Source organism: Pan paniscus, chromosome 1, assembly GCF_029289425.2.
Source record: "Pan paniscus chromosome 1, NHGRI_mPanPan1-v2.0_pri, whole genome shotgun sequence".
In the NCBI taxonomy this organism is placed as follows: Eukaryota; Metazoa; Chordata; class Mammalia; order Primates; family Hominidae; genus Pan; species Pan paniscus.
This window is the reverse complement of record NC_073249.2, coordinates 43,338,155-43,481,475: the sequence shown is the minus strand read 5'-3', so window position 1 is coordinate 43,481,475 and position 143,321 is coordinate 43,338,155. Positions and strand designations below refer to the sequence as shown.

Below are 143,321 nucleotides of genomic sequence, written 5' to 3'. Positions count from 1 at the left end.
CCACACTTGTGGATTAAGGTGGGGAGATAACAAGGGAGGATGTGAAGGAGGTTTTGAACTGGGGAAAAGGGCAGCAATGAGGTGTGGCTGTAGCCTAGGAATAGTCAGGGAAGCAGACAATTTAGTTAAAATGTCTTGACCTAATAAGGGAGCTGGGCAGGTGGGGATAACTAAAAAGGAGTGCATTAAAGAATATTGTCCAAGTTGGCACCAGAGTTGGGGAGTTTTAAGATGTTTAGAAGCCTGGCCATCAATACCCACAACAGTTATGGAGGCAAGGGAACAGGCCCTTGAAAAGAAGGTAGTGTGGAATTGGTAGCCTCTGTATTGATTAAGAAGGGGACAGACTTACCCTCCACTGTAAGTTACCCAAAACTCGGCATCCGTGACAGTTCAGGGGGCTTCTGAGGTGATTGGCAGTGTCAGTGTTCAGCTGCTAAGCCAAGAAGACCTGGGAAGGAGTCAGTCAGAGCCTTGGGCCAGTTGGACAGTCCAATTTCCAGTGGGGTCCTGCACAGATGGGACACGGCTTAGGAGGAATCCCAGGCTGCAGGCATTCCTTGGCCCAGTGGCCAGACTTCCAGCACTTAAAGCAAGATCCTGGGGGAGGAAGTCCTGAAGGGATGCCTGACTGCTGTGGCTTAGGCATTTTGAAGTTTTTGTGTGCTGGAGATATGGCTGGGGTTTCTCTCACAGCAGAGGCAAGTAATTGCAACTCTTCTCTATTATCATACACCTTGAAGGTGCAGTTAATTAAGTCCTGTTGTGGGGTTTGAGGGCCAGAATCTAATTTTTGGAGCTTTTTCTAATGTCAGGAGCAGATTGGGTAATAAAATGCATAGAGAATAAGATAGCCTTCTGGCCCCTCTGGGTCTAGGGCAGTAAAGCGTCTAAGGGTTGTTGCCAAATGGGCCGTGAACTGGGCTGAGTTTTTATATTTGATGTTAAAAACTGATTTGGGAGAGGTCGGATAAAGAAAAAAGGAGCATTAACCTTGACTATGCCTTTAGCTCCAGCCACCTCTTTAAGAGGAAATTGTTGGGCAGGTGGGGGAGGGCTAGTTGCAGAATGAAACTGTAAGCCAGACTGGGTGTGAGGAGGGGAGGTGATAGAAAGATTATAGGGTGGGGGAGCAGAGGCTGAGGAAGAATTGGGACCTAGCTTGGCCTGGCGAGGAGCAGCCTGGGGAGAAGGGGAGAGGTCAGATCAGTCTGTAGAAAAGAAGGATTCAAAGGACTCAGAGTTTGGGGTGGAGACTGAAGGAACAGACAGGAGCTAAACAAGAAAGATTTGGGATGAGTTGCATTGGGCACAGAGACTAGGGAGGGACCAATGTGTATTAGAAGGCCTGGATGTCAGGCACCTCAGACCATTTGCCCATTTTTCAACAAAAATTATCTAGGTCTCGGAGGATGGAGAAATCAAAAGTGCCATTTTCTGGCCATTTAGAACCATTGTCGAGTTTGTATTGGGGCCAAGCACTGTTGCAGAAGAAAATAAGACATTTAGATTTTAGTTCAGGTGATAGTTGAAGAAATTTTAAGTTCTTGAGAACACAGGCTAAGGGAGAAGAAGGAGGAATGGAGGGTGGAAGTTTGCCCATAGTGAAGGAGGCAAGTTTAAAGAGAAGGGTAGAGACATGGAGAAAGGGTTGGGGAGCAGCCCTGGGCTGCAATGTGGGTGAGCAGCCAAAGCAGGCATCCCCGCAATTGACTTGCCACCAAGGGAATGTGGTTGAATGACCAAGGCAGGCATCCCTGAAGATATCAGACACCAGTGGAATGTGGGTGAATAATCAGGCAGGCATCCCCGGAATGATTAAACACTAAGGGAAGGCTGCCTTCCTGAGTACATGACAAGCACCAGAGTTTTGGGTCCACGGATAAAATGTGTCTCCTTTGTCTCTACTAGAAAATGAAAGGAATTGAAATTAAGAGAAGAGAGGGAGTGAAGGGTGGCACCAAGAATGAAAGGAGAAAGAGGTTGAGGGATAGTGAGAAAGGTTGGAGAAGAGAGTAAAAAGAGGCCACTTACCCGATTTAAAATTTGTGAGATGTTTCTTGGGCTGGTTGGTCTGAGGACCCAAGGTCGTAGGTGGATCTCTTCATGGAGTGAGGGTGAGGACAGGGGACAGTCTCCTGAAGGAGTCCTGCTGACCTGGGTCTTTGGCACCAAATGTGTCATGCATCCATGTGAAGAGACCACCAAACAAGCTTTGTGTGAGCAATAAGGCTGTTTATTTCACCTGGGTGCAGACGGGTTGAGTCCAAAAAGAGAGTCAGCCCAGTCTATATCTTTTAAATGGGAAAATTCAATCTATTTACATGCAACGTTATTCTTGATAGGTGAGTACTTACATCTAGCATTCTATTATTTTCTGCTTGTTTTGTATATCCTTTGTTCCTTCCTCTCTTACTGTTTACTTTTGTGGTTGGGCAGTTTTCTGTAGGGATAAGATTTGAGTCTTATCTCTTTCTCCCTATGTATTAGCTTTACCAGTGAGTTTTATAGTTTCACATATTTTTATGATGCTGGTTATCATCTTCTCTGTGGGGAACAGGCCCCCCAAAACCTGGCCATAAACTGGCCCCAAAACTGGCCATAAACAAAATCTCTGCAGCACTGTGACATGTTCATGATGGTCTTAACGCCCACGCTGGAAGGTTGTGGGTTTACCAGAATGAGGGCAAGGAACACCTGGCCCACCCAGGGTGGAAAACGGCTTAAAGGCATTCTTAAACCACAAACAATAGCATGAGTGATCTGTGCCTTAAGGCCATGCTCCTGCTGCAGATAGCTAGTCCAACCCATCCCTTTATTTCAGCCCATCCCTTCATTTCCCATAAGGAATAATTTTAGTTAATCTAATATCTATAGAAAGAATGCTAATGACTAGCTTGCTGTTAATAAATACATGGGCAAACCTCTGTTGGAGGCTCTCAGCTCTGAAGGCTGTGAGACCCCTGATTTCCTACTTCACTCCTCTATATTTCTGTGTCTTTAATTCCTCTAGTGCCACTGGGTTAGAGTCTCCCCGACCAAGCTGGTCTCAGCAAGTGGTCTCCATCATGGGGGCTCGAATCCAGGTTGAAGGGTCACCAGAGTGATGGTTGGAGAACATGGAACTAGCTGGAGGACACCTGAGTACTCTTAAAGCAAACCCCGTGGTGAGTAAGAAGGGGAGCTCAGAAGCATCAGGGTAACAATGGGACAAGTGTGGGGTCTGGTTCGTTCCATCTTGGAACTTTTTCACACTGATGATGAGGAAGAAGGAGAGTATAATGAAGTAACAGAAGAGGTTATAGAGCAGGTTTATTTGCCAGCTAAAGCTAAAGTGGCAAAGGAGGGAGAGGTTCATCCCTACCCTTCTGCACCCCCTCATTATTATTTTGAAGAAAAAGAGTGGCCTGACCCTCCAGATCTTTCTTTTCCAGAGGACAGTGGGCAAAAATTAGTTGCCCCAGTGACTGTTCAAGCAGCACCTCGAGCAACTGCTCTTAGTTCTATTCAGTCAGGAATTCAGCAAGCTAGATGAGAAGGTGATTAAGAGGCTTGGCAGTTCCCTGTTAGACTACACTGCCCAGACCAACAGGGAAATATTATAGCTACATTTGAGCCTTTTTGTTTTAAATTACTCAAAGAATTTAAACAAGCTATTAATCAGTATGGACCAGGTTCTCCTTTTGTAATGGGACTATTAAAGAACATTGCTGTTTCCAGTCAGATGATTCCTACTGACTGGGACGCTCTTACTCAAGCTTGTCTAACTCCTGCTTAGTTCTTACAATTTAAAACTTGGTGGGCAGATGAAGCTTCCATTCAGGCTGCTTACAACACGCAGGACCAACCTCAAATTAATATAACTGCAGACCAACTTTTGGGGGTTGGCAGCTGGGCTGGTTTAGATGCACAAATGGTCATGCAGGATGATGCCATAGAACAGCTTAGAGGAGCGTGCATTAGAGCTTGGGGAAAAAAATCACTTCAAGTGGAGAACAATACCCTTCCTTTAGTGCTATAAAACAGGGACCAGAAGAATCATATGTGGATTTTATAGCTCGGTTACAGGAGTCTCTTAAAAAGATGATTGCAGATTTGGCTGCTCAGGATATAGTGTTGCAATTATTAGCTTTCAACAATGCTAATCCTGATTGCCAGGATGCTCTGTGACCTATCAGAGGGAAAGCACATTTAGTTGATTATATCAAGGCCTGTGGTGGTATCAGAGGTAATCTGCATCAGGCCACCTGCTAGCATGGGCAATGGCAGGACTGAGAGTGGATAAAGAAAATACTCCATTTCCTGGAGCTTGTTTTAACTGTGGGAAGCATGGTCATACTAGAAAAAAAAAAAGTAGAAAAAAATCAGCAAGTTGGGCCACCAGATAGGGGAAAAAAGAAAACTGCTGAGCCTGAAATATGTCCAAAATGTAAAAAAGGAAAACACTGGGCTAATCACTCTAAGTTTGATAAAGATGGGAACCTGATTTCAGGAAAAGCCACGAGGGGCCCATCCTGGGCCCCATTCCAAACTGGGGCATTTCCAGCTCGGGTCATTCCCTCACCCCTGTACAATGCCTGTACCCCACCACAGCTGGTAGTGCCACACTAGATTTATGCTGCAGTAGATTTATGCTGAGTCTTCTGCCTGGGGAACCCCTGCAAAAGGTCCCAACAGGAGTCTGTGGTCCCTTGCCAGCAGGGACAATAGGATTAGTTCTAGGCAGTTCTAGTTTAAATTTAAAAGGGGTACAAATACATACAGGAGTCATTGATTCAGATTACAATGGGGAAATTCAAATTGTTATATCTACTTCTGTTCCCTGGAAAGCAGAGCCAGGAGAGTGCATAGCACAGCTCCTGATTGTGTCATATGTGGGAATGGGAAAAAGTAAAATTAAATGAACAGGAGGATTTGGAAGCACAAATAAACAAGGCAAAGCAGCTTATTGGGTAAATCAAATTACTGATAAACATCCTACCTGTGAAATAACTATTCAGGGAAATAAATTTAAAGGTTTGGTAGATACAGGAGTGGACATTTTCTCTACAGCACTGGCCGTCTGCATGGCCAATTCAACCCACTCAATTCAACTCCAATAGTTGGGGTTGGTAAAGTCCCTGAAGTATATCAAAGTAGCTATATTTTGCATTGTGAAGGGCCTGATGGACAACCTGGGACTATTCAACCAATTATAACTTCTGTACCCATAAATTTCTGGGGAGGGGATTTATTACAACAATGGGGAGTACAAGTTCTAGTTCCAGAACAATTATATAGCCCTCAAAGTCAACATATGATGCATATAATGGGGTATGTTCCTGGTATTGGACTAGGAAAAAAATTGCAAGTTTTGAAAGAACCACTGCAAGCGGAAAGACAAAATTCCTGCCAAGGCTTAGGATATCATTTTTGATGGCAGCCATTGTTAAGCCTCCAGAACCTATACCTTTAAAATGGTTAACAGATAAGCCAATTTGGATAGAAAAATGGCTGCTAAGTAAAGAGAAACTGGAGACTTTAGAGAAATTAGTTCAATTAGAAAATGGGCACATAGCCCCAACATTTTCTGCTTGGGATTCTCCAGTTTTCATAATTAAGAAAAATTCAGGTAAATAGAAAATGTTAACTGACTTAAGAGCCATCAATTCAGTTATACAACCTATGGGAGCATTACAGCCAGGATTGCCTTCTCCTGCTATAATTCCAAAAAATTGGCCCTTAATAGTCATAGATTTGAAAGACTGTTTCTTTACTATCCCTTTGGCTGAGCAAGACTGTGAATGGTTTGCATTTACAATTCTTGCAGTAAACAACCTGCAGCCTGCTAAGCGTTTTCATTGTTTTACAGATGGGTCTAGTAATGGTAAAACTTCTTATTCTGGCTCAAAAAGTAAAGTTTTCCAGATGCCCTATACTTCAGCTCAAAAAGTGGAGCTTGTAGCTGTAATTGAGGTATTGACTGCTTTTGATGCCTGTTAATGTGATTTCTGATTCTTCATATGTGGTTCTTTCCACACAGTTAATTGAAAATGCTCAGTTACGATTTCATACAGATGAACAACTGAAGACAAAAACAACAAAGGGGGAGAAAGAGGGATTATGGGACAGCCCATATACAATTGAATCTAGCATTATTAACTTTAAATTTTTTGAGTCTGCCTAAAGGCCAGATGTTATCAGCAGCTGAACGCATTTACAGAAACTGGCTGCAAAGACAGAAGCAGAACAACTGGTTTGGTGGAGAGATCTGATAACAAAAAGTTGGGAAATAGGTAAAATAATAACTTGGGGTAGAGGTTATGTTTGTGTTTCTCCAGGCCAAAATCAATAACCAATTTGGATACCATCAAGACACCTGAAACCTTATCATGAGCCAGATGCTGAGGAAGAGATTCCAGGAGGATCCTGAGGACCCCCTGGTTGCAGCCACGTCGAGGCTGACACTGAGGAGGACCCCAACTGTCATGAGCAACACCCATCGATCACAGCCATCCACCTGGGGACAAATCAAGAAGCTGTCACTGATGATGGAAGAAAACCTGAGGAAAGTGGGACAACCAATCACAATGAGTAATTTGGTGATCTATCACAGTGATGATCACCATTGCCATGAGTATTCCTTCAACAAGGGCTGACACAGAGAACAATTATACTTATTGGGCATATTTATCAATCTTGTCTGGCAATAATGCCTAGATGATTTCACTCTATGGCACAGTTACACATGCTTTCTGATTTCAGTATTTACCATAATAAATCTGCTCCTATAATTGAGGCATACCACCCTCAAAAACCTATTTGTAAACAAAATAGAACCTGGCCAGAAATAATGAACAACTTGTTTAGTAAGATTGCATTGCAGAACAGGCAGAGATGCTACGCAACGATTCCTATGGGATCATTGATTGGTCCCCTAAGGGGATGTTTAGCTTAAATTGCACCTCTCAGTCTGCATGCCATGGCCACACTAGTTCAGATGGTCTGAACAACGTGGTCAGATGGCAGAAATGATAAGAAGTATGGCAAAAGTTCCTATTGTCTGGAACCATGGCAGTATAGTGTCACCTCAACCTCAAATGATATGGCTCGTTGTAGGAGCTAAACATAAGGATTTGTGGAAACTATTAATAGCTCTTAATAAGATCAAAATTTGGGAAAGAATAAAAAAAGCATCTAGAAAGACACTCTACAAACTTGTCTTTGGATATTACAAAATTAAAAGAACAAATATTTAAAGCATCCCAGGTACACCTGACCTTAATGACAGAAACTGGAATGCTTGAAGGAGCTGCAGACAGATTAGCAGCTAGTAACCCATTAAGATGGATAAAAACACTTGGAAGCTCTGTGATTTCAATGATGATTGTGCTTTTAATCAGTATTGTTTGTCTTTGTATAGTGTGCAGATGTGGATCCTGACTCCTGTGAGAAGTAGCTCACAGTGTCAAAGCTGCCTTTGCTTTTATCGATTTGCAAATCAAATAAGGGGGACATGTTGGGAACAGCACCCCCCCCAAAATCTGGCCATAAACTGGTCCCAAAACTGGCCATAAACAAAATCTCTGCAGCACTGTGACATGTTCATGATGGTCTTAATGCCCACACCGGAAGGTTGTGGGTTTACCAGAATGAGGGCAAGGAACACCTGGCCCACCCAGGGTGGAAAACCACTTAAAGGCATTCTTAAACCACAAACAATAGCATGAGTGATCTGTGCCTTAAGGCTGTGCTACTGCTGCAGATAACTAGCCCAACCCATCCCTTTATTTCAGCCCATCCCTTCGTTTCCCATAAGGGATACTTTTAATTATTCTAATATTTATAGAAAGAATGCTAATGACTGGCTTGCTGTTAATAAATAACGTGGGTAAATCTGTGTTGGAGGCTCTCAGCTCTGAAGGCTGTGAGACCCCTGATTTCCCACTTCACACCTCTGTATTTCTGTGTGTGTGTCTTTAATTCCTTTAGCACCACTGGGTTAGGGTCTCCCTGACCGAGCTGGTCTTTGCAATTCTCACTTCTGGATATAGGCCTCCTTAGAGGGTTTTTTTTTTCTTTTTTGATAGGATCTTGCTCTTTCATCCAGACTGGTGTGCTGTAGTGTATTCATGGCTTGCTGCAGTCTTGATCTCCCAGGCTCAAGTAATCCTCCCATCTCAGCCTCCTGAATAGCTAGGACCACAGGCCTGTGCCACCATATCTGGCTACTTTAATTTTTTTTCCCTTAGAGACAGAGTCTCACTATGTTGCCCAGGCTGGTCTCACATTCCTGCACTCGTCATCTTCCTGCCTTGGCCTTCCAAAGTGCTGAGATTACAGGCATGAAACACTACACCTGGCCATCCCTGGAGTATTTCTTCCTTCCTTCCTTCCTTGCTTCCTTCCTTCCTTCCTTCCTTTTTTCTTTCCTTCCTCCCTCCCTCTCTCTTTCTTTGTTTGTTTCTTTTTCTCTTTGTTTCTTTTTCTCCCTTTCTTCCTTTCTTTCTTTTCTTTCTTTCTTCCTTCCTTTCTTTTTCTTTCTTTCTCTCTTTCTTTCTTCTTTCCTTCCTCCTTCCCTCCTTCCCTCCCCTCCCTCCCCCTCCCCTCCCCCCCTTCCTTCCTTCTTTCCTTCCTTCCTTCCTTTCTTCCTTCCTTCTTTCCTGTCTTATTTCAAAACACATGTCTTCCAGTTTAGAAATTATTTAATATGCTTGGTCTAGTGTATGACTAAATTTTTATTTAATTCATTAAATTCTTCAGCTCTGAGATTTCTGCTGTTTTTTTAATACTATCTTTTTTGTTGTTGTTGAATTTCTCATTCAAATTATGAAATGTTTTTCTGATTTTGTTGAATTGTCTAATTGTGTTCTTTTGTATCTCACTGAATTTTTTTTTGTCATTGTTGTTTTTGAGACAGGGCCTCACCTTCTTGCCCAGGCTAGAGTTCAGTGGTGTGATTGTAGCCCACTATAACCTCAGACTCTTGGGCTCAAGCAATCCTCCTGCCTCAGCCTCCACAGTAGCTAGGAATATAGCTGTGTGTCACCATGCCCAGCTAATTATTTATTTATTTTTGTAGCGATATGGTCTTCCTGTGTTGCCCAGGCTGATCTCAAATCCCTGCCCTCAAGTCATCCTTCCATCCTGGCTTCTCAAAGTACTGGGATTAGAGGCATGAGCTACTGTGCCTGGCCTCATCAAGTTTCTTTAAGATTTTTATTTTTAATTGTTTTTCTTTCTGGCATTTCTTATATTTCCTATGATTACTGTTACTGGAGAATTACTGTTTTCTGTTGAAGGTGACATGTTTCCTTTCATTTTCATGGTTGATGTATTTCTACATTGGTTTCTACATATCTGGTGGAAAAGTCATCTTTTCTATTTTTATGGAATAGGTTTTCAGGAGAAAAGTTTATTTGTATGAATGAGTCTTGGGATGTCAGTACTGTGGGGTGCATTTGCCTTGGTTCTAGGTGGATGCAGTAGTGCAATCTCCATGTAGTTTCTTCAGCTATAGTCCACACTAGTGGTGTCTGCAAGTTTCCCAGTAGCCTAAGCTGAGAGAATTTGTGGTGATGATGGTGTGGCTTTGCGAGGGGTGAGCTCACCTGGCTGTTTCTGTTTCTCAGGTTGGAAGCATGTGTGTGTGCACAGTGGGTCAGCCAACATGGGGTCTGGCTCTCTGGGGTTGGAGCCTTCAGCCATCTGTGTACTGGAAGGGTGTAGTGGCTACTGGCCCCCAGAGAAGGGCACACTGCAGAAGTGGCTATGGTCTCAATATTGCACCATGCCACAGCAGCTTGGCTCACAGGGAGTGGGTGGAGTGTGGGGAGTGTATACTTTGTGCTCCTAATCCAGGGCAAGGCAGCTACGTGAATTCCTGGTAGCTCTCCAAACTGGGCTTAGGACTTGTGAGGACCGTGACATTCTCCTACAGTACGGACAGTAGGTATTTGTGGTGGCCATGTATCTAGTGGGAATCTTCTGCTTATCTATTCCTTGCAGTGGGAAATCCTTCCCATATCTGGGCTGATCTGATCCTGGTGAGGGAAATGGGGCTATAAAGGGCAGGTGCCTCCATGTTGCCCTCCTGTACTTCCAATCACCACATGTGCATCTCCACTTCCTCACTGTACTCCAGTGCTCTTCCTTCAACAATCTAGTCAAGTCTTAGCCATTTATTTATTGCCATGGTCCTTTCTTGTGGGGAAGACTAGCACCAGGCATCTCTAGTCAGCCATCTTGCTCAAAAGTTTTAAATTTTGATGAAGTCCAATTTGCCTATTTTTTTCTTTCATTGCTCATGCTTTTGGAGTTATATCTAGGAATTCTTTGCCAAATTTAAGATCACGAAGATACCTCTGTGTTTTCTTCTAAAAGGTTAATAGCTTTTGCTTTCTTACTAAATTTTCATTGATTTTCTTGAATAGAAGTTTCTTCACTTGCTGTTTACCCTTAGGACCATTCCTAGAGGTTTTGTGTGTGTGTGTGTGTGTGTGTGTGTGTGTGTTTTCTTTCCTTTTCTTTCCTTTTTTTGTTTCAGACAGAGTCTCACTTTGTTGCCCAGGCTGGAGTGCAATGGTGCAATCTTGGCTCACTGCAACTCTGCCTTCCAGGTTCAAGTGATTCTCCTGCCTCAGCCTCCCGAGTTGCTGGGATTACAGGCATGTGCCACCATGCCTGGCTAATTTTGTATTTTTAGTAGAGATGGGGTTTCTCCATGTTGGTCAGGCTGGTCTCGAACTCCTGACCTCAGGTGATCTGCCTGCTTCAGCCTCCCAAAATATTGGGATTACACGTGTGAGCCACTGCAGCCAGCCAATTTTTGTATTTTTAGTAGAGAAGAGGTTTCACCATGTTGCACAGGCTGGTCTCGAACTCCTGACCTCAAGTGATCCACCCCCCTCAGCCTCCCAAAGTGTGGGATTACAGGCACGAGCCACCACACCTGGCCTAAATGTGTGTGTTTTTTTTAAAAATAATTTTCACCAGTTTCACTGGGGAGCTGGTCAGTGGAACTCCTCACATTGTCATGCCAGTTGTTGATCTCTGTCCATCCATTCTTGACAAAAATCTCAAAATAACAATATATATATTTTTCCCAATGCAAAACAAGAATCATGTTTAATCACAGAAAAACTAGATACATTTATAATAAAGTTGGAAACAGTATAAGGATGTCTACTGTCAACTCTTCCAAGATGGCCGAATAGGAACAGCTCCTGTCTGCAGCTCCCAGCAAGATTGACACAGAAGATGGGTGATTTCTGCATTTCCAACCTAGCTACCTGGTTCATCTCACTGGGACTGGTTGAACAGTGGGTGCAGCCCACAGAGGGAGAGCGAAGCAGGGCATGGCGTCGCCTCACCCAGGAAGTGCAAGGGGTCAGGGGATTTCCCTTTCCTAATCAAGGGAAGTGGTGAGAGACTGTACCAGGAGGAACGGTACACTTCTGCCCAAATACTGCACCTTTCCCATGGTCTTCACAACGGGCAGACCAGGAGATTCCCTCTGGTGCCTGGGTTGGCAGGTCCCATGACCACAGAGCCCAGCAATCTATGATCCATTGGCTTGATATTCTTGCTGCTAGCGCAGCAGTCTGGGATTGACCTGGGACACTGGAGCTTGGTGGGGGGAGGGGTGTCTGCCATTGCTGAGGCTTGAGTAGGCAGTTTTATGCTCACAGCATAAACAAAGCTGCCAGGAAGCTTGAACTGGGCAGAGCCCACCACAGCTCAGCAAGGCCAACTGCCTCTCTAAATTCCACCTCTGTGGGCAGGGCATATCTGAACAAAAGGCAGCAGCCCTAGTCAGGGACTTATAGTTAAAACCCTCATCCCCCTGGGACAGAGCACCTGGGGAAAGGGGCAGCTGTGGGCACAGCTTCTCCAGACTTCAATGTCCCTGCCTGACAGCTCTGAAGAGAGCAGTGGTTCTCCCAGCATGGCATTCAAGCTCTGGGACAGACTGCCTCCTCAAGTGGGTCCCTGACCGCTGTGTAGCCTGACTGGGAGACATCTCCCAGTAGGGGCCAACAGACACCTCATACAGGAGAGCTCTGGCTGGCATCTGGTGGGCGCCCCTCTGGGACGAAGCTTCCAGAGGAAGTATCAGGCAGCAATATTTGCTGTTTTGCAGCCTCCTCTGGTGATACCCAGAAAAACAGAGTCTGGAGTGGACCTCCAGCAAACTCCAACAGACCTTCAGCTGAGAGACCTGACTGTTAGAAGGAAAACTAACAAACAGAAAGGAATAGCATCAACATCAACAAAAAGGACATCCACACCAAAACCCCATCCGTAGGCCAGCAACATCAAAAACCAAAGGTAGATAAAACCACAAAGATGAGGGGAAACCAGAACAGAGAGGCTGAAAATTCCAAAAACCAGAACACCTCTTCTCCTCCAAAGGATTACAACTCCTTGCCAGCAAGGGAACAAAACTGGATGGAGAATGAGTTTGATGAGTTGATAGAAGTAGGCTTCAGAAGGTGGGTAATAACAAACTTCTCTGAGCTAAAGGAGCATGTTCCAACCCATCACAAGGAAGCTGAAAACCTTGAAAAAAGGTTAGAGGAATGGCTACCTAGAATAACCAGTGTAGAGAAGAGCATAAATGACCTGATGGAACTGAAAAACACAGCATGAGAACTTCATGAGGCATACACAAACTTCAATAGCTGATTTGATCAAGCGGAAGAAAGGGAAGAAAGTGACTGAAGATCAAATTAATGAAATAAAGTGGGAAGACAAGATTACAGAAAAAAGAGTAAAAAGAAAGAAAGTCTCCAAGAAATATGGGACTATGTGAAAAGACCAAATCTACATTTGATTGGTGTACCTGAAAGTGATGGGGAGAATGGAACCAAGGGAGAAAACACTCTTCAGGATATTATCCAGGAGAACTTCCCCAACCTAGCAAGGCAGGCCAACATTCAAATTCAGGAAATATGAGAACATCACAAAGATATTCCTTGAGAAGAGCAAGCCCAAGGCACATAATAGTCAGATTCACCAAGGTTGAAATGAAAGAAAAAATGTTAAGGGCTGCCAGAGAGAAAGGTTGGGTTACCCACAAAGAGGAGCCCATCAGACTAACAGCAGATCTCTCTGCAGAAACCCTTCAAGCCAGAAGAGAGTGGGGGCCAATATTCAACGTTCTCATATGTAACTAACCTGCACATTGTGCACATGTACCCTAAAACTTAAAGTATAATAAAAAAAAAAGAATTTTCAACCCAGAATTTCATATCCAGCCAAACTAAGCTTCATAAGTGAAGGAGAAATAAAATCCTTTAAAGACAAGCAAATGCTGAGAGCTTTTGTCACCACCAGGCCTGCCTTACAAGAGCTCTTGAAGGAAGCACTAAACATGGAAAGGAGCAACTGGTACCAGTCACTGCAAAAACATGCCAAATTGTAAAGACCATCAACGCTATGAAGAAACTGCATCAATTAACAGGCAAAATAACCAGCTAGCATCATAATGACAGGATCAAATTCACACATAACAATATTAACCTTAAATGTAAATGGGTTAAATGCCCCAATTAAAAGACATGGACTGGCAAATTGGATAAAGAGTCAAGACCCATTGATGTGCTGTATTCAGGAGACTCATCTCATGTGCAAAGACACATGTAGGTTCAAAATAAAGGGATGGAGGAAGATCTGCCAAGCAAAAGAAAAGAAAAAAATAAAAGCAGAAGTTGCAATCCTAGTCTCTGATAAAACAGACTTTACACCAACAAAGATCAAAAGAGACAAAGAGGACCATTACATAATGGTAAAGGTATCAATTCAACAAGAAGAGCTAACTATCCTAAATATATATGCACCCAATACAGAAGCACCCAGATTCATAAAGCAAGTTCTTAGAGACCTACAAAGAGACTTAGACTCCCACACAATAATAATGGAAGACTTTAACACTCCACTGTCAATATTAGACAGATCAACAAGACAGAAAATTAACAAGGATATCCAGTACTTGAACTCAGCTCTGGACCAAGTAGACCTAATAGACATCTACAGAACTCTCCACCCCAAATCAACAGAATATACATTCTTCTCAGCATCACCTCACACTTATTCTAAAATTGACCACATAATTGGAAGTAAAACACTCATCAGCAAATGTAAAATAATAGAAATCACAACAAACTGTCTCTTAGACCACAGTGCAATCAAATTAGAACTCAGGATTAAGAAACTCACTCTAAACCACACAACTACATGGAAACTGAACAGCTTGCTCCTGAATGACTACTGGGTAAATAATGAAACGAAGGCAGAAATGAAAATGTTCTTTGAAATCAATGAGAACAAAGACACAATGTACCAGAATCTCTGGGACACATTTAAGACAGCATGTAGAGGGAAATTTATAGCACTAAATGCCCACAAGAGAAAGCAGGAAAGATCTAAAATTGACACCCTAGCATCACAATTAAAAGAACTGGAGAAGCAAGAGCAAACACATTCAAAAGCTAGCGGAAGACAAGAAATAACTAAGATCAGAGCAGAACTGAAGGAGATAGAGACACAAAACTCCCTTCAAAAAATCAATGAATCCAGGAGCTGGTTTTTTGAAAAGGGAACAAAATAGATAGAATGCTAGCAAGACTAATAAAGAAGAAAAGAGAGAAGACTCAAATAGATGCAATAAAAAATGATAAAGGGGATATCACCACCAATCCCACAGAAATACAAACTACCATCAGAGAATACTATAAACATCTCTATGCAAATAAATTAGAAAATCTAGAAGAAATGGATAAATTCCTGGACACATACACCCTCCCAAGACTAAACCAGGAAGAAGTCGAATCTCTGAATAGACCAATAACAGGTTCTGAAATTGAGGCAATAATTAATAGCCTACCAACCAAAAAAAGTCCAGGACCAGATGGATTCACAGCCGAATTCTACCAGAGGTACAAAGAGGAGCTGGTACCATTCCTTCTGAAATTATTCCAACGAATAGAAAAAGAGGGAATCCTCCCTAACTCGTTTTATGAGGCCAGCATCATCCTGATACCAAAGCCTGGCAGAGACACAACAAAAAAAAGAGAATTTTGGGTCAATATCCCTGATGAACATCAATGCGAAAATCCTCAATAAAATACTGGCAAACCCAATCCAGCAGCACTTCAAAAAGCTTATCCACCATGATCAAGTCAGCTTCATCCCTGGGATGCAAGACTGGTTCAACATACCCAAATCAATAAACGTAATCCATCACATAAACAGAACCAATGACAAAAACCACATGATTATCTCAATAGATGCAGGAAAGGCCTTTGACAAAATTCAACAGCCCTGCATGCTAAAAACTCTCAATAAACTAGGTATTGATGGATGTTTCTCAAAATAATAAGAGCTATTTATGACAAACCCACAGTCAATATCATAGTGAATGGGCAAAAACTGGAAGCATTCCCTTTGAAAACTGGCACATGACAAGGATGCCCTCTCTCACCACTCCTATTCAACATAATGTTGGAAGTTCTGGCCAGGACAATCAGGCAGGAAAAAGAAATAAAAGGTATTCAATTAGGAAAAGAGGAAGTCAAATTGTCTCTCTTTGCAGACGACATGATTTTATATTTAGAAAACCCCATTGTCTCAGCCCAAAATCTCCTTTAAGCTGATAAGCAACTTCAGCAAAGTCTCAGGATACAAAATCAATGTGCAAAAATCACAAGCATTCCTATACACCAATAGCAGACAAACAGCCAAATCATGAGTGAACTCCCATTCACAATTGCTACAAAGATAATAAAATACCTAGGAATCCAACTTACGAGGGATGTGAAGGAACTCTTCAAGGGGAACTACAAACCATTGCTCAATGAAATAAAAGAGGACACAAACAAGTGGAAGAACATTCCATGCTCATGGATAGGAAGAATCATTATTGTGAAAATGGCCATACTGCCCAAAGTAATTTATAGATTCAGTGCTATCCCCATCAAGCTACCACTGACTATCTTCACAGAATTGGAAAAAACTACTTTAAAGTTCATATGGAGCCAAAAAAGGGCCTGCATAGCCAAAACAATCCTAAGCAAAAAGAACAAAGCTGGAGGCATCATGCTACCTGACTTCAAACTATACCTCAAGGCTGCAGTAACCAAAACTGCATGGTATTGGTACCAAAACAGATATATAGACCAATGGAACAGAACAGAGGCCTCAGAAACAACACCACACATCTACAACCATCTGATCTTTGACAAACCTGACAAAAGCAAGCACTGGGAAAGGATTCTCTATTTAATAAATGGTGCTGGGAAAACTGGCTAGCCATATGTAGAAAGCTGAAACTGGATCCCTTCCTTACACCTTATACAAAAATTAATTCAAGATGGATTAAAGACTTAAATGTAAGACCTAAAACCATAAAAACCCTAGAAGAAAACCTAGGCAATACCATTCAGGATGTAGGCATGGACAAAGACTTCATGACTAAAACACCAAAAACAATGGCAACAAAAGCCAAAATAGATAAATGGGATCTAATTAAACTAAGGGATTTTGCACGCAAAAGAAACTATCAGCAGAGTGAACAGGAAACCTACAGAATGGGAGAAAATTTTTGCAATCTATCCATCTGACAAAGGTCTAATATCCAGAATCTACAAAGAACTTAAACAAACAAACAACCCCATCAAAAAGTGGGCAAAGGACATGAACAGACACTTCTCAAAAGAAGACATTTATGCATCCAACAGACATATGAAAAAATGCTGCTCATCAGTGGTCATTAGAGAAATGCAAATCAAAACCACAATGAGATACCATCATGCCAGTTAGAATGGTGATCATTAAAAAGTCAGGAAACAACAGATGCTGGAAAGGATGTGGAGAAATAGAAAAGCTTTTACACTGTTGGTGGGAGTGTAAATTAGTTCAACCATTGTGGAATACAGTGTGGCGATTCCTCAAGGATGTAGAACTAGAAACATCATTTGACCCAGCAATCCCATTACTGGGTATATACCCAAAGGATTATAAATCATGCTGCTATAAAGACATATGCACATGCATGTTTATTGTGGCACTATTCACAATAGCAAAGACTTGGAACCAACCCAAACGTCCATAATAATATAGTGGATAAAGAAAATGTGGCACATATACACCATGGAATACTATGCAGCCATAAAAAAGGATGAGTTCATGTCCTTTGTAGGGATATGGATGAAGCTGGAAACCGTCATTCTCAGCAAACTATCACAAGGACAGAAAACCAAACACTGCATGTTCTCACTCATAAGTGGGAATTGAACAATGAGAACACATGGACACAGGGAGGGGAACATCACACACTGGGACCTGTCGGGGGGTGGGGGGTGGGGGAGGGATAGCATTAGGAGAACTACCTAATATAAATGACGAATTGATGGGGGCAGCCAACCAACATGGCACATGTATACCTATGTAACAACCCTGCACGTTGTGCACATGTACCCCAGAACTTAATGTATAGTAAAATAATAATAAAGAATGTCTACTGTCTTCACTATTATTTAACATTGTTTTGCAGATACTAGTCAAGGCAACTAGATAAGAGAAAAAATTATAGGTTTAAAATTTGGAAAGGAGGTACAGTTATAATTATTTGCAGACAGAATGTATAGCTGAAAAAGCTGAAGCAATCAAAAGCAAAACTACTAACATTGTAAGAGAATTCAGTAAGTAGTCTGGATGCACAATTAATATACAGAATTGATAGCCTTTATGTATGTAAACAACAACAACCAGTTAGAAAATACAATAAAAGAAATTCCATTTATAAAGGCAGTAAAAAATATTTAGGGTTAAACTTAAGACATGTGTAAGTGCTGGCTGGGCATGGTGGCTCACGCCTGTAATCCCAACACTTTGGGAGGCTGAGGCGGGCAGATCACTTGAGGTCAGGAGTTCGAGACCAGCTTGCCCAACATAATGAAACCCCAGTCTCTACTAAAAATACAAAAATTAGCTGGGTATGGTGGTGCATGCCTGTAGTCCCAGCTACTCCGGAAGGCTGAGAGAGGAGAATTGCTTGAACGTGGGATATGGAGATTGCAGTGAGCCGAGATCACGCCACTGCACCCCAGCCTGGGCGACAGAGCGAGATTCTGTCTCCAAAAAAAAGAAGTGTGTAAGAGGTATAAGGAAACATTTATGAAATTATCAAAAGAAGACTTAAACAAATGGGAAGAAATACCATATTCTTAAATTAAAAAAACCTACAGTGGTCCCCCACTTATCTGTGGGTGACATATTCCATCTACCCCCAATAGATGCCTGAAACCTTGTATAGTACAAAACCTTGTTTATAGTATTTTTTTGCTGCATATATATATATATATATATACACACATACATATTTTTTTGAGACGGAGTCTCGCTCTGTCGCCCAGGCTGGAGTGCACTGGCGTGATCTCGGCTCACTGCAAGCTCCATCTCCCAGGTTCACGTCATTCTCCTGCCTCAGCCTCCCGAGTAGCTGGGACTACAGGCGCCCGCCACCACGCCTGGCTAATTTTTTTTTTTTTTTTGTATTTTTAGTAGAGATGGGTTTTCACCGTGTTAGCCAGCATGGTCTCGATCTCCGGATCTCGTGATCCGCCTGCCTCAGCCTCCCAAGGTGCTGGGATTACAGGCGTGAGCCACCGTGCCCGGCCTTTTTGCTGTACATATTATACATACCTATGATAAAGTTTAATTTACAAATTAGGCATAGTAATATATTAACAACTAATAATAAAACAGACCAATTATAACAATATACCAGCATCACAATGCTTGTACTTTGGGGTTGTTGTTATTATTATTATTATTATTATTATTATTATTTGAGATGTAGTCTCCTTCTGTCACCGGGCTAGAGTGCAGTGGCACGATCTGGGCTCACCGCAACCTCCGCCTCCTGAGTTCAAGCAATTCCCCTGCCTCAGCCTCCTGAGTAGCTGGGACTACAGCTGTGCACCACCACGCCCAGCTAATTTTTGTATTTTTAGTAGAGACCAGGTTTCACCATGTTGGCAAGGATGGTCTTGATCTCTTGACCTTATGATCCGCCTGCCTCGGCCTCCCAAAGTGCTGGGATTACAGGCATGAGCCACTATGCCTGGCCTATTTTGGAGCTATTACTAAGTAAAATAGGGGTTACTTGAACACAAGCACTGTGATACCATGACAGTTAATTTGATAACTGAGATGCTACTCAGTGACTAATGAGCACATAGTGTATAAGCATGGATATGCTGGACAAAGGGGTGATTCACAGTCCAGGCAGAACTACAGCAGGATGGTGCAAGATTTCATCATGCTACCCAGAACAGCATGCAATTTAAAACTTATGAATTGTGTATTTCTGAAATTTTCCATTTAATATTTTTCAGACCAGGGTTGACTGCGGGTAACTGAAACTGTGGAAAGTGAAACCCACAGTTTCAGTTATCCGCAGTAAGGACTGACCTTCCTCTATATCTTGTAGGGTCCATCCTCACCTAGAACATAAAGATGTACTTGGGGGCTATTATAGACGTACTTTGGGGCTAACATAAAGATGTTTTAGGCTTATAGCTTTTGCTTTCTTATTAAATTTTCATAGGTTTTCTTGAATAGATGTTTCTTCATTTGCTGTTTGCCCTTGGGACTATTTCTCGGACTTTATTTTACTTTATTTTATTTTATTTTAGTAATTTTCACCAGTTTCACAGGGGAGCTGGTCAGTGGAACTCCTCACATTGTCATGCCACTTCTGCAGTGTGCCCTCCTCTGGGGGCCAGTAGCCACTACACCTTTCCAGAACTCAGATGTTGGGATGACAACATCAAGGGAAACCAAGGATGTTGGGAATTCCAAGATCAAGGTGCTGGCAGATTTGATGTTGGTGAGAGTCCTCTTCCTCTTCCATAGATAGCTGTCATTTCACTGTAACCTCACACGGCAGAGGGTGAGATATCTCTGGGTCTCTTTTATAAGGGCACTAATCCCATTCATGAGGACTCTACCCTCATGACCTAATCACTTCCCAAAAGCCCTTAATACCATCACCTTGGGGGTTAGGTTTTCAACATATGAATTTTGGGGCAACACACACAGTCTCTAGCAACTAGAAAGCCTTTCTAATTCTCTCTCTCTCTCATCATCGTTGGTATGAGCTCAATTCTTGTTTTTAATGGTTTAAAATTCATCCTTGTATTTAATTATTTTGGTGCTTAAATTGCACGTAGAGACCACTTTGATCTGGTTCCTGTGAACTTGTGACATACTCCCATCAATTTTTTGGAACAATTCCTTGCTTTCTGGTATAAAAATATGTTCCAGACTTATCTTGTATCCAATCCTATCCCCACCTTGGAATCAACCATTTCTTTCAAGAAGTTCTGTCTCCTTTTAGAAAGGAATGGTGTTAGAAGCTGAAATCTGGGTACTAGATTTGTTCCTTTTTACTGGGTGTCATTACTTCTTGGAACTTTCAGCAGTCAGCACTAGGAAATATATCCATGTACACACCATTGTTCTGGAGGCTGGGAAGTCCAGGATCAAGTTGCTGGCAGATTCGATGTCTAGTTAGGGCCCTCTTCATGCATTGCTTAACAATGGAGACACATTCTGAGAAAAGTCTCTTTAGGTGATTTTGTCATTGTGTGAACCTCATAGAGTGTACTTACACAAACCTAGATGGTATAGCCTACTATACACCTTGACTACATGGTATAGCCTATTGCTCCAAGGCTAGAAGCCTGTACAGCATGTTACTGTACTGCATACTATAATACAATGCTAAGTATTTGTGTATCTAAACACAGCAAAAAGTACAATAAAAATACAGAACCATAACCTTATGGGATCCCATTGTATATGCGATTGTCATTGACTGAAACATTGTTATGTGGCCCAGGGCTACATACCCGTACATACAAATGTACATACACACATATATACATATTCATACATATACATGTGCACATAAACAGGCACACAAACATACATATACAATTTTGAGGAAATTGTAGAAAAAGGTGAGAAGCGAGTGTTCTTAGTTATAGTAGGATGCCTATTAGGACTGGTAAATGTAGAGGGTGTGCTGGGATTGGAGAATCATCATTTTGCAATCATCGTAGTATTGATAGGATCAGATAACAATTGTCAATGGATACTTAACCTAGGGGAAATTTTAATGAGCAGCAGAATATTTGCATGGTCTTAAAGTGTGTCCTCACAAACTATAAGTTGCAAGGGAGAAAAAAAAACAACCCCAGTGATCATATAGTGGAGAAATCGGGCAATACCCCCGACTGAGTAATCAAAATTAATTTCACCTATGAGAGACTGGTGGCCATTATGTGCTTCCAGATGTGTTAGGCAGAAAAAGACAGAGCATTTCCTTTGGAGTATTCTGGGAGAAAATGCAAAACCTCAGTATAATCATAAGGAAATATCAGACAAATGCAAAATGAGGAATACAAAGAAAGGGTGGGTGAACCACAATCTTAGAAAAATGTCAACGCTGTAAAAGACAAAGACGAGTTGTAGACATGTTCCAGATAACAGGACACTAAAACACGTGCAACTAAATTCAGTACCTGGCCGGGCATGGTGGCTCATGCCTGTAATCCCAGCACTTTGGGAGGCCAAGGCAAGAGGATTGCTGGAGCTGAGGAGTTTGAGACCAGCTTGGGGAACATGGAGAAATCCTATCTCTACAAAAAATACCAAAAATTAGCCAGGAGTAGTGGTGTGCACCTATGGTCCAAGCTACCTGGGAGGGTGAGGTGGGAGGATCACCTGGCCCCAGAGGTTGAGGCTACATTGAGCTGTGATAGCTCCACTGCGCTCCAGCCTGGGCGATGGAGTGAGACCCCGTCTCAATAAATAAATGAAAAAAAAAGAAAATAAATTCAATACCTGACTTTAGATTAAATCCTGTGCTGGAGAGAAAAAATGCTTCATTAGATAAACTGACAAAATTGGTATATGGATGGTAGATTAGATAAAAGTATTGGATCAATGTAAATGCATTAAGTTGATAACTGTACTGTGATTATGTAAGACACTATCTCTCAGGAAATACACACTGAAGTATTTAAAGTTAAAGGACTTCATCCTCAAATGCCTCAGAAAAAAGTTATGCATGTCTACAGAGAGAAAGAAAAGAGACATAAGCCGGTGGTGGTGGCTCATGCCTGTAATCCCAGCACTTTAGGAGGCCGAGGCGGGCAGATCACCGGAGGTCAGGAGTTCGAGACCAGCCTGGCCAACATGGTGAAGCCCTGTCTCTACTAAAAATACAAAAAAATTAGCCAGGCCCAGTGGCAGGTGCCTGTAATCCCAGCTATTCAGGAGGCTGAGGCAGGGAGAATCGCTTGAACCCAGGAGGCAGAGGTTGCAGTGAGCTGAGGTCACACCATTGCACTCCAGCCTGGGCGACAAGAGTGAGACTGTCTTAAAAAAGAAAAAGAAAAGAGAGACAATGAAAGAGTAAATGATAAAGCAAATGGGGTAAAATGTTAACCATAAGTGAACCAGATTAAAGAGCATACAGTGTTTATTATGTGATTTTTTTTTCTTTTTGAAAACAGGGTCTTGCTCTGTTGCCCAGGCTGGAGTGCAGTGATGCGATCATAGCTCACTGTAATCTCAAATCCCTGGACTCAAGTGATCCTCTTGTCTCAGCCTTCCTGGTAGCTAGGACTATAGGCATGTGCCATCGTGCACAGCTAATTTTTAAAAATTTTAAATTGTCTTTGTAGAAATGGGGGGTAGGGGTGGGGATCTCCTTTTGTTGCTCAGGCTGGTCTCAAACTCCTGGCCTCAAATGATCTTCCTGCCTTGGTCTCCCAAAGTGCTGGTATTACAGGTGTGAGTCACTGCATCCAGCCTCCTGTGATACTTTTAGTTTTGCAACTTTTTATTCATTTGAAATTATTTCCAAGTAAAAAGTTTGTTTAAAAAAACCTCTTATTTAAACAAAAATCTTTGTTGAAGGAAAAGTGTTTACTTCCAGCTCTGGAAGTAAGAAGTAACTCGCATAATTCTAAAGAATCTGCTTTCATGTTATGCAATTTAGAGACAGAAGGTCTTAGTGTCATCCTGTTGGATCTACCATCTAGAGCAGGAGCTCCTCTGACAACATCCCTGGCAGGTGGTTAGCTTACCTCTTCTTGGGCATGTTCAGGGATTCACAGTCTTAAAATTACCCCATTCCAGTCTAGAATGGTGAGATGGCTGTCTTACAAATGCTTCTATACTACCTCAATATACGACTAATGCCATGTTGTAGTTAGACAACTACATAGGTTACAGTGGGTTTGGAAGATGAAAGGCTAAAGAAATGTACCCAATTCAGATGCTACTTATGTGCCACTCAAAACCCTCCTACTAAGCCTCTGTTGGAATAATGGTTCTGGGTGGTCTTATCTGCCAGCCCCTCCCAGGAGCCATGCCATACCTCTTCCTTCCTGCAGGTGCGTCACTGATGCCCTAGCATGGGTCACCTTGGGAACTGCTCTGCACGCATATCCATGCATCCTACATTTGTTGAAGAGTTAATACCCATAGGGCCATCCTTGATCAATGGACTATGGGTGTGATGGTTAAATGTTTCTCTAGGACAGTTTGCAGATGCTTCTCACAGGGCTCCTGGGAAGGACTGGCAGGGTACAGCCCCACTTGCCTTTCACAGTGGCTCTTTCTTGTGTTGGCTTTCTCTGCCTCCCTGTTTTCACTCTTGCCCATCACTCCTCTCCCTGAAATCATTGCCTGAATAGCCCATGCAGACTTTTGTCTCAGGTTCTGCATCCAGGGGGAATCAGGCTAAGATAGCATCATTAGAAAAAAAGTCTAAAACTCCTATGAGAGGGATGCTAATTGCTTATTTACCCAAATCCCACAGCTCAGCTGAATAGCAGGTAAAGCAAGATTAGTTTATCTTAAATAAATATCATTTTGGGACTCATTGACTTCTCTGCCTCTGCAACGTATCCTCTTCCTTCAACTGTTTCTCCTTCTTCTAGTTCTCCCCATCTTTTTTTTTTTTTTTTTTAAGAGATGGGGTCGCACTATGGGTTGGCCAGACTGGTGTTGAACTCCTGGCTTCAAGCAATCCTTTAAATCTCCAGAGTTTTGGGATTACAGGTGTGAGCCACTGTGCCTGGCCCTGTGTATCTCCATACCATTGACCATTCATCTCCCTTCCCTCTTTGTTTTGTCTAATCTCTGGTCCTTCATCTCTTTCCACTTCATCCTCTTTCTGTCTCCTTTATGCCTTTGCTTTTTGTTTTTCATAATTCCTCTTATCTTCTTCCCTTTCTGATTGCTGGTAAACACAGTTGACAGTCAACCTAGCTTGTATGACACTTGAATCCCATGGCTTTGCTCTCCTTGCATTGTCTCACAAACAGGGGAGCGAAAGGTGGGATTAGATTGTGTGCTGCCCCACACTAAGGATTCTGAAGGGTTTGCTAAGTAACGATGGGATTGGCCCTTAATAGGCATCCCATGAATGTGAAAGAATTAGTGAGTGAAAGGTATGCAGAGGGATGATGGGGCTTTGACATCCCCTATAGCCACAAAAATCCAGAGTTGGCTCTGGATACTCGTCCTGGGTGTGTGGACCCCTCAGCCCAATCTTCTCTCCCCAGTTTCTGTTCTTTAGCTGGATCGTGGAAGTTTATGCATTCCCAGGATGGAAAATCGAACCTGGAGAGGAGCTGGGAGACCTACAGAGAAATCTGAGTCCTCGTTGCTTCCCCCGCCCGGGATAATGCAAAGCAAGGCCAGGTCTCTGTGGAGGTGACTTGTTTTGCTTTTCTATAAAACCACCCAAACATGTGCATTTGTTCACAATTCAAATCCAGTTTATTACCAAAATGAACAAAAGGAGAATGAGGCTTAAATTAAATAAATTATGCAAATATCTCAAGAGATAAAGTTCCCAGTCCTCCCTGGGAATTATATTATCACAGGTCAGTATCACTAAGAACATTCAAAAGCATTGAAATTCTGGATTATTTCACTACTTTGCCTCCATCTTTCCTGCTTCAACCAGGTCCAGAAGAGTGTTCTTTTCCAAATATTCCAGCAGAGATGTTTTCTTCAATGTCTTCCCTCTGCCTCATGTGTTTCCAATCTTACCTCCACAGCGGGCTCTGCAACCCTCAGACATGTTGCAGATCTCTCCCTGAGCCTCAACTCCAGGTCACTGGGTCAACAATCTCCTTCAGTTCTGAGGCTGGTCTGGGGGTTAATGATTACTTGGGGGTTAAGGATCACTTCATCAAGTCCTCAGGGGATCTAGATACTTGGTTCAAAGGGGACTCTGACTTGGAATGTCCTGAGGCTCTGTGACCTTCTCCCACCTCCTGGGCCTGAGCTGGACTTGGAAGGAGGTGGAGTAGGGGAGAGTGAGTTGTCATTGGCTAAGGCTCTTGTCCTCCTGGAATTTGGCACTTCGGGTGCTGGGCACAGTGAATCCCAGATAACATTGTCCTTCGCCTTCCAAGTTTTGAGTTCCATTGGCAGCCAGATGGCATAATGAATTCACAGAAAAGCAATGCTCCTGGGCCAAGAATGTGTTGGCTCTTGGCCAGCACCCCCTCCTTTAACTCTAAGAAGACTTGTTAGCTGACCAGCTCACTCGACACACAGACACACAACGCAGGTCTGGCTGAAGTTAGAAATGGGGATGTTTTCCTAGGCTGGGCCAGCCCAACCTGTTAGGGAAGGGGTTGTTAAGCTGAAGAAGCTTGAGAAAAGCAGTGATGAGAGGCCAGAAGATTTTCTGTGCATTTCCACTGAAATTTTACAAAACACTTACACATGCAACCTATTTATTTTCAAGTCAACAGTGGGGTTCCTCTCAATACCTCCTTGTACATATGGAAAACTTAACCCCTATTTTCATCTTCATAGGAGAAGATGGCCTGAGGTCCTAAGGGTGTTAAAGAGTCTTCCTGTGCAGGAAGACCCAATCTGGATCAGCCCCTTTCCACATCTGCATGCAGTTAGGGGACGTAGCGGATCCCTGGAGGACTTCCACCTTTGCCTACAGAAGGACCCCATTGTGTCTCTGGGCCACAGGCTGATAAGGAAGAGTTAACATGATTGGCTCTTTGCCAGGTAAAGAAGGATAAGGCAGATTTACCAAAGGGAGGCATTTCCCTGATGGGCCCTGGGGTCAAGGGGGACTGTCTGGGCCCAGGTCCCATCCGTTTTCCCTGTGTTGGTACTAGCACCCTCTTCCCCTCTGAGTCTCTGGGTGCAAAGAGGAATTCCCAAAAGTTTTGTGCAGAACAACTGGTATCTATTACTAGGATGCCAGATGATTCTGCCAGCTACCCATCCCCCTCTTTGGGGTTTCTAGCCAGCCTCCAGGGGAAGGGAGCAGCCTCTGAGGGCAGTGATGTTTCAGGAGGCTGAGGCAGAACCTTAGTGGGCTGTCCCCGGGGAGGTAGCTCTGGCTACTCTGTCCAGGCTAGAGTCTGATGTGCTTGCTGACAGCAGTGGTGGTTTGGGCAGCCTTGGGGTTGATGGAGGGGGGGCACATAGTTACCAAGGCCTAGACTCCTGGGTGTGGAGAGCACATGGTCCCTGGGTGCAGGGCTGCCAGAGACAGAGTTGAGGCAGCTGGGGAAGGCAAGCCAGAGTCCTAACCAAGTTTATCCCTATGTCCCGTGACAGCCTGACACCATCTGACACCGAGCCGTGTGGGCTCTGGGACACTTTTTGAAGCTTGTACAGCAGGCCAGCACAGTTGTACTTGTCCTTCTGTTTTTGGCTCACTCGTAAAAGCTGGAAGTCAAGGTGTCCTTCAGCTGCCAAGGACAGGGCAGAGGTGGGTGGGGTGGAGTGAGCAGGAGGCTTGTCCATTGCGGCCAGGGCCTGACGGGTGAAGAGTGGGCTCACCAGACTCTCACTCCTGTAAGGGTAGCACCCCCCTGCTGCTGAGAGGCTCTCTCTGGAGATGCGGGGAGGGAAGGAGGGGAGGAGAGACGGGGAGAGGAGAGAGGAACCCAAGCTCTGGGGGATGCACTTTCCTCCGCCTGACACCCCCTGTGACCCCAGGCTCATCCTTTATGGAAGTCCCAAGTGCCAGGCACTCTGTAGGCAGCATGAGGACTGGCTGAGCCCTCACAGGGCGGTCAGGGTCTCTGCGTGAAACATGCTCCCGAACATCTCCTGCAGGAACCACAGGAAGGAAGTGGGAGGGGAAGAGAGAGGTTAGACCAGTTGGGGTCACAGTGGCTGCAACCAAGAGGTGACCCTAGGAACCCCTGGCCAGAACGAGGCACCTGTGTGTGTGTGTGTGTGTGTGTGTGCGAGAGTGTGTGTGAACAGGGGAGAGGCAGGGTCAGCCTAGGAGGTGAACCAGTCCAGCGTGGCAGGAGCAGGTGCTGAAATCTACATGTGAATCACCTCCTGTGTGCTGTGTGACCTTCCACGTGTCCCTCGCCCCCTAATAGCTTCACTTTCCTCATTGGGTAAAATGAGGGTTGGCAGTAGACAAGCTCTGAAGTCCTTTCTCACATTGATAAGTATTTTGGTCCTATCCAGGCTTTTTGGAATGTGCTGGAGATTCCAAGAGGGCACCGAAATCAGTCTGCCAAATCTTTGTGGCTCCAGCTCTATTTTCTAATCTGTCCCACCTGCCATCAGCACTGTGAGAGACGGATTCAGAGCACCATGGAGCTCAATGTCAAAAAGAATGGGAAGAGGCACAAAGAGAGACACTACTTCTCATAGACCCAAAGCCAGATTTCTCCAAACCTAGTCATCTGGTTTCTTTTAATTCAGGGCATTGGTGGGGTGATGTTAATCCAGGGGCCCTATGGGGATGGTGATCCCTCATATCCACACATCTTTTAGGTTTTGTTTTGTTTGTTTGTTTTTGAGACAGTCTAGCTCTGTCACCCAAGCTGGAGTGCAGTGGCACGATCTTGGCTCACTGCAACATCTGCCTCCCAGGTTCAAGTGATTCTCATGCCTCAGACTTCCGAGTAGCTGGGACTACAGGCATGCACCACTACGCCTGGCTAATTTTTGTGCTTTTAGTAGAGACGGGGTTTCGCCATGTTGGCCAGGCTGGTCTCAAACTCCTGACCTCAGGTGGTCCGCCCACCTCAGCCTCCCAAAGTGCTGGGATTACAGGTGTGAACCATTGCACCCAGCCACATATTTTTTAGTTCTTAAGGCTTGTCCACATGCAATAATAATTCATTTGTAGACCCAGAATCCATCTATTCTACCATAACGTAAGTTTCTAAAAGGCAGAGGCCTTTGTTTTGCTCACTGCTATGTGCCCATCCTGAACTGTGTCAGGCAAACAGTAGGTACGCCATAAATACCGGCTGAATTAATGAAAGAACAAGTGACTGCCCTGCCAATCTTGTGTGGTGGATGGGACAGGTATTACCTATGTTTCCCCTAATTTCACAGATGATAAAATCTAGGGCCCAGGGTGTATGTGGCTTGCTCAGGGTCACGTGGGTGATGTGTTGGAGAATAAGAATAGATACTGGTTCTCTAGGACTTGGTCCAGTGACTCATCCTCTCCCCACGATGCCTTTCAGGGAGTGAGAAGAATGAAAACAAAGGCCAGGCATCGTGGCTTATGCCTGTAATCCAGGCACTTAGGAGACCGAGGCAGGCAGATTGCTTGAGATCGGAAGTTCGAGACCAGCCCAGCCAACATGGTGAAAAGCTGTCTCTACTAAAAATACAAAAATTAGCTGGGCGCAGGCCTGAAGTCCCAGCTACTCGGGAGGCTGAGGCAGGAGAACCTCTGGAACCCGGGAGGCAGAGGTTGCAGTGAGCCGAGATCATGCCACTGCATTCCAGTCTGGGTGATAGAGTGAGACTTTGTCTCAAATTAAAAAAAAAAAAAAAAAGAAAAGGAAAAGAAAAAGAAACAAAGATGACCACAAATCTTTGTGGCCTTGAATGTGACTGCTCTGGGCTGGAGGTGAGACAGCTGAGTGAACGCCTTGTATTTGACAGTGACCCCATCCTTCCCCCCCTCGCCCTGCTCCCACCCTCACAGCCCCTTCCCTCAGCTCACCTGCTCTAAGTCCCAGTAGCTGCGAATGTCCTCCTCTGAGTCGTACAAGGAGAGCTCAGCGTCCCCTGGAGCCTGGAAGGGAGGAAGCCAGTGCAGAATGAGCTTCAGTGACTGAACAGCAAAGTTGGTGCATGGTGGCAGGAAAAGGGACAGGTGGCCGGCTCTGGTTGGACGCTGCTTCCTGACACATGACTTATCCTCTTGCCCCTTCCCTTACCTGCCTCACAAAAACAGCACGGCTGTGGTCTTCCCCCTTATACCAGACAGGTGTGTATCGCGGTCTTCCCTCCTTTGTGGGCCGTTAGAGGCAGGGAAGGTTTTACTCAGCTTAGAAAAACTATTGGCTAGCTGCCTGACCTTGGGGAATTCCTGTCCTCCTGGGAATCTATTTTCTAATCTGTTAAAGTCTGATAACCAGCCTCACTTTGCCTGCTTTGTCCCTCACAATGCTGTTGAAAAGGTGTGTGTTTATGTGTGTGATTTGTATCTGTGAATGTAGTCTATAATATGTAAGTATATATTATATAAAATATAAATTATTTATAAGTCTATGACTAATCAAGTATACATACCAACTAGAGTAGCTGAACATGATTAGGGCACTAACAACTAATGCAGCTTCCTCCAGAATCTCCCTCTTTGCTCTGCTGACAAATTCACGAAGCAGGAAAGCCCGTTGTTTCCCCAGGGTTTCCCTCTAGGCATGGAGGGCAGGAGCCAGCGCCCTGTGTGTTCCTGGGCAGTCTTTCAGCACTTAGAACAGATGGTTTCACCTTCATCAGTCTCTTAAGGCAAAGAGCAAATCATTGCTCTAGGGCCAGAAAAGCCTTTCTTATGATCCACAGAGGGCAGGGGAGGTTTTTACCCAGGGCTGGGGCACAACCAGAGTCTTGGGAGACCAAGGGCAGGAGCTGAGCTGGGAGGGGACCCTGAGGGCTAGAGATGACTGGGGATCTGGGCAGGGACCCCAAGGGGGTAGGCTTTTTCTGACTCCCCAGTCTTCTGGAGTTTTAGATGGTGTTATTTGTATCCCATTTGTATGTCACTTACTGAGCTAGTAAATTAAATGTCAAAAAGCTGAGACAAAACTCAGACCCAATCTCTTTATCCCTCACCAGCCTGAAATCTCTAAGCTCCGGTAAGTTAAAATGGGTAGGCTTACTCCCCTCCCCTCCCTTCCTGAAAGCCCCCTTTAGAAAGAGATGAGGAGGAGGCAGGGAACAATGCCAGCAGAGTGGGCCTGCTCTACTATGCTTTGGGTGTTTGTGCAACCAGAAAACTTATATTGATAAAGAATTTTTACAATACACAAAGTGCTTTCAAGTGACACAAAAGATGTAATTATCATTTAACCCTAAAACAAAATAAAAGAAAAATGCAGAGAGGTAGGTAATGTTAGTTGATGGTGCTCATTCTATAGATAAGGAAACAGATTCAGAAAACTGAAATGGCAGACTTGATATTGGAACTTAAACCTTCTCCTGTGTTCTTTCTAATAATGCCTCTTGGTCCTGCTATTTCAGTGCCTTGGAGCCTAGGATTCCCCAGGTGCAAGAACCTTACCCCTTGGAAGTTGCGTCCTGGGGTCACGTCTCTAGCATTTGCCTGGGCAAAGAGGACTGCGTCATGTATGCTGGGAAAGACGTGCTTGCATTCTAGACTCCCATCCTCAAAGACGCCTCCATGGCTAATGTCATTGTACACCTGGGCTAGAAGGAGAAAAGATCACCTTCAGAAAGATAACGGCCATTGTGGATTGGAGCTGGGGGTGGGGAAGATAGTGAGACCAGAGCAGGGATGGGAGAGGCCTGAGGTCCCAGCTCTTGCTGTATCTGAGGGCCATGGCATTGGCAGTGCAATATCAGTTCTGGACAGCAGAGGGCAACATGAACTTGAGGATGCTGAAGTTTCAACCCAGGGCAGAAGGAAGCAGTTTGATTTAGGGAGTCAGTACTTTGTGGTGATTCGAGTGGAAAAGCCTAAGCCATCCTTGAAGAGGCCGCTGCCAGTTCTATCCCCCAAGGACCCATCCTTCCTCTTGTTTTCCCAGACCTTTCCAGCAACTTCCAATGTGTGGCATTGGAAGTTTGTGTGGATTACTCTTAATCCTAGAGATGGTTTCCTGAGGGGGTGTCCAGTGAGGTTGGGGAGAATCCACTGCTTCTAACTCCAGAACATATCATAGCAGGTCATTGCCACTGCAGATTCTCTCCCTGAACGTGGCCATGCGGAGCTTGGGAACTGCAGCCCTGCTGGAGGGGGTCTGACCCAGTGCAGGGAGCTGGGTGTGTGTATGTGCCCCTTCACATTCTCCTGTGTGTCTGTATGCACTTGCTCCCACATCTCTGCACTTTGTGTACATGCTAGTCATGTAAATGTCTGCTGCCCTGTGGCCACGTCCTTGAGGCTGTGTATACGCACCCTTTGGAGGCTGTATGCCTACAAAACTGCATATTTATATGTTCCCTGGGGAATTAGGGTACTGTGTGCTCTATGCCTATATCGATTCACAGAGTTTCTGATTGGGAGAGGATCCCCAAATCCATCTAGTCAACCCTCTCGTTTTACATAGGTAGAAATAGATCCCTTGAGAGATAAAGTGACTCGGCCAAGGATACATGGCAAATTAGTTATGGGGTAGATTAGAATCCTAGCTGTCCTTTTGTAACTCCATGACCTCCTCACCCCCACTCTGTCACTAAGGCCCCTAGGATGTTTATGCAATCTGACCAGTCTCTTTGGACTTGTACCTGAAGCTTTTATGAGCAGGCAGCAGCTTGTGGGGGATAGCTGGGTGCTCTCATTTCCAACCTCCTCACTATTCAGACCCCTCCAACCTGTTCCTACCCCACACTCCTTGCCAGTCTTTCAGTCCCTAAATGTCCTCTTTCTCTTACCATGGATGTTCACCAAGAAGACCTTCACGCCGATCTTCCTATAGGTGGAGCTCAGCTAGAAGTGTTGTTGGGGTAGGGAGGCAAAAGGAAAGGAATGTTCTGAGTGGGTCTCAAAAGTGATTCACAAAACGTACTTCAGAGGGGAAGCCAAACAAATAAGCAACCCTGAGAGCCCAGCAGCCAAAGATAAAAATAGCAGCAAAGCACACCACTTCTCCCTGGAGTGTTGGCTGACGGCTTCTCTGGGAAGTGGAGCGGAAATGGACTTTTGCCAACGTGGCGGGCACTTAAAGTCACCATGGCCCCTTCTTGTGGAGCTAGATATTTTCTTTTTTTTTCTTTTGAGATGGAGTTTCACTCTGTTGCCCAGGCTGGAGTGCAGTGGCGCGATCTCGGCTCACTGCAACCTCCGCCTCCTGGGTTCAAGCAATTCTCTGCCTCAGCCTACCGAGTAGCTGGGACTACAGGGGCCCGTCACCACACCTGGCTAATTTTTGTATTTTTAGTAGAGGCGGGGTTTCACCATGTTGGCCAGGCTGGTCTTGAACTCCTGACCTTGTGATCCACCTGCCTTGGCCTCCCAAAGTGCTGGGATTACAGGAGTGAGCCACCACGCCCGGCTGATCTTTTCTTTCAGTAGCTTAGATTCTCAGACTTCTTTGTGGCTTCAGACAGAAACTACAGGGGAGGATGGAGGCTCAGGGAGTCTAGAGCTTCAGCCAAGGCTGGCCTGGACTCCAGATCCCGGCTAAGGAAGCCGGCTGAGGCCCAAGGCTGGGTATGGGGCCTGCCCTGCGCCTGGTTGATGGTGAAGTCAGTCCGAACACTCTCTGTGCCCATTGTTCCCCTGGCTTGCCTCTATCTGAGCCAGCTCTGAGGTTTGCTGACTCCCGCCATTGGCGGTGGCTGCTGGAAAGTTATCAGATGGATACATTCATTCAAGGTGTCCCGTGGGCTCTCTGTTTGGCCTGATGGTGTGGGGCACTGGTATTATTTCTTCTCCTGTCCTAGGGTGGCTGGTGAATGAGGGACAAGGGCAGCAGATCATGAACCAGGAGCCAAACTGGACCCTCCTCAGAGACCCTGGGTGGGTTCCTGATGGCTGAGAGGGACTTGGGATGGCCACTGCTGGGGGTGTTGGGAGCACAGGGGCCTGAAACTCTGGTAGACTTCTCCCGCCACTCATTGTCATGGGCCGTCTGGGCCTGCTCTGTGGAGAATGTCTCAACCTGGTGGCGTCTGGGGAAAGGAGGGATTCCTAGGAGCCGTTAGCCTCCCTGGTGAGCTTCCTCCCTCAGCTTCCTGAAATGAGGGCTCCCAGGAAAGGGAATGTGGAGAGCAGAGCGGAGGGGGTGGAGTGGGTGGTGCTTGCTGTCCCCGAGGGCCTCACCTTGGCCAGGGCCTTGATGCCCATCAAGTCCACGAAGCTGACTCCACTCATGTCCAGGATGAGGGTGTGGAAGGTGACGAAGGGTGGGATGCTGGCCAGCGTGTCACTGGGCTCGCCGGGGGCCTCAGCGGAGGCCGGTGGCTCACTCTGGGCAGGTGAGGAGCTGTCAGGGCTGAAGGTGATATAGGACACGCTGGTGCCGTTAGCCGGGGTCTGGTTGTTGTTGGGGTCGGTGGGGGGCGCATTCTCAAAGTCCTGCTGCAGCTCCTGCAGGGAGACAGTCTGGAGGGGTGGGGACAGTGGGCAGAGTCAGGGACCACCAGACTGAGCCAGACCTTGCTGTGACTGAAGCAGGGGCATGGAGGGTGTAGGTGTAGTGGAATAACTCGCCTCGGTGATGGTGAACACAGACCCTGAAAGCTCCACCAGAGAGGCCTCTCCCAAAGCCCTTTCTTAGGCAGGGCCTGCAAACTTGGTCTCCTACAACCCAGACAAAGTCAGAGGACCCAGCCAAGAGAGGCACTGAAGCCTCAAGCCCACTCTGTCTGGGAGAAAGCCCCTCCGGGGACACTGAGCTCCTTTATTTCTTGAGACAGAGTCTCCCTCTGTTGCCTAGGCTGGAGTGCAGTGGCACTATCTCGGCTCACTGCAACCTCTGCCTCCCGGGTTCAAGTGATTCTCGTGCCTCAGCCTCCTGAGTAGCTGGGATTACAGGTGCCCACGACCACGCCTGGCTAATTTTTGTGTATTTTTAGTAGAGACAGCGTTTCGCCACGTTGGGCAGGCTGGTCTCGAACTCCTGAACTCATGAGAGTGATTCTCCCATCTCGGCCTCCCAAAGTGCTGGGATTACAAGGATTACTGCCGTGGCCACCCCAGCCTTGCTAGCCCTGGGCTGCCTGGGTTCCCCAGGAAATTCACTGCTGTTCCCCCTCTGGGTTGTTCAAAAGTCCATGGGCCATGTCCTATCTTAGCCAGAAAATGGAGAAGGGCCTTGGGGGTTCAGTGGCTTCCCTGGGAGATGGTAGCACCTCATCCAAGAAGAAAAATGCCCAGGCTGGGCGCAGTGGCTCAGGCTTGTAATCCCAGCACTTTGGGAGGCTAAGGTAGGTGGATCACCTGAGGTCAGGAGTTTGACACCAGCCTGGCCAACATGGTGAAACCCAATATCTACTAAAAATACAAAAATTAGCTGGGCGTGGTGGCACCTGTAATCTCAGCTACTTGGGAGGCTAAGGCAGGAGAATCGCTTGAACCCCAGAGGTGGAGGTTGCAGTGAGCCAAGATAACGCCATTGCACTCAAGCCTGGGTGACAAGAGCAAAATTCCATCTCTAAAAAGAAAAAGAAAAAAAAAGAAGAAAAATGCCCAGTGGCTACCAGGCAGTGTTCCCAGAGTCTTTCTGTCTTTGCCTGTCAGGGTGGGAAGCGGGGCCCCCAGGGTACCATGAGTAACAGGGGGCAGTATCAGAATGGGCAGGAGAGCAGGGCACGGGGCTGCTTCTGGCCTCCATTCACCTTGGTTTTCATGAATAGAGACCTCCTCTGTTGTGTGGGCCTCATTCTCCGCTTCTCCTGCTTCTTGAGGTATTTTTGCTTGGCTAGTAATACTTTCTGGGGGTCCATGCCTGTCTGCAGGGAGAGAGCCAACAGCAATCTTGACCTCCACCCTCTATGGGAGTGGCCTATTCTCAGCTCCCACCGCCCTTCTGCTTCCATCTTCTGGCCACTCTCTGTCCAGAGCCTCTGGTCGCCAGGGACTGAGCCTTACCTTGGCAATGACCTTTTGCCTGAAGATCTCTGAGTTGGCAAAGTAGAGAGGGGAGCAGTACGTGATGATTTTAATCCCCTGGATATCCTGGGCCTGTGACAGGGAGACTGAGCTCAAGTTGCAGAAATGTCTTTATTGGCTTTAAAAAACAACCTCTTCTTGGGGTGGTGCAGAGCAAAAGAAGGAGGTCATAAGCTTGAATTACCTACCCTATTATAGGTCTTGGGATTCACATAAATGTCAGTGTCCATGACCTGGGCCAGTGCATAGCCATTTCGACTGGATGAAGCAGGAAGAGAAAAACATAAGAGAATGCTAATGGCATATGGGCCTGGAAGGGTGCCCCTGCTGGGGCGGGGGCAGAGCCAAGGTAGGATGGGGTCCTGTCCTCACCCCCAGACTTGCTGTGTCTGTCTTTTTGCACTGGAGGCACATGTCTGGTGGCCTGTGGCCTCCTATAACTATGAGGATGACAGGCAGGTCCTTGACATAGCTCCCAGACCACAGGGCAGGGGAGAGAAGTGGTGGGAGAAGTGGTGGGAGTCGCCCTGAAGTCATCATTTCCTTGTTCTGAGTTCTCAAGAAGAGAAGATAGGATTCCCCCAACATTCAGCATACTCCCTGCCTTGGCCAAGACCCCTTCTCTGTAATACTCCCAGTGTGTAGAACACAGCTTCTGTCTTCCACCCTGGCGCTCTCCTGGGGTGGGGTCCCATTTGGTTTGGGGTTCTAGCAATGTCTTTGGAAGGATGTTGAATCTCACCACCTGCCCTTGCCCTCCTTTCTCTGCCACTGCCCTCTCCCCAGCTGTCCCCAGCAAGACTATGCTGGCTTTCTCTGGGGTTTTCAAGATATGGGAAGTCAAACAGCCCAGACTGTGCCCACAGTCCGGGCTGGGTTGGGCTCTCTTTGGGCCTGGCAGCACCTCCAGTGCCAGGCCCAGAGGTGGAAGGTACAGTGGACTAAGCCAGGCCGTGGCATGGAAGCCCTTTGCGGGCTGGCCCAGGGACCCGACTGTGGGCCTAGGAGGGCAGAAGCTATCACTTACAACTGAGTCTGGAAGACCACGACCAGGACGGAGAAGGCGACACCCACTGCCACACCATAGGGCAGGCTGAGGAAGAAGGAGGAGAGGAAGCTCACTACCCAGATGCACTGTGAAAAGAGAGATGTCAAAAGCAGACCTGGGGAAAAAACAACCTCTTTCAGGAAGTCTTCCTGGATTAGCCAAGGCCATTCTCTGTTAGTACAACCTCAGAGCCTCTCTTCTCTTTTTTTTTTTAAATAGCATTTTTGCAATATTTTATGTATTTGTGCTTTGGTTACACTTTCCTCTTTCCCTTAGATTGACTGTGGTTGCCTGATCTTGTCTGTGTTTTTAATAGAAGCCTCAGCACACAGGGAGGTGGCATCTATAAGAGCATGCATCTTGGGTCAGATCTGTTTGGGTTCAAAATGTGTTTGTTTGTTTGTTTTTGGAGTCACAGGGTCTTGCTCTGTTGCTCAGGCTGTAGTGCAGTGGCAAGATCAGCTCACTGGAGCCTCAAACCCTTGAACCCAAGTTGTGCTCCCGCCTAACCTTCCTGAATAGTTAGGACTATAGGCACGTGCCACCACACCCAGCTAACTTTTTATTTTTCTAGAGATGGCTCTCGCTAAGCTGCCCAAGCTGACCTTGAAATCGTGACTTCAAGCGATCCTCCTGCCTCAGCCCCCTAAAGTGCTAGATCACAGGTGTGAGTCACCACACCCAGCCCAAAATTTTGTTCTTTAATGGCTATGTGAAACAAAAGGAGAATAATAATGCCTACCTCATGAAAGGATTCAAAAGTTAAGGAATGTGACGGTCCTAGCCTAGTGATGGATGCTCAGTAGGTGATCAATAAATGTGAGTTCCCTCTCTCTGTCTCACAGCGAGCTGCGTGGGCCCTGACAGGAGCTCAGCAGTGCTTTCTGATCGGCTGGGGGCCTGGTTTTGTGTGTGGGTAGGGGGCAACATTGGGTGAAGTTTTGATAGTTGCCCCCTATAGATTTTAAGACCTGGAAGTTCCTCTAAAGGAAATAAATCTGCCCAGATTCCTGTAGAGAATTGCTGTGAAGATCAAATGGAAACAAAAGCCGCCATATGAACCTAAGGAAATACCACCATAGTGGGGGCTTGTTGGGTTATGGTCAAAGCAGATCCTTGGGCTGGGAACTGAGGTATAATTTTTCTCCCTGTCCTCATCACTGTCTCTCTGGGTGACCACAGATGAGCCACTCACTTCTCTGGCTTTAAGGATTTTCTTCCCTGCCCTAGGTGGGTGAGACTGCCTTCCCTATGAGACAGTACAGCCTAGAGGTCTGGAGTCCAGGACTTGGAGTTTTAATCCAGACTCTACCACCTCCTACCTCTGTGGCCTTTGACAATTTACTTAACCATTCTGAGCCTTGGTTTCATCACCGTTAAGAAAGTTTAGTAAATCCTCTCCCATAGGTTATGGCGGGGCTTAAATGGAGAGAAGGCAGCGTCGTCAAAACACACTGGCCTTCATTACTATGCCCAGTGGATGATGCGGTGGAGTGTGTGACTAATCATAACAATAAGTCATGTTTGCCGAATGTTTGCGCTCATGTGGTGTTTTCCCACTGTGATCTCATTTAATCCTCGGAACCAGCGTTTGACGCAACCATGACTGCATGAGTCTCACCCCCATTTACAGATGAGGAAATAGAACCCCAGGGAAGTCTAGTAACTTGCTCAAGATTTTGGTCCTCTGGCTTTATGTTCTAGGTTTTTTTTTTTTTTAAATACAAACTATTTCCTTTTGTTTTTTAAAGCTGTATGTCATAAAGTAGTCATAGCTAAGCTTTATTGAGTAGAAAATACGATGTAGACAACATGTTTACTTGTATTACCTTGCTTCTTCTTCATAGAAAACCCTGGGAGGCAGAGAGTATAAAATAACCATTTCCCCAATTAAGACGCCAAGACTGGGAAAGGTTAAGGGGCTTGCTATTGGCCATGGAGCCAGCAGATGGCTGAGTTAGGGTTTGAACATAGGATGTTTCACTTCGAAACTTGGACTTTTAACCACTCATCTCATGCTAATTAGGAAGCAGCAGACTAGAGGGTTCATTGTTAGGACAGGGCTGACAGGGCTATGGGGTTGGAGGAGAGGGCAGGGGCATGGCCAGTACCCAGAGGCTGCCCGATACTTACACAGTCCAGCTTGCTCTTCCTCCACAGGTAGTAGGGGTCGGTGAGTTGCTTGAGGGAGTTCTTGAGATTGACAGCGATCAGGGCTCCTAGCACAGACTAGAGAAGCAGAACATTGCTCCAGGACCCCAGGGTCTCCCCTTCTTTTTGCCTTCCTGCGCATACCCGACCCCAAGGCCTGGCAGGACAGAGACGGAGTTCTGGAACACCTCCCCTGGCTGATCCCCCAAATCTCTGCATTCGACCTTAGGTTTGGAAAGTGCTGGCGTTAGAGCCATGGGGTCCTTCCTGGCCCCATCCTTTCCCTATCTCTCTTCCCTGATCTCTAAATGACGCATGCCTAGAGCCCTCCTAGCTGGGCTATATAAGAGCCTGGTACTCATGGGTAGGTGCAAATGTTGCCTAGGGATTAGACTCTGAGGCCAGAAGGCTGGAGTTTGGGACCAGCCCTGCGCTGTAAGCTGCCTCACTATGGACAAGGTTACTTAGACTCTCAGACTCAGTTTCCTTCACCTGTAAAATGGGGAGGATAAAACCTGCATTGTCTACCTCACAGTTTGTGGTTGAGACTAAGTATGACAACAGTGGCACTTTGTAGTCCGTAAAGTGCCACACAACTCTCAGGGATTGTTCTTATTGGAGTCTTTCGTTGACTTCTGCTCGATGGCTGGGCTCTTACCTTAGGGAGAGGATACAGATAGATCCCCAGGACCAGCATGGTGATCATCACCACCAGAGACACACACAGGCTGGCCACCTATTCCGAGAAAGAGTTGGGGATAGAGGGAAGGTGTGAAATTTTTGCTCTTGATTTATTTCCAATCCCTGGCTTTGGTGGAGTGGAGACTAAGAAGGGAAGAAGGGGGTCGGAGAAGAGCTGGCCTGGCTTGCAGTGCCCAGGCTTTTTTGGGGCAACTGTTCTGTTACCACCTCCCCCCAACTCCCCTAGAACAAGGCTCACCTGGGATTTTCCTCCAGCTCCATCCACAGCCAGAGTGACAGAAAGCGCACAGCAAATGACATGAATTTTAAAGAAGGAGCCAAAGAAGTTGCTGCAGCCGAGAGCGATCATCTCCTGCAGGGAGGGGACAGGATTAGAAGCCAGTGTGGGGCTGGGGGGCACGGGGACCAAGTGCAGTCAGGCATGCAAGCTGGACTGTGGGCGTAAGACCTGAGAGTGACCCAGTGGCTATAAAGTCACACATTCCCAGTCAAGAGGAGGTCAGCCTCTTGGGGTCAGAGGACCCCCTATCCCCCACACTCGAGGCAGCCTGCCTCACCTCAGCCCAATGATCTCCCCACCCAAGATATGTCATGCCAGGCCTGAGTTGACCTGTCCTGCCCAGTCCTGCCGGGGGTGGCCAGAGCTACCTGGTTCGAATCCACATCGTAGCCGTGCTTGTTGGCCAGGGTCCGGCCCATAGCCAGGTTGATGACGTAGCTCACGATGGCTAGGGAGAAGGCTGTGCCTATCATGTCCTTCCACTGTGAGACCACAGGCGACACCGGGGTGGGGAACCTGCCGAGGAGCCAGGAAGGAGGCAGAACCCAAGGGTGTGAGTGGGGAGGGCAGCCAAGTCCTTCACCAGCCCACAGGGACCAGCCAGGCCCCCATGGTGTGCCGGGATCTTTGCCTAAGTTATCCCATCCAGTCTGAATCCTCAGCACCACCCCATAGCGTAGGGACCATCACTCCTGTTTTACAAAGGAGGAAACTGAGGCTGAGAGAACCTAACTTGCCCAAGGTCCCCGGGCCAGTATGTGGTAGGGCCTCGTTTGTTAACTCCCAGATTCTGAACCCTGTATGCTCACGAGTCCACAGACCCCTAGACCTTTGGTGCTATGTGGTCTTCCCTCCCTTGCCTGTTCCAACCCTGCAGGACAAGCGTCACCCCTCTCCTCCCAGGGCCCAGCATGGTGCCTGGCACAGAGTGGATGCTTCATGAATCTGGTTGAACCTAATAGTTCCCTTTCTACATGGACAAAGAACCAATGCATTAGAGCAAGGCAAAGAGCCAGCAAGGGGCTGTTCAGAGAGGCTTTGTTTAACAGCATCAGTTGAATGAGATTTATAAGGGGAGTGTGGCAGTTAAGACTCATTTTTCATAAAATAGCCTACATTGGCTGGTTGTGCGGCCCTTCTCAGGAAACGGTAATAGTAATAATTCATACATGGTCAGTGTCATACAGTTTCGACTGCACTTTCATAGAGTTCATCTTGTCTCCCTCTCCGAGCTCAGGCCTTAGTGGGGCATGAGGTGCGGGTGGGCCAGGCTTCTGGGCCACCTGGACTCACCCGCGTTGGATTTCTCCCACGATCTGCATGTGATACTTTTTGGGCATCTTACAGCCCCCGGAGATAGCTGTTGCCACCACCACCTGCAAACCCCAGAGTGGAGAATGGGGATTGGCCCTAAGGTGGGGCCAGGGCAGGGGTCTCTCTCGTCTCCCTTTTCTCTGGGGACCCTGAATCCCACTCCCCTGCCTCCTTAGGGGGAATTATTAGAGCAGTAGAAAGAGAGGAAACGCCACATACAGGGGATGGGATGGATTCACAACTGACTTCCTGTCCCACTGGCTGCCAGTTGAGGGGATGGGGTGAGGAAAGGTAGGGGCTTCCTCATCTCACAGCCTGGCCCCCCAACATCCCAGCTCTGAACAAGGTCCTTACCACAATCATCTCTGTAGGGATGGGGAAGCGAATCTTGTGCATGTAGCGAGCATTGAGCTCCTTCACCAGCACCAGGAAGGCACCGCTGATGACAGCGAAGATGAGCGAGGCGATGTTGGTGTGGGGGAGGTTTTTGCAAATGTCAATGAAGGTCTGGGGGAAAGAGCATCATGCTCACAGGCTCCCACCCCTTCTTCCCATACTACCCCACCTTTGGGTGTGTGACCCAGGGAAGGGATGCCATCAAAGCTAATGGAGGCACACCAAGACAGAATTAAAACCCTGATCAGGAACCCTGTCCCGTCGTCCACCGCCCTTTCCCAAAAGGCACATGGGGAACTTGTGCTAGAAAAGGAATGCTTTCTTTTTCTTTAGAAGAGTTTGGGCTGAAGGAGGAGGGATGGAGATTAGACATAAGGCAGGACTTTCCAGGCAGGGAGGGGTTGAGGCACTAGAATGGGGAACTGGCGGAGAATGTACAGCTCTTTTCTGCAGGGATTAACTACCAAGAACCTCTGTGAGCCTCAAGGTCATCACTTTGACCCTCCCATGACAGAAACCCCCTCAGAATCCTCTCTGAACAACAGCTAAGCCAGCCCTTGCAATGAGGAGCTCACGACATCTTAAAACAGTACATTCTCCTCATGTGTCTGCTGGAGCCTGGCTCCATTGGCAGGGGTGCATCCCCAGACTCACAAAGACGATGGACCCTGGGCCTGTGTAGGAGGGGATGGTCAGTCCGAAGATGTACTTGAGCACCGAAATCAGGATCTGCAGGCCGGCGGCCGTCATGAAGCCCCGGATGAAGGACTCGGAGAGGTAGATGGCCACAAAGCCAAACTGCATGAAGCCCAGACCCATCTGAGAGGAGGAAAAGGGTGGTTGGTGGTGGAAGACCGATGTGGTTCAGCAGTTCCAACGACCCGCCCCACACACACGCAGGTCTGGAGCTCCATGCAGTCCTAGCGTAGCAGTAGCTTGAGGGAAATGGACCATCTGTGACCTTCACCTGCCCTTGACTGTGCTCTACATGGCTGCCATCAGACCTTCAGCTCCTTTAGAGCATGGGCCTTTCTGTCACATCACCTCTCTGGCTTTGGCTTATCTGTTAAATAAGTCTGGTCCTCCCCCGGTGTTTTCTCTCTCAGTAAATGACACCATCATTAACCTGGTTGCCCAACCAAAAACTTGAGAGTCATCCTCCCTTACCTCCCACATCCAGTCTATCACCAAGCTCCTGGTAAAACATTCTTTTCAAGTCCAGCCCCATCTCTTTCTCTACCTGGTCTTCGCCTGCATTATTCCTGCCTGGGCCTCTGCAGAGTCTCCCAACAGGTCCCCTGCCTTGATTCTAATCCACCTCCCACTCATCATTGTGTAGCCCGAATGATCCTTATAAACTGCCAATCAGACCCAAAGTCGCTGTTCAGAGAACAGACCCCAGATCTCATTGTCTGGTTCCTGCCTACTTTTCCATCCTCTTCTGGGCCCTCTACCCTCCAGCCACACCAAGCCCCTTACTTTGCCTGCGCAGATCACACTCTCTCAGGCCTCAGTGTTTTTAGGCACTGTTCCTTCTGCCTGGACCATCCTCTGTATATCTTGTTCCTGGTTAAGTTCTCATCCTTTAAGAGAGGTGGAGTGTCACCTCCTCTTTGAGGTCCTCCGTGACTCTGCTCTGTGTCCCTACAGTCTTTGTACATGGCTCTACTTTGCTGCTTATCTCACTGCATACAAATTTATCTGTTGACATGGCTCCTTCCTCTGCTGGGCTGTGAGCAACTTGTGAATTGGACCTATTTCTTACTTATCTTTGTATCCCAGCATTTAGCCTAGTTCTTGGCACAAAACCGAATGAATGAGTGAATGAAAAGGCGCTCTCTGGGACTGTGTTTTGCTCTTGCATTCTGTCATGTTGTGCTTCCCTTCATAAAACCTAGCAGAATACTTTGCAACCATTTGCAGAAGCTCAATTTATGTTGTGCAACTGCTGCTGTGGCTTGGAGCAGAGGAGGCTGGAGCGGAGTGAGGGATGTTAGAGAAAATTAGCAGTCTGCAAGACTGTGCTGGCAGAGAGTTGGGTTTCTCCACGGGATAATGGAGAGAGGCTGTGAGTCTTTTACAGGTTTAAAGCTCAGGACAGTTTTACCAGGTACAGCTGTTGTTTTTTTGTATGGTCCTGCTACATGCAGATGAGGAGATACTGTTAAATTTCAAGGTTCACTTTAGCCCTGGGATGGGGAGGAGGGAGGAGGTGAGCCCTAACTTGGTTTGTTGTTTTTTTTTTTTTTTTTTTTTTTTTGAGACGGAGTCTCGCTCTGTCACCCAGGCTGGAGTGCAGTGGCGTGATCTCGGCTCACTGCAACCTCTGCCTCCCGGATTCAAGTGATTCTCCTGCCTCAGCCTCCTGAGTAGGTGGGACTACAGGCGCATGCCACCAAGCCTGGATTATTTTTGTATTTTTGGTAGAGATGGGGTTTCATCATGTTGGTCAAGGTGGTCTCAAACTCCTGACCTCAAGTGATCCACCCTCCTCAGCCTCCCGAAGTGCTGGGATTACAGGCATGAGCCTCTACACCCAGCCCCCTAAATCAGATTTAGCATCAAAGCTATGGCTTTGAGGGAGGGGCAGGGTGGTCTGATGCCCTTCTAGCAGGGTTGGGGGCTGCCCCCTCACCTGGATGATGGCGGTGAGGCAGGCTAGCGTAGCTGACACGTGCAGCCTCTCAGCCTCCATGGCTGCTGTGTCCACATAGCTCTCATTGGTGGCATTGTTGAAGACCTGGAATTTCGACTCTGGGGCCAGCTGCAGACAGATGTTACCCACCAGGATGCTGATAACGGCAAAGGTACCTGTGGTGCCCCACCCAGCCAGCAAAAATCAGAGGTTTGAACCACACCGATGGAAACCAGAAAGGGGCCCAGGAATGCTTCCCGACCCCCAGGGGGATGGATCCCTGCACCTCCAAGGCTCTTCTGCATCACAATAATAACAACCACTCACTCTAACCATGATCTATGCTTTTCAAGGTGCTTTTACCCCAATGGTCAATATTGTCATACCGGACACGTGAGGAAATGAACTCAGAAATAAGAAATATAAGCAGAGCCTGAACCAGAAACCAGCCCTTGTGACCAGGCTTTCCTCCATCTCACTTAGCACCAGAGAAGTCCAAATGTCCCTGTAGTGGCCGGCTGGGACCAACCAGGGAGTTAGATGGTGATTTCTCACATCTGTTTAAGCATGTTATAGCATATGGTATATCTTGTTCTGCTAAGTCTTCCTCTCATTCCTAGGAGGAAGATGGAACAGGTAATGCTAACTGAACTCAAAGAGGCTCAGTGGTTTCTCCAAGGTCACCGAGGACCTGGAAATGACATTCACAGTGACCATTCCCCTAGGACTGACCAGGAACAACTCCAGGAGAATGCAGATGGAAAATCTCCCGAGGCCCCTTTGCCACACCTCCCATCCTTGTGGTCTGGGTCATCCTGCCTGCCCAGAGGGGAGAGGCCTTACCTGGCACCATCTGGTGAACACCCCCCAGGAAGAAGTAGGTCAGGAGGGGGAAGAAGGAGGAGTAGAGGCCATTGACTGCAGGAAGGTTGGCCAGCAGAGCAAATGCCATGCCTGCAGAGGACAACGAGACTGAAGCTCAGCAGCATGACTAGCTTATGGGGATCACAGAGGGATGGAGTGGGGATGAGGAGAGGAATGGTAAGGGGAGTAGCAATCCAGGCCTGGCTGAAGGAGCCCCTTCACCTTGTGGGACCTGGATGGATCCCCCGCTGAGTCCACCGAGCAGGTCAGGAATGATGTAGTCTTTAATCTTGTACTTGGGGAGCCAGGAGAGCACAGGCAGCAGCCCAAACACCACAGCTTTGATCTTGGCTGAGGAACATCTGGAAGGGAAAGGGGAAAATTTCCAGTCGGCTCTGCATGGCTTGGACATTCCTTGTTGGAGAGGGATTATCATATCCTGCTCATTTCATTCATTGGTTCATTCAAAATTCACTGAACTGTGTGCCAGGGATATTGAGAAGAAAAGGCAGGAACTTTTTCTTGAGAGCTCATCAACTTGTCCTGGGCATTAGCTGGAGGTCTTCTGACTGCCAGCTGCTTACCTGGGGAGTTTATAAGACTTGGCTTAAAGGTATGGGTGTTATGGTGGCTCAGCCTTCGGAGGTATCAGATCCATCCCTTGGCTCAGATGGCTTTTCTCTGGGAAAGGCTCCTCTGAGTCCTGTCTGTCTGATCCCAGGCCTGGGTAACTGCACCTTGGCTCCTGCCGCTGTGTGTGCATCCTGTGTGTGCATTCCTTGCTTTTTGTCTGTCTCTCCCACTAGGCAGCAAACCCCACCACGCATGGCGAGAAGTCTAGCTCTCCTGTTCATCTTTGTACACCTCGAGCCTTGCACAGGGGCACTTAGTAAATATTTGTTGAATAAATGAATGAGTGAATACACCCGAGTGGGGCCTGCCTGCTGCCATTTTTCTTAGAACTTCCTTGAAAAGGAAGGCTCTATTGTTCCTGCAGGGTGCACTCTGCTGACTCACTATCCTTTATGTGTGGTAACTCCAATACCGAAGTTCTTTCTACTGTTAATTCACTGGGCAGCAGAGGAAGGAAGAATTCGTTGGTCAACGCAGGGTGGGGAGAGTTGATCCCTTCCCTGTTTGTTGAACACCTCAAGGTCCTTTCATAGAAACTCAGGAGCGGTAGGAACAAGGGCTTACAAACTCAAGGGTGACAGCCGGTGGATTGATGACTGGAAGTGGGTGAGGGGCATTTGCTTTCCTTCTCCCAGTTGAGGGAACTCAAATACCTAGGGCCCATTTGGTGACTCACTGGCCTGCTCTGATGAGGCTTCCTTTCCTGCCCAGCACCAATTCCTGCTCTTTGCTCTTGCTCAACAATAGTTTCCCTGACACTCGGTCCCCTGGATGTCACCCAAGACTGAAACCAACAAAGACAATGCTTTGTACCTTGGAAAGTCTGGGCAGATTTTCTCTTCCAACTAACACTCCAAGAAAAAGCATCATCATCAATATCTTACCCCCTGTCCCTTCTGGGGCTCATGGGTGCCTCTGCCATCCCTGGGATGCTGGAAGGGGAGGTGGATGGGGGATAAATTGCTTAATGCAACTCTAAAGCCTTGCTTGAAGAGAGAACCAGCCCTGCAGGGGCTCCATCAGGTCTGTTTGTGGCAGAGAAAGCCGGACTTATGAATAGAGAGCTGGCTAGGGAAAGAAAAACAACTCATTTGAGGGCTAGTCCATGCCCAACCTTACTTGCAAGTCTGCTGTATGTTGGGCAAAGCAATCTGAAGCTTGAAAGAAGAGCTGGAAACAGAGGCTGAGAGGGATTAGCTTTCTAGACATTCATTCATTCATGAAACAAATATTTATTGGTGCACCTTCTCTATGCCAGGCACTGTTCAAGGCTCTCATGCCAGTATCATAGGAATTGTTAGTTTGCTATATCCCTTTACAGCTTCCATTATCCTAATCTTTTAGGACAATAGCAGATCTTCTCACCCTCAGACTTTGTGCCCTAAAGTCTTGGGCACAAAGACTGGCAGAGACCACCTGTCTGAGGAGCACAGCTGTGAGGACAGACTGTAACTGGGCAGAAATGGAGCCTCCCAAGAGAAATTGGGCTGGGCTGGGGCTTTTAGTACAAACTCAAGTGGGTGATTCCCCCGGCCTGAACCAGTTCCACCTGCATCTCCACTTCAGCCATTGCCAGTGACCTCAATCCAGGTAACTGAATCAGCCGTTTCCCCAGGAGAGTGAGGGAGAGTGAGCCGGACTATAGCTGGGCCAGAGGAGGTCTGCCAGGAGTCTGGGAATGGGGAGGGTGACACCCGCAGCCCCAGCCTCCTGGGGTGTGGGTATGGATCACCTTGTGTAGCGCCTCCTTAGGGACAAGGTTTCATACCCACCATCGCATTTCCAGGGAGATGAGAGTGGAAAGACCCTGGGCGCTGGTAGGACTACACCCTGGTAGGTCCCCTCAGGAAAGTTCAGAAATTTAGGGCCTCCTTTTGGCATTCTCTGGACCAAGTGGAGGAAGGAACATCCGGGAGGGAAAGGACAAAGAACCTGGGGTGATGGTAACTTCAGGTATTTTTTGTAAGGAGGGAACAGGGCATGGAGTAAGGGCTCTGATGCTCCCCACCCCTCCATAACGTAGATGCTCATCTACCACGCCTTAACAAACCCAGAGAGACCCGGGTGAATTGAGAATATGGGAGATGCCATGCAGGGGTTTGGGAATGCCATATAACCCTTCTGGATGGTTCTTGCTCCTGCTCCCCATCCTCCCTGGGGGTCTCAGTACAGATGAGGTTGTAGGATCTTAAATTCATCATTCAGAACCTCGCTTCCCCAGGGCTTCCCTTAACCCCATCTTAGGGATACCGGTGCAGAAGCCGTGTCCTGGTGCAGAAAGGATTTTGGTAGGGAGCAGAGGAGGCAGGAGTCTGGGTTCTGGACCAGTTACCTGAAGGCATTGCGAAGTTTCTCTCCCACTGGGTATGTCCGGTCCTTCTTCTCAAACTCATCGTCGAAGAGGGTAAGGGAGTATGCGGCTCTGTCTACCACGTAGCGGGGCCTGGGCTGGCTCATATCTGGGGCATTTACAAGCTTTGGGAGAAGCAGAGGAGGGGAGGGTGAGGGAACATCCCTCCCTAGTGCCAGCCCAGGCCTTCTCTCTCTGGTCCTTGCAGTAGCAGAGTTTTATTCTGGCCTTCCCCGCCCCGATAAAGCAAGGTGCCTCCCTTCCCTCTGTCAAGTTTTTCCGTCAGACTCCCTGGTCGCAGTGGCCTTCCTTCCCAGGCACTGATGACGCATACACTCTCCCTGGCTGTTTTGATTGGCGCTCAGCACGTGGCTGGCACTCCACACCTGTGGCGTCACTGTCACCCCCACTGAGCACCAGGCAAAGGGGAATCACGAGGGCAGGAGGCCCCACTTGATGCAGCAGGTGGACCCTCCCCTCCCCTGACCCCTGGTGTCCCCACAAGCCATACTCCCTTCCCAGACCTCAGTTTCCCTGGCAGAAAGGCTCCTACCATTCAGCCGGTCAGCTTGGAAGAAACAGAAAACAGCTTGCCTAGAGGCAGGGGGATAGCTGAGATGACCTCCAGAGGACCCTTCTTGGATAAGACATCTAGAACTTCACCAACAGGTTTCCCGGGGGACAATGGTGTGTGTGGGGAAACCAGGATGGTCCACCTGCCGGCATTCTCTCCCACGGCTTCCTGTGCCTAATCTTTCCCCCACCCTTGTGTACTGCCGCTCCTTTCCTCCTCACTTTTTGCGCAACCTGGCTGACGTTCCAGGAGCTGAGATGGGCAGAGCTGAGTGCCAGGGCCCCTGAGGCTCGGAGGAGTTCCCTGTAGGAAACTTTCCCCCTCCCTCTTCCAATTACTGGGTCTCCCACCTCCCCTCTACCTCCCAGAGCTGGGAGAAGTTGCTCAGAGGACCACAGAGAAAGAAGGACAGAGAAGAAAGAGATGGGACAGGCTTAGAGTGAGGATTTGTATCTGGGAGGTGGGGAGTGTGGGGTGGCTGTGGCCAGTGTGGCAAAAGATTTGAGATGGGGTTGAAAATAGGTAACTACATGGGGGCTAGAGATGCCCCCAACTTCCCAGAGGAGAGCCTGGGTGACAGGGGAGGTTGTCAGAGGGGAGCAGGTTGCTTAATGCCTTTTGTGGAAGGGTCCAGGAGCCTGGGTTAATCCTGCTTTTATTAATGAGGCAGAATGGTCAGCATTACTTTTCAAACCTCAGATTCTGTATCACTAAAGTGGGAGTAACAGACATATCTCACAGGGTTGTTGTGAAGATCAAATGAGTTAATGGATAAGAAGGGGTTGTGTAAAATGTAAAGTGTGCTGCAAATGTCAGTTTCTATTATGAATAAGATTGTGCTTAAGTTGGTGAAGGCTGGGCTGGTGCATGCCATTCATTTGGTCTTGGGATCCCAAGGTCCACTTGAACTACAGGCGAGGGTGGGATGCCCGGCAAGACCCCACAGGTGATACCCAGCAGAAGCGAAGGTGGGAGAATGAACCTACCCCCAGCGCCTGTGCCCAGCCCCTCGCCTGGCCCTTAGTGTGCACTCAACAAATACTTGTTGAGTGAATTGATAAATGGTGTTTTGGAGGAGACATGGGCAGAAATGAGTAAGGGCAATGACATGTGAGACATTTCAGTGGGAGAAATGAGAGACGGGGTGGCTTAAGGAAAACAGCACAAGTTTGAGAGCCAGATGACCTGGGTTCAAAGATTCAGTTTCTTCATCTGTAAATGGGGATAATAACAGTCGCAGGCAGATGCTATGAGGATTAAGTGAGATCATGTGTATGAAGAGGCTGGCCTTTTATAGGCACCCAGTAAATGGTAGTGGCGATGATTACTATGATTAAGATGGGAGGGTGCTTTCTACCTCCTAGCAGAGACTATTCAGAGGCTGCTGGCCCTTCACCGCCCGTGAGGCGGGGTGGTCTCACTCTTCCTCTCCACCTGCTCCAGAGTCTGCATGGGTATGGCTGTCCAGGTGGTTTACCTGGGGGGCTCAATGAGTGGGGAGCATAATCTCCCCACATAGGAACCCAGAGCTGCAGACCTTGCTTCAGAAAAAGACTCATGGTTTGGGGAGTCTAGCCCAGGCCACTAAACAGACCACTTGCAAAAAAAAAAAAAAATAGCCAAAAATTTCAAGGGGGGCTGAATCAGAAAAGAAGAGCCCTTTGGAAGAGGAGGTGATGGGTGATCTTGCTTCCACACCAACCAGCAGGCAGCGATCCCTGAAGTATGTTCCTAGGCTGCTTTCAAAGGGTCTAAGTTCCGGTAGTGTGTTTGCGGGGAAGGGAGTTATTAGCATCTGATTCCACTGAACCCTACTATCCCGGCCCCCGGCCCCACGATTTCCCCACTTCCTCAGTGGTACCTTTCTTCCTGCCACCCAGCCCACCCCCATCCTTGTTCCTGTCCTCTCCCTACCCCTCAGCCTCCATATTCAGTTGTTCATCAAATCCTATTGCTATTTCCTTCCTTCCTCCCTCGCTTCCTTCCTTCCTTCCTTCATGTCCTTCTGTCCTGTCCATTGCCTCCATACCTCCACCCACCCTGTCCCATTGCCTCCCTCTTCAAGTCTTATTTCATGTTTGGACTATTGCAAAAATTGATTTGCTGGTCTCCAGCCATGCCCCTCCAACCCAGCCTAAACTCCCTGCTCCGAAACCTCTATCTCCCTCATTTCCAGGAGGATGAGGCCCAAACTCCTTATTTTGGAATTTTTGTTTTTTTATCCTCTGGCCTTGTATTGGTGGATTCAGGAAATCTGTTGGCTGGGTCCCTCCACACCGTCTGGGCTGGTCTGTTCTGCACCCGCCAAACAAGCCTGAGTCTCTGTTCCCACTTTCCTCCTTACCTGAGGTGCCCTGACTCATTTCTGCCTTTCTAGACCTGCCCATCCTTAAGACCTGTTGAAGTTCCTCCTCCAACCCTCTCCTTCCTCTCCCACTCTTTTCCCTTCTGCTTCTTGCCTATGAAGGCTTTCCTGACCACCTTGAAACCCTGTAGGATTTCTCTTTCTCCCAGGATCTCCATGTGCACCCCTCCAGCCTGTACACTAGTGTTGGCTTTGGCCATTTTTCTTTGGGAGGAAAGCGGCAGGGGTGGTGGAAGTCCTTCAGAGAGCAACAGGTAGGTGACTCAGGACCAGCTCTGTCCCTCTGGGCAGACTCACCGACAGATGGAGCACCAGATACTAGGGAGTCCCCTCTGACACAGGCTAACAGAGGAAAAGCCTCCCTTGCTTTACTGGAATACCAAATCTGTCTCTTTCCCATGCCCTCTGCCCATCCCAGAAATAGGATGCTGAAGGGGAGAAGGCTCTGGGAGCTTTCACAATCCTGAGTTTGCATAAAGAGGAGAACCCAGCAGCCAGTCAGAGTCAGAAAGTTTTGTGTAGAAGAGAACTTGAGGACCACATTTGTCCAATTGTCTCATTTTGCAGATAAAGAAACTGCACTTGATTTAACTCCAGTGTTCCTATTCGAAGGGGCTTCAGACCTTCCAGGGACAAAGCTGATCTCAGGACAATGTTTTCCCCTGAGTGGCACTCAGAATGCCCCTTTCTGACCACCCTGGTGACCTTGCCTCCCCAGCTGATGGGACAGGACCTCGGGGTTCTGTTACTCCTCTTGAGGGCTCTGGTTCCCTCCTGGCCTTGGTTTCCCAAGAATATGATGGCCAGAGTTGCAAATCTGCAGCCACAGGAACTGCCCCAGCTCCTGGTGAGAAGGCACCCTCAACATACTTCCTAATTCCAAGAATAGGGGTTGAGGTGGGGTGGGACGTAGAAGACAAGGGTACTTCATCCCCAGCCAGCCCTTCAGGTGAGGGCAAGAGGTGGAGGGAAGGGGGATGGGAGTGGCGGAAAAGGGTGGGTGGCATGGTGGGGAGGAGGAGTCTCAGAGAACTAGCAGGGATGGGAGTCCCAGGGAATCCTCAGAGAGGGTGTCTCACGATGCTAGATGCTACATTAGGGGCAGGAAAGTGGAAGAGGGAGCAAGAAAGAGAGCCAGGTATAGGGAACATAACAATCTGATCCCCAGTTAAACAAACAAACAGCCATGATAAGTGATGTCAGCATCGCTGGAAAAAAAAGTCAAGTGCCCTATTGCCAGAGGCGTGTATCTACAAGCCCTGCCCCCACCACCCCTCCACTGCCTTCCATCCCCCTACCGGGCCAGGGATAAATAGCAGGTGCCATGTGATAATACTGAGAAACAAAAGGGTGACCCTGCCCCTCCTCCACTGTGCAGGGAAGGGGGGCAGGTCCTAAAGAGCTGGAGGGACTTAGAGGGGGTCTGTAGGGTTTAAGGGGAGTAGGGGGTGAGCCAGGAGAGCAGAGGGCGGGAGATGTGGGTGCATGGGCCATTCCCATGCCCTGGCAGGAGAGTGGGTCAAATCCGGAGCAGAGGGGATGCAGGGGTCCTGCGAGCTGGAGGAGCTGGGAGAGGGGAAGCAAAGAGAAAATAGACCCTGCAGGGAGGGCACAGGCTGGAGCAGATTCCCTCTTGAGATTCTCCAGGATTTCTCCTCCAATGAGCTCATGCCAAAGCACGCCCCTGGTACCTTCTCCCAGTCACATTTCTAACCAGGTCTCTGTCAACACCATCCAAATATTGTAGGCAGAGATGGGCTTGGACAGAGATGGGCTCAGGCAGAGACAGTGCCCGAGTGGATGCACTGAAAGGCTGGGAACGGCACCTGGCCATGGGAAGCATGCAATAAACTCCCACTATCATCATTACTGCTATGACTCCAGAGGAGCCTCTTTCTTGCTCTGCCATCTCTAGTGGGCACTCTGCCTTTTTTTGGCTTTCCTTTTTCCATCTGCCCCTATACCTGCTGCCCCATGCCTTAACCCCTCCAAATTTTCCCAGGACTTGATGAGAGGAACAGCAGAAAATCTTGTCAGAAGAGGGTAGAACATCTGCAGAGCAGGACTGTGAGGGGTCCATTTGTGGGTTTTGGTCGGATCTGGAGGTGATCCTGTCACTGTGGCCCAGGCTGACTTCCTCCCTCAGTCCTGTCGGGGGTGTGCATGTGGGGGAGGGGGTTTTTGACGCATGTGTGCCAGGTACGGGAACAGCCCCGGCTTAGCCAACCCACCCTGGCATCCTTATCACTGGTTCCTAGCCAGCTGGTTGCTGTGTTCTGGGAAGAGGAAAGGTCACCTTGAGGTTTCCCCTTTGCTCTAGCTGCTGGTTGCCTCCCTGCCTCATCCAGGGTGGGGGCCACAGGGTAAGAGCAGCCTCTGAGTGACCCAGGTGTGAATGTGAGCTGGGACAGACAAGCTGGCTGGGGTCTCAGTGGGAGACCACATCCATGGCAGGAGGAGGAAGGATGTAGAGGCCTCTGCACCCCTAAGGCTTTTTTGTTTGTTTGTTTTGTTTTTTTGTTTTTGTTTTTTGAGATGGAGTCTCCCTCTGTCACCTAGGCTGGAGTGCAGTGGCATGATCTCGGCTCACCACAGGCTGCACTTCCTGGGTTCAAGCAATTCTCCTGCCTCAGCCTCCCTAGGAGCTGGGATTACAGGTGCGCGCCATGACACCCAGCTAATATTTTTTGTATTTTTAGTAGAGACGGGGTTTCGCCATGTTGGCCAGCCTGGTCTTGAACTCCTGACCTCAAGTGATCTGCCTTCCTTGGCCTCCCAAAGTGCTGAGATTACAGGCTGAGCCACTGCGCCCAGCCCCCAAGGCATTTTTAAACACTCCTTTTCCTTCTACTGTCCCTGTGTTTCCAGGGCAAATCTCTCCCTACTCCTCACCCCAGCCTAATTTCCTCCTCAGTGTAGGGGAGGATGAGATGTCCCTAAGGTGTCTTAGAGACTGCATCCCGTGTAGGGGAGAGATTCACTGATACCACCCCCCAAATCCCCACTCCTTATCTCCAGGCGAACTCTCCCTCCCTCTGCACTTTCCCTGCTGGGAATGGGTGCTGGGCTGAGGAAATAGGCTCCAGAAAGAGGGACCAAGGCTAGACTTTGAGAATCACTTCCTAACAGCAAGACTGACAAGGTCATGGGCTCCCTGGAATGGGCACTTGAGGTTAAATTCCTAGAAGTCTTTAAGGCGACTGGGGTTGCTTTCACTTGGAAGCAGGGCCTGGGCAAGGAGACCAGTGAAGGGCCCAGCTGCTCTGGTCCCAGAAATCCAGGCGAAAGCCCAGAGAGGCATCCAGTGAAGATCAACTCCCCTTGAAGGGGTGGCTCTGCCCCTTCCATCTTCCAAGTAGTGACCCCACAGCCCCCAAAGCTTGGTCAGTGTTGAGCTGGTCCTCGATTCCCCCAGCAAGTTCACGGGGGTCAGTCTGGCTGTTTAGTATGGTTTAAGAGGCACTCTTGAATACTGGGTATATGCCAATCTCCGGAAGACTCTGGGCATTAAAAGATAAAGAGGAGTCCGTCTCTGCCCCAGGGTTTATACAAATGAGACTCAGAGAGCAGGTGACTAGCTCTGGGAAGTGCCTGGGAAGGCCATCCTGGCAGTGGAGGTGCTCTTGGCCATGCTGGTCTCCATGCTGCCCAAGCAGGGTCTTGCCAGGTTCTGGATGCCAGGGCCAGGATGAGGGAGGTGGGGGAGGACTGTGGGGTTCTGAGAAAGGGTCATCTGCCTGAGTGAAGCCACTCAGGGGGAAAGCCCTCTCTCAGTCTGCCCACTTGGGGGGCTGCGTCACTCCAGGGTCTTCTGGTGCTCAGACCCTTGGGGCCAAGTGTAAGGGGGCAGTTGATGCTGGAATAATAGAAGCTTTGTTAGGTCTCAGCTGGGGACCCTCTGGGCTGGTTTTGAGGAATGGGGGCACTGCCTGAGAGTGGCTTGGAACCCCTTGGAGCTGCAGGATGAGGGGTTTGGAGGCTGAGAGCCTGGAGAGCTGGCTGCCCATCCACTGTCCTGGCCCAAGCACTTCTGTGTTGAAGCATTCACCATTGAGTCGGGCGTCCCAGGTCCAGCTACCGCACACCCGCCTGCCTGATGGAGCTGGTCCCTTGCTCACCCTCTCCCACTCCTCAGTTTCCTCCCCCTCCACCTCTTCCAACTTCTCAGGACTAATGGGGACACATGGGATTCTGTGTAGTCCATGCTAAGTTCCCCGAGCTGGTGGAGAAGTAAATGAGTGAAGGAGGATGTCTGGGCGGTAGAAGGAGGGGGAGACAGCCATGCAGAGTAGGCTGGTGAGTCAAGCATTAAGAGCTTTTCCCTCCAAGACTTGAAAAGAAAGGGACAGGAGCAGCCCACAGCTTCAAAGGCTGTCGCGGAGGAAGGTCTAACATTTTCCTTTCCCTCGGAGGCCTTTGCCTTGCTCTGTTTCGGGGTCTGGCGACCACCACACCCTCACCCTACTTGCTCCCTCAGTCAAGCCCAGCCTTGCAGCCCAGGTCCTTACATAGACGTAAAGACCCAAAGGGCACCTCAGAGGGGAAGAGCTGGGAGGCTGCTCTCAGACTCCAGGGGCCAGAGTGTCCTTCCTACTTGTGCTCAGCTTGGCAGTTGGTTCCTGTCATCCCTCCTCTCGGTACCCCTGGTGACTGCCCTCTTGCAGGGATGACCCCAGCCCAGTGGGGTGGGCTGGGCTGGGTGGGGCTTACCAGTGGGTGAGCAAAGCCGGCTGGGCAGGGCTGCAGGTGTGTCTGGGGAGCGGGCAGCCGAAAGGTGTTCCTGAGGTGTGTGAAAGGGCTCTGCTCAAATAATCCAGGGAGGCGTTTATAAATAACTTTTCCTCAGGGCCACGGGGTGAGCCCCGGCTTCTGATTGGCTCAGAGGGGAAGTGGTTTTGAACACTACACCGTAGCTAAGCCTGAGGAGATAGGAAAAGGAGATAAGGGGGAAAAGGTCCCAAATGAACAGCCCTTTTTTTGTTTTACCTGGGGAGTAGGGCTGTTTGATGGGAGCTTGGCACTTCCTAAATCCACCCCGAAGACAATAGGTCACATTCAGCGGGGCTCCTGCCCCACAGTCTCCCCCAATGCGGCCCTGGAGGAGGCGGACGAGGCAGAGGAGGGGGACAAGGCAGGACAAGCTCCTCTGAGCTTGCTGTCCTGCTGCTTATGGGGCTGGGGGTCAGGCCAAAGAGCCTCTTGGACAATGGGAGCTATTGAGGCCACCTGAGGGGTGTGCTCTTGGGGATGCTTGCTTTGAAGATTGGAGATCTAGGGGGTGGGAAGACAGTAGTCCTCTGAACACCCCTGAGGAAGGGGAAGAACCATGTCTGGGAGGCCCTGGGAGCCTTTAGGCGGTTTTGGTTTGTGGTGGAGACCTGGTTCCCAGTTCTGTCCCCAATGTTAAGTTGCTTGTGAGCTCTGTGCCTTGGTCTATCCATCAGTGCAATGGGGGAAATTATTCCTGGCCCTTCAGGTAGTGTGCAAAGAGAACACAGGGGTTTAGAATCTGATAAAAGAGCTCAAGAAACTGGACTTAGAACAATTATATGAGAGGCGACCTGAAGGCTAGCAAATCTCCAGTCACAGCCCTCTGCCGCTTCTAGGAATTAATGTCTCCCTGGGTCATGGCACTGCTCCGGCTGCTGCCAGCAGAGCTGCCCATCCCAGGCCCATTGAGTGCTACGGAAGGACCTCAGAAAGCAATTGTGGACAGGGGCTGGGAGGGTGGGTGGGGGAGTTTCTTAATTTACTTCCTGGGAGGGAGAGTCCCTACCTGACACCAGGTGCCCATTCTTTGAGACATCAAGTGCTGCACTGTCCTCATCCTCAACTGTCCTCCCATCTCTCCAAAAGAAACCAGAGGCTCTGAAGTGGGCTGGAATCAGTGCAGGGGGCTTCAGTAAGGCACCTCTGGAAGTTGGGGCGAAAGTTCCCCATGGTGAAATGAGCTAGCTTCAGTACATAATAGGGACTCAATAAATATTTGTTAAATGAATGAAAGAGTGAATTGTCTGCAAGCCCAACCCAAGGGATAGTTTGTAGATGCATTGCTTGTGGGGACTAGGGAAACACCCGAGGTCACTCAGAGTTGTCAGGGTGTAGCCAGACAACTGGCTGAAGAGAGCCAGAATTCAAGTGACCCAAGTGTGCCCTGACACCTGGCTGAGGGAAGGATGTGTGCATGGACACTGCCTCGGGGAGCCCTTCCCCAGACCCCTATGTGGACTTAGCTGACATGTTGCACATTCGTTCCTCTGGCTTCCTCTGCTTCACTCTCATAACACTGACCACAATTAATGGTAATTATGTATGGAATTGTCAGTCTTTCTGCAAACACCGTGAACTCCCTGAGGAGGGCAAGGGGGCAGTGCCTCTTTTGTATCCCTACCCACCTAGCCCAGTGCCCGGCACTTAGGAGGAGCTCAATATAGATTTGAGGAATGAATGAACAATTGTATGATAGAGTCTTTAAACAAAGCAAAGCCAGAGGGCGAGAATTTGTCCATGCATCTTCAGTATTGTCCAGTGTCATGGGTAGCCTGACCTGTTCTAAACTTTGCCCAGGAAATTCCTAGAAAGCAGATGAGTCATTATGTTCTTCCGATAGCCAGGTGACAGTGGCTATCAAGATCAAACAACTAAGTCCCCTTGCTGAGACACCATGTCCACCAGGGAATCTTCTGGTTGTATGTCCTTTAGGGCAGAGAATGCACTGCCCAGCTGGTTGGAGCGACTAGGGCTGCTTTTGCAGGCATGCTTCTCTTTTAAATGACCCATGGACATTCTGGGCTACCCATTGGTCCAGTGTGAGTTTTATTAATGCGAGTTAGTATCCCCTGAGTCTGACCTAGTTTCCACAGTAACACTTGGTTTTCCCACAGGTGATTTGGTTTAATTCTTATACCAAATATATAGGCATGTTACTGTCATTTTTTGATGAGTAAACTGAGTTGACTGAAGTGAAATCACTTGTCCAAGATCACAAAGATCTGAATGGAAGAGGCAGGAATCTAACTTGGCTAAAATGGCTTCAAATCCTCTGCTTAGTCTACGATATCATCTTAACCTTTGAGCCTGCGAAGGTAAGGATGAGATCCTATAAAAGACCATACCTTTTAGATACCATTAGGCTCCCTTGCTGGTATAACTCCTAATGTAACCTGGATGAAGATGTCTGGGGCCTCCAGGATACATGCTGGAATTGGAAACTTGTTTGTCCTCCTCAAAAATTTTCTACTGTCTCAGCAAAATTCTGGGCAGGTAGCCCTTGCATTATAGGGGCAGTAGGGATAGACGAACCCAGAGATTCCTCTGAAGTCACCAAGGAAGATGGACAGGGGCCTCAGAATCTGGGGCTGGTCATTGGTGGGAGGCCCAGGAAGGAGGAAACCAGATCAGAGGCTAGGGAAGCAGAAGACAGAAGGGGGAGTGCCCCGATGGCTGAAAAGGCATCTTAGGGGTATCTTGGGTAGAATTAAAGTGTGGACAAATTTAGGGTTGGTGGAGGGAACACAAAGATATGGAGAGATAGGTGACAGAAATAGAAACACAGAGAAAAATGATGGAGACAAAGACTCAGAAACAGAGAAAGGAGCCGAGGACACATTAACAGCCATAGCAGCTCAGCCTTGAGTTTTGCTAAATCGTTTGTGTTTCATGATGAAAGCGATGAACAGCAACCCTATGCCTCTCTCTGGAGCAGGACAGAGAATCCTTCGGAAGCCACCTACTTCACCCCCAGCCCTAGGGTGGGATGCTGCATTCATTCATTCATTTATTCATTCACTGGAAACCCCTTATCAAGTGCCAGGATCCTGTCCTGGGGAAAATGAAATAAATCAGACACAATCTCTGTCATGAAAAGATCTCACAATCTGGTGAGGAAGACAGGAAGGCGAAGAAACCATTGTAGCATGGAACATAGGGTGCTATGGGAGTACAGGGGAGAGGTGCCCAGATCAGCCCTCCAGCGGACAGAGAAGGAGCCGGGAAGTCTTCCAACAAGAGGAGGGCAGGAAGCTCAGTCACAGCTGTAGCCTGGACACCTGAGCTATAGACCCCAGGTGGGGAAGGACTCCCAGAAGAAGTAGGATGGCGGCTGCCCCTGAAAGCACTGTTTCTAGAAGGGATTTCCAGCTTGTTCCCAAGTCCTCTTTGACTTCTGAACGCACCCAAGATTCTCTGCCTTAAAGCCCATCCCTGTGTTCCCCTGTGATCCAAAGCTTGCGACCACACACACACACAGTCACACTGAACAGTCACACGTAACACTGAGTTATGCAGATAAACCCAAAGTATTCCTAAGGTTCCCTCCTGACACATCTCACCTCTGAGCTGATCTTGCTAAGAAACAGCTATTTTTCAGATGAGCAAACTCAGGCTAGACCTGCAAAAAGGAGACAAATTCTGCCACCTCTGTCCATCCTTGAGCCTCTGGTCTTATCTGCACCTGCTGGCTTCTTGCACGTGTGCCCTGTGTGGGTGCCAAGGGTGTGGGCAGAAACATGTTTTGGGCAGAGCAGCCCAATGACTTAAGCAAATACCTTAAGGCTAAAGACAGCAAAGTCTTCACCACCCTGCCCTGCAGTGGCAGGATCTGGCCTGGCCCTGCGCGGCTGCCAGTTTCATGAGTGCTTGAGGACTGGTGGGACTGCAGAGGTACCCAAGGAGAGGCGAATCCTCACTTCTCTCCCCTGGGAAGCCCAGGGGCTCAAGTACCCCAGCTGTGAGTATCTTAGGCTGGTCAGGAGACATGGAAGGCAAGGTGAGTAGGGTGATGCCAGCCAGTGCTTGGTCTTTCAACACAGGGAACTCCTAGCATGTGCCCAGCACTGTGCTAGGCACTGGGCATGCCAGACCCAGTGAGAACCAGTCCTTGGGAGATCAAGACCCTGGCAGGAGCAGGCAGAGGAGGCTTCTAGAATACACACAACGACAGAGCTGGGGGACAATATGTTAGGAGGAAGCTTAGGGTGGACTCTGAGGTGGCGAGGGTCTGGACAGTTCTTGTCTGGAGGCAGTCATGTCAGCATTGACCATGATCCCTGCACATCTGAGGCCGGAGGAAAGGACGTGGCACAAACCATAGAACGGGAGACAAGGAAGGGGCCTTAGGGTCCATCTGGTTCACCTCCCTCATTTTACATATGAGATACCCGAGGCCCCAGAGGGGGCCAGGGACCTGCCCAAAGTCACCGAGAGAGAGATAATGGCAGAGCTGAGGAGATGGCTCAGGTCGGTGCCTGCTTCAGGACCCCATCCTATCCCTCCACCCTGGCCCTGGAGCACAAACTGAGCCCTCTCTCCACAAAGAGGGCAAGAAGTCATGTGGGGACCTCCTCCCACTCCCCATTCGGTCATTACCCAGACACACCCTGGGCTCCGAGGTGGGCATATGCCAGCTGCCGCTGCAGAGGGACTGTTCTGCCTGTCTGAACTCGGCACTCCTTTAGGAGTGGTTTAGGGTTGGGGTTGGGGGTGTGGGGGAAGCAGGTCTGCAGTGTCAGGGCTTGGGAGCCCAGGAGGATACAACTCCTAGGTGGGCGGGTCCTGCAGCTTCTAGAAAGAGGAAATGATTCTGCTCAGAACCAGAAATTGGCCTGGGTGAGGGTGTTCAGGGCAGTTCACACTGCCCTGGGAATGCTGAGACTGGGGCTAGAGCTAAGGAGGAGGTGAGTTCCAGGTGGTTAATGTTGACTGATGGGCCTCCTGGCTGCAATCCTGACACTGGGGCCTTAAGCCAAGCACATATTAACCTGGGTGTAGGGGCTGCTTCTAAGCAGGGGATGTAGACCCCCAATTCAGGGAGAACTGAGAGAGCTGGAGAAGCATGGAATTGAGAATCTTGGGCACCAGGCCTCACCCTATCTCTAGGATCTGGCTTAGGCAGCGAGGGTATTATGGCAGAGGTGGTTTTTCTGACTGCAGTAAAGTCATAGGAAAATGATACCTTCCCATCTCCCTCTTCCTATTCCACATTCTCCAGGAAAGAGTCTGAGACTGGAAGGTGCCTAATACCCACCACCTGATCCAGTCCACCTGACTCTTCCTCCCTGGTGACTCCTGACCACACAGACCTCTGTTTTTTGAGTGCCAACAGCTGTGCAGTCTGAACCACACTGCCGGCGGAAAGTGAGGTATTCTAGGTCTTCTAGGTTAGTTTTGTCTCCCAGTGGTTCCTTGAGGCCCGGGACTGTATCACAAGCACTTGTGAGACATCAGAATGTACTGGAAGAAAGAAAACTTTAGGCTCAGATCTTAGCTCTGGGGTTCGCTAGTCATGAGACCTGGGGCAAAGTATTAAACTCCCAGGCTCAATTTATTCATCTGTGAAGGGGGCCGAGTGGCAAAAAAGGAGGTGCGGTTGTAAGGTGAATTCCTTTCCTTCCGGCACAAAGACAGGGCCCAGGAATGACCACTAGTGGCATGGCCATCTGCTTATCTCCATCATCTCTCTGACAGTGCAGTGTAATCAGCCCTTCAGCCATACCCCAGCTAGGCGAGGCCCTTCTCAACTGCACAATGAATGGCCCTTGCTCCCTTGTCCCAGGGAGCCAGGAGTGCAGAGCTCCTGTTTGCAGGTCTTGCCTCACAATCTCCCAGAGATGCAGCCAAGTGGCAGAATGGGTTCCAGAAGGCTCCCCACCCAAGCTTCTCCAGCAGAGCAAAACCATGGTGGCAGTACCTGCACCTGAGCCCTGGAGCCCCAGCCCCCTCTGCCTTTTCTCCTTTTGGAAGGTGCCAAGTGGAAAGGGTGTGAGTGAATGTGTGTATGTGTGTCTGCAGTGTGAATTTTGAACAAGAGTGAGAATGCTTTTCTAAAAGAGAGGGGGACTTGTGTATGTAGTACACCTTTCCTCTTCCTCCCTCCTCACCTCCACATGCTCCCTGGTGACCAGTGGACCTTTGCCTAGCCGTGGATGCAGCTGAGCCCTCTCACCTTCTAGTTACGTGGAGCTTTCCTGCCTAAGGAATAAACCAGACTCTCTAGAGCCAGACCCACAGGTGTAGGCAGCTTTTGCAAGAACAGAGTCTTGTAGCAGGGGCTGCTCCAGTTCACATTGGAGGGAAGGGAGTGTGGAGGGGCATGTGTCTACCATGAGAGTTTGGGGGACAAGTCCAGAAATGTATCAGCACCCCTCTGCAAAGTAAACCTCCTATTGCTGTGGGGTTTTTTTACCTGCCAAGGTCAGGGTACTTAGTTCCCTGATTCTACCCTCCCCCTTTCCAGCAACCTTGCCAGAACTGATCACTGAGGGCTAAGGTGGAGCTGGTAGCAGGGTCAAGGATAGGCTTGCAGCCCTAGAGAAGGGGCATGTCCACCCTAGGAAGGAGACTGGAACCAAGCCAGGGCTTTAGTCTGGGACACACTCAGGTGCCCTGACCAGCCTAACTCCACTCTCCAACTGGGATTGGGGTCAAGTGTGAACTGTGCATGGGATTCCCTGAGCAAAGTGGGCCCAGTGTGAGGGTAGAGGAGGAAAACAGGGACTGGCCTGCTGGGACCTCAGCTGGGGCCATTTCTCTGGGTCTCCCGGCACAGCAGGCAGGCCCTAGGTAGGTGTGACAAAGGCTGGCTGAGTCGCGCTGGGGTCCAACCCTCAAGAAGTACCTTCACCCCCAGAGTACAGGAAACAGGTCACCAAGTGAGTGGGTTCTTGGTCAGCTGGGGCTAATTCCTGTCAGCCCTCCAGGACTGTGCTCTGGCCTGGCCTGCTCACAGGGCCGCATTGTTCCCTGGGAGCCTCTTGAGCATTTAGCTTGTCTCGTCCTGCTGGTACATTCATTGGCTGTGATTCCTGCTGAAGACATCTTTGGGGGCAGGCAGGACACCAAGCTTGCGGGCAGGACTTGAGCTGTTCCACCGAGCAGGGAGCTCAGAGGCAGCAGGGGCTCGCCAGCCTGGGATGTGACCATCTGGGGCTGTTTGCCAAGGGCAGGAGCAAGTTTGCCTGAGAAGTTCTGACACCCCCACTGGCCCTGGCAAGGAGACTGAGTGCAGGCTCTGTGTGCAACCGGAGTGTCCTGAGATTGGCTCTGTCCCCCCCAGAAACAAGCTGTGTGATTATGGGTGAGTTAATAAACTTCCCTGAGCTCTTGGCCTCCTCATCTGCAAGATGTGGGTACCAGCAGCACCTACCTCAGAGTGACTTTGGGAATATTAAACAAAGTAATGCATGAAAAGCACTTAGCTCAAGGTCTAACACTTCTCAGCCCCAGAGGGCCCAGCCCACTAACACTGCCCTTTCTCTATGCCCTCTCCCCATCCAGCTTGGATGGAATGCTCTCCCTTCTTGCCTCGGCTTCAGCACTTCAGCTAAAGCCATATCTCCCTGATGACTGCCGTGTGCTCTGGTTGTACCCACACTCCCACAGCACTCTCAGGTGGTAACTGCAGTTAGATACTTGACCACATGTTGTCAGGGATTTGGCTCTAATGGGAGGCTTCATTCCTGGAGCATAAGATTTGGGATGTTTCCTTGTTTTGTCTCCTTTGCAGACCAAAACATACTAAGCATTTTAACAAGAGTGCTTACCTGTTGACTGAACGTCCCATCCTGAGTCCTGCCCCTGGACAATTAGAATAACCATAATTTATTGTGGTTGTAGTTATGCTCTTTGGAGATCCAAGGGTTCCAAAGATGTGCTTCAATTGCAGCCACACCCCACCAGCTGGTGAGCTCATGTGATTGCGACTTACCCACATTTTGCTGGCTTGTGTCCCCTCCCTCTGACTCAGAGCTCATGTCCTTCCTCAGCTATAGTTTGCCGTGGTTATGCTTGGGAGTCTCTGGGGTGTCTCTGGGTAGACTCTTCTGCTCCAGACTTGTTCTTACTGTCTCTTGTCCATGGGTCATGAAGACAGGGTCCCTCCTGAGAATTCTGCTCTCCTGCTCTGGTGCCATGTCCCAGAGCTCCAACCCTTGAGGGCCCAGCATCTCAGGGCACACTATGACCAGCTGCCACATCATGTACCATGCAGAAGTGTGGGTCGTGGCATCTCTCCAATCTGTGTCACACTGTGTTGTCCCAACCCTGATGGTGCTATGGTGCAGACTGCTAGCTATCCACTGTCAGAGACTGCATTGTGGTAGGACACATGGTGGTCAAGTAGGACTCTACTTTCCAGCCTTCCTTGTAATGAGGTGTGGCCATGTGGCTGAGTCTTCACTGGACTGTGGAATGGAGAATGAGGCCGGCCACTTACAGGTCTGGGTCTTGAGTTGTTGGGCATGCTTCCTGCATGCCCTCTCCTCTTCCTGCCAGCTGGAGCCTAGATGTGGTGGGGACCCAGATTTCACTATGCATGATGACAATGGCCTGGCAAGTGGGAAAGCAACAGGGGGAAGGAAACTGGGCCTGTGAATGACCTCAGGAAGCTGAGAATGCCAGCAGCCAGGACTGCTCACTTTGAGACTCACTAGTGTCCCAAGAAGAGAAAAACTCCTATATTCTGTAATCTACTGTATTGAGGTTCTCTTTATAATGGGACATTAGTCTTTAACACACACATGGGTCCTGAGTCTCATTAAGTCTCTGGTGAGAACAGCTCTTTCTGCTTCTGCTGTAGTCCTGCACCGTCCCCCAACCCCCTCTCTAAGGGCTGGATGGAACCCAAGGGCCTAGCTGGGGAAAGAGGTCATAGAAGCCCATTTCCTGAGTTCTTCTCTGCACCAAGGGATTTGATCACAGGGACTCTTCCTTTCCTGTAAATAGAGGTCTGGAGGACCTTTGATTCACTAGCTCATCAGACCTACCCAGACTCTGGATTCTAGTATAGGGTCTTCCAGGTCACCTAGCCCTGTGCATCTTTAACAATGGAAGCTTGGTAATTAATGCCCCAGCATAAGTTAAGCCTCATTGGATGAAGGCATAGTCTTCCTGCTTGGCTCACCTCTGTCTCCTGCTTAGAGTGAGAAGAGAAAGCAAGCATTGGAGGTCTTTTGGATCAGGAAAGAACCCTGTGGGTTAGTAACTTCCAGGCCCCTCTTATTGTCTCTTATAGTAAGCAGGTAATAGATGAAGTTGTGCTACTAATCGAGGTTAAGAAAAAATAGTGCTTTAATAATTCCTTGCATTTGTAGAGCACTTAGAGTTTATAGAGTGCTTTAGTATGCATTATCTGAAGCTATTTATCCCCATTTTGCATATGTGGAGACTGAGGATCCGTTACCCCCACCTAGGATATGCCCAAGCTTGGGTTAGCTCTCAGGGTTCCTGACTTCTAGCCTTGTGCTCTTATTTCTATACACTGCCAGGCTGAAAAATGATGGTTTGTGACTTACACTCAGGAAGTTGTGAACATTGAGGATGGCTTCGAGAAGAGGGAATTGTGTTGCCTTTGGGGGAGACATTTCACCAACTGAGGTCTCAGTTTCTTCTTCTGTAAATGTGAAAGACATGCCGGCCTCTCCCAGACCAAGTAGAGAGTTTGTTGTTGTCACATACCTGGTTCCTATTCCAATTCCAGCCCTTACTCTAAGACTGTAAGGTAAATTGTTCTGTGGGCTTAGATTTGTCTGAGGAAGTTGGGGTTTGGGGAGGAAGAGGTGTCCTGGGGCTGCTGCTTCCAGATGGGTTAACCCAAGGTGAACCACACTAGGCTGTCCTCTGGGTGGGGAAGTGTCATCTGAGACAAGTCCTTAGCCCAGGGAGACTGGGGTGGGGGTGGGGTGGGGACTTGCTCTTTCACCTCAAGTAGCCCAGCCACACCAGGTGCCTGGGTGGAGTGTAGGATAAAGGGCCAGTAGGGAAGAAAGGTTGGTTTGACCCTAGTGCACCTGATTTTGCTGCCCCACCAATTACACAAACACAGCCCTGCACACCTGACATGAGCACACCCAGATCAAGAACCACAGACCCCAAGCCCCAGGCCCCTCAGCTTCTATAGAAAAGCAGCATGCAGGATTCAGGTTAGACACAAAGGAAAGCTTCCCAGGGTATGGGTATTAGATCAGAGACTGGATGGTGTGGAATATTCTGAAGGGTGTATGATAGTTTCTATAAACATGAAAAAAATGCTTATCCTCTGGTGAAGGGGGTGGGGGTGGGGCTGGTAGAGACAGTTCAAGTGGACTTGCCTAGAAGTAGCTGGATGAATAATGTGTAAAACCTTACTGGTGAAAGCCTTCAAGCCCAGGCAGAAAGAAAAGCAATGAAAGAATGAAGCAAGAGGCACATAGGAAATATACCCCTTGCTTATGTCCATGCCTGGGAGTGGGAGAGAAAGAGCATTCTTGGCTTTGAATACAGAGAAGGGGGGCTACTTGCCTGCTGGGCAAGTGGTTACCTGGGAAGCAGGACCCTTTGGCTCTCAGAACAGTGAAGTGGTGCGGGGTCTGTGAGATGCAGATTTCCATGTGTCTGGCGGTCCAGTGACATCTACAGCAGTTATTGGGACTGCCCAAGCAAATGAACACAGGGGATAGTGTGAGAAGGAAGCCAGGGAGGAGAGCTACAGAACAGCTGCTGGCCTCTGCTCCACCAAAGCAAACAAACCAAGGCCTTGGGAGAGGAGCTGAGAGGGTCCTATGGAGGTAGGATGATTCTCTGCCCCTAATTCTTCCTATCTCCACATTTTATCATGAAAAATTTTTCTCCAACATATAGAAAAGTTGAAAGACTTCTATGATGAACATCGTATACCCGCCACTTAGAGTCTTCCCTTAACATTTTGTTCTGTGTTGCAGAACACATATCTACCCAACTACCCATTCCTCTATCCATCCATCGATCCCTTGTATTTTTGGAAGCATTTCAAAGCACGGTGCAGACATCAGTAGCCATTTAGGCCAATACTTCAGCATCATATCATTAACAAAGTTCAGTATTTGTCACAGTTATTTTTTTCTATGGAGATAAGTTTTACATACAAGGAAATGCACAATTCTCCAATGTGCCATACATGAGTTCTGACAAACGCCTAACCTGTGCATCTCAAATCCTTATCAAGGTGCAGAACATGAGGATGACTCCAGAAAGCTCCCCCATGCCCAATAAATCCCTGCCCCATCCCCAAGCGACAACTGTTCTGATTGTTTTTTTTTTTTCTACCAGATTTAGTTTTGCCTGTTCTATGACTTCATCCATATACATGATATCATACAATATGTACTTGGGTGAAGGTTTCTTCCCTCAGCATAATGACTCTTGCAGTCTTTGGCAAAGAGTCTGCTTTATAAAAAGCCAGACTTTTCTTTTTTTTTTAACCACCAAAAATCATGTCCCCAAATCTAATCTTCATTAAGTCCAGGGAAGCTGTGTTTACAAGGGCATGGTCAACACCCCAGAGCACTCATACTGTTTGTCCTTGATCACCTGAAGGTAAACAGGGCTGAGCCAAGAGACATCTGTGAGCTGGGCTGTTTTTCAGTTCCCAGCCTCCTGTTTCTGCTACTAACTGCTCTTTGGGGCACCACCTGCCCCCAGCCCCATGGACTATTCCCACTCCAGGCAATAGGGCTCTGCCTTCTTCATGCCCTCCTCCCCCTCCCTAACAAAACCAGAAGGATCTGCTCCCAGCCATTTACACTAGATGACTGATAGTCCCGGTTACACTGTAACTGCACCGCCTTCCACTGAGGTGTTGCCTTTACAGGGTATTGACTTGGGTTTGTCTCCAAATGCGACCCGATAGGCTCCGCAGCCCTGCGCCTCTTGGACTTCCCCCGAGGCTCATCTAAGAACAGGGAGCCGTGGCTGTGTCTCCACAGGAACGCAAAGGTGCAACTCAGTGGCACTCAGTGGGCGCAGCTTCATTCTTAGACACAACCCATAGACAAAGTGCAGAAGACTTAAAACTGTGATGATATAAAAGTAATGCTGTGGCTCACAGAAACCTGGAGGAGGGGCAGAGGATATAGATTCCCACATCCCTCCCAGAGGCGGGGTGATAGGCTTTATCTAGAGCTGATGCACTAATAATAAGAAATAAGGAAAGGAAGGAAGGAAGAAAAGAAGCAAGGAAGGAAGGAAGAAAGGAAGGAAGGAAGAAAGGAAGGAAGGAAAGGAGGGAAGGAAAATAGATAGATAGATAGATAGATAGATAGATAGATTTAAAGATATTGAAAGTCCCAAAGGCAGCAACCTGAAGACCCAAAATAACAAAAATTAGGAAAAGGGAGAGGAGAGGTTGGAACAGTTTCGGGAGATGTGTCATTGAAGAATTATATATTACCTCAAAAGTGCATGTAAGCTGGGTACAGTGGCTCATGCCTGTAATCCCAGCTACACAGGAGGCAGAGGTGAGAGGATCACTTGAGGCTGGGAGTTTGAGACCAGCCTGGGCAATGTAGCAAGACTGCCTTTCTTTCTCTCTTTCTTTCTCCCTTCCTTTTCTTTCCTTCCTTCCTTCCTTTCTTCCTTCCTTCCTTTCTTCCTTCCTTTCTTTCTTTCCTTCTTTCTTCTCTTTCTTTATACAGGGTCTCACTAAATTGTCTGGGCTGATCTCGAACTCCTGGGCTCAAGAGATCTGCTCCCCTCAGCCTCTCAAAGTGAGCCACTGTGCCCAACTGATCCTGTCTTTAATTAAACAAAGTGCATGTGGATGAGGCATCCACTCCCCACTATGCCCAAGTTTATCTGTGATATGAAAGCAGTTCTCCCCTCCCCACCTTGCCACATCGAGTAAAACCGAGGCCCTAGGTTCTGTGTCACAGTTTTCCCTTCACTTGGAGTTCCCTGACCCACCATGGCATGGCTTAGCGGGAGAGGAACAGCTTTTGGCAAAGGCATTTTAGGCACTGATGGGAAATGACAAATGGTATGTGGGGCCTGAGGGACCCAGAAAATTGCTCTTAGTCCATCCTGCTGGTCCCAAAGGGAAACCCTAGTTGTTCCTTTTATCAGGGCTTTGGTTGGAAGAGGGGGTGTTCCTCCTCCCCAAATGGCCTCTGCCCCTGGGGAGGCTGACTGAGCCACAGGAAGCTTGCTTCTGAAGCAACTCAGAGTGAAGGGGTTCTGGTTCTTTCTTCACTGGCTCTCTTGGCGTCAGGAGGCCACCAGAAATGGGCACAGAGCTACCTGCTGCCAGCCTGTTCCCTCCAGTCCTTCCCTTCCAGACCTAGGCTCCCTTCTCCCTCCTGCCCTAACCCTGTGGTTGTTCCTCCAGCCCCCATCTTCATCTTAACCACAGTTAGGTTTATCTGACTTGGCTGTATTTCAGAACCTTCTGGAGGAGTTTTTAAAAATACAGATTCTTAGGCCTTATCCCAAGAAATTCAGGTTGACTGTGCCTCAGTGGGACCTGGTTGTGAGCATTGTGTAAAAGCTCCTCAGCCGATTCAAGCACACAGCTAGGTCAGCGGAGCCCTGCCTTACCCCCAACCCTGCCTTCTTTCCCCACTTGCCTCCCAAATATGTGTTCTGTTGTTTTCTGGCACACATGACATGACTTTGATTGGTAATTGATGATTTTCCACATCATCACTTTTAAAATCAGATACTCTCTGAAATGTCCCTCTGTCTGCCTACTGTTTCTGCCTCGTCCATGAGGCCCATCATCTTTATCAGCAGTGTCACTGTAGAAGACTCATCCCTGTCGCCCAGAGCTGCTCCTAACCTCTTGAGGCTCTAGAAGGCAGCCCTGAGCTGGCAGAGAGTGCAGCTCTACATTATTCTAGCCAATAGCAAAATGGTCACACTGGGGCCTGGCTCCATGTACGTCTCAGTCTCAGCCCCAAGTCAAGCCCCTCTTCCTCTGAACAACTGGATTCTTCCAATCTTTTTTGGGGGAGACTCTCCACAGTCCCCAAGGTGAGAAGAAAGTATTGGTTATGTACATCAGCCAGAACCCCTAGCTTGTCCGCAGGCACTGTATTTCCTTACTGAGCTCATATTAAGCAGTGGAACTGATAATACCATCTCGGCCTGTGACTTCCACGCAGGAAAATATGCACCAACGAACCTGCATTAAATGGTTGGGAAATCGCCCCTCCTAACCATTCCACGGCATCCACTGTAGGAAAAAAAAAAAAAAAAAAAAAAAAAGAAAAGCGGGAGACTGAACAAACAAGCTATAGGATGAAGATGATAACCCCAAAACAAAATTCCAAGCACCAGTGAAGAAGAGGTTATTCTGAATTGGGGACAGTGTTGTCACTCCTCAAATTGCAGCCATTTCCTATGGGACACACTGAATGGAGAAGAAACTAAATGTGTGTGTGTTTGAATGACACACCTGAGTTACAGTTTGCTAGTTATTTCTGCCTCCTCTGGCAAAGGACAAATAGAGGATTTTCTAGAGAAAAATGATGGAAGTCTGTAAAAACTCATTTGAAAGGTCAAGTTTTTTTTTTTTTTTTTTTTTTTTTTTTTTTGCAAATGACCTTGTTCAAAGAGCTTCAGGCATTTTGTCCTTTAGCAGTCCAGCCCAGGTCCAGGCTGGAGAGTGAGATGGTGAAAAAAGTCAGAGGTCAAGAAAGACACCCCAGTTAGAACCCCCTGATGCTGCTGGTGGGAACCACCTCTCAGCCTCACTCTAGCATGACTCTTGCCCAAAGGAAGATGAGAGTTTTAGCTTGGGATCGGGGGGCGGGCAACCAGAACCCCAAAGATCTGCTTACTCCCTGGAGCTTTAGCTAGAAGACATCAGTTTGAACTGACTGACATCTCCCCCCAGCCCCCTGGGTCTGCCCTGCAGCTTCCCAGGAAAGGAATCGCCCAATTAATGAACACCCCAGGCCACTGCCTGGAGGCTGGTGTCAACCTACTGCTTCCCTGGGTCCAGGGACTTGTGACAGCTCTCTGGCTTTTCTCCTCCACTCCCAGCAGTACCGCCTCCAATTTTCTGTTCCCAAACATCATGCTTCTCAAAGTTCCATCATACAGAGAATGCTCTTTATTAGTTATATATTTTTCTGCTTATGAAAGTAATTTTTTGCCCACTATAAAAATTCAAACAAGATAGTAGTGTGCAAATAAAAAAGCAAGTCTAAATAATCTCATTTTCCTCAGATAACCCGCCTTAGCAGTTGGGTGTACACCCTTTCAGATCTTTCTCTTAAGTGTGTACAAACAGCTTAATGTGCCAAGCTGTTTGTTTCCCCACACCTTTGCCCATACTGTCTGCCCTGCTTCCTGGAATGCCCTTTCTTCTCTTTTGCCAGGCTGACTTCTGCACAGCCTTCTGAACTTAGCAAACTTTCTCTTCTGTTGTCCCCCAGCCTGGAACAGGTACCTTCCCCTGGGCTCCTTGACCCCTTGCACAGCGCTGTCATAGCACCCAGCACAATGAGTGATCAACTCCTCTCTGTTTACCCATCTGTCTCCCCGACTAGAATATAGTATAGGTTAGTGGCCAAGAGGTGAGGGCCAAGGTGGACCCCAGTTCCCTCCCTAGGTGCCCCAGCCCCTCTGGCTCTGTCTGACTGTCCCATTCACTTTAGCATCCTCAGTGTCTAGCACACTGCCTAGCACATGGTTGGTGCTCAACAGGTATTTGTTGAATGAGTGAGTGAGTGAATAAGTTCTGGGTCACCACAGGTGTCCCCACCATGGGGCTCTTATATACAGGTAGAGAGCTGCAGAGAGGGGCAACCACCCAAAAGCAGAAGAGCTCCATGTTGCTGAGCCCCAAAAGTTGCCAGTAACTTACACTAGCTATGTAACCTTGAGGGAAGTCCTCTCAGGATGCAATGAGAATAAGAATTTATAAAGTGAGGCTCCCTCCTACCTCCCACCGTGGCTACACTCCCACTCCCACTTAGGAGGCAAAGAGGCCCTTTCCTCAAGCCCAGTGAAACACTAAGAGCTCAGGTCTCTAATAAAGCTTGGCATGCTTGGCTCCCAGAGGCAGAGCTCCAGATGTACCTGCTGTGTGACCTTAGGCAGGTGCCATAACCACTCTGAGCCTCCTCCTGCAACAGGAAAACTAGAATGCACTCAGTAATACCTATGTCACAGGTTAGGGAGGAAGACTAAATTAAGTGTGAACGTTGGAGGCTCTGTCAATTCCATAGCTGTTTGTTCTACCTCCCCCCAACCCCAGGCGGTTCAAAGTAAGATCAGGGTTCTAGAAACCTGGACTTTAGCTCTGCCCCTCAGCCCAGGCGACTATGGGTGCATCTCTGCTGTTTCCTCATCTGTAACATGGAGCCAGGAGTGTTGGACAAGATGGTTCCGAAGGCCCCTTCCAGCCTCTCACATTCGAAGTGCTCTGAAAAGTAAAATGTTCTGCAAAGTGCCCCAAGTCCTTGGGCTATCATTTGGTTGTCAGAAAATAGGCTCTGCCAGTGGCCAGCTCTCTCGCACCATAGCCCCTGCCAGTCAGAACTGGGAACACGGAGACTGGCAGGCCACCAGCTGGAACACCCCTGACCCTGGATTTCTGTGCTGGGGACTGTGACACTACCTGATGCTGCTCCTTCCCAGTCCCCAGCAAGGGACAGATGTGAGGACAGTTTGTGTTGTGCGTCTTTTGACTTTTTTGGAATGTGATTTTGCTTTTGGGGAGTGTGGGGTCTAGTTGGGGAGGGAACACTGATGGGTGACCCTGATGTGGGGAGTACTCATTGAGCACTGCAGTCTGCAGGGGCTCTTGAGGGCTGGGGTTGAGCTGGGCTTTGAAAGGTGCTTATGATTTGGGTATGTTAGAGGGAGGGTGTGTTGTGGGGGGGTTGAGAGTTGGGTGTCCGAGGGCCAGTGGCAAGGCCAGGCTGGCTGAGGCTGAGTAGGCAGTGTCTATTCAACAGAGCAGGCATTGGATCGATCAAGCACTCCTCTTCTGGAGACTACCGGATACCACACAGAGGGAGGACAATGGTTGAAGACACCTTTATCTGGTGTCTCACAGTTGAGCTTATGGTAGAAACATAGTGATTATTCAAAGTGAGGGTTTTACACTAGGGGCCTCCACATGGCTTGTCTCATTCATCCTCATAGGGAGGCAGGGATTATGAGCCCCACTTTATAAATGAAAATCCTGGGGCCCAGGAATGCCAGTCGCCTGCCCCAGATCACAGGCCTAGTTAGCAGCAGAGCCAGAATCCCCAGCCCAGGACTCTGCACTTGAAGTTCTGAATACGAGCGTGTCTGGAACTCCCAGGAGCTTCTCTGGGGTGAGGGTGGGTAGGCAGCAGGCTTGCACAGAGACTGATTGAATCTAGAGGTTAGGGCTACAGGACTGGGGTGGAGTCTCCCCTGGATGGGGTGAAGAAGCAGTGGGGGAGTGTTTGCTGCTCTTCCTCGGGCTGGGGGAGGCTCAGGAGCCTTGAGCTGGGCTATCAGGTTCAGGGCTGGAGTGACTCCTGAGAAAGGGAGGCAGAGATGAGAGGGGTGACTGGACAGGCTTACAGATCCTCACTCAGGCTGGAGGTCAGCCACCACCTGCCCTTCTCCCCCCTTGATCCAGCAGCTAGACTTCTTCATCAACAAGAAAGCCAGTCTTTGCTGGTTTGGGGCCTGGGACCACGTGAAACCTCGTGTCACTGAAGAAGCTGGGGCCAGGCCAGGCTGTGTCATTTCTTTTCTTCTCTGGGACTTTCCTACCCCTCCCTCCTCTGGCTTCCTGCTGTTCTGGGCCCAGAGCTGGGGGATGGTGGGAGAGAGTTTCACTCTCTTCAGTGGCCAGATCCAAGGTCCTGACCCTGCCTCTCCATCTGCCTCCTGTCTGATGTAGGCAGGATCTGTCCTCCTTGCAGGATCCATCTACCAAAAGACCAAACACCTTTGGTCTTTTGGGAAGGTGGTCCGGGAGCAGTGTTCCTGGACCGTCAGCATCCTCTGGGGAGCTTGTGAAGAATGGGCTGGCTGGACCTCATTCCAGGTTGAATGTTGGGGAATGGAACCCAGGAATCCACATTCTAACAAGCTCCCCCAGGAGTTCTTAGGAACAGTAAAGCCTAGATCTACCACATGAGATCATCTCTCCATCCCCTGGCTGGGGAGAGACTGCTCTCCCAGGATGCCAGGAGGGAGTGTGGGTTGGTGGCAGTAAGATAAGACCGGTTGAATGAGCAGAGTTTCAGAAACAGGCGGGAAGGCATTCCCCTGGCTGGATGCCCCTGAAGCAGAAAATTGCTTTCTTACCTCCTGGTCAGCCACTCCCATGCCACCCCCACCTCAGGCTTCTTCACACGAGAGCCCTCTCCCTCCGGCAGAGCCAACCAGGAACGCGGAGGTTCAGGTTCAAAGAGGAAATCCGAGGAAGGGCTTGGAGATGGGCCAAGGCGAGAGCGAAGGAAGTGATGAAAGATATTTTTAGAATTACTTCTTCCAAAAAAGGCTGAGGAGGCACCTTATCACCATCCAAGAACTGGGAGAGGCTTATTTATTAGATTCTTGACCAAGCAACTGGAGATTAAATGACAGCTGAAAGGACTCAGGTGAGAGGAGAGGAAGGGACCTGTGAGATACTGATATGGGTCCAGGAGGGAGCTGTGGACGCTCCCAGCCCGGTGTTTTTGGAGGACAGTTCGTTAGTTCATTCAGTTGCTCCTCAAAGGTGTTTTATTGTCTACTATGTGCCTGGCACTTGCTCAGTACAAGGAACAGAGCCATGAACAAGGGACACCTGATTCCTCCTTCATGGGCTGAAGGTCAGGGAGAGTGTCCTGTCTGTCTGGAAAGCCCTATCCTTGTCCCTGTCCACAGGCAGATACCTGGGTGGCATACACAGGTGTGGTTCTTGCTCAAACAGCCTGGCATGGCTTGGATCCCCAAGGGGAATGGGGAGGTGGGATAAGGCTCTGCCAGAGTTCCTGGGTGGGAGTGGGAAGTTGTGCCTCGCAGGCTGGATGCCCTTCTGTGGAGTCACTCTCCTTCCTGTGGGTGCCCCCTCCCCTGCCAACTGCCTCTCACTTTGTGCAGGGACATATCTAGAAGGCCAACTGCAGCCAGCTCTCAAAGATGTCACCTCCCTTCCACAGCAGCCTCCTATGTGACTAAAAGGCTGTGAGACAGCCACGCTGAGCAGCCCAGGCTGCCACCCAAGCTCTGACGTCCTGCTGGGGAAAGCTCCATTTCAGAGCGGGTGCCCCAGCCTGGCTTGCCAGGCCTGCGAGGAACCCTCCTCAACCCCGTGGCTGCTGGAGCTGCCTCGGCCCTGCTTTTCCCCGGCTGGACATCTGGTTTTCAGATGCCTCTTTTCATCATTGGGGTCCTCAGCTCACTTCAGGTGCCTCTCGGAGAGCCTGGTGGGGGTCAGGGAATTGTTTCTGCTTTGCCGTCTGTCTCTCAATATATCAGCCATCCCACTATTTATTTTTTGAGGGTTTCTATAGCCCAGCATTTCCAAGGGGGTAAGAGGAGCGCAGGAGAAGCCTCTGCTGCAGCCTCTCAGGGTGACCTGGATTTGTACATATGGCACAATGATTCAAGCCCCAAATGATTCATTCATTCAAGCTCCAAACCACAGGGAAATGGGAGTAGAACCCCGGGCACCCCAGGTCTGTGTCTAACTCCCATTCCTGAGTCACTGGTGACCTCTGGTAAGTTCCAGAACCTCTCTGGATTCTCCCTCTGTAAAATGGGAGGGTGATTTCTGTGATTCCCAGAACCAAGACGGGATGAGTAAAGGGGCGGGTGGGAATGATGAACTGGTTCACTGAGCACCTGTTATGTGCTGGGAGCGGTGCTGAGTACTTTATACAGTTGATCTCATTTAATCTTCTTAGCAGCCCTATGCAGTAGCACTGTTATTATTTCTACTTTATAGAAGAGGAAACTGAGGGGAGGGGAAATGAGTAACTTGCCCAGCAGTGAGTTGGAGTTGGCTCCCGGACTGTTGGACCAGGCTCCTTACTGGCAGTGACCAGGAGAGAGGAAGGGCAGGCAGGGGATTGTGACCAGCGGCTCCCAGGCCCCAGGGTTGCCGCTGGAAGTTCCCGGGCCCAGAGATGCCACCTCTTCCCTCAGGCCTGGAAACAGGACCCCCATGTCCTCTCCCGCCCAGCGCTTGCTACAGAGTGGCCAACGGTTGCCTGCCGGAGCAACACACCTGCCGGAAAACACGTCTGTTTCTTCTCTCGCCCCAAACCGAGGTCCGTAACATCCCCTCCACATAACCATGCTCACACACCTCAGCTCCACACAACCCCTTTGCTGTTTTCAGAGCATTCTCCCGCTCCGTCTTTCAATGCTGTTCTTCCCATTTGCCAGATGAGGGGACTGAGGCCTGGGTTGGTTCAGAGACTCACCCAAGGCCACATGGTTGGTGGACTTTCATCCCAGCCTGCCCTTCACCAAACTGAGGTGTCCATATGGAAGGCCATGAAAGATTCTCGGCCCTTCTCCCAGGGCCTTTCATGACCTAACACCCCTTGAGTCAGAATTCTGAGGACTCCAGGATGAGGCACAGCCCGTACTTGCTAAATTCATTCAGTCGTTCATTTATTCAGTCATATTTATCTGCCATGTTTAGGAGCTGTGTCAGATGTTTTCGGCACGAAAATGCCTCGAGCTCAGAGGCCGGGATGAGGAAAGCGGAAAGTGAGTCGGCCGTTAAAATACCAGATGTGAGTGCTGAGGAGGAACACCTCAATTTGGGAGGCAAGGATGGCTTCCTGGAGGAGGTGATGAGGTGAAGTCTAGGCTGAGACCTGAAAGATGAATAAAACTGGTCCCTGAAAATTAGGCAGGGAGTGGGAAGGAGGGATGTTTGGGGCACAGCAAACAGCATTCGTGAAGCCCTGATTGCAGGGGAGCTCAGCACACCTGCTGCTGCTTACTCAGCTCCAGTCCAGGCTTCCTCGCCATTGATCTTTGCATCTCCCAACTACTTGTGACCCCCGCCCACCCAATGGGCAATGGGCACATCCCCTCCAATGGGCAAACCATGGTGTGGGCATCATGGCATCTGCTCTGTCCACTGCCTTGGCACAGAGATGCCTCATCTGAATGTGGATCATCTCCTTCCGGGGGTAACTGGAGAAGAAGCGGCAGGTGAGGCGGCAGGTACAGTAGCGAGGAACATCCTGCTATTGGCTCTGTCCTGGAGACCGGCGGAAAGCCTTTGTCCCAGCGGCCTATAATGGGTTTCAGGAGAGAGCTTCAATATTTGCTGCAAACAGAAGCACAAAGGATGTGGAGGGCTATTGTGGGTTCTCCAAAGAGGAGCTAATCCTCCGGCAAGCAGCCCAGCCAGAAGGGGTTCAAGTGCTGGGTAGGCCAGCCACTGGGGGTGTTGTCATTTACGAGCAACTGCAGGAGATAATAGCGCCCAGGGAGACAATCTCTACACAGGTGGAGGGAGGTGGTGAGAGACACTCCCCACAGGAGGGCGGGTGAAGGGGGACAGCACCTGTCCTGAAAGCTCGGGAGCACAGGTGATGTTCCCCATACCCCCATGCACCCCAAGCCCCATGCCTGGGCCACAGCTCTCTCCAGGCCTGGCCTGTCTTGGCAGCTGTTCCTTCACTGGGGGTCACTTGTGTCTAGGGGTGGGAATGGGGGTAGGGGTCAGCCAGGGCTCTCAGGCCTCTCTCCCCTCTCCCTCCCTCTGGCTTTCTCTCTTGGCCTCTTTTTGGTCCACTGCACACAGACAAGTCATTTCTTGGCTCCAGGGGGCCAAGGAGAGGAAAATGTTATATTTGCATATCATTAGCATAAAGAGATTGTATTTGCATGAAGTCTATTTTCAGCTCCTCCCTCCTCCAAATCTGCCCCATCATCTCTAAATATGCTACATAAATGTCTTGTCCAGTCACCAGCACAAGGGAGTTGTGAGGGGTGGATGGCTGTTGGGAAAGGGGTTTTCTTGTGGTCAGAGTGGAGTGAAGCAGAGCCCAAGGGAGAAATTGCAATCCCAGGAGTGGGAGAGATTGGAAAACTCAACTCTTCAAGCTTTGTGTTAGCACAAGGAGCTCGGTCAGGATCCCTCACTTCCAGACACCTCCAGGGGTGCAAAATGATGGGTTTGGAAAGAAGAGGGAGAAATGTGATTATTTACATAAATTTACATAATTTAATGTAATTCGCATGGGCAGAATTACTCAGTTTTCCAGACAGCTTTTAATTCAATCTTTTTGTTGCCTAAAGGCTTCTTCTTTCTTTGAGTTTTCTTTCCTTTGCTTCTGGTCAGCTTCCTAAGACGCAGATCCGCCTCCTCTCCAGGAGGGAGAAGTGGACTGGGTAGCAGCATGGTGCAGGGAGTGGGGAGGTGAAAATGGGCAGTGTAGACATCTGAGTGTAGACAGCTGAGGTCTCTGCCAGGTCCTGGCAATGCCACCTCCCTCCTCCACCATTCCACCCAGGATGCCCCAAAGATCCTCAGGTCTGGCATATTCTCCTTAAGCCCACCCTGTGGGCTCTAATTTCCACTCACAGATGTGTGGGAGTGGAGCAGGGATGAGGGTGGTTTATCTGTTCATTTCTCATAGGGCAGCCAAAGCCACCCAGAAAGCCTGACTCACAGGCCACATTTTGGCAGAGACCGACCTGCATCTAGAAATCAAAAGCCTTGCCCCTGAGGACAAGACACTGTCTTAAGAAGCATCCTCCGAGCCTCTCAACAGACACCCTGCCCCAAGCAGTCGCGAAGGGCCCCTCTTCTTCCAGGTTATGGGCCTTCTCTTTCCTTGGGTGGGAAGAGAAGGGGGAAGAAAACTGATCCTTCTCATAACAGAAGCCTGGAAGTCTACTTAGTGATTTCCATTGACAGCCGTTTATGATTGTGTATAAGATAAAGGAGGCTGGATTCAGCTGAAGCTAAGCTGAAGGGAAACACCTGCAAGAGTCATTTGCTGGCTGAATACCTTTTTCTTCTCCCAGCCTACTTCTACCTTCTCTGGCCCCTTCTTTTTCACTCTTCTCTCTTGTCTCCTAAACAAGCTTTTTGGAAAACATTGTTATAATAATTATTAGCAGGCTCTAATGTTATTTCAACGATTCATAATTGTTCCAAAACAGACCTCAGATCACATCGCTCTACTACCTGGAAAGCTTCAGTGGCTGCCTCCATGCCTGTCTCGGTCTGTCAGGGCCTGTATAGTGTGGACGCACCTTCCTCTCACTGCACCTCTTACCTCTGTCTCCCTTTCTTGGGACTCTCCAGGCGCACAGGCCGCCTTCTGCTTAGAGAACTTTCCCAACTCATTCACACCTCAGCCCTTCCTCCCAGGTGTCTCGAAGGTCTACCAGCTCCTTGTCACTGCTCAGGGCTCAGCTCTGATGTCCCTTCCTCAGACAGGCCTTCCTCTACCTCCCAGCCTAGGTAGGCCCTTCCTGTGGATCAGACCCGTGCCCACCTTATTTACGTGATAACTTGTTTGTCCTATTTTTCACATGGACAGAGAACTCACCTGCTATCTCCATCTCTGTGTCTCCAGTACCTGGCAAAGCACCAAGAGCATAGTAGGTGCTCAAGCCAGATTTGCTGACTGGACAAGTGTGGATGAGTAGGGGGTTCGTGACAGACGGTGGATTTTGGAGCCTGTTCTGACTGTGGTTTTTTCGCTCACTGGTGAATGGCCATGGGCAGATTTCTCAGCTCTCTGGGCCTCCATTTCTCCCTTGGGACCTGGATAATAATAACTTCTACACTGAAGGTTAATTTCAGCATTGTACATAAGTGTCTGGTGGTAATTGGCACTTAGGGACTCATTAAATCGTGATTATTAATACTAATAATGATACCTTTGTTTCACACTTACTCTGTACCAGGATCTGGTCCTGCCCTCAAATATTTAGTTTATTGGATGACACAGAGACCTGCCTGGCCTATTATGAAACAAGGGTGACTGTAGCTTAGAGGTATGAACAAAGCACCGTAGGAACAAAGAGGCAAGAGCAGTGAATGTACAACCTCTTCATGAGAATAGAGTTTTACGGTTTATATCCTATATGCACCTCTATAGTTCATTTGATTGCCCCCTAAACCTTTAAAGGAGGCAGGGCAGGCCTCAGTATCTACATTGTGTAATAGGAGAGCAGAGGTTCAAAGAGAAGACACCATGGGCTCAAGGTCTCACTCTAGCCCCTCGCTCTGCTTTATTCATCTTCCACAGCATTGAATCCTCTGGACACCTTGTGTAATTGCTGGAATGCAAGCTCTGTGACAGCCTGTTTTGTTCACTGCTCCATGCCCAGCCCCTAGAACAGTACTGGCACATAGTAAGCACTCAGTAAGTGTATGTGGAATGAATGAATGAAGGACAGAATTAGTGAGTGGCAGAGCTAGGCTCAAACTTCTCAAGCAGGAGGGAGAAAAGCTAGTTAAGGGGACCAGTTTCTGGAGCCGGGCTGTTTGGGTTTGGATCTCAGCTTTGCCGCATAATAGCTGTGCAACTTGGACAAGTTACTTAACTTCTCTGTGCCCCCACTTTCCTTACCTGCCTAATGGGAATGATAATATAACACCTAGTTCATAAGAATATTGTGACAACTACCATGAGTTAACATTCATAAAGTGCTCAGAACATGTCTGGTACATCATATGCCTCAACACTTAAAGAGAAAATACTAGGTATCTTGACTCTAAATCCAGTATTCTTTCTCTGTACCAGGTTATAAAGAACTTTATAGTTTCAAAATCACCAATATATTCAAGGCTTTATTTTATCTTTTCAGCATCCTTGTGAAGTAAGCAATAAATCATTACTATTGCTATTTTACAGAGGAGAAAGTGGAATGAAGCTGGAAGTGATAGGTCTGGCTTAAGGTCAAACAGAGGCTTTATTGTCTGACTTCAAATATACTTCTCTATCCATGATTCTGCAGGTAATCTCCTTCCCCAGATCTAGCCTGAAAGAAAACAAACAAACAAGCCAAAGGGGGAAAGAAATCAGAGCCTAGCAGAGATTCTCAGACGGCCTAAAAGAAGGCCTATTTTCAGGGTTTGGAAATCCATTTAATTTCCTCTAATCATAGGCTGTCCTAAATAAGACCAAAGTTGCTGAGGGACTTTAAGGTCAAGGGAAACTCCTATAGATTCAAGAGGGACCAACCCAAGCCTGCAAACGTCTGGGGAGATACCTGCCAACTGGTGGCCTTTCCTTCCAACCAGCAGCTGCCTTCATGAGGAGCAGCTGGTAGGCCCAGAACGTGCCAGGTGCTGTGGGGGCAGGGAAGACACAGCGAGTTCGTCCCGAAGGGATCTTTTGTCCAGTTTGGAGGGTGGAGGCAGAATCTTCATGGGGCTAAGCTCATCCACTACCTGCTTCCAGAGACTTTAAGTAGGTGTAAGAATTGGATTTTAAATTTTATTTTAAGTGACCCCAGTGCTAACCAGATGATTTAAGTTCCAGAGGGCATTCAAAGGAGGAGATGTAGAGGTAGTAAAAGAATTTTTGAATTCTTTTGTTTGCTCACTCATTTATTCGTTCAGCTCTCATTTATCGTGTCCTTAGCCTACAATGGGGAATCCCAGAGTCCAAATGCCGGAATTCACAAATAGATTGTAAAAAATGCATTGAGTATCTACCATGTGCCGGGCACATTTCATACATAAGTAGGGTGCTTCGAGGGAAGTATCATCATCCTGGTGAGATAAGGGAGACTCAGAGGCTAAATGACATGCCCAAGGTCACTCGACTATGGAAAAGTCAGTATTCATACCCAGGCCTGCCTGACTCCAAGCTCAGGCTATGGTTTAGATCTTTATGCTGGAATATTTGAGTCATAAAAAAGAATATGTGTTGGCCGGGCATGGTGGCTCACGCCTGTAATCCCAGCACTTTGGGAGGCCAAGGCAGGTGGGACACCTGAGGTCAGGAGTTTGAGACCAGCCTGGCCAACGTAGTGAAACCCTGTCTCTACTAAAAATACAAAAAATTTAGCCAGGTGTGGTGGCGCATGCCTGTAATCCCAGCTACTCGGGAGGCTGAGGCAGGAGAATCCCTTGAACCCAGGAGGTGGAGGTTGCAGTGAGCCGAGATCGCACCACTGCACTCCAGCCTGGTCGACAGAGCAAGACTCCGTCTCAGGGGAAAAAAAAGAAAAAGAATATATGTTAACACACAACTAAGATAGAAAGTATGATAATGAAATGACTGACAGTGATCAAGGAATAAACCGTTTCCAACAAGGCCTGTCATGGTGTGTGCCTCACCCCTACTGCACTCCCCCGTTTCTCCTACCACCCCCACTCCAAGGTGACCGCTATCTAAATCCCAGTTTCATCATTCCCTTGCTATGTTTTTGGTTGTTTTAACCATGTGTTTCTGATAAACATGTGTGAAGGCAACCCTTCAGTTTTGTTTTGTTTTGAACTTCATGTCAGTGTTTTGTGATGTCTTCTGCAGCTTGCTTTGCATCTTCCACAGGCTTCTGAGATTCACCCAGCTGATATATGTGGCTTCAGTTTATTCATTTCCACTGCTGTGAAATTCCATTGTTTGAACACACTGTGCCATATTTTATGTATCCAATTTCCTGTAGAAGGACGTCTAGGTCATTTTCAGTTGTGGTTTTTTGTTTTGTTTTGTTTTGCTATTACAAACAATGTTACAAAGAAAATTCTTCATCTTGTCTTCTGATGCACCTGACAGGGTTATGTGGGTTCAGGGGTGGGCTTGCAGGGTTGCAGGGCTTGTTTGTGCTATATTTTTACTCAAGACAGCTCCAAAGTAGTTGTACCATTTTCCTTGCAGCTTATAAGCTGGAGGAGAGTCTTCTGAGGGGCCACTGTTGAGCTTAGGAAAGGGAGCTCCAAAGTGTTGACTACCTAGCAAACCTTGAGATTAACCTTGAGAACCATCTGCCCTAAGAATGGTAATTTAATACGGTAATCCATGGAGCAGTGCACAGACTTGATAGTTTATCTCCAGAGCTGAGCCTCTGAGGTTGGAAACACTTGCAGTTATTGACCAACGTCCCAGGAGAAAACTGGCCTCCTACCTGACACAGGAGAACCAAGAACAATCGTGGCCATCTCACCTGACCTGCGAGACTTGGCATCTTTGCCAGAGCATGTGAGCTTGTGGGATTTTTAATGCATGTCCTTCTCTTGCAGCGGAATCTAAATTTGTCAGCCTTGGATTCAAGGGCATGTGATGTGACTGACTGGAGGCACCTAGATCCTGGCTGGGATTCCACCCCTCTCCCTGCTTGTTCTTCCTCCTTCTCACTCCCTTGCCTTCTACTAATATTTATGTCCTTCTTTTACATTTTTGATTGGGTAATGCATTCAAAGAGCTGGAAGTTCAAAGTATAAAACTATATGAGGGAAAGTCTTGTTCCCACTACTCACTCCCACTTGCCTGCTCCCTTTTATTGAAGGTCATCACTTTTGTTGTATATCCTTCTAGAATAGGGTTTTATTTTGTTTTTGGTGTGGGTTATTTCTGACAGCGTTTCACTCTGTTGCCCAGGCTGGAGTGCAGTGGTGCAGTCACGGATCACTGCAGCTTGGAACTCCTGGGCTCAAGCCATCCTCCGGCCTCAACCTCCTGAGTAGCTGGGACTACAGGTGAGCACCACCAGACCTGGCTACTTTTTTATATTTTTTGTTTTGCTTTGCTTTTTGTAGACATGGGGTTTTGTCATATTGCCCAGGCTGGTCTCAAACTCTTGGGCTCAACTGATCCACTGGCCTTGGCCTGCCAAAATGCTGGGATTACAGGCATGAGCCACTGTGCCTGGCCAAGTTTTTTAAATTATGAGCAAATATGAATATACAGTCTTATTAAAGCCTCCTGTTACAGGAAAGATAGCATACTATACATATGATTCTACCATTGCCTTTTCTCATAAAGAGGTATCTTAGATGTCTAGTCCATATCATCATAATAAACATTTCATTATTCTTTTTAAATAGCTGCATTAATATTCTATTCTATTCCACTAATATTTCTCACTTACTGTGCACCAATCTCTTTGCTGGGTGCTGGGGTCAAAATGATGAATCAAAAGAGGTCCTGCCTTCAAGGAGACTACAGCCTAAGGGCAAATAGACAAACAATTATGATGAACTATTGTAGGAGCTATTCATTCCAAAAATATGAAGTACCAACTGCTTGTCAAGCATTGCTCTTGGCAGAGGGGAGATGACAGAAAACAAAACCCATGAAAATCCCTGCCCCGTGGCACTTCTGTCCTAGCAGAGCTCATGCTCTAGCACTGTGATAAGGGAGAGTAGGGGGTGGGCACATGGTGGGGCCCCTAACCCGGTCTGGGGGTCAGGGAAGGCTACCTGGAGGAAATAGGTGGACCGAGAGATAATGAGGGTGGTGTTGGCAGGACTTGGTTGGATTTGACCAGGAGGGAGAGGAAGCCTCAGTCCTCTCATCTAAAATGAGGCAAATGACCCCGTCCCTGGGCTGCTCTGAGACTCTCTGATACAAGTAAGGCTCAGGGCAGTGGTGCTGTCCAGACCCATCCCTTCATCTGCTCCGGTGCTGCCCCCACCTTACCCCTCAGCCATGGTGTCCATACTCCAGCAGGCACTCTGCCTTCCTGCCTTCTCAGCCCACTCCCCACCCCATCACACACACACACAACACACACCACACACACACCACATGCACACACCGCATACCACACCGCACACCACACACACACATCACACCATGCATACACACACACCCATCACACCACACACCGCATACACACACACACTACACTACACCCCACACATACACCCCCACACACATACACACACCATATACCACACCGCACATCACACACACACATCACAACATGCATACACACACCCATCACACCACACACCACATACACACACACTACACCACACATGCACACACCACATTCCACACCGCACACCACACACACACACACCATATGCACACCCCACATACCACACTGCACACCACACACAGCACACCATGCACACACACACCCTTCACACCATGCACACACACACACCCTTCACACTGCACACCACACACACACCACACATGCACACACTACATACCACACTGCACACCACACACACATCACACCATGCACACACACACACCCTTCACACCGCACACCACACACACACTACTCCACACAAACACCACAAATGCACACACCACATTTCACACCGCACACCACACATGCACACACATTCCACACCACACACCACACATACACAACACACATAACACACATGCACACACCACATACCACACCACACACACATCACACCATGCATACACACACCCCTCACACTGCACACCGCAAACACACACACCACACACACCACACATGCACACGCCACATCACACACCACACACACACACTCCTCACTGCACACCACACACACTACACCACACACATACACACACCTGCACACACCACATACTGCACCGCACACCACACACACACACACACATCATACCACACATACACACAAACCCCTCACACTGCACACTACATACACACATACACACTACACCACACACACACTACATACCACACCACACACCACAAACATTCACACCATGCATACACCCTTCACCCCACATACACACACACTACATCACACACACACCACACACGCACACACCACATACCACACCGCACACCACACACACACATTACACCACTCATACACACACACCCCTCACACTGCACACCACACAACATACCACACGTGCACACACAACATACCACACCGTACACCACACACACATTACAACACAAATACCACACACACCCCACACACCACACTACACACCACACACGTGCACACATATACTCACAAACACACACACCACATACACACATATTACGCCATACACACTACATATGCACACACCATATACCGCACACATATGTGCACACACACACCCCACACCACACACCACACACACACACATTACACCACACATATCACACGCACATTACACCACACACCCACACACCCTCCATACACATCCCCCCACACCACACACACATTACACCACACATACCACACACACATCACACACACCACATACTACACACAGGCACACACCACACCACATACATCACATACATACACACATCACACTACACCACACATGCAAACGTACATACACCACGCCACATATGCACACGCACACCACATACATAGGCACATCACACCACACATGCATGTATCCACACACCACATACACACTCCTCCACACACACACCACACACCACACATGCAAACACAGCACACCCATCCACACCCACCCACACTCACACACACAGACCCCACCCACACCACACCACAAACACCACACACCACAAACACACAACATACCATTCACACACAACACAGACATCATGCACACCACACATCATACATACACCACACACACCACACATACACACACATCATATGCACACACCACATACCACACACATGCACACACACGCACATACACAGACACTCCACACCTCATACATACACACACCACACCACACACACAACACACTCCACATGCACACACCACATACACACACACTACACCACACATACCACACACACCCCCCACACACCCCCTACACAACACGCCACACATGGACATACCACATACCACACTGCACACCACATACACACACATTACACCACACATACTATACACACACAACACACTACACATACACACACCACATACCACACACATGTGCACACACACGTACATACATACACCTCACACCACACACCACATACGCACACATTACACCACACATACTACCCCCACACCCCTCACACACAACAGAAACATGTACACACACATTACATCACACATACCACACACAGCACTCACACCACAAACATACCACACACACCACACATGCACACACCACATACTACACACATGCACACACACACCACACCTTACACACCACTTACATACACATCACACTACATATAGCATGCATGCACACATACATACACACCACACATCATACACATGCACACCACATACATATGCACATCATACCACACACACCACACATGCGCATACCCACACACCACATACACACCACACACATCACACCACACACATCACACATGCCACCTACACCCACCCACCCACACCCTCATTCAGAGACCCCACGAATACACACCACATACAAACACACATCATACACACACACCACACACACACCGCAAACGCACAGCATACTGTACACACAGAACATATACATCACACATACCACACACCATACACATACCACACACACACACAGACACATCAAAGACACACACATACCACATACCACCCACCCTCCACACACAACACACACCACCCTCAGACACGTACACAATCTTGGTACGGGCCATTGACCCTCTGCAGGAGTTCAACTTCCTGCCTAGCCTGGCCCATCCCCATCGCACCTAGGGAGCCTCCCGGAGTGCGCACAGCCCACTGTCACGGCTAGGCTGCCACACACCTCTCAGCCAGTCCGGTGTCACTGCCGGCGTGACTGTTTTGTGGACCCCATTGGACTGTGCGGTCCCAGGACTCCCACGCCATGGGTGCTGCCTGGTGCCTGACCTTGCAGGGACCTGCTTGAGGCGTTGCCTGTGGCTGGTGGACAGGACAGGCCACCAAACACTCAGTGAGGGTTGGGGACTTCTGCTGAGTGGGAGCAAATGGCAGGAACAGTCAGCATTTCCCAAAATCCCCGTGGGCGGTTTGGCACCCACCCAGGCCCAGCCCAGGTTTATTTGGTGATAAGATTTGGTTTTGTTTTTTCCCAAGGCCCAAGGGCGTGTGCCACCCAGAGCCCTGGCCTGGATTATCTGTTGCTCAGTGGCAGCCTGGAGCTGTGCCTCGCAGTGGGGCTCTGCGGGGCACGGGGTGGTCTTATTCATCCTGGCCCTCTTCTTTACAGGGATGGTGATGAAGGACCCCAGAAGCGCTGCCTGTACACCCCCAACCAGGCTCCAGTGGGTGCCACTTGTCCCGGCCTGAAGTCAAAGCCTCCAGATGCTGCCTCCCTCTGCCAATTCCTATACCTGTTGGGGTGGACACTGAGGGCCAGTCCCAGACTTGGGAGCAGGGTGGGAGTGGGATGGGGGGTGGTGCTTAGGGAGGACCTCTATGTGGCCCTGATTGTTGGCTCAGTTTCCTCTGCCTGGGGGATGGGTCAAGGTGTCCCCTGGTTGTGACAGAACGGATGCTGTGGGTTCTCAGCCCCTGCAATCCCCACCCTGCCTTTGGAACGTTCTGTCCTGGCTCCTGAGTCTGAAGAAGGTGCAAAATGTGTGGTTTGGAACTCGTATTGAATCTGAGCATGGCTCTGGCTCTTGCAGACTCAGAATCTTTTCCATTCTAGCTTCAGTGTGTCTGAGACTCATTGTTTGCTAAGGATTGATTCCATGAATGAGTGACCTGCCCTCAGTGGGGCCCATCCTTGATCGAAGGCTCTGTTGTTGCTGTCTTGAAACTCAATAATGTCTGAACAAGAGACCCGGCATCTCCATTATGCACCGGGTTCTGTAAATTATGTAGCCAGTCTCAGTTCACTTTTAGTTGTCTGCCCTTTAGTATCTTTTTCATGTCGAACCACGTAGATGTATTTTTAAAAATATAAAATCTAAGTCGCACAAAAGATAAAAACAAAGAAGGACACATTTATTATTTGTTGTGCACCTTTAGAAATGGTCCACAGGTCCACTGCAGTGCACAAGCTGCTGCATGCACACCGCATGTGACAATCCAGTCTGCCTGACTCCCAGGACAGCCTGTGTGATATGCAAAATGCCATTCCCATGAGGGCGCATCATGTTTCCCAGGAGCTCTGAAGGACACAGATAGAGCTTGTGCTCTAGGCTGCCCCCCTGTTCCCGTGCTGGCTCCATGCTGGTGTCCAGAATGAGCCAGTTCACACTCCAGAGCCACGTGGGGGGAGAAGTGGCTCCCAAACTCCCCTGCTGACCTCCCCCCGACCACTAGGTGTACCTTCCAAGTCAGATGACAGTCATAGGCTAACATCCCCAGCTCTGCCTGGAACTCAGGAAAGGATACTTACGGGTAGACAGAAAGATTCTGCAGTGGGCATGGGCTTGGCCATTGAAGACCCTGAGAGGACATCTTGTCCACCCTGTCTGTGCTGCCTGGAGCCAGAAGAAAAAGATTCCAGCCTTGGAATCTGCAGGGATGGAGACTCCTTGCAGTGAGCTTTCTTGCATCTCATTCTAGTATTTGCCACAGATGCTGATTTCTTGCCTGAGTCATATATATTGAAGTTTTTGCTCATTTCTTACTAGGCTTAAGAAATTGGAATTCTCTGCCTTACAAATCCCAAAGGGCTAAACATGCCTCCAAGCCCATGAACAAGCTTTGAGCATCTGAAGGACAAAACCCCAGCTCCTAAAACGTTCATGAGCATCCACTTTCTGCTCAGCCTGGAAGAGAAGGAGCACTGCTGCCCTCTGGTGGTCAGGCAGCAGAGCATCTAGGAGCCACCCAAGGGAGCTGGGTCCCCTTTGCTTTGTCTTTGGGACAGCAGCTTTGAGTATTAGGTCAATGGATGTCCTTTCACTGTTCCTGGAAAATGGCAAGCTTGTTTTTGCCTCAGGGCTTTGGGTCTTGATGCTCCCTCTCCCTGGAATGTTCTTTCTCCAGCTCTCAGGTGACAGCTGCTTTCTCATTCTCTAGCCCTCAGACCAAATGCCACCTCCTCAGGGAAGCCCTCCTGGACCACTTCATCTAAAATAGCAACTCATCCCAGCCCCTGTCACTCTATCCCATTACCCTGTTTCCCTTTGTTTATAGCACTTACCTGCTATTTGGAAATATCTGTCTAGAGTCTGCGTCTCTCCCTCACCAGATATCGGCTCCAGGAGGGCAGAGTCCCTATGTTTTGTTTGTCACTGGACTTCAATGCATCGTACATAGTAGATACGCAAAAATAAACTTGTCAAAGAAGTAAATAAATGCATATTGACAACAGCTACTGGATTTAAGCACAGCTTCTGGTCCTCAAAACCACACTGTGATACAGGCAAGGCACATCTCACCCCCACAGGACAGATAAACAAATTGAGACTCAGAGATTTATGTGAGTTGCCTGAGCACCCAGCAAGGAGGAATGAGCCATGGTCCCTTGTGGCTTCTCCTGTGCTCCCTCAGTCTTCTACCCTGGAGGGAGCAGAGGGGGTCTCAGGCACGACAGCTTCTGCCAGGAGCTGAGGTGGGCCCAGCACGTGGGGTCCAGACCTTTACTCCTTAGTCTGCTCGTTGAAGGAGGCTGAGCTGTGCCATTGTCCAAAGCTTTGCTTGTGGCTGAGGGGTGTGAGGTGGGAGCGGGTGAGGAAGGTCTGTCCACAGGAGGATGTAACCAGACTCCAGTCAGTGGCCGGTCTGCGGAGATGTGTGTTCTGGAGCGGGAGTGTTTGAGGGGTGGATGGGTGGGGAAAGCTGGAGCCACTGCGGAAACTGTGACTTCTGCAGGACCAGGGTTTGGCTCTGACATTCCGGGCTTCATCCAGACGCTCTCACTATACTCAGCCTGAGCCAGGGGCTGCCCTCTGACTCTGGGCCCAGCACCAGGGTCAAGGGCGCTGCCGCAGAGCTTAGGCCCCCTGCGCTGTGCTTGGGCAGGCAGTGGGGCTGGAGGGGGATGGTCACCTGTTCTCAAGCCTGGGGTGACCAGGCTCGGGGCAGGCTCTGTTTCTGGGCTTCCAGAGCAGGCGTCTGGAGGTCAGCAGCATCTGCTCCTTGACTGGTCTGGCGAGAGCTTGATGGATTCTGTGAGGTGATTTTCTAAGATGCTCTGGTACTGGGGAAGGAAAGAGAGGCCAGCATTCATGTCCTGAGATACAGAGTGCACCGCCCGCCCTTCATTTCTTAGTGGGCCTCAGAGCCTGGGCTCTTGTTTCCTCCCCATTATACTTCTGGGAAACTGAGGCCCAGACAGGGAAGCCACTGGTGTTCCCCACCCTCCTTCTTCCCTGTGTCTCCCCTCCAGCCTCTTCCCAGGAGCCCAGAGCAGGTCAGTGTCTGAATTAGCGGCCCAAGTCTCCCGACCTCCAGCCATGTCCTATAACTTTCCATTCTCCAGAGGGGAGAGCTGAGGTGTCATTTGGGCTTAGGCAGAGAGGTGACGGCCACTCCTCATTTCTCCTGGAGACCTCTTCCTGCAAATATCCCAATACCCCCAACCTCCTTTTCATCCTGTCCACCTCTCAGCCTCCCCTACTCATGCCTAGAAAAGCCCAGTCGGTCCTCTGTCCTGGCCACGTTCAGGCAGCCCTCCCTAAAATGGACTCAATGTTTCTCCCGGGCCCTTTTGCTTCTCCAGTCTCTCTTGTCCCAACAAGGGTCCAGAGGAAGCCCCTTCTCAGTCTGCCAAGCTTCTGCCTTTCCAGCTGGCTCCACTTCTCACCAAGAGCCTGCCCCCCCTCCCCAGTTCAGGGGTTGGGGTGGTATGGAGGAGGGGCCCTTCTTTAAGCAGATGGGTTCCTCAGGCTGAAGATTTTCTTCTTCAAGGGATCCCATCTCTTCATGCTGCTATGGCCTCTGCTAGTCACAGAGCTCAATCGCGTTCATGTTCCTCCCACAGCCAGTACTGTGGGCCTCGGGGTGAGTGATGAGCATTCACTCTATGTGGAAGGGGTTTGTGCTACATTGGCATGGACCTGAGCAGGGGCAGAGCATCCTGTGTATCACGCAAAATTGTCCCTGGCAGTCCATCTCAAGTGTCCTTCTCAGGGGGCAACTTCCAGGGACAGGGGTGCTGCCTCCTTGTCTCTGATTTTATCTCCCCGGCAGTTCCCAGGCTCAGGCCAGACACCCAGCTGGTGAATATCCACCAAATCCTTAATGCTCATGACCCTAGACCTCAGGAGGTGGTGTCCAGCCTTGCCTCCAGCACCTTGATGATGGTGGTCCCCCCAAATACATAAGAAGATCCTCTGACACCCCATCACTCACTGCCACCCCCAGACTGAGCAGTAATGTACCCCGATGGCACAGAGCTCGTGGTGCTGAACCTGGGTCCAGCCCTTCGTCACGGAGTTGGTTTCTTGGGGATCCCCCATCTCTCACCCCCACCCTGGTAGGATCTTGGGACTAGCAGAGTGAGCACCATCTGGGGTAGGTGTGAGAAATGTCCTCATTTGTTGCATGGGCAAAGCCTGAGGTTTTCATGCCAGTGTTGCCCTAATGACATCTGCACCCTCCCCGGGTGCAAGTCACCGCTGAGCTCTTTCCGTTAATGACATCATTTTCACGTGACAATGGCAGCATCTTGTTCCTCAGATTTCCTGCAAAACCTCCAGGCCATAATTAGGTTTCTATATCGTTCTGTTCTCCAGGCCCCAGGCCTCTTGACAACTTGTGAATCTAACTGTACAAGTAATACAATGCTATTCCAATGCTTGCAGCACTTCAGTGGGGGTGTGACTGTGGGAGTCTGTCTCTGTTCCCCCAGTCTGGCCACCTCGGTGGCCTTGCCTTAAGTCCTGCATCCTGAGGACCATGTAAAGCTGCTGTGATTCACTGAGCAGCTGCCAGCCAGCCCACTTCCCTCCACTGGATGTGGTGATTCTGTCTTTTTCCAATTAACCCCAAAAGAACTGGGCCTCTAGGAAATATCTCATGCTACTGGAGCTGGGCCTGAAAAGCCCCAGCAGGGATGGTATTGCTAATTTTTCCTCCCCCTCCCCCTTCCTCCCCTTCCCCTCCCCCTTCCTCCCCTTCCCCTCCCCCTTCCTCCCCTTCCCCTCCCCCTTCCTCCCCTTCCCCTCCCCCTTCCTCCCCTTCCCCTCCCCCTTCCTCCCCTTCCCCTCCCCCTTCCTCCCCTTCCCCTCCCCCTTCCCCTTCCTCTTCCCCTTCCTCTTCACCTCCTCCACTTCCCCTTCCCCTCCCCCTTCCCCTTCCTCTTCCCCTTCCTCTTCACCTCCTCCGCTTCCCCTTCCCCTTTCTTCCTTTCTTTGACAGGGTCTCACTCCTGTGGCCCAGGCTGGAGTGCAGTGGCACAATCATGGCTCACCATGGCCTGACTTCCTGGGCTCAGGTGATCCTCCCACCTTAGCCTTCCAAGTAGCTGGGACTACAGGCATGTGCCACCATGCCCACCTAGTTTTTTATATTTTTAGTAGAGATGGGGTCTCACCCAGGCTGGTCTTGAACTCATGGGCTCAAACAATCCATCTGCCTTGCCGGATGTAATCCCAAAATGCTGGGATTACAGGTGTGAGCCACCATGCCCAGCCAGCATTGCTAACTTTCTGGAGCAAAACCTCACCACCCCATATCTTCCAAAGCTGGTGGATATCTCTTCTTTAATTATTAGGGCATCCTTCGTCATATTTTGGAACAACTAAATACCTAATCCTTGAATGTGGCTAAATTGGTTACTAAAGTAATCTACCTTTCCTTTCAGAATGTTAACTGAACACCTACTCTGTTCTGTTTCAGAATGTTAACTGAACACCTACTCTGGTCTCTTTCAGATAATTAACTGAACACCTACTGTGATTTCTTTCACAATGTTAACTGAACACCTACTGTGATTTCTTTCACAATGTTAACTGAACACCTACTGTGATTTCTTTCACAATGTTAACTGAACACCTACTCTGGTTTCTTTCACAATGTTAACTGAACACCTACTGTGGTCTCTTTCAGAATGTTAACTGAACACCTACTCTGATTTCTTTCACAATGTTAACTGAAAACCTACTGTGATTTCCTTCACAATGTTAACTGAACACCTACTCTGGTTTCTTTCAGAATGTTAGCTGGACACCTACTCTGGTTTCTTTCACAATGTTAACACCTACTCCGGTCTCTTTCAGTATGTTAACTGAACACCTACTCTGCTCTCAGCAGGTGCCTCACATATTGCTCTCTTTACTACAAGGCTCACTTGCAGAACTCAGACGTTTCCACCTGGTGTCTCGAGGAACCTTGAATGCAATGTGCTCACATGGACGTCATTATCCCTTTCTCTCATGAAGCTCCTGCTTTCTCCTTTGTTCCCTGTCTTGCTTGGCTCATGGAATCACTAATCCATTGTCCCTTCATTTGCCAAGCTAGAAACCTGGTCATCAGCCTAAACTGCTCCTGTTCCTTTCTCCCTGCATTTGATCATCATCAGCTCCTGATGTTTCTACCTCCAAAGTCTCTTTAATTCACCCTCACCTTGCCAGCTCTATCCTCTCACACCTGGACTATTGCAGTAGCCTCTTCATCATCACCCATGGCGCTCATCCTCTCGGCAGCACGAAGCTCCCTTGCTGAAAACCCTATGATGCAGCTCCATTTTAAAACAGCATGTAATGCCCTCTCTGCACTACAATAGCATTTTATTTAACCCTCACAATAACCTCATGGGGAAGATATTATTATCTGTACTTTAAAGTTAGGGAAGTGGTGGCTTAGAGAGGCTTCATGACTTGCTCAGGGACACACAATGAGAGGTAGAGCCGAGTATAAAGCCAGATCGTTCGACTTCAGAGGCCCAGCTCTTTCCACCCCAGCTGGGGGCTCACTCCTTATTATAGAAGCACCTCCCACATTCTCCTCTCAAAACACGCTGGGCTGGAGCAAATGAGCCCACAATCTCCCTGGGAAGGAAGGCAAGTTCCTTATGGGAAATGCCTCTGAAAACTTTTCTTTGACCTCAAAATCTGTATTTGTAAACTTCTGTTTCATCTTAAGAATTGATGTGAATTTTACATTCTATGCCCTAGTTAAGTGTGTTTGTTTTTATGTGAACATGTTTCTCCTGCAAATTTCTAAGTAACAAAGACACCGCAGAAAGTTGTGCCCTGTTGGGTTTCAAGGTCCTGGGTGAGCTCCTGAGTACCTCGGGCAGCCTAGCAGCACCATCTGGAAGGCATGGGCCTGTGGTATGGCATCTGCACTCCTAGTCGGGGTTCACGAGGCCTTGGTGGCCTTGCTGGCTTCATCACTAACTATGTCCCCATGCTCTGACATTCCTCCACGCCAGGTTTCTTCTTGCCAACATGACCTACAGTAGGTGTCTCCTATAAGCCCCAGGAACTCATGCCTGGGTCTCTGGCCTTGGCCTTCTCTCTGCCCTTCTTCCCCTCCGGCTTACGCCCACCATGGCCTACCATCTCCACCTGCAAACTGTGAATTGCCTTCCAAACCTTCTGACATGTCACTTCTCCCAGCAGGCATCCTCACTCATCCTCACTACCAGCTGTCTGGGGGTCACCTTGTCACCTTAATTACACCCCCCACAGCACTCATGTCACTCTGGGACAGTCACTTATGGATGTCTCACTCTACTGACCTCAAGTGCTCTGAGGGCTGTATCTCCAGCTCTAGCCTGACAACTCAATGGATATTTATGGACTCAAATTATTTTCATTTTATAGAGAGGAAATGGAAGCTCAGAATAGTCATATGTCTTGCCAAGGGGTCCACTTGAGAGAACCAGGGCAGGATTCAAATCCAGGCCAGTCTGACCGCAGGTACCACACCTGTGACTTCCAGACTTCTGATCAGTGCACATGCCCCATAAACATGGGGGACCGACATGGATTGCTACCCATTTATTCTTTTGCCAAGAAAGGGTGTTATAAAAAAAAATGCAAGCAGACAAGCCACTGTCTGCTAACAGCACCACGTCGTAACAGCGACATAGTCAGAAGGACCTGATTTAACCACAATATAGTAGGAAGGACACCATTTGAAGAATAAAGGATACTCCTTCCCCAGATAGGACGGGTGCTAAGCATGCACAGACACGGGCTGTGGGCTGATGGACACTTCCTGGTGACTAAGCATTTGGCAGTCGCTGCACTGTGCTTGTGGAGGATTATTGATCAATATCACCACCAAGGTCAAGCAGCATTCCTCAGCACTCCAGGAGGACAGCAAGAGCAGGCACGCCTGTGCTTCAGGAGCCAACTACACCGCCCATGTAATAAAGCCACACTTCTTGACCAAGCACTAAGAGATGGATACCTCTCTGCTTTCCCTTTCCCGAGACAGTGAGGGCTGGAGGAGAAGCAGAAGAAGAGCCAGTGAGGGTCGGGGGAACCCTAAGATCAGGGCTGTGAGGCCTGAGGATGCCTAGCTGGGCTCTTCTCCCTGAGCAGCCGCTAGAGGTAGCTGCTGCCTCTTTCTCTCTGGGACAACCCCTCGCTGGGGCCTGGAGCACTTCTTTCCAGAGCAGCTGCAGAGGGCATCCCATGAGGGCGGCGGATGCTTCCACATAAGGGAAGCTTCCAGTCCCCCACCCTCATTTGCCCATTTCCTCAATTCAGAACCATTGCTGCGATGATCCTTTCCCCTCTCCTAAAAGGCCCATGTTGATGAGATGTGGCAGAATGATGACACAAGCTGAACCCCTCCCCATGCCAATCCCAGGGCTTCCAAACTCCACATCAGACTGACGTTAAAACCACGCCACTGCTTCCAGGCAGCCTTCCATGGTCTTCCCCACCTCCTTGCAGAATTCAGACTTTTCTACCTGGTGTCTCAAGGAAGCTTGAACGCAATGTGCTTACATGAATGTCATTGCCCCTTTCTGTCATGAAGCCCCTGCTTTCTCCTTTTTTCCCTGTCTTGCTTGGCTCATGGAATCACTAATCCATTGTCCCTTCATTTGCAAAGCTGGAAACCTGGCCATCAACCTAAACTGCTCCCTTCTCCCACTCCCTTCTTCCCTCTCCCTCCTCCCTGCCTCCTCCCCGCCCCCTCTCCTTCCCTGCAGCATGGGCTGTCTGTGAGCCCCTCCTCTAGGCCCTACCCCTAAGTCCTGCCCCACCAGACCACACTGTATTGCAATCACTTAGGGGCCTATCTGCCTGCCTCTTGAGACAGAGGGTCCCGAGGCCTGTACAGCGCCTGCCACACACTCAACACATTCTTGCCGAACCTTCGTACCTAGGGGTCTACGTCTATTCATCTTTTTGATTGGGAGATGTCAGCAACTCGTGCAGGTTTGATATTTCACTTGGGTGAATGCCTGGCACCTCCCACCAATGAAGATTGGACTAGACCATCACTTCTCAAACCCTTCCTCGTTAGGATCTCCAGGGCTCAGGTACAGGACTGGAGTTTTTAGATACTCCACGAGGGATTTGGTTAGTTAGCTGGATTGACAGACCACTGACTGCATGCTCTAAGGTAGCTTTCTACCTCTGGCATTCTGTGGTTCCAGAGCTGGAGTGCTGTTGAACCCATTCCATAACTAATTAACTGAGACGATGAGCAATCCTGTCCCACCCACATCCCTGCCCATACCCAAGATGTTCTTCTCTGGAAGCTCCCGAGACCCTCCCCAATCCAGGGGCAGTCTCAGCAGGTCCTGCCGCCACAGCCACTTACCCTCGACAGAGCCCGACTGGCCAGCATCTCAAACGCTTGCACCACATTGATGTCATTCTTGGCACTGACTTCAAAGTAAGGAATATCTTTCTCTCTACACCAGCCTTGAGCTACTTCCTGGGGTACCTGAATGAGGGAAAGAAATAGGCATGGTGTCTGTATTATCATCATCGCCATCACCACCATTGCCACCATCACATCCCCACCATCCCCACCAGGCCCACCAGGCCCACCATCCCCACCAGGCCCACCATCCCCACCAGGCCCACCAGGCCCACCATCCCCACCAGGCCCACCATCCCCACCAGGCCCACCATCCCCACCATCCCCACCATCCCCACCAGGCCCACCATCCCCACCAGGCCCACCAGGCCCACCATCCCCACCAGGCCCACCATCCCCACCAGGCCCACCATCCCCACCATCCCCACCAGGCCCACCATCCCCACCATCCCCACCAGGCCCACCATCCCCACCAGGCCCACCATCCCCACCAGGCCCACCATCCCCACCATCCCCACCAGGCCCACCATCCCCACCAGGCCCACCATCCCCACCATCCCCGCCATCCCCACCATCCCCACCAGGCCCACCAGGCCCACCATCCCCACCAGGCCCACCATCCCCACCATCCCCACCAGGCCCACCATCCCCACCAGGCCCACCAGGCCCACCATCCCCACCAGGCCCACCAGGCCCACCACCACTCCCATTTATTGAGAACCTCCCAAGTGTCTCTAACTTTACATATAAATGTAGGAGGTGGGAACTGTTAGCTCCATTTCACAGATGAAAAAACGGAGGCCTGGAGAAAAAACACTTGCCCAGAGTATGTGAGGCTGAGCAGGATTTGAACACAGGCCTGGTGGAATTACAGCCCACTGCACTTTGTTGCCTTCCTAAGGCCTAAACTAAGAGCTTCTGCCAACATTGCCTCTTTTGTCAGTCCCTTCAAAGAGAGCTGCACATGAGAGACACCAGCCAGGAATGGCAGGAAGGGAAGACTTTCTTCCCCAGCCCAGCTAAGCAGGCTCACACTCAGGAGGCCTGTTGCTGGGCAGAGACTCGGGTCTCAGCTGACCTTGCTTCCCCAGGGCAGGGTCCTAGGAACAATTAATAAGCTCCTACTATGGGCCAGTCACTGTGTTAGTCACTTTATCATATATGAACTCATCTCATCCTCTCCATGACCCTGTGAGATGGGCATTATCAGTTCCACTTTATAGACAAAAACACTGAGGTTCAGAGAGGTTCAGCAACTTGCCCCAGATCACATAGCTGAGAGAAGGCAGAGCTTGGATGTAGCCCCAGCTCAGTGCTCCCCCTGGCATCTGAGCTGCCCTCTACAGGGCACTGCATAAGAACCATGGCTCTCCTTTTCTGTCTCCCTCCAGGAGTTCAGGGTCAGGAGCTCAGCTCCTGGTCTGGCACACATGAGCCACTAGGCACAGGCTGAATGACTACATCTCCACCCAAGTGCAAACGGCGTTCAATTTGTGATGTTGGCTTGGAAATGCTCTGGAAGCCCTCTGGGTTACTTCCAAAGACAATTGGTACCCCTGAGTTTGATGTCTAATTATTTGGGGAAGGGGAAATGACCACATACTGAGCATTTGCTGAGCCTGGTACTTTATAATCATTATTTCAATTTATTTAGGGGAGCCAAGGTCTTTCTCATGGAGAAAGGACCATTCCACCCCTCTCCCAGAACACAGTGCAGGCCGAGGCAGATCAAACACTGCCCCTGTTTAATTGTCTCTGTGGCTCCTGCAGGTCCTGGGAATGTCTGTCTTACTGGGATAAAAAGTCCCAGCTGATCTCAGCTGACCCTTTCCTCTGACTTACCATGACCAGATCTACCCAAGTGCCCGGTTATGACAGACTTTTTAATCTCATTTTTCCCTGCTCTCTGTTTGGTTTGGAATGATTGCATACAGACTCCGAAATATCATTGTGATTATGTTGCAAATTAACATTCTTTTTATATCTCCCCCTCCTCCCCACCCTAACCTCAGAAAGCTGGCCTGGGAAGAAAGCTACCCAGACAGTATTTTTCACTTTTCTCTTCCAATCCCAGAGACAGTTTCATGATTTTTAAAATTGTCTCATCTTTTATTTATAAAATGAAAATTATTTATAACTTAGGCTCTGACTCTGAAAATAAGCTCAGGGTGTGATAGTTGGGGACATGGGAAGTATGATAATTCTGAAAGTGTTACTTGCATTAATGTTGCTTTTGGTCAACAATATACTATTGACATTTCACTTTTCTGGTTACAATTTTGCTTGTTCATTGGAGGCCAAACATTTGACAAAATTAGTCCAGTTGGCATCATTTTATTTATGATGCTTTTCCATCTCATGTGCTTTTAAAATAATCAACTATACAAGTGCTAAAATTAGTATTACTAACGTTAATTACTAAACCATTAAACCATCACTAAGAATAACAAAGGATATTTTTAGAAAACATGATCTTAAGTCTACGGAATCACTGGCAAATCAGAAATTACCCACCTGAGCACAGAGCAAATAATTCATGCCCCAGTGAATACATTCCTTGTAGCATAGATGCCAGCAAAGCTATTCTTTCTAATAAACTATTTTTTTCAATATTACCTTCTGTAGAAGGAGCAGGGATTTTTTTTAAACTAAATCAGTAATTTCTTTAAAATTATTCTGGCTATATATGCCTGTTTTTACTGTGGTAAATATACCTAATAAAATTTACCATTTTTAAATTAAACACTTTAAAAAAATTTTTTTGTTTTGTTTTGTTTTTGGAGAGATGGGGGTCTCACTATGCTGCCCAGGTTGGTCTTGAACTCCTGACCTCAAGTGATTCTCCCACCTCAGCCTCCCATAGTGCTAGGATTACAGATAAAATGTACCTGGCTCATTGTAACCATTTTTAAGCCTACAGTTCACAGGCATTCGGTACACTCATATTGTATTCACGTTGTACATTCCTTGCTATTCATCTTCAGAACTTTCTCACCTTCCTAAACTAGCAATATATATTATAAATATGTGTGTATATATATGTATGTATATGTGTGTATATATGATGTATGTATGTGTGTGGGTTTTTTTTTTTTTTTTCAGTGTCTTGCTCTGTCGCCCAGGCTGGAGCACAGTGGTGTGATCTTGGCTCACTGCAGCCTCTCCCTCCCGTGTTCAAGCAATCCTCCCAGCTCAGCCTTCCGAGTAGTTCAGACTACAGGTGTGCCACCACACCTGGCTAATTAAAAAAAAATTTTTTTTTTTGTAGAGATGGGGTCTTGACATGTTGCCCAGGATGGTCTCGAACTCCTGGGCTCAAGCTATCCCCCGACTTTGGTCTCCCAAGGTGTTGGGATTACAGGCCTGAGCCACTGGACCAAGCTGAAGTACATTTTTAAATACTCATTTTCTTCTTATTAGGTAGGAGAAGCTGCTGTATTTTCCCAGCTGTCCCTTGGAGATAATAATAAGGAGGATCATTTCCTTGTTCCATTATTTCCATTATGGAAATCACATCCTTCCTATTATTACTCAGTCTCAGGAAGTCTGCGTTCTGGTCTCCGCCCCGCAGAGGAGGGAACCGGTCCAGGCCGCGGAGGCACATGGACCAGGTGGGCGGCTGTGAGTCCACATCTGCGGGACGGGCTCCGAGGAGAAGGCGCCTCACAAGAACGTACCTCTTGGCTCCCCTTCTCCATGTCCACACCCGGCCAGGGGCAGGCAGAGCCCTTGCTAGGTCTGTGCAGAGTAAGGACATTTGAGGGCCGGCACTTCCCAGCCTCCCCTCTTGGGGCTTTATAATCCCAGGTCTCAGAATTAAAGCCCTTCTGCTCTCTCCCACCCACCTCATCCTCTCCACGTCCTGTCCTGATTTCACTGTCGCTCAGTGCCTCCTCCCCTCCCCTATCCTATTCCACCTCCCTACAAACCCCTTCCCTGGGCCTACCTTGTTGAGAGACAGGCTCCCCTCTCCTCCATCCTCTCCTCCATCCTCTCCTCACCCCTCCTCCATCCTCTCCTCACCCCTCCTCCATCGTCTCCAGGGACCTCCCTGTCTGGCTGAACCCTGGCTTTTCCTAGAGTCACGCTTCCCCAGCGCCCCCTCTTGCCTTCCCCACTGGGGCTATTTGCAGACTTTACTCACCACAGATCCCAGAGAGGGGGCTGGCTTGCCTGGTGCCTCATTGCCTCTTTCAAACCTTTGTTCTTCCTCTCTCTGGACACCAAAGATCACCCACCCTGGGGCTTGGATTGGACCCCCTCTACTCCCGCGAGTCACCACCCGCCCTCCTCACCTTGCCAGGTGCCCATTCACTAAACACTTGCCATCTGGTGAGGCCTCCTAACCCCTCAATACGCAGCCGCCACCTCTCATGGTAGCCTCAGAAATCCTTTGCTGCCCTCAATCTCTCCATGTCAGCCTCTTCCTCTCAGGGCCTCTGTAAAATAAGAAACCTGGTCTCCTGTGCCCCGATCTCCTTTCCCTCAACCCCCTCAGGCCCTTCCTCCTGCTGCCCTGCTCCCCAGCCTCCGCCACCCCAGCCCTGGCCCTTCTGCCTTCCCTGGTCCCTCTTCTTTCCTTCATGGTTTCTCGGTGCCCTCACAGCTCTGTCCTTCATCTTCTCTTGGTTGGAAAAGCCCTAGTCCAAGTTCCTTGCTCCTGGCTGGTACCCTACGGAGACCCCACCTCAAACTCACGGTCTCCTCCTTCAGTGGAGTCCTTGGTGTCACCCATCAGAACTTGTCCTTGTCCCCAAGTAGCTCCTCCTCCCACTTCTCCCAAGAGTAACTGGCAAAGCTTCCTCATGGTTCTTAAGCCTCGTATTGGTTTCCTCCCTCTCAACAGAAGATGGCACCACTTATTTCACTGACTCTTGGTCTTGAACTCCCCCAGCTTCCCTCCCCACACCCTACAGACATGAAATAAGACGGAAGTTAAAATGAAAGTTTTGGCAGAGGCACAACAACTGGACAGATGTCAGATATAAAGCAGGTGGAGACAGTCCACCCTGGATACATATTCCCAAAGGCTCATGATCAAGACTCTCTTGGATGACTCTAAATCCCACAGCATGGATATAAAGGGCTTGAAAATGAGGATTAGGAGGGATTTCCTTGGAGAGAGTTGTGTTGTGGGTACAACTACCCTTGCCTCTCCCAAGAGGAGGAACAGTTAAGGACTCATCTCTAGCTAAAAGATGGTATTGAGGAGAGTCGTTAATGTACAACCCCTGGAGTTTGGTGGACATGGTGGACTAGTGTCTGACACACACCTGAGGTATCTGAGGCAACAGTCAATGGGGCAGAGAGAGAAGAGGCTGCACTGGGCACCAGCTACCCTTGTCCCCCAGTGGAGCCAGAATGCATGAGTGTGCCTTGTGAAGGACATGTGGATTCAACAGAGAGAGAGAGAGAGCAACAGGCTGGGGCTGGCTAAATCCCACTTAAAGACTGCTTGGACGAAAAGGTGACCCCCATGGGGTGGGGATGCTGAAAGCCAGGGGTTGAGGAGGAGAATGCAAGACCCTTGTCATGGGAGGTACAGCGAAATGTTCCCAGTGGAGGCTTCCGAAGGACCCACAGGAGTGACCCACAGAAGAAAGAGCTTGCAACACCTCTCAGGCCAGAGAGTGCAAGACTGTCTTTTTCTTTCTTTCTTTCTTTCTTTTTTTTTTTTTGAGATGAAGTCTTGCATTGTTGCCCAGGCTGGAGTGCAGTGGTGCGATCGCGGCTCACTGCAACTTCCGTCTCCCAGGTTCAAGCGATTCTCCTGCCTCATCCTCCTGAGTAGCTGGGATTACAGATGCCCACCACCACGTATTTTTAGTAGAGATAGGGTTTCACCATATTGGCCAGTCTAGTCTCGAACTCCAGACCTCATGATTTGCCCGCCTCTGCCTCCCAAAGTGCTGGGATTACAGGCATGAGCCACTGTGCCCGGCCAAGACTGTCTTATGATAGTACAAGCCAAATTAGAATTGCTCTGCTCTCCTGACCTCTTCTCCCTCTTCCTGCTTCACTCCTGACAGGATCTGAAACCAGAATTACTATCCCAGATAAGAGGAGGAAGTGTGGACCTCAAGGTTGGCAGTGAGATTCTAAGGACCTATTCCCTCTCTTAGATCACAAGGTTCTCACCCACAGCTGGTCCCAGTGGGGGAAAAAATGGAGACACCTTGCCTTTGAATGAACTTAGGACTTTGCTTATTATCTGAGGCTGGATATTTGTAATTAGAGAATTGACATGGAGTTTACAACCTGAAGTGACCACAGAACCGATGACTCCTAGATCTCTATTTCCAGCACAGACTTATCCTTTGAAATTTCATTCTTACGCATTCCAAAGCCTGCTGGCCATTTCCAACCAGCTGTACAAGCTCCTCAAACCCGGCATGTCCAAATCAAAAATGTTTCTTTATGAACCAGAGGCTCTCTTCTGTAGATGGTAGCTCAGTTGGAAGCACCATCCCTCTCTCCCTTTCTCCTTCCATAAACACACTTTATCATGCCAAATGATGCCTCATTTCCATTGCTTTTCTCTATTTGAACCATTGTGAAAATGCAATTCAGACATGATGATCCAGTTCCCCATCACACTAAAAAGAGAAACTTGGTTTAAACAGCTCTTTTTGGTGGCATCTGGACTTTTGGCCCAAGAGCATCTTTTACAAATTCAGTCTACCGTATTCTTTCCTCATTAGTAGGCAAGGATTAAAAGTGCTGTCTTCTCAATGCCCTGTAATGGTAAACACCTACACAAGTGGGGTCACTGTAGTCATGGAGCAGACCAGCTGTCAAGTGGTTAACCCGATGGTCCGGAATATGCTTAAGCTAATACAAAAATTATTACTTCCCCAGAAAACTTGTATATCCAAGAATTTATAACTGCAGACCTCCAACTTGACCCCAGGCCGAAATGCTGTGCCACAGATTAATTCAAATTCCACTGTGACCTCCCTCCTGCCTACATCTGATGCCTTAACTCCTCCTTTCCCTGTCTCTGGACAAAATTACCTTTAGTTCTCAGCTTATATCATGCTGTTTATTCAGCCCAGAACCCAGCTCTTCCAGCAAACCTGCCCTATATTCTAGGCTTGGGTAGATGCCTCTCTATTGTGGTTCCTTAATGCCCAAGGTATATCTCTATTATTTCATTTACCATATTGTATCATAATTATCATTTTATTTTATAATTATCTTTTAAAATGTCTGTATCTACTACTAGACTGTGAAATTCCTGAAGTAAGGACTATGCCTGATTCAGCTCTGTATGTGTGGGACCTAACACTGTGCCTGGCACATAGTAGGTGCTCATATAATGTTTGTTGAATGAATAAATGAACGAACAGTACCTTCCGGTCTGCCAGATCGATCTTGTTCCCCAACAACACCATGGGGTAGGACTGCTCCATGGGGACAATCTTGGCCAGGACATCACCCCGCCAGATATCCAGGGCTTCAAAAGACTCCAGATCGGTGACATCAAAAGCTAGAATGCAGCCATCAGAGCCCTTGTAGAACGTGGACACCATGGAGCGGAACCGCTCCTGACCGCCCGTGTCCCAGATCTGGAGGGGAAAGCAGTTGCCCCATGGGGCTGTGATGAATGGCTGGAAGGAGGCCCAGCTGGATTACATCATGCCAAGGCTTCTTTTGCTGGGTAGGGAGCAGCAGGCCCTAGTACAGGTGCATATGGTTCTTTCACACTGCGGCACGTTGACCCTCCCACCCACATACACTCCAGCACCTTTGTGGTAACATTTAACATCCTGACAGTAATTTCACATCTGAGCTCTCGTTTTCCCTCTGGGTCATCAAGGTGGCAATTGTTATTCCCATCTGACAGATATGGAAACTTGGACCTCGGGAATGTCTTGCCTAAGATCACCTGCCAGGTTTTCCAGAGAACCTGAGACTAGGCATGGGGTCTCTCAACTCCTGGATTAATGTCCTTCCTTCTAGATCAGGCATCAGCATTTTTTTTCTATAAATAACAGATAGTAAATATTTAAGGCTTTGCAGGTCATTCTGTCTCTATATGCCAATTATTACTCAACTCTGCCATTGTAGTGCATAACTTGATAAGCTAACCAATGGTTATGGCTGTGCCCCAGTGAAGTCTTATTTACAAAAATAGGAGGTGGACCAGATTTGGCCCATGAGCCGAAGTTTGCCCATCTCTGCTCTAGACCATTCTAGCTCTGGTGCACATTGCTACATGAGTGGCTGTCCGGGCATGGGGGGGATTTTCAGTGTATGTATGTTGAAGAGGGAAAAGGAGGGCTGCTCACCTGTAGCTTCAAAGTTGTGTCACCCAATATGATAATCTTGGAGAGGATGCTGGCCCCCAGTGTGGTCTGGTATTCCTCGTAAAACGTCTTGTGCACATATTGGTGAAGGAGGGAGGTCTTTCCCACACTGAGGAAAATTCCAGACACATGTGAACACACACATGCAAACACACATGCACATGCTTCCCTACCATTCTCAGAATCTTCCCAGGCCCCTCTTGCCACTGTCTCTCCCTGAGATTCTGAATTTCAAATTTCTGTGGTCCATGGACCACACTTTGAATAGCAAGGGAGTAGGAAATGGTTTCTAGAAGTAGAAGCCAATCAAAGTGAGCAGAGTAGTCTGGAGACGGTGGAATATCTCACAGTGGTGGTCAGGTTTTTTCTGTGTGTGTAGGACATGGGAGGACAGATAGATGCTAAATGGCTTGCCTAATTCACACAGCTGGTTACTGCAGAGTCACTGCAGATCTAGGACTAGAAACCATCTGTTTACATGCAGCTTCTTTCTCCCAACTAAGCTTCTTTTTTGGGGATGGGATACACTTGCTGGTGCCACCCTGAATCAGAAAGGGACCTATGGGAGATGGGAACACATCAGGAGGTCTCACTGTCCTTGGGTGAGGGGCTGCTTCCCAACTCCCAGAGCTGAGCTTGGCTTACCCAATGGCTCCGACGATAATGAGTTTCAGGTCCACCTTCTTCCGGGGATTCATGGAGGGGCTTCAGAGCCTGTAAGGAAACAGAGGTCATCCATATGCTGGCCAGTGTTCCTTGTGGCCATTGTCACTGAGTGTGGCCTCTGCTTTCCCCTTTCCAATGGGCAAGTTACTGCCCTGGGCCCGGGACTGGGTGGGGTTCTCCGAAAGAGGCACGTAATTCAGCAATCTTCATATATCTTCTCCCTCACTTTCCCTGGGGGCCTCCCCAAAGCTGGAAGGGTGGTGACTCTCCAGGACGGGCAAATCTCTCATCCCTCAGCTCTACCAACCCTGCTCTTGGAGGCAGCCTGGAGTGCCAAGAAGGCAGGACAGGATTAAACAGAGGCTTCGCAGACAGCCCAGCCTGGAGCCAGGGATGGAGGGGCGTGCAGGAAGAAGAGATGGGGGTGGGCAGGACAAGGGGTCCATTGTCACGACTGCCCAGAGGCTTTGGATGGAAGAGTGCCCCTCCCCCAGCCCGAGGTCTTGCTGCAACTGCAGAATCAAAAGGCTCCTCTCTAATGCAGCTGGCGGGGGTGTAATTCATACATGTTTCTGGAAAGCTATTGGCAGCAAGTGTTGAGAGCCTTAAAAATGTTCCTGCCTTCCACTTCTAGGAATTTGTCCTAAAGAAATTATCCGAAATGTGGGTAAAGACTCTTGTCCAAGAATGTTCTTCACTGTACTGTTTATAAACAACCAACACTAAAGCAGTGGTTAAATCATAGCACACAATGAATTATTAAGCAGTCATTAAATGGAGTTTTTGAGAATATTACAATAATATGGGAAAATGCTCATGCCCTAGGATCTAAATAGGATCCTAGGATCCCTTAGGATCTAAATAGAAAACAGAAGATGGTACATTCTCAGCAAACTATTGCAAGGACAAAAAACCAAACACCGCATGTTCTCACTCATAGGTCGTAATTGAACAGTGAGAACACTTGGACACAGGAAGGGGAACATCGCACACCGGGGCCTGTCACGGGGTGGGGGCAGGGGGGAGGGATAGCATTAGGAGATATACCTAATGTAGATGATGAGTTAATGGGTGCAGCACACCAACATGGTGCATGTGTACATATGTAATAAACCTGCATGTTGTGTACATGTACCCTAGAACTTAAAGTATAATAATAATTTTAAAAAAGACAACAGAAGATGGTAAACTGTACACACAATACCACCCAACACTTAAATGAGTTCCCACTTGTATAGAAAAACGCCTGGAAGGAAATATATTAAAAATTACGGCAATTCCACTACAGGATATGTAGACAAAGGAAATGAAATCAGTATGTTGAAGAGATGTCTACACTCCCATGTTCACTGCAGCTTTGTTCACAGTAGCCAAGATATGGAATCAACCTAAGTGTCCATCAATGGATGAATGGGTAAAGAAAATGCGGTACATGTACACAACGGATACTGTTCAGCTTTAAAAAAAAAACTTACAATTTATGACAACATGGGTAAACCTGGAGGACCTTATGTTAAGTGAAATAACCCAGGCAAAGAGGCAAATACCATATGATCTCACTTATATGTGGAATCTAAAAAAATTGAACTCGTAGAAGTAGAGAGTAGAATGGTAGTTACCAGGGGCTGGGCTGGGTGGGCAGTTGGGGAGATGTTAGTCAGGGGATAAAAAATTTCAGTTAGCTAGGAGTAAATTCAAGAGATATATTATACAGCATGGTGACTACAGTTAACAACAATGTATTGTATTCTTGAAAATTCCTAATACAGTTTATATTAAGTGTTCTCACTACTAAAAAATAAGCATGTGAGGTAATGCAGATGTTAATTACCGCAATTTAGCCATTCCACAATGTATGCATATTTCAAAACAACATGTTGTACATGGTAAGTGTGTACAATTTTTATCTGTCAATTAAAAAATGTAAGTTATTAATTCTGGTTGGTAGGAAATTACATTATTTTTTCTCTATGCTTTTTAATACATTCTTTTTTTTTTTTTACAATAAATATGTCTTGTTCCTATAAGAGAAATGTAAATGTATAGTGTGTGTGTGTGTGTGTGTGTGTTTAACAAGGTAAAGCAAAACTGTTGTAGGATACATGCTTAACTGGCCCTTTGTTTCACCCATATATGCACATACGCATATGCACTATCCCCAATTCCTGGTTCTTTTGTCTTTGGATGCACTAAGCATGCTGAGTAAACCTTGACTTGACTCTGCTCAGATGAGGTGTCAAAAGTTGGTCAGCTTGTATTTCCCCCGCTACTTGGAAAAAGCTGTAAATAGGACATCCTGAGGCCTTGGTTCTGGTTCTCACTTTGTGACCTTAGGCCAGTTACTTTCCCTCTCTGAGTCTTGGCTTTCCAACTGGAGAATGAGCCAGCTGAGCCCCAAAGACTCAAGATGCCTTCTTGGTGAAAAATGCTTTATCTGCTGGAGCTGGACCTCATTGGCCATGAGAGCTGTGCTTGGGACACAAAGTTAAAATGGGAAGCCCCCAGAGATTTAGGATTGTTAGTGTCCCCTTCATGAACCGTGTCATGGACTGTATTCATCTGTTCTCATGCTATAAAGAACTGCCTGAGACTGGGTAATTTATGAAGGAAAGAGGTTTAATTGGTTCCGCATGGCTGGGGAGGCCTCAGGAAACTTACAGTCATGGGTGGATGGGGAAGTAAACACACCCTTCTTTACATGGCAGCAGGGGAGAGAAGTGTAGAGCAAAGTGAGGAAAAGCCCCTTATAAAACCATCAGATCTTCTGAGAACTCACTCACTATTATAAGAACAGCATGGGGGAACCACTCCCATGATCTAATCACCTCCCACAAGGTCTCTTCCCCAACACATGGGAATTACAATTCAGATTACAATTCAAGATGAGATTTTGGGTGGGGACACAGCCAAACCATATCATAGACCAAAGGCGATTTGAAGCTCTGCTCAGAGCTGTTTGTCCTAGGACCTGGAGTTGGTGGCACTGGAACTTCTGCTCTAACCCAGGAGTGCTGGGTTGGCATGGTGAGCAATGGGTCTTCTTGATGGTTCACACGTTCATGCAGCAAATGCCTACATGCCTACCGCATGCAAAGCCTTGCACTAGACACTGGGAACAGCACAGAGATGGAGCAAATAGGAACCCACCACACGGAGTCACCAAGGAAGAAAGGACAGGGGCTGAGTGATGACACCAGAGAGAAAGTACACAGCACTGCAGGAGAGGCACAGGGAAAGTGCTTGAGAATTCAGCAGAACTAGGTCCTGAAGAAATGAAGCATGTGGTTGGGGAGGGAATGAAATAACCAAAGCCTTGGGAAGAGATGAATGGGGAAAGTGGGCGATTTGCTTCAGGGAAGGGTGAGGTGAAAGGTGTAAAGGGGGGAAAGGCTGGAAAGGAAGCAAGATTAAGACAGGCTGTAAATATCTGACCAAAGATCCTGGCACTGACTCATTCATTCATTCATTCATTCACTCAGCAAACATTTCCTATATTCCAACATGTAGAAGAAGGCAATTCAAGGCTTGAACCTGGGCTGGCATTTTGTAATGGATGCTGCTGTCCACGAGGGAAATCAGCCAAGAGAGAAATGGTTCAGAAACCCCTGAAAAAGCATGGCTCTTGAAGTATTTGTTATCACTTTGGAAGGGGCCTAGGAGCAAAGGGAAGCTGTTTCCTAAAGGCATTGATACAACGTGCTAACTTAGCTTTAAAAAGCAACACAATGCCTTAGAAAGAGAGTCAGAACCAAAGGCAGGCAGGAAGAAGCGGGAGAAGAGGCAGCACTGGCTGAGCCCCTGCAGTGGGCTGTGCTAAGTATTCTACCGAGGGCAGGCCATCTTCACTATTACCCTCTGAGACAAGTACAACCAAGCTCCAAGAAGCTGAGTAATCACAACTCACCCAAGCCTGCACAGGGAGTAAATGGAAGAGCTAGTGTTTGAATCAAAGGCTGAGAAGGCAGGCTGGGTGCCGTGTCTCAAGCCTGTAATCCCAGCACTTTGGGAGGCCAAGGTGGCGGATCATGAGGTCAGGAGTTCGAGACCAGCCCGGTCAACATGGTGAAACCCCATCTCTATTAAAAATACAAAAAAATGAGCCAGGCTTGTTGGCGCACACCTGTAATCCCAGCTACTTAGGAGGCTGAGGCAGGAGAATCACTTGAACCCGGGAGGCAGAGGTTGCAGTGAGCCGAGATCATGCCACTGCCCTCCAGCTTGGGTGACAGAGCAAGACTCAGTCTCAAACAAACAAATAAACAAACAAAAAATGCTGAGAAGGCTTTCCTGTGTCATGCCTCCTAATCACCAGAGTTTGAACCCATGGAATCTGTGTGCACAGGAATCTAGGGCATTGGGCTCAGATTTGGTGAATTTCAACAAAACCCTAGGAGAGTTGGAGGAGGCAGAGAAAGGCTGCCAAAGTGGCAGAGAGATACAGTGGGGGTGGAGAGAACTGGAGCTGCCCAACAGGAGCTATGTGTGAGGACTGGCCACAGGGTCAGAGACGCGGCATGCTAGGCAGAGGGCAATGCTTTCACACGCTGTCACACGACCATGCAGCAGGGCTGGAGTACGTCTCACGTTACAAGCTAACATTTGTTTGGTGGGCACTGTGCTGAGGGCTTTGTGAATACACAAATACACAATAGCATTGTCAGGGGTAAACAAATTATACATTATTATAATACATTGAACACATAGAATACAATATTCATAGCATATTGTGATACATTTACTGGCACAAATTAAGGACTCAAGAAGTGCTAGCTATTTTATTGCACACAAAGATAGCCTGTGAGATTGATACTATTATTATCTGTTTTACCATTGAAGAAACGGATGTTTACAGCGGTTAAGCAGTTCAGCCTTAAAGACAGAAAGCCTGCACGTGTTAGAGCAGGGTTTGAAGCTTGGATTGGAGTCCAGGCCTAACCCCAGAGCCAGCTCTCTTAACTACTGGGTTCTACTGTCTGTAAAACTAGAATGAGACTCACACGCCTTGCTCCATAGTGCCCCTGTTAGAAAGCTCAGGGGCTGGATGGGTGAGGGTTTGATGCAGGGAGGCCAGCGGCGTGCTTAGGAAGGGAAAGCTGGGGCAGGACGAGGAAGGTAGAAGGTGTGTGTGAGACATATAACAGTAGGTCGCTATGCACAATGTGTAAGGCACTCATATAGATAATAAAAGGCAACACACCTATCAAAAATGGGCAAAGAACGTGAACAAGTTACCAATTGAAATCTTATAAAGAATTAGTAAGCTTTGAAAAGATACTCAACCTTACTAACTATCAAGGAAATTAACATTTCAAAATACCATTTATTTTCACCCAGTAGAGTGGCAAAATTTTAAAAAGATTGACAACAATATTTAGGGTTGGCAAGTGTGTTAGGGAAACACTCTTGTATATTGTTGATAGAGTATGAATTAGCACAGTCTTTTTGGAAGGTAATTGGACAATATCAAAACGTAATATGCACACAGCCTAGGTTCTCATTCTAGGAATCTGTCCTACAGAAATACTCATGCATATGCTCAAACACATATTTGTACAGATGATTGCTAAAGCATTGGGGTAATCTAACTGTCCATCAATATGAGACTCTCTACATCAATTCTGATCCATTAATACTCTGGAACAATTAGCTATTTTATTATTTATTTATTTATCTGTCTATTTAGAGACAGGGCCTCATTCTTTTGCCCAGGCTGGAGTGCAGTGGCATGATCATAGCTCCCTGCCACCTCAAATTCCTGGGCTGAAGTGATCCTCCCCCCTCAACCTCCCAGGTAGCTGGGACTACAGGTGTATGCCACCGTGCCCGGCAGATTTTTTATTTTTCATTTTTTGTAGAGAAGGGATCATGCTTTGTAGCCCCAGTTGGTATCAAACTCCTGGCTTCAAGTGATCCTCCCACCTAGGCCTCTCAAAATGTTGGCATTACAGGTGTGAGCCACCACGCCTGGCCAAGGGCAGTTTTAAAAAGATGAAATAATGAAGTGGGAAGCTATACGTGATGGCTTTAAGCAAGAAAAAAGAAAATCACTGAACATTTTATATAGTGTGATACAGAAAGCTAAGGGGAGATATACACTAAATGATTCATAAGAGGGATGGGAAAGGTAGATTAGAGGCTAAGAGCTATCATTTTATGTTATATATGTTTTGTTTTAAAATTTGTTACACAAGCCTAAGTTGTTTTGTAATTTAAGGATATCAAATAATCACTTAACATTTCTTTAAAAAGATGTGTGGATGGCAGCCCAAAGCAATTTGAGCGTGATTTTCAGATAGGACAAATTACTTCTGTGAGCAAGAGAGTGAGGATGTCTGGTGCCATGGAGTGATCATGAGTTTGGGACTCAGAATTCTCATCCTGGCTCCACACATTTGTGGCCTTGGATGGGTTACTGAACCTTGGGGCGTCTGTTCCCTCATGGGTAAAATGGACATCACTCGTGGCTGTGGCTTCCTCTGCAGGTGACATGTGTCATGATCTTATAACACAGCACTGGTCCCCAAGTTGGGAAGGATCCAGATAATTGTTTACCAGCTGGGAGAGGGGGTGAGTCTAGAGGCCAGGGCCCTGGTTGGTCATGCTTGCCACTTCCTATGGTGTAAACACTTCCACCATGGCTGACTTCAAGCTACCAGCGTGGAGCCTGCTTCAGCACACTCCTGCAAGGACTTCAAAGGTCATTTATGCCAAGCACCACCCTGTGCTTGAGTCATCTCTTCCACATCCATTAAAGGTAGAGCCAGACCTGCCCCATGGAGCTGCCTCCCGCTCCTAGGAGTATTTCTCCTGAGGACCACACAAAAAGTGCTCAAGATCCTTGTAAGTTACCTCGGCCTTAACTTTGGGCTCCCACATTCCACCCCCTCCCTGGTTCCTTCCCCCTGGATGCTCACTCAGGGTGTGCTGCTACTGCAGGTTCCCCTACCCTATCTTAGAATGGCAGGAGTTTGCTGAGGCTATTTTATAAGAGCCCAGTCCTTGGGCCCAGCGTCACTAGGAGCAACAAGAGAGTGACTGGGACCAGGTCCGTGGGAAGTGGGGGCGGTTTGTGGGGTGACGCAGCCTGGCTCACCTAGGAGGCACACGCAGATCTCATACAGTGGTTGGAGTCCCTTTCCATGTCATCTCTGCTGGGCTTTGGCAGTAGCCATCTTTTTTTTTTTTTTTAGAATTGAAGTTTTTTATTAGAAACTTTTTAACTATGAATTCAATTTTTAAAGAAGCGTAGGACTATACAGCTTATCTATTTCTTTTTGAGATAACTTTGGTAATGTGTATCATTAAGGAATTTTTCTATTTCATCTCAGCTGCGAAATGTATAGGAATAAGTTGTTCATAATATTTCCATTTTATCCTTTATCTGTAAAAAGTGTAGTGTTGTCACTAAGCCTCATTCCACCCACTCAGCTGACTCAGATGCTTCAAACCAAGGAATCCTCCTAGAGGCTAGGCTGAGTCATCCTCTACTGTTAAGTAACAGTGAAAAGCAGGATTGAAATGCAGGACTCTGCCTTCAGCCAGCCCCGGTCCACACAGAGCAGAACTTGCGGTGACTCACTCCCCACTGGAGGTCCCCAACTCTTTCCCCTTCTTGTCTGGCAGCACTTCTAAGCCTGGAGTCCTGGTCCTGCCCATTTGCCAAAGCTACAGCGTAGCTCAGCCCCTGTGGAGTAAGAAGGACTGAGTTGTTGCCAAGCCCCAGTGCCTGGCACCAGCCCTCCAAGAACGCTGGAACCCCCTTCCCTCTCACTTCTCACTTCCTTTCTCTCCTTACCCCGCTGGCTCCAACCTGAAACCAGGTACAATCTTCTGTCGCATCTGCATTGGGTGGGGTATCACTTCTGCTGACAGGAGACGAGTGAGCAGGGGCAGGTGAGGATTCTGAAGCAGACAGAGTCTCCCGCCCCCATCATACTATCTTACCAGGCTCTTGTCCACTTTCAGCACCTCCCCTCCCGATCCCATACCTTGGAAAAGGACAAATATATCCACCCTAAAAAATAATGGGACCTACAATCTTGGAAGCAAAATTTGTCTGTGAAAAGAGGCTATGTAGAGAGCACAAGGCTTTGTTGCCTCCCAGTAATGTTCACAATTCCGCCTTACCCACCTCAACCCTAGCAGGTCTAGACCTGCTCCCTCTGGGAAGTGTACCTACAGCCCTGGTTTCAGGAGGCTTGGCGCTCTTGTTCTTTAGGTTATTTGAGGGTCTTGTCTCCTCGAGTAGACTGTCCATGCCTGGAGGGCAGGGCTGTGCCTCACACCTCTCTGTATCCCACTAAAGAGCCTGATCAATGCTGGGATTCTAGAGGTTTCCATGAAGAGCCATCCATCCACTCATCCATCCATCTGTTCATCTGTCTGGCACAGGCAGTGCATGCTTACTAAGCCCCAGCACTGTGTAGGTCTAAAGATACAGACAAGTTATTATCTCCATGGGACCTTTGTGGTGGGAGATTGATCTGTAAGCCCAAAGAAATTATTTGTATTAATACATAATACCTAGCAATTATAGAGCACTTGCAGTTTACAAAATGCCACTGAAGCCCAATGGATACCTCGGTCAAGAACTGGGTATAGAACCCAGATCCGTCCGACTCTATTCATTGGCTCCCCTGGCATTGCAGCACTGGGCAAGGAGAAATATTTATGATTTAGAACAGGAGTGATAATTTCCTACTCCAGGGGCCAAGCTTCCCCTGATGAGACCCTTGGGCCAACACAATTCCATCCCAGAAGGCACTCTGTCAATGTCACAAGGGGACTCTGGGTGCCAGCAGGGTTTTGCCCTCATGCAGGGCTCTAGTTTCTGGCAGGTCCTGCAGGTTTGAGGCAGCAGCGCCATCCTCTCCTGACTGGGCCAGCAGCTGCGTCCTGGGACTGATAGCCTTTGTGGGTCTCCGAGCTGGGCCTCAGCTCTTCGCACAGGCAGGGAAGTCTTTTCTTGCTGCCACACCCTGGGAGCTTCTCCAGGGTGGGGTCTTAGGGCTGGATTTAAACTCTGCAGCTGCCAGATTGGAAATCTCATCCTTGCATTCCCTGCCTCCACTCCTCCACCCAAATACCCAAATAACTCCCAGGGCTGCGGGGGCAGACAGAAGCACTGAGACAAGCTCCCGGGGCACTTACAGCTGTGGCTGTGCAGCACTCGGCCTCCGCTCTGAGGGCAGCTGGGAGTCCTCTCTCAGTCTGGTGGTCTCTTCTTAGAGCAGTGGTCTCAGCAGGGCCAGGGAAAAGGCTCTGGGACAAAGACAGGCAAAAGAAAGTCTGTTGAAGCCACGCCACTTCCCTCTGAGTTTTCCTCCTCTCCCTCTCGTGCACAGACTTGGGAAAGTTGCAAAAGAGGCTGGGCCGGGTGACCTCAGCTGTGTGGGTGGAGGGGGTGGAGTGGAATGGAAAAGCTAGGCTCCAGAGCTGACTGGATTTGGGCCCTTCAAGAATTTCATTTATAGGAACCGTGGCCCATGGTGATGAGGATGGGAGCTATGGGTCAGGGGGCCTGCAGGGTAACATGCCCCATTTGTGGGCACCATAAAGAGCCTCTGGTTGGCTTTAGAAACTTCTGCTTCTGCTGCTGGAAGCCACCCAGTAAAGGGGCCCTTTTGTTTTCATTGAGGTTTTAGATACACATGGGTAGAAGATTCAGTCCTACCACCAGCCTGGTAGGAAGAGGTTCTGGTCCTTATGCTTTGCCCTTATCCCAGTACCTGTATACACACACACACACACACACACACACACACACACTCCTCCCCTACTCCAATACACACAGCAGACACACAGATAACATACATACATGCCACACACCACACACACTACCCACACACACCCCACACATGCACACCACACATGCAAGCAACACCCAAACATACACACAATATACACACCACACACACACACCACATACACAAACTCCACACATACATACCACACACAACACACACAAATAACACACGCACCACACATCACACACATCACACAAACACACCATACACACACACCACACACACCCCCACACATACACACCACACACAAACACCACACATACATACCACACACCACACACACATCACACACACACCCCACACATACACACCACACACAAACATCACAGATCCATATCACACACAACACACACAGCAAACACACCACACAAACACCACACATACATACCACACACAACACACACTACATAAACACACCACACATACACAACACACACAAATGCCATGCATACATACCACAACACACACAAAACACAAACACACCACACACACAGCACACATACATGCCACATACAAGATACACACCACACATACACTCCACACACAAACACCATACATATATACCACACACAACACACACTACACACATACACACCACACATACATAGCACACACAATACACACGTACTACACAAACACACCACATACACACCATATATACCACAGACACACCACCACACACACACACACACCACATACACACCACATACACACACATACACACACATACATACACACCACACACACAAACAACATGCATACACTTACACACAGAAGCAACACATATGCATACCACACACAATATGCACATCACGCACACAAACTACATACACACCACACACACCACACACACATCGCACACACACACACCACACACACAAACAACATATATACATACCACAGACAACACACATCACACAAACACATCACACACACCCATGCCACGCACACATGCGCGCGCGCGCACACACACACACACACACAACAAATACATACATTAAACTCCACACCAGGTTTGTGAGATATGAAGCAAGTCCTGACGTCTCCTCTCAAGTGAGGATGTGACCCAACCTGAAGTACCTAGGAGACTACAGCAATTTAAAACGCCTCTAGCATGCGGCTAATTTGGTATCTCTTTGAGCTGCCTGGAACCATGCCTGGAATCGCTATGACTGGCGGATGAAAGCAGAATGAAGTGAGTTTAGACAGGCCTTGCTCAGGGGATACAAGGCCTCACCAGAGCCCCCTCAAGTCGTGTAATGCATTGGATGTCCCCTTCTGCCCCCACATCTCTGGGGGCAGATTGTGCCTCCTTGGGCCCATTCTTCGTCTAATAATCCTCTGGGTCAGGGAGTTCTTCCTCGTATCCAACAGAAGTCTCTGACTCTGCTCTGTGGCTGCTGTCTACGTCTCATCTGGCCGATTAGACTACACATTTCTCGGGGGGGTGCAGAGCGAGTATCCTTGAATCCCACACTGGGCTGCTCACGGTGCCAGGTACGGGCCTGGCCTGGGTATGTTGTGTGTGGTTTCTTCAGTGGAAAAAAAGGTGAAGCTGATTTCCTTGTTTCAATTAGCAAACATGCCTGGAGGGAGGAGGCAAAGGTTTCCATGGAGAGCAGCACTGGGGGGCACACACTGAAGCTGGAAAACCTCCACCCTAGAGCACATTCACCCCAAATATTCCACCTGGGTGACTTGGGAAAGCGGGCATCAGGCCACCCTCAGGCCAACCACTAATTTTTGATGACTGACTTGTTCTTAAATTGTTGCCCTTTAGAATTTCCTCCCATAGTCTTCTACTTTTTTCTGAGGCCAAGTTTTAAGTGAACATTTGTGTGTGTGTGTGTGTGTGTGCGTGTTCGAGAGAGAGAGAGAGAAGGGATTAGACAGCAAGCCCCCACAGGGGTGTAGAGGCACATTTGATCCTCTTTTAGAGAAGATGTGAGCGTTCTTGTGGGGCCCGCTGCTGCCGAGGGTGCTTTGGGAATGGGAAGTGAACTGTCCATGCTGGCCCTTACAGCCTTTGCACATGGGACTGAAACTGATACTTTCAGGGTCTATTTGCAGAACTATCCCAACACCTTTGGAAGCCAAGTCGTCAGCCACCCTCAGACTCTAGTCCCCACTTCCTCCAGCCACGTGGATGAAAAGTCAGCAATTTCCCTTCTGTTCCTGTGACACATGCTCCAGAGGAGAATGACGCCAGCTTCGACCCTGCAGAGGAGGCCCTGACGCTGTATTCATCCTCACTGCTTCCTTCCTTTCCTCCTGTAGGTGTTCATTCAATGATCTGAGCCTTTCAGATCCTTTCAGGGGTGCAGAAATGGAGAATTGCATTTTTTTCAGTGGAAATAAAACATGGAGCAAATAATGGCATAAGAAACACAGCTTAAGGATTGTGGGGATTTAGAGGAAGGAGAGATTAGTTCTAGTTAGGAGAAGTCGAAGAGGGCTTTATGGAAAGGAGGCACTTGAATTGGAGCTTGAAGGATGCTGAGGATAGGATTGTGCAGATGTGTGGTGAATGGAGCAGGAAGTCAGGCTCAATATGCAGAGAAACGATGTGGGGCCAGGGAGAGGAGATGCTGAACCTCTGGCTGGCAGAAGACAGAGTGTACGGGAAGGGCTCCAAGTCATAGCTGAGCACCTTCACAGTGCATCCCATGGGCTGAGGTTTCAGTCTAGTGTCTCACAGCACTGTGTCTGACAGCTTTTCACTGTCATCTTAACACTCATTGAAAGGGAGTCATTTTGGGGAAACAGCATGTTCCTCTGATGAACAGAGGAGACGGAATCCTAGGACTAAGTGTACAAGTAAGAAAATTGGGATGATTCCGTTTGGTGCAGGGTAGACTAGATGTCCAGGGAGAACAAGTGGTCAAACTGAGGCAAAGCCCTGGGAACCCTGGAAGTTGCATCAGCTTGGATTGCATCTGGCGTGCAGCGGGGCACCATTGCGAAGTGTACATCAGGGGAAGGGTGTGATTAGAGCTGGGCTTCAGAAATATTTACCGATCAGGCACTGGTTTGTCGGAGGGCAAGAGACAGAATCACTGTCAGGATGTTCCTGGAATATTTCTGGTGAAAGGTAATGACTGGAGGGTGGGGACAAGGAAACAGATCACAGAAGGATTTCTGTGGCAGAACCAGCAGGGTCGTTGTGAAGACTGAACGATGTTGTGTGGCTTAGGCATCACTTTCACACTGCAGCCTCCACTACTCAGACTCCTGGCCAGCACCAGACCAGCATATTCAACAGCCAGGGCAGCCCTTGCACAGAAACGGCCCTTCCGAAAACCCTCAGGGGTGCTGTCTGACAATGGGCTCCCACATGGCTCTTGGGGTGCTTTGTCTTAGATGAAAAATCATAAAGCATTTACTCTAGGGCTTTCTGCCTTTTATGAGACTCGCCTATGCAGAGTGAAGGTCTGTGGCCTGATGAGCACAGGCATGTAAGCTAGGTAAATGTTTACGTATGTGCAATGTCATTGCATCCTCACAATAATTCCATGCAGCACAGTCGTCCCTTGGTATATGTGGGGAACTGCTTTCAGGACCCCCAAGTATACTAAAATTTGAGCACACCCAAGTCCTGCGGTTGGCCCCGAAGAATCCACATATAGGATAAGTCCATCCTCCACATAAATGGGTTTTGCATCCCGAGAATACTGTATTTTTTTTTTTTTTTTTTGAGATGGAGTCTCTGTTGCTGAGGCTGGAGTGCAGTGGCACGATCTTGGCTCACTGCAACCTCCACTCCCTGGGTTCAAGCAATTCTCCTGCCTCATCCTCCTGAGTAGCTGGGATTACAGGCGCCTGCCACTATGCCCGGGTAATTTTTGTATTTTTAGTAGAGATGGGGTTTCACCATGTTGACCGGGCTGGTCTCGAACTCCTGACCTCAAGTGATCCACCCACCTCAGCCTCCCAAAGTGCTGGGATTACAGGTGTGAGCCACAGCACTGGCTGAATGCTGTATTTTTGATCTGCCTTTGGTTGAAAAAATAAAATCTGTGAATAAGTGAAATCATGCAAGTCCAAACCTGTGTTGTTCAGGGGTCAACTGTAGTTCCTATTATGATGTCCATTTGACAGATGAACAAACTGAGGTGCAGAAGTCCCACAACTGATGCTAGGAATGAAATCCAAGCCTGCCTGACTCCGGAGCCAGTGTTGTTAACTGTTCTGCCACACTGCTTTCATAGCTCGTTTGTATCAGGCTGTTCTAAATTGACTTTAAAAGCAATAATTTCCTCAAAAAGGAAAAATAAAAGTAAAAACCAAACAAAAAATGTATGTGTGCAGATGTGTAGTTGTGATCTACTCTGAGCATGACACCCAAATCAGAAGGGAAGTTACCACTCTTAGCCAGGTGCTTCCACCCAGGTAAGATCATTGATTCTTCCCAACAGCTCTGAGAGGTGAGTGTCTTAGGGACATGACGTCATTACCCGAGGCCACTGAGGAACCAGGACTCTGTGGAACAATGGCTGATGCCACATATGGGACTGGAAGTGTGCAAGATGGGCTGGAAAAGTTCACAGGAACTAATTTGAAGGTCACCCACTGGCTAAAGATAGGGTGATTTGGCATTAAAGAAAAAACTGGTGAGTTGAAACACATCAAATATGTTTAAAATTCTTTGGTGTTTAATATAGCACCAACTCATTCTGAAAACTGGTAAACAAAGGAAACAAAACCCCAAGTAATTGTCTTCTTTCCTGGGCAAATGGTTGTTGAGGGAAAGGTTTTATCTTGTTTTATCTTGTTTTCAAGACAAGGTCTTGCTCTATCACCCAGATTGGAGTACAGTGGCAAGGTCATAGATCACTGCAGCTTTGACACCCTGGGCTCAAGCAATCCTCCTTCCTTGGCTTCCCAGAGTGCTGGGACAGACGTGAGCCATCGTGCCCAGCCAAAGATTATTTTTTTTTTTTTATTTTGAGAAGGAGTCTCGCTCTGTTGCCAGGCTGAAGTGCAGTGGCGTGATCTTGGCTCACTGCAGCCTCTGTCTCCTGGGTTCAAGCGATTCTCTTGCCTCAGCTTCCTGGGTAGCTGGGACTACAGGCGTGTGCCACCATGCCTGGCTAATTTTTGTACTTTTAGTAGAGAAGGGGTTTAACCATGTTGGCCAGGATAGTCTCCATCTCTTGACCTCGTGATCTGCCTGCCTTGGCCTCCGAAAGTGCTAGGATTACAGGCGTGAGCCACTGCACCCAGCCTATGTTTTTTATAGAAGAATTCCAACTAACAAATGCCAAAGGGATAGCAGAATTAGAAAAACACCTGTTCTGCCGCCCCTAATTATAGTGTGGATCTCAGCAATGATCATCAATGACCACTGAAACGATCAGGTAAAATGCTGAACTTTGTAATGAATGATTAAAGCCAAGAACTCCAAACCCACCCAGCAGTCTTAACATTACCAATAGAGAGGCATCAGCATTATCTGCCTCCTGACAGGATGCAACAAGAAGTACCCAGCACCACCTAGGAAGTATTTTTGCCACAAAATCAGACCTCCAGATCTAACTACCATTTTATAGGAAAGATAAGTTCAGAGAACCATGTCAAATGACACCTCGGGATTTCAACCAGCAACGTTCAAATGTGCTAAACTCTGTAGATGGAAAGAGACTTACAGACATTTCAAATAAATGCAATATATGGGCCTTGCTTGAATCCTAATACAAACAATCCAACTATAAAAACAGCCAAACATTTGTGGGACAATGGGAGATGCTTGAATTCCGATTGTATATTTAAGGATGTTAGAAATATTTATGGACAAAATGATGTAATGCTCGGAATTTGCTTCAGAATGATCCAGGTACAGCATGTGGAGCTGGAGAGAGGAGTGGGCAGCAGTGTAGATAAACAGGCCTGGCCGTGTGTGGATGGGTTGTCAGGGCTGAGTGGAGTTGCAAAGGGATTTATTATACCATGATCTCTGCTTGTGCATATGTTTGGAGATTTTCATAATCAAATGTGAAAATTTTTGATTTTCATAATCAAAAATCAATACAAAATATGAATGTATAACGTAATTCCTCCATCATGACGGTGGTGGGAGTGGTGTGTATGTGTGAAGTGTGTGTGTGTATATGTGTGTGTGTGTGTGTATTCTCATGTTCTGTTTGGTCTTAATTCAAGTTGCAACCCTGGAAACAGCTACATTCTCTGGAAAATAACTTTTTGTAGGTGTAAAGAATGCCCCAACCTAACATATTCAAGGCCTGTCAGACAGGCAGGCACAGACACAAGGCCCCTCCTTAGGGGACTGCTGGGGCCAGTCCCACACGGTTATTCCCACGGTCAAAGACTGAGTAAAACTGTCGAATGAAGACATCCCCCAGGATCCAGAGGGGCCCAGCTGGAGGGTGGATGTCAAGTCCTTGAAAGCCGCTGCTGCAGAACTGCATTCCATCCACGAAGTCCTGTGGGTTGGAAAGAAGGATGCAAATGACATACGGGGGAAGAAGGTAGTAGTACTGCCTGGAGGCTGCCTGTGTGGTGGTGGTGGCTGGCACTGGGTGGCCTTGGACAGCTGGTGGGTTCCACCATTTTGGTCGGTGGGTTCTTCCTCCTGCTTCATATGTCCCTACCCTAGGTTGCTTAATAAAGTGTTTGTCTGCACAAGTCCATTCTTACGGGCCTGGGGTCTATGTTCTACAATTTTGAGAACTGTTCGTCTGTTATATACTCCCACCTACCCCTGTCACCATCATTTTACAACTGGGAAACCCTTGCTGCATGGCTAGAAGAGCAAAAGGGTTGGCACCAGAAGACCTTGGTTTAAATTCTGGTTTCTTTAGTTTCTAGTGAAGCTCAGCTTAGTTTTTGTTAAGGGAGAGAAAGAACTCTGTTAGTGCCTATCCACTGCTATTTTCTTGTTGATGTTCTGGAAACAAACATTTGAGTGATCCCCTTTAGATGAGGCAAGTAGGCATTCCTTGTTCAAGAGAAGAGTGTCACCTTCTCCAATCTAATTTTTAGTTTGGCAAAGACGTGCTCTACCAGGCAAGTGTGGTCTTTCCAACAATGATTTGAAATTTGAAGTTGCTGATGAGGGTGTGGGAAAATTTGCAGAGGGCTCAGGGAGACTTCTTGAGAGGAAGGACGTGAAAAGTCAAAATTTTTACAGCAGTTTTGATGGATCAAGGTGGCTCTGATTGATATCTGCTGGTGGGAAAGAACCACGCACTGTACTGCGAAAGAACCGGCACAAGACCTTGTGATCCACCCGCCTCGGCCTCCCAAAGTCCTGGGATTACAGGTGTGAGTCACCATGCCCGGTCAGGTCATGATCTTCTAAAATGATCTTCTAAAAGAACCACTCACCATACCGGGAAAGAACCACGCACCTCCCCTCCCCTGGCTTCTAGGAAACTCCCACTCTTTTTTGGGCTCTCCAGGCCTGGAGCACATCAATGATTTCCACCTGGGCAGGGACTCAACTCACATGGGGGAAGGTGAGAGTGTGGGTGTGCTGGGGTGTTGATGGGCATGTGGACTGATGAACAGGGCTCAGTCTAAATGTCCCACTGGTCCTCAGTGTGGTGTTCAGAGTGGCAGTTCCATAATCCCTATGTGGCAGGAGCTTAGGGGACTTACCATGAAGCTGTGTTTTAAAGCAAACATTTGTTTTTATTTGGATTGTCTGTTGGTGGCTTTGGGAAGGAGTTAATAGAGGCTTAGGGGTAGGGCTGAAGCCCTCAGTCTATACCTTAGCACCCCTCTTCTGATGCAGTCACCCTGATGCTGTGAGTGACTCTTGGAAAAATTAGTGTGTTGAAGTGTGGTGCCGAATACCTACAATGCTGAAAATTCAGACCAACTGTGGTGTGAGGTGCTCATAGGTGTCCAAAAGGTCTAGGAGTTCCCTTTCTACTTCACCCTACAAACTTGAGAATTTACTGCAACAAAAGACATTTTCTTGCTAGAGGAGGAATGTTAATTTGAGGTTAGAACAAATATAATCTTATTCTCCACTCCTCCCTGCAAACAGCTCATATCTTGAACCATTTATTTGACTCTCTGAGTCTTGATATTCTCACCTATAAAATGAGATAGTAATAGCTCCAGTCTGACCTGGTGGTTGAGGAGATTAAACTTTGTCAATGGAAAAGCCCTACATGGCAATATCAGAAGATTTCCTTAAATGGCTTGCCTGAAGTTCACTACTGCTTCATGGCAGAACTGGAAATTAGAACAAGCCCCGTGGTCTTTCCACCACAGGCAGCTGTGTCCCTCCCAGAGGGAATGCCACATCAGAGCAGAACAACGTGGGGCGGGGCTTAGGGTAAAGGCGGGCAAAGTGCAGGCGATTGAAAAGGGGAAGTGGCAGGCATGTGGGGAGGGCCCTGTGGCCTGCAGAATAAGGAAACAGTTCTTACCAGTAGGGTGTAGGCAGTTGGGCTGAGGGTATAGGGGACTCCGTTAATGGTGAAGGTGACATCCGGCATGACGTTAAGGTTGGCACACTCCACAGCATACTAAAACCCAATACGGAGGATCCGTTTAGAGCCTTGCCACCTCCCAAGAGAAGGCCTGGCTCTCCTGTCCCCACCACTCCCTTGCCCAGGCAGGCACTCACTTCTCCATCCACGGGGGCTGCCCCAATGGCGTTTTGCAGCTGCTTAATCTTGTCGGAAGGGCCAGTGATGAGGGAAGTCCCTGTGTCCACAATGGCCTGGCAGCCCTCGGAGCAGAACATCACAGTGCCTCCCACCTGGATGCTGAGGGGACAGGGTTGTGGTCGGCCCACCTTCCCTCCCCCGGCTCCTAGGAAACTCCCACTCTTTTTTGGGGTCTCAAATGCCTGGAGCACATCAATGATTTCCACCCACCATATGAGTGTTCCTCAATTGTTTTCTACTGAGATCCATAGGAAGAAATCTGTTTACTTCTTGACCCAGTGCACACACACACACATTCATGCAATTGAAGTGCACTCTGGTATTTTCTACTGTATTCCAATTCGTCTAAAAAATGTAGGTGTCTCAATCTCTTGACCTTGTGATCCTCCTGCCTCGGCCTCCCAAAGTCCTGGGATTACAGGTGTGAGCCACCACACCTGGTCAGGTCAGGATCTTCTAAAATGATGTCATGACCCATAAATAGGTGAATTCCTACAGTTTGAAAAACTCTGAATAGACAGTGAGCATTGAGGCCTTTTATTTTTTGCATTCCTAATGCCTGGTACCTTGCAGGAACTCAATCCTAGCTGAATTGAAACTTGAACTACACTTTTCCAATTCCTGCATTGTCTAGCACGGCGCTAGGTATGAGGCAGGCATGTAGTCCCACTTCCCCAATTGCTTCGTGCCCAGATATTGTATATATTTCCTGGCTCAGTTTCAATGTAACCCCCTCCATGATGCACTGGAGCGTTCAGATAGAAGCGGTCATGTCTGTCTGTGGGACCACATTAGTGGCACCTCTCTTGGAGCACTGACCACCTTCCATTTTACAGGATAGTGGTTTGGGTGCATCTCATCTTCTGTACAAGTTTTTTGAGGGCAAGATCTGAGCCCAATTCACCTGTGCAACCCCCCATGTTACTCATCCCTTGCCTTGTGTGTTAATGTTAAAAGAACAAAGGGGAGCAGGCTGTGCACTGGTATTGACTGTCTGTTGAGTTAAAAGCACGCCACGTGTACAAGGAAGGAAGCTGTGTCTGCTGCCCTGGTTACAGAGGTCCCTTCCTGCACACTTGCTCAGCACCTCCATACCTCCAACCACAGTAAGCTTCTGGCATCCTCTGCTAGTGACCAGTGGTTTTTCAGTTAATTCGGTTTGAGTTGTGCCTCTTTTCAGTTTACCCCTAGTACTGTCACTACTTCATGGGGAATACTCACTTATCCAGTGCAATCTGCCAGTAAGCTTGCTTGGTGACTGGGACCCAATTCAGGCTCCCAGAGAAATGGGAGTGGTCGTAGCCTCCGAAAATCAGCTCGCTCCCCGCACCACCTTCTGGGTTACTACGTGGAGAGAAAGACAAACTGTCCAGGAAGGGCCACTGCAAAACTCTAGGGGTGAGCCTCAGCTAGGACCCTTTGCTTCTTGATCTCATGCCAAGCACGCAGGTAGGCAGAAACATCAGTCTGGGCTTTGAGACCGGGACTCTGACTACTGCAAGTGAATTGGTCTGGGCCTTTTTGACACAAGGTTAGAAACAACTCCCCTTGACCATTTGTGAATGTGTTTCTGCTTCTTGGATAAAAAGGTTAAGGAGGTGGGAAATGGGGCCAGCAGGTCTGTCATTCAGAACCAAGGCCAGGACCATCCTGGGTGGGTATACACCGTGTGACTTGAAGCAACCCCCAAAGACACCTTTTCCCAAAGTATCTTCCCCACTATGGTTGTGACAGTGCCTGGCGTTTTTGTATTATTCACTCTTTATGTTAAGGCAAAGAGGCTAATATGAATGTATCATGACTTACTAGAGCCTGAAAACTTATTTTCATTGGTATTGATTTCTCAGATTATGTTCTGGAACCTAGCAGGATTCTGGAGAAATAGGACCTAAGACAGATTCATTTTGAGGAGGAAAAGGATCAGAAAGATACAAAACTGAAATCAGGGTGGTAAAGAGGGAGAGAAGTGAATACCTGTAGGAATTTTAGGACAGTGGTTTTACAGAGGGAGTGGGGAAAGGAACTCACATTTGTTAATTACCTTGGTGCAAGGCTGTGTAGTGGGGATTTTATCTATCTAAACTTATTTAACTCACATCAACCTAGTGGTCCGTGGAAGAAACTGAGCCTCAGTGAGATGAAGCAATGTAAGTGGCAGGATTCAAATCCAGGCCAGTCTGACTGCCAAGCCTTGATATTCTCCATTACAGCCCACTTTTCCCAGGCGACGGGAGAAGGAAGTTCTGCAAGGGGAAGCAGAGGTGTCTAGACAACTTGCCTCTCTTACTCACAGCTCTGCCTAGGCCTGGTCCTGAGTGCCGTCATGCTGGAGAGGAAACATAGCTTGATAGGGAAAATCCAGGACCCTCCATGTGGGAGAGGGGAATGAGAGGAATGGGCTTATGCTGAAACAGTGTGAACGCAGGCCAGGTCTGAGCTGGAAAAAGTCAGCAAGGTCAGAAATCACCTTCCTGTGTAAGGAGGAAGAGGAGATGACCCTCCAAGGATGCCGGGCAAGAGTGCCTAGAAACAGGTGAGCCTCATGACCTTTTCCAAAAACAATGTGCAATTTAAAAAAATTGTTGTAAAAATATGTAACATAAAATGTACTATCTTACCCATTTTTGAGTCTACAATTCAGTAGTGTTAAGTATGTTCACACTGTTGTAAAATCCAGACCTTTCATTTTACAGAACTGGAACTTTATACCCATTAGGCCATCAACAACGGTTTAAGAATTCCTCACTTCCCCTCCCCAGGCTCTGGCAACTGGCAGTCTACTTTCTGCCTATGAATTTGACTAGTCTAGGTACCTCACCTAAGTGGAATCATACAGTATTTGTCTTTTTGTGACTAGCTTATTTCACTTAGCATTATGTCCTCAAGTTTCTTCTATGTTGTAGCATGTCTCAGAATTTTCTTCCTTTTTAAGGCTGAATAATATTTGATTATTTGGATATGCCACATTTTGTTTATTCATCCATCAGCATGCAATTATTTTATTGTCAGCTTTTCATTTTTTTCTGCCTCCTCCTCCTGCAGGTACTGTCTTTCTTGTTTCACTGGGTCCCCAGTGTGAGCATCATAATCAGCATATAATAAGAGCTTGATATTTAGTGACAGCATCAATGAAGAACCAATCCCAGAGATTCCTTAAATTTAAGCCAGTGTGGTAGAGTTTACAAAGTGTTTTTACAGCTACTTGATGAAGCAAATCCCATTTCCTCAATATTCAGAGAGGTTAAATGTTTTGACTAAGATCACACAGCTGGTAATGGACCAAGCTACCTAAACCAGTTCTTTTGACTGCTAAGTCAAGTGTATGTGTTGTCTCCCTGTAGTTATAACTGACTTTAACCTCACAGACTTGATGGGCCTTACCTGCTCATGTAGACAGAAAACATCGGCAAGTCCACCAGGTTCTGAGCCAACATGTTGTCAAATACTGGAGTCACTCCTCCCACAGCCAAGGAGGGGTATCCCAGGCCCAGAATTCCATCAAACTCTGCATCCACAAAGGTCTGGCCTGGCTCTGTGACACTTTCTCCAAACTGCTGGCCAACCACGGTTAGTCCTTCCACCTGGTAGGAGAAAGCCCACAGGAGAATGGCACAGGGGATTGCTGGCAAAGGGTTTGACTCCTGGATTTTCCTCTGTCTTGAAGCTAATGCTTCTCCTTCCCAACTTTCCTTGACTAAATGAGCACAAAGATGCTTGCTATATTCCCAAAAAACAGGACATTCCAAACCTCAGAAGCCCTCATGCACCTGCCAATCATTGCGCCCCTCGTCAAGAAGAGCCAGTCTCCTGACTTCTAATAACATATATTGGTTTTGCCTATTTTTTGGATTTTATATAAATGGAATCATCCCATATGAACTCTTTGGTATCTGGCTTCTGTCACTCATCATGTGCTTATTGTACACTGTTTTTTTGTAACTTGTTTCAGAAAATTTTGCCTACCTTAAGGTCATGAAAACATTTTCTCATGTTTTCTTCTAAAAGCTTTATTGTTTACTTTTCACATTGCGATCTGGAACCTATATGAAATGTGATAATGTGTAAGGTAGGAGTTAAGATTTATTTTTTTCTTCTGGATATTCATATGACCTGGCACTATTTAATAAATATACCATCATTTCCTCCACATACTGCAGTGTCTTGTTCAACGCAAGTCAGATGACTGTGTTGATAGTTTTGTATTTTCTGTTCTGTTACATTTGTTTATTTTTAAAATTCTGTGCCAACACCACACGTCTACATTACTGTAACTTTATAATAAATCTTAATATTTACCAGTGTTTTTCTTCAGCAAGATTGTATTGATGTATTACATATCCATATAAATGTTAGAATCAGCTTGCTAATGTCTAAGAAAAAGTGCTGTAGTTTTGATTGGAATAAAATTGGTTGTATAGACCAATTTGAAAAAATTTGACTTTTTAATGAAACAGAGTCATTCAATCTATGAGCATGGTTTAGTTTTCAATACAGGTCTTCTTTTAATTTTATTCATTAATGTTTGTGATTTTTATGCAAGTCTTTTACTTTTATTTAGTAATGTTTGCTATTATCAGAGTAGAGTTCTCGCACATTTTTGTTAAATTTACATCAAAGTAGCTGATGGTTTTGATAGTATTATAAATAGTGTCATTAAAAATCTATTTGCCATCTGTTTTACTTGCTACAGGTTGAGCATCACAAATCTGAAAATCTGAAACTGAAGTGCTTCAAAATCCAAAACTTTTTGAGTGCCAACATGAGGCTCAAAGAAAATGCTCATTGGAGCATTACAGATTATGGATTTTCAGATTTGGGATACTAAACTGGTAAGTATAATGCAAATATTTCAAAATCTGAAAAAATTTGAAATCTAAAAGGCTTCCGGTCCCAAGCATTTGGGATAAGGATCCATAACCTGTATATATAAATCCAAATGATTTTCTTTGAGACAGAGTCTCACTCTGTCACCCAGGCTGGAGTGCCATGGCATGATCTTGGCTCACTGCAACCTCCACCTCCTGGGTTCAAGCAATTCTTCTGCCTCAGCCTCCTGAGTAGCTGGGACTACAGGCGTGTGCCACCAAGCCTGGCTAATTTTTGTATTTTTAGTAGAGAAATGTTGGTCAGGCTGGTCTCAAACTCCTGACCTCATGATCCACCTGCCTCGGCCTCCCAAAGTGCTGGGATTACAGGCGTGAGCCACCGTGCCTGGCCCCAGATGATTTTTTTTATGTTGACCTCATATCCAGCAACTTTGCTAAGTTCACATATTAATCCCAATATCCTTTCTGTAGATATTTTTGGATTTTCTACTTATAGAATCTTGTCATACATTAATATTGACAGAGTTATTTCTTCCTTTTCCATCTTAATGTTCTTTATTTCTTTTTTCTTGCCTTGTTGCACTGGCTAGGATTTTCAGTACAATGTTGAATAGAAGTGGTGAAATTGAGTGTCCTTGTCTCATTCTTGATCTTATGGAGAAGTCTCTCGACAATTCACCATTAAGTATAAAGTTTGCTGTGGGCTTCTTTTAGATGAAGCCCTTCATTTTTATCAGATTAAGGGAGTTACTTTCTACTCCTAGTTTGCTAAGAGTTTTTCTTGAAGTCATGAATAGATATTGAATGTTATTAACCTACTAATATAATCATATTGGTCATATGATTTTTCTCCTTTTATTCTGTTAAATGATAAATTCCTGGAAAGATGACGCTTGGTATGATCTTTTTATATACCAAAAGATTTTATTTGCTAGTATTTCATTTAGAACTTTCGCATCTATATTCATGAGAGAAAGATTGGTCTGTAATTTTATATTTTCTTTTGTTATAATGTCCTTTTCAAGTTTCATTATTAAAGTTATGCTGGTTTCATAAAATGAGTTATAAAGTGTTTTTACTTTGTCAAATATCTGGAAGAGTTTGTGAAAGACTGATTTTTTTTAGTGTTGAGAGAATTTATCAGTGAGGCTTTTCTTCGTGGAGTTTTCTTTGTGGAAAGATTTTTTAATAACAGAGTATATCTTTAAAAGATTCACATTTTCTATTTTTTGTTTTTGCATCAGTTTTGGTATGCTGTATTTCTCAAGGCATTTGCTGATTTTTTGAAAATTGTAAAATTTATCCATATAAAATTATTCTTGATAACTTTACTAATGTTCTCTTTCTCATTTCTAACATTGTTAAGTTGTATTTTCTTTCTTTTTTCTTATTTAGTCATGTGAGAGGCTAACCAATTTTATTACTCTTTGCAAAGAGTTCATTCTTGGCTTTGTTAATTTTCTGTACTGTGTGATTTCTCTATTTCATTAGTGTCCCATTCTACTCTTTATTATTTCCTTCCTTTTGATTTCTTTGGGTTTGATTTGCTATTGTTTGTTTACGGTTTGCTCATTTTCTTGTTATTCATTTCTTGAAATAGGAGCTTAGATAATTGATCATTAGCATTTCTATTAACAACACATGCATTTTAGGCTAAATGGTCCCTTTAAGGGCTGCATCAGCTTCATCTACAAATTTTCACATGTCATATCTTTATTATGTCAGTCAGGGTTTGATAAGAGAAGCAGAACCATCAGGAGGTACTATAGATTATAGATATAGCTATAATGATGTGGATATAGATATTGATTATATGCAACTGTGGGTGCTAGTTAAACAGTGTACTTTAGGATATTGTTTCTGTCCTGATGCTGCAGCAGCAGTCTACAGTTTGCACAGCAGAAAGGGAAGATAGATGTCAAGTGGGAGAAAAAGGGCCAGTTGGAACCCATGAGGGTGAGGGTGGACTGGAACCCACATTGTTCTCTCACTGTCCCCAAGTCTCCAGCCTCAATGATGGGGATGTTATGCAGCAAAAGCTGATGATTTGTTAGAGGTAAGTGCACACCTGGTCCTGGAGCCAGAAAAACTGAGGGAAGGAGCAATGCAGCTGACATTGCTGTGGGCTTGGCTGCTGCCCTACACCAGCCAGGTGAGCCAACAGATACGTGACAAGCTATAGGTTTGAATTCCCCTTTCTATGCTAATTTCAGTCCCTTCCCTGCATCTCAGAGGTTATTGTGATGATCAGTTAGGGATGTAGCCTTCAAAATAGTCATTTTTACTTTTATATATATATTATATGTAATTAGATATATAATATATATGTATATGTCATAATATATACAGAATCTTATATATAACATAATATATACACATTATATATATATTGTGTTAATCTATTATATAATAGTTTAACCTATTATGTAATATATTATGTTAATATATTATATAATAGGTTAAACTATTATATAATAGATTAATATAATATATTATGTAATATATTATTACATACAACATATTAATATATTATATAACACATACTATATTATTAATATAATACATTATATCAATTATATTCTATAATATATTATATATTATATAACATATATTAATGTAATGTATTACATATTATATTAATTATATAATATATAACATGCATTATATGATATAATTATGCAATTATATACTTTAATATGTTACATATTGTATCTATATAATATATACAGATGGATATATATTATATATACAAATATACTGTATATTACATATATTCATATATGGATATTATATATTATATATGTAATGTGTGTATACACACGCATACATAGTTCCAATAGAAAATACAGTACATTGTTTTATCTGTATGATATTTTTACATAGATGGTGTTTTTCTGCTTCTGGCATTCTTTCAGTTGATAATATGTCCTACTCCACCCACTCTAAGGGATGTTGATGAAGGCTGTGCCCTGCTGGCCTCGGGAATACCCCATGGACCAACGTTCACCAGGAGTAGGTCAACCTCTCTTTCTCCCAAGGCCCAGGCATATATTGCTGTCTATAAGCCTGAAAAAGTACCTGGCTCTCTGTCCCCACATTTGTCTGATTCCCATAGTTCTAGGACCCGTAGGACTTCAGAGGGAGTCAGAGGGTCAGAGGTCAGAGGGAGTTTGAGGAACAGCTCATGAGCTCAGCACTGAGTTCAGTTTGGACCTTGGCCTTTGGACAACTGGGCTTCTGCCTTGCCTCTGTGATTGGACTCCCATTTCAGACCTTGCCCCCTTATGTTACTGAGTCCAAATCTCTCCCCCTGGTGTGGACTTCTTTATCCTTCAAGACGGAGACCTGGTTTTATCTCCTCAATGCCCTAGAGACTGGAGATCCAGCTGTGCACCCTGCCACCAGGCTTTGTGCACTGGGCACTGCTTCCTGCCAGAGTCCCCCTGTGCTGCTCTCCCCCAGGGCCCAGCGTGCTGTGGAGACTGACCCACTGCCACCATCTCAGGTGGGGAGTGTTGCTTGCCCTTTCTCCTAGAAGTTAGTGCTAACCCCTGTTTCCACCCATTCCTGAGGCAGATTTGAAATGTAAGACCTCTGAATAAGTCTCCCAAGTTTCTGTCCAAGAGAGAAAAAATGAAGGACTTGCACTCACAGAGACTTGGTCGGCTCCAATGATCCCGGACAAGCTCCCGGTTCCATACTGAATGGAGAAAGATTGACCCGGCTGGCTGTATGTGCTGGACTGGGAAGGCTGGAACCTGCTGTGCGTCTCTGGAAAGAAGTGCACTGCTCTTGCTTATGCCATCGGCTCACTGGCTGCATCCCTGCCCTAATGCCACCCAGCCCCACAGCGGCAGGGTCTCTTCCCTCAGCTCTCAACACTGAGTGGGGGCCCCTAGAAGCCTGGTGATGCCCCTCCCTAATGAGCAACTACATTTCCCTCTAGCTACAGATGTGGCCTAACTGGGGACCAAATAGCTATCCCTGAGCAAACCTGATTGTCCACAATGACCTCATGAGGCACACCAAGATAAGTGTCATTTATCAGGCGCCAGCCACAGTCCCTGCCACCCATTGTGGGTCAGAGGTTGGCTTCAAAAGAAACTCAGGGATAAACAATTGCCCCAGGAAATTACTCCCAACTTTTCTCCCAACCGATGGACATCTCTAGCCTTGGGGTTTCCAGAGACATTCTGTCTCTGGGACTTGTCCTGTATCGAACAAGACATCTTTCTGTAGCTCTTCTTTTCCAATCCTCACTGAAACTTCTGAGTTACCTCTGGACAAATGGACCCACCCATGCCATTGTGCCCCACCAGCCCCACCTGTGTGCACCAGGAGATAAGGCTACCAAGCCTCCTTGAAACAAGCAGACTATCTACACTAGAACCCGACTCACCTCCCTGCTCAGAAATAACCAATTAAATTAAACTTCCCCTACATTCCTTTGGGTGTTCCAAAGGAAGTGAGTCATTATGTCAAAGATTTCTCTTTTCAATGGCTTTCTTTCTATTAATTCTGATCAGTATGAAAGTTGCTATCTTGGACAGCAGCCACATTTTAGTTCTTCCTTGGCTTTGCTCTATCTCTGCTATAAGCAGTTCCACGGCTGACTCAAAGAATGGAGAGTGGAAGCTGGTGTGGCAGGGATGGCCAGTTTCTGGAACCTAAGCCCCCCTTCCCCAGAGAACCAGGCTTGGCCTCCCAGGACTAGCCCCCAGACATTCTCTGCTGGTGCTCCTGGCCCCACTTACTGCAGGCTGGGCTAGTGCAGTACACAGAGGGGACCCAGAGGTTGGAGGAGCCAGTGTCGAAGATGACAGTGAAGTTCTGTGGTGGAGAGCCAATGGAGATAGTGCCGAAGTATTCCATCTGCAAGGAAGAGTGAGAAGGAAAGAGGGTGTGGGTGGTGGGGAGGGACAAGGGTGCTCACCAGGAAGCCAGGGGAAAGCTCCCAGGGGCCAGAGCCTGGGGTAATACAGACTGGAGTTTACAGAGCCTAGGAAGTGGCAACGCTGGAAAATAAAAGGTAAAAGGAGCAGAGAAATGGCCATGAGGGAGGAAATCAAACCAAGCCTCTGGCTACTTCATTTGATTTTACTTGCACTAACCTGATTCTTATAAATACATTGTAGGAGAGGCAGTGGAGGAAGAACCATCTGTTTTACAGACCAGGGAACTGGGGCTGGGAGAGGTTAAGTAACTTGCCTAAGGGTACACAGCCAGTAAGCTGCCCAGCTGAGAGCAGAAGCAGGGGCCTTCAGTGTGGGATGATGCTTTCACTCCCAGCCCTTTCCTTCTGCAGAGAACTCTGACATTTGGGTACATGGGGGCCTGCTTAGCCAACTCCATGGGGACCCAGGGAATCAGTCCCCATGGATCATCATCCAAGTGAAGAAATCCACAATGGCCTTCAGTGCTACTGATGTGGCACTGGCCATGCCCTAATGCTGGGCCTTCCTCCCGCTCCCACCTCTCCCCAGCCCTGACCCCAGGAGGCCTCACATCCAAGTAGTTGATGAGGGGTTCCTTGGCACTCTGGTCCATTGAGCAGGACTCGGTGAACTGGATCATGTCCAAATTATGGGATTTCCAGAACTCAGAGAGCTGGCTCCGTGCCCGCAGCTTCTTCTTGAGGGACGGATGCCTCCTGAGGGGCACCCTGGAGACAAACCCCCATGTAAGCAGGAGATGTACTTCTGCCTCCCTCTTCCCCCCATTCTCGTCCCATTTTCTCAGGGGCCAACTAGAGAAGATGGGGTGGGAGGGGGGGATCTGCAAGACAGCACGCAGGATACAGGTGGGATCAGCGTCCTCTCTGCCACTCAGCCTGCCCGGCCTCATCTCTGCCCTATAGAGTCTTAGAATCTTAGAGTGGAAATGGCTCCCCTCCTGGAGCTGAGGTCTTTGAGATCTAGGAAAATGGGAGATGTGGGGCGGTCTACAGTTTTACATGAACATCACGAAGGGCTGATTTAAAGGGACAGAAAACTCTTGGGGACAGTGACGGTCAGTCCCCTGGGGAAGTCCTGGGGCGCTTTGAGCTACAAACCACAACTGCAGGTTCCTGCTCTTTTGCAACACAAGAAGACCCCTGGGACTTGGGAAGGCACCTCCGTGGAGGTGGAGGCAGGAGGATGACTTGTTGAGGACTGGAGATTAAGGCCATACACAGGCGGCCACTGGATAAGTCTCTTCCATGCATTGACGCAAGCCCTCAGCTTCTCCTCCTCTTCACCTCCCCATCAGCTTTCCTACCCCCGAGCAGCCCTGAGTTGCAGGGCATGGGACTACCCAGCTGAACACAGTGCGGGGACGTCTTCTCACCTGTGAAGGGATCCTTGGGCCTCTCCCAGCTCCAGGAGCACCAGCAGCAAAAGAAGGAGCGTTTTCATTATGAGTCCGACCAGCAGCTTCTCCCTTGCCCCCTCCTTTCTTCTCTCCCCGAGGGCAGTGGGAACGGACTTTCCCTAACTCTCAGACCTGCCCAGCCCAGTCTGAGGGCCGAATGATAAGGCCCTGGAGTCATTAGCCATGCCCAGAGTAAATACAGCATGTGGAACAGGGCGTTCCCCCTCCACCTCTCCGTCCCTTTCCCACCTACAAGAGGAATATGAGTCTGCAGGGAGAACTTGGGGGTCCTCTGGGGCTTGGCTTCTCTCAGGGCCTTGGCACCTCCTCTGACCCCAAGAAACCCTGTTAATGAATCCGGAGGGCAGCACATGCCTGGCTGCCTGGAAAGGCCCACTGAACTCTTACTGCGAGTGCTCTAGCTGGAGACTCTGGAGGGGTGGGAGCTGACTTGTCATGGGTGGCAGGATTCCAACTCAAAATATTCGTCAGTCTGTTTTCTGGGTGATTCCTGTTCTCTCCTCAATCTCTAAAATGCTCCAAAGGCAGTTTATCCTTCCCTGGCCCACTTTGAAGCACAAACCAGCACTCCTCAAAGGCCCTGAAATGGGAAAATGTAGCTGCAGATTTATGGAGCCCACTCTCCTGACTCTGAGGACTTGATGAATCTGGGGCTGGGGCTCAGGGGTGTGTGGAGGAGAATGCAGGGGCAGCGAGGGAGGGTCAAGGGGGTCAGCGTCTACAGCAAGTGCCTGCATGAGTCTACTAAAGCGGCCATGACAAAGTACAGGGGGCTTAAACAACAGAAATTTATTTTCTCACTATTCTGGAGGCTGGAAGTCCAAGATCAAGGTGTTGGCAGACTTGATTGCTTCGGAGGCCTCTCTCCTTGGCTTGCAGATGGCTGCCTTCTCTCTGTGTCTTCACATGGGTCTTCCCTCAGCGTGTGGCTGTGTCCACATCCACATTTCCTCTTCTTATAAGGACGCTAGTCATATTGGAGTAGGGCCCACCCTAATGACTGCGTTTACCCTTAATACCTCTTTAAAGACCCTATCTCCAAATACAGTCACGTTCTGAGGTACTAGGTGTTAGGACATCAACATGGATTTTGGAGGACAAAGTTCAGCCCTTAACAGTGCTCAGGGACAATAGGATCTTCTATCTGTCAAGTGGGACTAAGCGCAGGGGTGGAGAGTGGGTGGGGCTCAGGCCTTAGTTACCGCAGTGTGTGAAACCCCCTCACCATCAGCCTATCTCTGTGGCCACCCGCCTCATAAACAGATGGTGGGGCTTCAGTGCCTGGGGTGGGGATGAAGGGGTTACAGGTAGGAAGACCCTGACCCTGACTCAAGTTAGCCAGGGCAGCAGAGGCCACCACCATATGCCAATGCTTCCAGAGGGCACTAGCTCAGCAGTAGGAAGTAGATGGCCTGCGTTTAGCTTTAGCTCTGCCCTGACCAGCTAGTGTTCTGGAAAATCTCTTAAGTGCTATGGGATCTGCCTTTCATCTCTGAAGTTCAAATGGCAAGCAAACATGGAGTATGGAGCTAAGCCAAACCCGCGCTTGGGTCCAAAAATGTTAAAAAAGACATCAAAAAGACTTAAGGAACAGCCTAGACCTTTGACCCCTGAACCCAAGGCAACAAAGCCTCTTTGGCATTTCCCAGGAGCCCGTCTTGTTGACCTTTCACTGGGGAGAGTGGTCTAAACCTAGAAGGGCAGCTTGAGTCAGAAGTGGCTAGAAGTGGAGATCATTCATTTTGGCAGTAAACTCTGCCATGTTTTGCCCGTAACTGCTTATTCACCACATACCTTAGTTTTGTCATCTGCCAAATACCTTACCTACATCAATGGGTTTTTAGGGGGGATTAAACAAACAAAATAAGGTACAGATATACTTATTGTACTGCACTCTGCTTTACTGCACTTTGCAGATACTGCTTTTTTTTTTTAATTGAAGGTTTGTGGCAAACCTGTGTCAAGCAAGTCTATCAGCACCATTTTTCCAATACTGTGTGTTCATTTTGTGTCTCTGTGCCACATTTTGGTAATTCTTGCAATATTTCAAAGTTTTTCATGATTATTTTATCTGTTTTGGTGATCTGTACTCAGTGATCTTTGATGTTACTGTTGTAATTGTTTTGGGGTACCACAAACTGCACCCGTGTAAGACAGAGAATTTAATAAGTGTAATTGTGTGTTCTGATTGCTCTATTGCTCTACTAACTGGTCATTCCCCCATCTCTCTCTCTCCCTCTCTTTCTCTCCCCCTCGGGCCTTCCTGTTGCCTGAGACACAACAATATTGAAATTAGGCCAATTAATAATTCTACAGTGACCTCTAAGTGTTTAAGTGAAAGGAAGATTTGCATGTTCCTCATTTTAAATTCAAAGCTAGAAATTATTAAGCCTAGTGAGGAAGCCATGTTGAAAGCCAAGAAGGGCTGAAAGCTAGACCTCTTATACCAAACAGTTACCCAAGTCATGAATGCAAAGAAAAAGTTCTTAAGGGAAATTGAAGGTGATATTACAGGGAACACACAAATGACAGAAAGCAAAATAGTTTTCTTGCTGATATGGAGAAAGTGTTATTGGTCTGGATAGAAGATCAAAGCAGTGACAACACTCCCTTAAGTCAACGCCTAATCCAGAGCAAGGCCCTAACACTCTTCAGTTCTATGAAGGCAGAGAGAGGTGAGGAAGCTGCAGAAGAAAAGGTGAAGCCTATGGAGATTTCTGCAAGGTGAAGCAGAAAGTCCCAAAGCAGAAGCTGCAGCAAGTTATCCAGAAGATCTAGCTAAGATCATTGATGAAGGTGGCTACAATAAACAACAGATTTTTAGTATAGACAAAATAGCCTCATACTGGAAGAAGATACCATCTAGGACTTTCATACTAGAGAGAAGTCAATGCCTGGATTCAAATCTTCAAAGAACAGGCTGAATCTTTTGTTAGGGGATAATGCAGCTGGTGACTTTAAGTTGAAGCCAATGCTCATTTGCCCATTCTGAAAATCCTAGGGCCCTAAAATCTATGCTAAATAGAGTTTGTTTGTGCTGTATCAGTGGAACAACATAGCCCTGGATGACAGTACATTGGTTTACAGCATGGTTTACTGGATATTTTAAGCTTGCTGTTGAGACCTACTGCTCAGAGTAAAAAAAAACTCTTTTCAAAATTTTACTGCTCATTGACAATGCAACTCATTGCCAAAGAGCTCTGATGGAGATTTATAAGGAGATAAATGTTTTTATGCCTGCTAACCCAATATTCATTCTGCAGCCCCTGGATCAAGGAATACTTTTGACTTTCAAGTCTCATTATTTAAGAAATGCATTTTGTAAAGCTATAGCCACCATAGATAGTGATTCTGATGGATCTGGGCAAAGTAAATGGAAATCTTCCGGAAAGGATTTACCATTCTAGATGCCATTATGATTATTCATGATTCATGGGAGATCAAACTATAAAATTAAAAGGAGTTTGGAAGAAGTTGATTCCAATCCTCATGGATAACTTTAAGGGGTTCAAGACTTCAGTGGAGAAAGTAACTGCAGATGTGGTGGGAATAGCAAGAGAACTAGAAGTGGAGCCTGAAGGTGTGACTGAATTGCTGCAACCTCATGATCAAACTTGGGTGGATGAGAAGTTGCTTCTTATGGATGAGTAAAGGATGTGGTTTCTTGAGATGGAATCTATTCCTGGTGAAGATGCTGTGAACACTGTTGAAATGCCAACAAAAGATTACGAATATTGCATTAACTTGGTTGATAGCAGTAGTAGGGTTTGAGAAGATTACTCCAGTTTTGAAAGAAGTTCTACTGTGAGTAAAATGCTATCAAACAGCATCATATGCTACAGGGAAATCTTCATGAAAGGAAGAGTCAATCTATGTGGCAAACTTCATGTTTTCTTAGTTTAAGAACTGGGCGCTGTGGCTCGTGCCTGTAATCCCAGTATTTTGGGAGGCCGAGGCGGGCAGATCACCTGAGGTCGGGAGTTTGAGACCAGCCTGACCAACATGGAGAAACCCCATCTCTACTAAAAATACAAAACACCTGGGCGTGGTGGTGCATGCCTGTAATGCCAGCTACTCAGGAGGCTGAGGCAGGAGTATTAATTGAACCTGGGAGGCGGAGGTTGCAGAGAGCCGAGATCCTGCCACTGCACTCCAGCCTGGGCAACAAGAGTGAAACTCCATCTCAAAAAAAAGAAAGAAAGAAAGAAAGAAATTGTCATGGCCACCCCAAACCTGGAGCAACTACCACCTTGATCAGTCAGCAGCCATTAATGTCCAGGCAAGACCTCCGCCAGCAAAAAGGTTATGACTCCCTGAAGGCTCAGATGATTGTTAACATTTTTAGCAATAAAGCATGTTTTAATTAAGATGTTTTTAGACATAATGCTATTGCACACTTAATAGACTACAGTACAGGGTAAACATAACTTTTGTATGCATTTTGAAACCAGAAAACTTGTGTGATTGACTTTATTGCAATTTTCACTTTATTGCAGTAGTCTGGAACCAAACCTACAGTAGCTCCAAATGATGCTTGCATGTGGAAGTTCTTGAAAAACTGTAACATGTCATGTGAACTAAAGATTGTCACTAAAAACTTCAGTGTTTCAGAAGTGCTGGAAGGGTTCTTACAGACTCTCAAGACAAACCCACTTGTATAGCAGAATGAGAAAACTGAGGCAGAGAGGCAAAGTGATCAGCCCAAGAGCACATGGTTCATTTAGTGGCTGATCTAGGATTAGGACTCAGCCCTCCTAACTTCTAAGCGGGCAATCTTTCTGCTACAGAATTATAGCATCATTATCACTGAACTGTTGAAAGGGGGCTAACCATAACCCCTCCCTCCTTTTCCATCTTTTAGACCTCTCCCTGCATCCCTCTTGCCCCTGTTTACTAAATGTAGAGAGTTTGCCTGGCCTAGGCTTGAGAAAAAGTTGACTGGTCCTTGCAGCTGTGGGCCACCTGACTACCGAGTGGAGCAGACACAGCCTGGACTGCCTGCAAGGAGCCCCTGGGTCTAGCTGGATTTTGGAAAATTTGACAAAGGTTAGGAGCAGGAACACTGGGGATGTTTGTCAGAGCTAATGGGATCTGTCCTCTCCAGAGACACCAGGAACTGAACCTACCCTGGTTGTAGATTACTGGCCTTTTCCAGCAAGAACCAAATATTGCTGTGGACAATTTGAACACTTTCCAAAGAACAAAAGACCTTAGGCATATGTGTGGTTGTCTGTGTGTGTCCTTTGAGCAGAGGGAGAGAGAAGAGCATTTGAGGTGAAATAGTATGATGTGGGGGAAAGTGACACATAGTATAGTCAATGATCCGGTCTCTCTGCATTAGGAGAGGGTCTTTGGAGAGAGAGAGAGAGGGGTGGGGGGAGAGAAAGAGACGCTCAAGAATGTGGATTGGAGGCTGGCTGGATGTAGAGACTTTGTTCCCAGAACATTTGAAAGCTGGTGGTGGTGTCACTATCTAGTGAACTTCTTTCTGGAGCTTCAGCTTCCAGAAAGTAAATTAATAATAAGAGGACATTTGGGAGGCTGAGGTGGGCTGATCACTTGAGGTCAGGAGTTCAAGACCAGCCTGGTCAACATGGTGAAACCTTGTCTCTACTAAAAATACAAATATTAGCCAGGCATGGTGGCACGTGCCTGTAATCCCAGCTACTCGGGAGGCTGAAGCGGGAGAATCTCTTGAACCTGGGAGGCAGAGGTTGCAGTGAGCCCAGATTGCTCCACTACCCTCCAGCCTGAGAGGGCAACAGATGTCTCAAAATAAAATAATAACAATATAAGAGGACAGCTGCTCAGTGCTCTGTGGATAAGTTTTATCAGGGCTCGATAGCTCCTAGAACAGAGTCTGTTACTGTCAGACACGAGCTGGATCCTGCTCACAGGGGAGCCGGCACTGCAGGATGCACTCCAGGATGCCTGACTCTCGCAACATTGCTGGTTCAGCACAAACCTGGCCAACTGGGAAATGGCCCAACCTCTTTTGCTTAAAGTTAGGAAATGAGGGAAAATCCACGATGCTGTGTGTGGTACAGTAGAAAGATGTCTGTACCAGGTGAGATGAGATGAGATGAGATGAGATGCCTGGCTCCAGTCCTGGCTCTGCCACTAACTGGCCATATGATCGCAGATAAATCCCTTCTCTCTGAATCTAGTTTTGTTGCCTATAAAATGAAGAGGCTTGATTGGGTGACAATATCAAGGAATACTTTGGAAGCATTAGCTCTGTGCTAGGCTCTGAGCTAAGGGATTTACAAGCATTAGTTCATTCAAATCTCTCACCAATCCTATCAGCTAGGTATTGTTTTTAAGCCCATTTTACAGATGAGGTAATTGAGGCACAGAGGGTTTAAGTAACTTGCATAAGGTGCTGAAACCAGGATTCAAACCCAGATTTGCCTTTGAAGTCAGTGTTCTTAACTGTGGCATTGTATTGGATCATCTTTGAGGTCTGACATTCTAAAATTTCTTTCTGGAAGAGAAAGGCACCGAGGAATGGGAGAGAGGAAAAGAAGAGAGGGAGAGAGAATAATTTCTTGCATGGTAAAAACTGGAGGCCTTCTTTTATTGTAAGAACAAATGGGTGTGTGCATGGTGGGGTGTGTCGGTGAGGAGCTGCATGATGAGATATCTTCTCACTGCATATTTTTCAAACATTTTCTATTTTGCCATCAAGGAGTCTCTCAGCAAGGGAGACTATTGTATTGCCGACAGGAGCAAAAACTCCCACATGTACCTTTCTCCAACTCCCCACCCTCGACACATTCTGAAAAAATAAAATTTAAGGTGCTCAAACCATTTTTTTATTGCCAAAAGAGAGCACCTGGCACTAAAAGCTTACTTTTTCCATGTGTCTTAATCTGCTTTGGGTTGTCAAAGCCTCTTGTTTTCATGCAACTGGAAATAAGAAAGATTCAATGTCTTCAGTATCTCCCAATGTCAAGGATTCAATTTGTTGGAGTCATTTCCAAAACCACCAGCAATTCTACTCCAGGAAAGTGCCTTTCAGACCAGACATTGCTACAGCACAGTCAGCAGAGGGCGCAGGCACTGGGGAAGTTTCTCACTTGAATACTGCCTGTGTGTCTTTGTGGCGGGAGAGTACGTGTGTCTGTACCTGTAAGCAGGAAGAGCAGCTTATGCCTCGGGCTTGCGCAAAAGCAGGACTGCACACTAACACCACCATCTGCTTTGCTTGTTACTGAGCCCAGGCTTTGGAAGCAGACAAAGCAAGGTCTGAATTCCCAACTCTGCAACTTAACAGATGATTGCATGACATTGGGGATGTGCCACAGCTTCAGATTCCTTCACTACAGAAAAGAAAGAATGATTTCCTTGCAGAATGATCTGAAGATTCCATGAGACCATCTTCAGGATGAGTGCTTTCTATATATTACACAGCCCAGTGCTTGACATCAAGTAAGCCCTCATTACGGGTAGCCTGGCTAAATTCCACTTTATGCCATGCACTGCTCTAAGTGCTTTAAATGTAATAGGAAATAGGCCCAGACAGGGAAAGGAATTTGTCCAAGGCCACACAGCAGGTAATCATGGAACTAAGCATGCTGAAGCTCAGGAAGTCTCTCTACAAAATCTGTAATCTTGGCTGGGCACCGTGGCTCATGCCTGCAATCCCAGCACTTTGGGAGGCTGAGGCGGGTGGATTGCTTGAGTTCAGGAGTTCAAAACCAGTCTGGCCAATATGGCAAAACTCCATCTATTAAAAATACAAAAATTAACCAGGCATGGTGGCTTGCACCTGTAGCCCCAGCTACTCAGGAAGCCGAGGCATGAGAGTCGCTTGAACCTGGGAGGCGGAGGTTGCAGTGAGCTGAGATTGTGCCACTGTACTCCGGCCTGGGCGACAGAGCAAGACTCTGTCTCAAAAGAATCTGTGATCTTAAACACAACTCTCAGCTGCCATGTATAGTTTACATATATATTATTGTGTATATTAACAGACTGAAATACATTCTGAAGGTCATTCACACTGATGTGTATTTTAATTGTTCAGGAGAGTTGCTGAAGCTTCCACCTGTCCTCACTTCTTACTCTGTGATTAGGGGCTCAACTACTGAAAGGCTACAAAATAAATATACTCTTTGATACATAGTTTCCTTATCTGCAAAA

The 143,321-nt window shown here is 47.8% G+C and overlaps 3 protein-coding genes and 2 long non-coding RNA genes across 6 annotated transcripts; 2 read left to right on the top strand and 3 right to left on the bottom strand.

Annotated features, from left to right (window-relative positions):
* The first annotated feature begins 1,539 nt into the window (after positions 1-1,539).
* On the top strand, positions 1,540-11,149 carry LOC134729273 (uncharacterized). The gene is made up of 3 exons (XR_010110204.1): positions 1,540-2,345; positions 3,014-3,167; positions 6,321-11,149. It is a non-coding gene; the product is annotated as an uncharacterized LOC134729273 (long non-coding RNA).
* A 13,678-nt stretch (positions 11,150-24,827) lies between these two features.
* SLC26A9 (solute carrier family 26 member 9) lies at positions 24,828-47,602 on the bottom strand. The gene is made up of 20 exons (XM_057301472.2): positions 47,478-47,602; positions 44,735-44,874; positions 44,492-44,602; positions 43,649-43,824; positions 41,668-41,832; positions 40,972-41,124; positions 40,597-40,679; positions 39,672-39,819; positions 39,262-39,375; positions 38,980-39,057; positions 38,304-38,399; positions 36,150-36,256; positions 35,311-35,380; positions 35,102-35,194; positions 34,849-34,962; positions 33,332-33,613; positions 31,942-31,996; positions 30,608-30,753; positions 29,045-29,116; positions 24,828-27,165 (listed from the first exon to the last, which is right to left on the bottom strand). The coding sequence occupies exons 1-20, from the start codon at positions 47,600-47,602 to the stop codon at positions 27,118-27,120; spliced, it is 2,376 nt and encodes a 791-aa protein (XP_057157455.1). The 3' UTR covers positions 24,828-27,117.
* Positions 47,603-62,236: 14,634 nt separating this feature from the next.
* On the top strand, positions 62,237-87,735 carry LOC103786836 (uncharacterized). Its single transcript, XR_004667841.4, has 3 exons — positions 62,237-62,507; positions 82,681-82,778; positions 87,131-87,735. It is a non-coding gene; the product is annotated as an uncharacterized LOC103786836 (long non-coding RNA).
* Positions 87,736-87,852: 117 nt separating this feature from the next.
* Positions 87,853-114,923, bottom strand: RAB7B (RAB7B, member RAS oncogene family). Its single transcript, XM_003822934.4, has 6 exons — positions 114,684-114,923; positions 105,513-105,581; positions 104,850-104,976; positions 103,911-104,126; positions 96,556-96,681; positions 87,853-90,022 (listed from the first exon to the last, which is right to left on the bottom strand). Exons 2-6 carry the CDS (start codon positions 105,563-105,565, stop codon positions 89,945-89,947), a joined length of 600 nt encoding a protein of 199 aa, XP_003822982.1. The 5' UTR covers positions 105,566-105,581; positions 114,684-114,923; the 3' UTR covers positions 87,853-89,944.
* A 5,146-nt stretch (positions 114,924-120,069) lies between these two features.
* Positions 120,070-135,306, bottom strand: CTSE (cathepsin E). Of its 2 annotated transcripts, XM_003822932.6 has the most exons (9): positions 135,135-135,306; positions 134,313-134,469; positions 133,562-133,679; positions 132,460-132,578; positions 127,363-127,562; positions 125,203-125,325; positions 123,939-124,080; positions 123,739-123,837; positions 120,070-121,779 (listed from the first exon to the last, which is right to left on the bottom strand). In XM_003822932.6, exons 1-9 carry the CDS (start codon positions 135,200-135,202, stop codon positions 121,615-121,617), a joined length of 1,191 nt encoding a protein of 396 aa, XP_003822980.3. In that variant the 5' UTR covers positions 135,203-135,306; the 3' UTR covers positions 120,070-121,614. The 2 variants fall into 2 exon arrangements, with proteins under 2 accessions (XP_003822980.3, XP_008974784.3); XM_008976536.5 differs by lacking the exon at positions 123,939-124,080.
* Positions 135,307-143,321: the final 8,015 nt, after the last annotated feature.

Bases quoted from the DNA above. Each gene is read 5' to 3' on its own strand.
- SLC26A9 (XM_057301472.2), bottom strand. From the start codon at position 47,602: ATGAGCCAGCCCAGGCCCCGCTACGTGGTAGACAGAGCCGCATACTCC. The intron at 40,680-40,971 runs GTAAGGACCTTG...TGGGGTTTGCAG, and splicing joins TCCCTACAGAGATGATTGTG to GTGGTGGTGGCAACAGCTAT. The intron at 33,614-34,848 runs GTGAATGGAGGC...CCACCCCTCCAG, and splicing joins CTCTATTCATGAAAACCAAG to ACTGTCTCCCTGCAGGAGCT.
- RAB7B (XM_003822934.4), bottom strand. From the start codon at position 105,565: ATGAATCCCCGGAAGAAGGTGGACCTGAAACTCATTATCGTCGGAGCC. The intron at 104,127-104,849 runs GTGAGCAGCCCT...TTTCCCCTCCAG, and splicing joins ACACAACTTTGAAGCTACAG to ATCTGGGACACGGGCGGTCA. The intron at 90,023-96,555 runs GTAAGTGGCTGT...TTCCTTCCCCAG, and splicing joins CCAGTCGGGCTCTGTCGAGG to TACCAGAGCATCTTAGAAAA.
- CTSE (XM_003822932.6), bottom strand. From the start codon at position 135,202: ATGAAAACGCTCCTTCTTTTGCTGCTGGTGCTCCTGGAGCTGGGAGAG. The intron at 134,470-135,134 runs GTGAGAAGACGT...GTTTGTCTCCAG, and splicing joins GCCCAAGGATCCCTTCACAG to GGTGCCCCTCAGGAGGCATC. The intron at 124,081-125,202 runs GTGAGTATTCCC...CTGTCCCCTCAG, and splicing joins TGGCAGATTGCACTGGATAA to CATCCAGGTGGGAGGCACTG.